The sequence below is a fragment of the Schistocerca nitens genome, chromosome 9 (assembly GCF_023898315.1).
Source record: "Schistocerca nitens isolate TAMUIC-IGC-003100 chromosome 9, iqSchNite1.1, whole genome shotgun sequence".
NCBI classification, from domain to species: Eukaryota; Metazoa; Arthropoda; class Insecta; order Orthoptera; family Acrididae; genus Schistocerca; species Schistocerca nitens.
In genome coordinates, this window is record NC_064622.1 from 4,401,560 (window position 1) to 4,530,283 (window position 128,724).

Here is a 128,724-nt window from a genome sequence, read left to right on the forward strand (position 1 = left end):
CATCAGTAGTTCTAATGGAATGTTGTCTACTCCGGGGGCCTTGTTTCGTGTCAGGTCTTTCAATGCTCTGTCAAACTCTTCAAGCAGTATCTTATCTCCCATTTCGTCTTCATCTACATCCTCTTCCATTTCCATAATATTGTCCTCAAGTACATCGCCCTTGTATAAACCCTCTATATACTCCTTCCACCTTTCTGCCTTCCCTTCTTTGCTTAGAACTGGGTTGCTATCTGAGCTCTTGATATTCATACAAGTGGTTCTCTTTTCTCCAAAGGTCTCTTTAATTTTCCTGTAGGCAGTATCTATCTTACCCCTAGTGAGACAAGCCTGTACATCCTTACATTTGTCCTCTAGCCATCCCTGCTTAGCAATTTTGCACTTCCTGTCGATCTCATTTTTGAGACGTTTGTATTCCTTTTTGCCTGCTTCATTTACTGCATTTTTATATTTTCTCCTTTCATCAATTAAATTCAATATTTCTTTTGTTACCCAAGGATTTCTACTAGCCCTTGTCTTTTTACCTACTTGATCCTCTAATGCCTTCACTACTTCATCCCTCAAAGCTAACCATTCTTCTTCTACTGTATTTCTTTCCCCCATTCCTGTCAATTGTTCCCTTATGCTCTCCCTGAAACTCTCTACAACCTCTGGTTCTTTCAGTTTATCCAGGTCCCATCTCCTTAAATTCCCACCTTTTTGCAGTTTCTTCAGTTTCAATCTGCAGTTCATAACCAATAGATTGTGGTCAGAATCCACATCTGCCCCTGGAAATGTCTTACAATTTAAAACCTGGTTCCTAAATCTCTGTCTTACCGTTATATAATATATCTGATACCTTTTAGTATCTCCAGGATTCTTCCAGGTATACAACCTTCTGTTATGATTCTTGAACCAAGTGTTAGCTATGATTAAGTTATGCTCTGTGCAAAATTCTACAAGGCCGCTCCCTCTTTCATTTCTTCCCCCCAATCCATATTCACCTACCATGTTTCCTTCTCTCCCTTTTCCTACTGACAAATTCCGGTCACCCATGACTATTAAATTTTCGTCTCCCTTCACTACCTGAATAATTTCTTTTATCTCGTCATACATTTCATCTATTTCTTCATCAGCTGCAGAGCTAGTTGGCATATAAACTTGTACTACTGTAGTAGGCATGGGCTTTGTGTATATCTTGGCCACAATAATGTGTTCACTATGCTGTTTGTAGTAGCTAACCTGCACTCCTATTTTTTTATTCATTATTAAACCTACTCCTGCATTACCCCTATTTGATTTTGTATTTATAACCCTGTAATCACCAGACCAAAAGTCTTGTTCCTCCTGCCACCGAACTTCACTAATTCCCACTATATCTAACTTTAACCTATCCATTTCCCTTTTTAAATTTTCTAACCTACCTGCCCGATTAAGGGATCAGACATTCCACGCTCCGATCCGTAGAACGCCAGTTTTCTTTCTCCTGATAACGACGTCCTCTTGAGTAGTCCCCGCCCGGAGATCCGAATGGGGGACTATTTTACCTCCGGAATATTTTACCCAAGAGGAGCCATCATCATTTAATCATACAGTAAAGCTGCATGTCCTCAGGAAAAAATCCGGCTGTAGTTTCCCCTTGCTTTCAGCCGTTCGCAGTACCGGCACAGCAAGGCCGTTTTGGTTAATGTTTCAAGGCCAGATCAGTCAATCATCCAGACTGTTGCCCCTGCAACTACTGAAAAGGCTGCTGCCCCTCTTCAGGAACCACATGTTTGTTTGGCCTCTCAACAGATACCCCTCCGTTGTGGTTGCACCTACGGTACGGCCATCTGTATTGCTGTGGCACGCAAGCCTCCCCACCAACGGCAAGGTCCATGGTTCATGGCATACCATGCCTTTTTTCATACTCATCTGCATTATGGAATACTTCTTTGGGGAAACTCTGCTGGGGCAAAAGATGTTTTCCTCTGGCAGAAGAAAGCCATTAGATGTATTTTTGGTGTGAGCAATTTAACTTCTTGCAGACAGTACTTCATTGAGCACAAAATTCTTACAGTTCCCAGTCTATACATACTTAAAGCACTTATGCATGCCAAAGAGAATGCCCACATGTATGAAAGCAAGTCAGATGTGCACTCATATGAAACCAGAAATAGGAACTTATTAGATATTCCTTGGACACGTTTGAGTAAAATCCAAAATAATTTTTTACATACTGGCAAAACATTTTACAACAATACATCACATGGAATGAGGGAATTGCATGAGAATAGATTTAAACTGGTGGTAGAGACATGGTTGAAAGAGAAAGCATTCTATAGCATAAGTGAATTCCTACATAATGAAAAAAATATGATTCTCTATTATTATAAATGTGAATGTGATCAAACAAACTGTAATTTATGATACGAATATAATAGAAGGAAACATTCCACGTGGGAAAAAATATATCTAAAAACAAAGATGATGTGACTTACCAAACGAAAGTGCTGGCACGTCGATACACACACAAACAAACACAAACATACACACAAAATTCAAGCTTTCGCAACAAACTGTTGCCTCATCAGGAAAGAGGGAAGGAGAGGGAAAGACAAAAGGATGTGGGTTTTAAGGGAGAGGGTAAGGAGTCATTCCAATCCCGGGAGCGGAAAGACTTACCTTAGGGGGAAAAAAGGACGGGTATACACTTGCACACACACACATATCCATCCACACATATACAGACACAAGCAGACATATTTGAAGACAAAGATATATTTTAGTCTTCAAATATGTCTGCTTGTGTCTGTATATGTGTGGATGGATATGTGTGTGTGTGCGAGTGTATACCCGTCCTTTTTTCCCCCCTAAGGTAAGTCTTTCCGCTCCCGGGATTGGAATGACTCCTTACCCTCTCCCTTAAAACCCACATCCTTTCGTCTTTCCCTCTCCTTCCTCTTTCCTGATGAGGCAACAGTTTGTTGCGAAAGCTTGAATTTTGTGTGTATGTTTGTGTTTGATTGTGTGTCTATCGATGTGCCAGTGCTTTCGTTTGGTAAGTCACATCATCTTTGTTTTTAGATAAACTGTAATTTATGTCATACAACCATACTGACCTTTTGTATAATCATATACCATATGTTAACTTTTGTGTAATAATTTGTACCACAATCTGTATAACTATGTAACTACTGACCTTATGTATAATCATTTGTATAACCATCTGACGATGCCTATACAACACAACAGTTGTCTACAGGCAAGTAAATATGAAATACACCTATTGCAGCGCTAACTGAGGAGCTGGATCACTAGTAGTTGCTCCAGCAATACAACTAAAACCAAGAGGAAAAGTTTGAAGAAGTCCAAAATCCTGAGAATCAAACTGATAACATTACTCTTCAGATAAATTTGACACTGTGTCATTACCAACCGGAAACTGAGGCAATAAGTCAGCATTCGAATGTTGTGCAATGGGCCTGTAAAACAACTCATATTGATAATTAGACAATAACAGAGGCCAACACTCCAATTTTTGAGCTGTCTGCAGTAGGAAGGCTTGAAAGGCTTGAACAAAGTTGTTAAAGGCCAATGATCTGTAATAAAATAAAACTTACAACTGTACAGATATTGGTGGAATTTGGTGAAACCATAGATAATGGTGAGCATTTCTTTCTCAAGTTGACTATAGCTGCACTGTGCTTTGTTGAGAGTTTTTGAGCAAAAGCAATAGGTCAGTCAGAAGAACTAACTCTTTGAGAGGACACAGCTCCAGTCCTGTGAGAAAATGCACCCACAGCTAACATAATAGGCTTAGCTGTATCAAAATGAATCGGACAACAACAACAACTTAACAATGCATCCTGTAGCTTCTGAAATGCATCCCAACATTCTCGGGACCACACAAAAGGAATACCTTTCCAGTGCAGGTGGTTCAATGGAAGCAGCAATTTGCACAGAGTTTGCAATAAGTTTACTGTAATATGTGAGCTTGCCCATGACAGCCTGTAGCTCTTTGATGTTACAGGGTGATGGAAGATCTTTAATTGCAGATGAGTGCAAATAAGTATGATGAATACTCTGTGCATTTATAAATATTCAAGTTCTTCGTGGAGGAAGGAGAAAAGCTCCTTGTTTAAACTAGCCACAGGAAGAACTTTAAACAATCATTCTAAATTTGCCAAATGTCCAGCAGGCTTGCAACCCATAACAACAATATTGTCCAGATAGTTTGTATACGAATGAGGTATGGCTGTTAATTGTTCCAGGAAATATTAAAAAATAGCAGAAGCTGAAGCACTTCCGGGCGGTAATCTTTGAAACAGGGAGATTCCCAGATGAGTGTTGATCCCAAAATACTGCTTGGACTGCTCATCCAGTGGTAACTGTAAGTATGCCCAAGTAAGTCAATCTAGAATCTGCCCTGTCGCAATCTGTCCATTAATTCCTCTGGTCTTTGAGAGGAAACGAATCAATGATAATTGGTGAGTTTGCTGTTGCTTTGAAATCAGCACACAAATGTAAGCTTCCTGATAGATTTTTGAGAATGACCAAGGTGGATACCCACTGTCTTGCAGAAATGGATTGTATTGCCCCATTGACTGTCCATTGTTGCAGTTCCCAAGCAACGTGCACCTAAAATCTTTAGCCCTTCCTAAATGTGGTTCAAAATGATCACTGTAATTGTTGCACAACTCAGAAACATTGGTATGAGGCACTGAAGCACTGATTTGTAGCACATAGATTTGTGAGCACAGGTTGAATAAATCAAACAAGTCTAAACCAAAAATGTTTTCACTGTTTTCAGAATATCTGCAGCTGGTGTGTGCTTGGTGCAAAGTTGTAAGATGAACTAAAAATTAAAAAATCACATGTGAGTGTAGGGCACTGAGTGGAGGCTGTGGACATAATACTATATAGCTATGAATCTTTTGAGGCCCAGTGGTTTCTGCCTCAAACCATCTTTTTATTGATTTTGTTTTGAAGTGTCAGTACCTTCAGCATGAAACCACTACTGCTATTGCAAAACAGACACACGTAGCGGTATACTGAAGTACTTTTACGAATGTAGTGTATTGTATTAGTGTCTTGCAGTTTTCAAAGCAACAGTCAACGACGACCTGTGGTATGTGATTGTAGGAGATTCTGATATTTCTTTTTATATTCATCACACTAAGATCATTGACATTTAAAGTTAAGTACATCTACAGCTGTGTACAAATTACCATTTGTACTTCTGCTTTTATAAGTGGTTTCAAAATGAAACCACTGGGACAGTAGAGCCTTTTGATATAAATTTGTTAAATTTTAGGCCCATTTTTGCTTGTTATTTAGGAATATGTTTGTTTTAGGCATTAAGAGTTCATGGTAATTTCGAGATGTGGTATTGAGTGTAGGAAGCACATGAAATTGCTTTCAAATATATCACATGAAATGATGGTTAGTTGAAAACTGCATGTCCCAGTGGTTCCAAAGTGAACTCGCCTTAAAATAATTGACTGTTTATTTTTTACCCATTTATTCTTGTATTCATTCCTTACTATGATAGCAGAGATTAATTTTGTGAAAAATTTTGAAATTATATTTTGTTTTTCATATTGTTGGGACTCAAATGATTAAAGCTGGCACCTGCTATGTGAAGCTGTCTGAGGATATTGTGTCTCCAAGTAGTATTACCTATTAGGTGATACTTGCACAAGAAAGTCTGCTGCAAAGCCACTTGAAGTAGAGTCAGGTTATCAATAATGTTGCAACATCTTCTGAACACACCTTGTGTCTGATTAAGAAGCTGTATAGTTTATAAGAGTGTAGTAGTGTAGTTGCCCATCTGCACCAAGGTCCTTCTCTGAGCAGCTGCCCAAGGCAACACTATGGTAGCCACTCAGCTCATATGGTCACTCCCATGTTTTTGGAGGTGAATAAAAATTTCATCTCTTGACTCAGGATATTGTTCTTCCCCATATACGAGGATAAAAAGATTAAGGAAGACTGAATAAGTCTGATGAAGTGCCACAGCATGCTGTAATGGATTTTATTGGGGACATGTCATGTTCTTTGATGAAGCCAAATCCTGTTTGTAGAGGAAGGGCAGCTATAAACTTCATTATTCATGGAACTAAAATCCTAACTGTCTTTCTGACAGTCACTCAGCATTGATGAAAAACATGATCCTGTCAGGCAGTGGCTGTTATTTGACTGAAATTCTCTACCATGCTCTGTGACAGTGTCTTCCTGGTAGGTCAAGAGATTCTGTCTTCATTACTGCATTGATACAGAATATCCCACCTGTTTCCAAAATCTTACTGATGGCTTCTTACAAATGAGTAGGTTTTGAGATGCAGTTGACTGAGGTTAGAAGCCATTGCCAAGATTTCTTTTTTGTGTCATTAACTATCCAATGTTTTTCTCCTTAAAATTCTACAGTTTGTGGTTTCTTGTCACAAAATCTGTTCTTGAACCTCTGCAGAGTAACATGCCTATCCCTCATTGCAGAATGATTCACATCACTCCTCCAAGTGTCAGGATATCTTCAAAACCATTCTGAAGACTTTGGCATGAATACATCTGTGGCAAGGTGGATCATGCTGATGTTGCACACCCCATCGATTAATGCAGGCTCCCTGTTCCTTAAAAACAGTCAGGTTGCTCTACAGCATTCAGTTTGCCTTAGGGATACATATCTTGGTTGACTTTTATTTCCAAGGGTGATTAGGGTTTAATGTCCTTTTGATTTCAAGTAATTAGACAGTAGTACATGCTCAGATTTCGGGAGGATGAGGAAGTAAATCAGCTGTGTCCGTTTCAAAGGAATCATCCCAACATTTACATTAAAATATATAGGGGAACGATGGAAAACATAATCTCAATGGCTGGACAGGGATTTAAACCACCATCCTCATGGAGACAAGTCCAGCACAGGAACTATTGTGTCACCTTGCTCAGCAGCTTTCATCACACAGCTTTGTCTTGTAATTATATCCACATCAAAAAGTGGTCACTGAAGTGCAGCACATTGACTGCTTTCCACTGGGTAGTGTGTGCAAAGGCTAAAGAGGGTGAAGACAAATCAGAGAGCAGGACAGTCATATACCAGAGCTGAAATGAGTACTCTACCCTGTGTCCAGTCCAAACTTATGTTCCCTCCAACACCTTCCTCAAGATTGTGCTTACAATCCTGGTCTTCTTTCCTTTTTTTCCATGAAAATGGTTTCTCTGTAGCACAGACCACCATCACCTTAGTGTTCCTTTGTAACATAGTAAGGTTATATTATTATATTTCAGTTCAGTATCAGTTTGGTAGAAAATACAAAGAAAGAATGTCACTTTCTCCAAGCAGACATAAATCTTTCAGGTCAGAACTGTATTTAATGGTAGTTTGTTCCTTTGTGTATGTACAGCATGTTCCATTACACACTATTTGTAATACTGCTTGTATGTACAGTGTGTGTGTGTGTGTGTGTGTGTGTGTGTGTGTGTGTGTGTGTGTGTGTGTGTGTTGGTGTTGTATGATGATGATAAGAGAAGGAAAAGTGTGAAACCCAGTGCCCACACATATCCTACTCCTTATGACTAGCACCAAGGGGCCACTAAGGTTAATGTCCCCATTATACTGACGGATCACCATCAACACGGTCATATGTCTTCACTTCACGAGAAACTGCGGAGGGCACAAAGTCAGGTAATCAGGAACTTTATGCTGCCATGTCTCTTCCCCTTGCTGGCCAAATACTGGCAGTGAAAATATTTTCTACCACCAGGATTTGAACCAGCTTATCCCTGGGGTCCAGTGGCACTGCACAAGCATGACACTGCACAAGAAAGCATTAGTGACCTCAGCCATGGAGGCAGGTTATATAGTGGTAGGGAAAAGTCACAATTTTCAGGACAAAGATAGCAGATAGTGTGGAACCACGGGAACAAGCAATTCAGCAGATGCTGCAATTGGAAGTGATAAAAGGTCAAATAATGCTTATAGCACCACCACAATAATAGTGAACAAGTAGTTATGTCCATGATGACTAAATGGGCTGCAAGAGCTCATAATTAAGTAATCAGGCCATACAATGAAATTCTTGGAATATTAAAAGAGCTCTTGCAGGCGTCTGAAGGAATCAAAATCAATCTGGGACCTGATCTAACAAATGGTATTGACTGGTTGCTTTGGAAGAGGAGTTCAGGCAATACACTGCATTCAACAGATACTTCCATATCTTAGTTGTTTGATTTGGGCCAAGCATTCATTCATTCAGATCTAGGATTAAATATTAGCTACTGTTGTGTTAGAGAAAGCTCCCCGAAGCAGATGCAAAAAGTTCTATTTATTGCTCACTGAACCTTTTGCATATTAAGAAATTCTCAGTGAAATGCAGTGAAGACTGCTAGTCAAGAAGAAGTAGAGGTGTAATTACAGTTGGGGACCTGACAAGATTTATAAGCTTTTAAAAATAGTACTGTTACAGAGAAACAAGGCAGAGGTTTACAGTTTGTGCTTGCCTATAATTAAAGCTTATAATATAAAAGCTGAAAGCCTCAACAAAATGAAAATGAACTTTAACAGTTGCAAATATGCATTTGATAAGTAACAGTCAAGTTGTACAGCTTCAGAGATCATGTAACATACATTGTGCTAAAAATCAACTGGGACTTAATTCGTAAGCACTGACATGAGGTTAACTCCAGGGAGAAGAAAAGTGGCCATGAAGAGTGAGTCTTTAAAAGTCAGACAACTATAGGCCAAAGGGTTTTCAGAGATGGGAAAAAACTGAGGGACAGCTACTCAGTGAAATAGAAAAACAGAGACACTACTTATGTACTAACAATGAAATAAGTGATTTGGGGACATGAAATGCTTTAGCATATAAGTATGACTCAGTCAAAAAGTTGTAGTGATTGCATACCTCACATAATCTAACATATGATAATATTATGAAAAGGATAGATTTCTACTCACCATATAGAGGAGATGTTGAATCAGAGACAGACACAACAAAAAGACTGCCAAACACAAGCTTTCAGCCAAAAGACCTTCTCCTAAACTGGACATCATACACACACATTCATGCAAGCACAACTCACACACACCAACCCACGCACACACGCATGCACACATATGACCACTGCCTTTTTGTTGTAGTGCCAGTCTGCAATTCAACATCACCTCTATATGGTGAGTAGCAATATATCCATTTGGTAATACTGTTGTTATTCCAGTCTGGATTTTCCATTGTATAATTTAACATAAAATTTAGAGCTGCTTGTACAGGGTAGATATAAATGAACTTTGAACAATAGTTTATCTGGAGTGTGCGCTAAACATTAGGAACCTTGCAATTAACTGTTTGCTATATGCTCAGATGTCCATCAGCAAGGTTAAGATATCTAAACAAGTTTTTTGAGAATCAGTGAGCTGCTCAAGAGACCTCTTGGTGCTAAAGTGGTTTCCATTATTTCATGTTCCAGCACGTTAGCCAAAAGCAGCTTTTGAGTCTACTCAGGATGGAGCAATTACTGTTTCCTCAGTAGAATGCAGCTAGACTTGACCTTCCCACTACAATGTAGGTGTCAAAATGACCTGAGAGTGAAAAAATGCACATACTGCAGTGGCAAGTGGTGGGAGTGGCTTGTGACCTTGAGCAGCTTTCCATCTATTCTGTCTTCAGATGTGGGCATGGCTGTATCCTTGTCAGAGTTGAGTGACCTTTTATTATTTACAAATGGTGAAAGAAAACTCGAGCTGGGTCAATATGACCCCACATTGTATGATATATTCTGCCAATGTCAATTCAGAGCCAATTCTGTTTTTATAGAATGGAATGGATGAATCTGTTGTTTTTCTTTATGAAGAAGTCTTTCTACATTTTTAAGCACATCTGAATTGCTTCAGCTGTGGCAAGCAGCTCATGTTTCCTAAATTCAACAAGAACTTGAAAGATTGAGCAATGCCGATTTTTTGATGATGACAACGATTACTCTTCTGAAGAAGTATCTGACAGTCAGGATGAAAATAATGTGATCCAAAATGACCACAATGAACCAGATGCCTCTGAAGTTTTTCCTGAAGAGCATGCAATGTCAGAGGATCAGTTTATTCTACAGACTCGTCAGCCTTAGCATCAGAAGCTGATGAGTAAAGCAGAAACTTTGTGCTAGGCAAAGATGAAGAAACTGTCTGGACTGATACATTAAGAGTTCCTTAAAGGAACATCATTATCAACTTCCCTGGTGTCAAAGAAGATGCTTGGGACTTCATAGATGAGGTAAGTTTGTTTTCCTTATTTATCAACCAAGCCAAGGTTGACATGATGGTTCAGTTCCCTAATAAACATATATATTGCAAAAAAAGCCCAATATAGGTCTTATCAGCTGTATTCTTGACCCACAGATGTCATTGAATTGAAAACGTTGCTAGCCCTTGTATTTTTAGTGGCATTATGAGGAATTCAAACCTGAATGTGGCAGATGTGTTTTCTCATACAGTTGGACAACCAATTTTTTGATCAGTAATGTTAAAAAACAGATTTGCCTACCTATATTGCTGCCTAAGAATCAACTCAAAAGCAAACCAAGAAGAAAGAAAATATATCAGTAAATCTGCAGCTTTTTGGAAGTTGTTCAACCAAAACTGTTCTGTATATTATACTGCTTCATAATACTTGATAGTGGATGAAACAGTTCTCTGTTTCAGGGCTAATAGCCTCTTTAAAATGTACACTCCAGCAAAACCTGACAAATATGGAATGAAAACTGTATCACTTTGTAACACAAGAACCTTCTTCTATATATGTATCCCTTATATAGGGGAAGGAAGAATAACTTGCCAAAGACATTTCCAGTCATTAACTCTTATCAATGATTTCTGTATGAATTTTTCTAATTTTTCTGACTTTTTTCCTTTCTATCTTTTCCACCCTCTGTTTGTTTATTTTTTTGCCACTCTCATGATTTCTAACTCCCCAAATTGTCCTCTCTTGCCATGATGAATCTCATCTCATATTACATCCATTCTTTTTGAGAAAATGCCTTTGCACTATCAAAACTAAGGACCCACATTCTATTTCTCAAAACTTGATTGTCCTTTGGAGTTACTCCAAAAGGCTTAACATTGAAAGTCCCTGTTTCTGAATGCAATCCTACCCTACACCAGGCTCTTTTATGGTTTCAAATACAGCAATCTCTTGCTCTTACCCAGCTAATCTGTGACCTATATGCCTCATCAGCAAATTTCCACTTTGCCAGACTTCTCTCCTTCTACAAAATCCTGCAATTATCTGTCCCTCATGTTTCCTTGAATGGTATCATCCACCATGCCAACTTCTAATTGCAACAATGTGCCAGACTTCACCTCAAAAAGCTATCCCACCTTCTCCTAAACTACCTGAACAGTGGTATTTCCCTTTCTGTCCCTCTGCAGCTACCTAAACAGCCACACCATCAACCGCCACTCCTCTCCTACAAACCGTGTTTGGCCAACCTCCTTAACATCCCACAGCCTTCACCACTGCTTCCCAGGCCAAGAATAACCCATAATCCCCAAAATCAGTCACAACATTACAGAGTCCTTAATCTCTCATCTAAAGCACTATCCTCCTCCTGAATTATCTATACTATCTAAGGGCCTCACTTTCAGCCCTAATCCTGCATTTGATCATGCTGGGTTTGGTTAAGGACCTACTTTCCTTGACACATAATAGCACTTGGAAATATCACTTTGCAACCTAAACCCAAAACCTTTCCAACAGAAAACCTGGTATTGAACCTTGCCTTGAACAGTTAAGACCACAATCCCAACTTGATCCACTACTACTGCCTCAAAATCATCCCTTACAAGTCTTCCAAGAATTCCTCACATCCAGCATTGCTTCACAATTCTTCATCAGGTCCCTACATCATGAACCTAACCTGTCCTCTGCAGAACTCCAGGCTCTACATTCCATAAAAGTCAATGACTCCATCAATAGATGGAAGATGAAAACAGATTTAATGTAAAATTTAAAGAATTTCTACTTGAACAATGTTTTTACTCAGTAAATGACTATTTAGGCCACTAAATAATTCTGAAAAAGTTTATATTAAGGCAAAACTGAAAAAACTGTCTTTCATCCCGTAAAGTCTCTGTTCATTTTTTAAATCTGATGGACAGCTGTTGAGTGTGGTAAAATCTTTGCTGAATTATTGTAGTGAATATAAGTTGCTTCCTGTTTAAGGAAGACAAAAGTAAAGCCTTAGGGCAAACAGACTATGCAGTTACAAAACTGTTAGTATACATGTATAAAATGTTGTATTACTGTGTCTTGTATGACCAAGTATTATTCTCTGTACATTTTTTTGTACAATTTTGTATGTATTTTTCTTTGTACTACTAAATGTAAAATTTTGTATGATCCTTTTGCACAGATTGTTTCCATAAATTTACATGTGCCTTTGGACAACATCTATACAATATTTATTGTCTATGTATGGATAAATAAATAAATAAATATTATCCTCCTGGGAGACAAAGGATCTACCACTGTAGTACTTGATCAAAAGGAGTATGTTAATGAAGGTCTACACCAGCTGTCTGACACCTCTAATACAGTGTCTGCTGTGAATATCCCATGCCTGTGATTCAAATTAGTCTGCAGTCCCACCTTAAAACCTGAGGTCCCTCATAAGGACTAACATCTCAATCCATAGAACTTCTCACCCCACCCAAACGATGCACCCCCACCTCTTACCTTCTTCCTAAGATCCACAAACCCGATCATCATGGCCGTCATATAATTGCTGGCTTCAAAGCACCCCCCAAACGTATATCTGTCTTAGTTGATCAACACCTGCAACCTGTAGTACAAAGACTCTCCTCCTACATCAAAGATACCAACTATTTTCTTGATCATCTGAAATCTGTGCCCATCCCACTCCCACCACACACCTTGCTTGTCACCATTGATGCCACCTCCCTCAAAACCAACATGCCCCCGGTACATGGTCTGTCTGCTGCTGAACATTTCCTCAGTCAGCGCCCACCTGACTCCAAACCTATGACACCCTTCCTACTCACCTTAATCAACTATTACTACTACTACTACTACTACTACTACTACACCTTGGAGGGGCAGACATACAAACAGATCAGGGGTATGGCCATGGGAACTGTGATGGCTCCTTCCTATACCAACCTTTTCATGGGTCACTTGGAAGGGTCTTTCCTGGGATCCATTAGTCTTCAGCCCCTGGTTTGGTTTCAATACATTGATGACATCTTTACCACATGGACTCATGGTGAGGATGACCTGCTAAAATTCTTGGAATCTCTGAATACCTTCTCCCAATCAAATTTCACATGGCCCTATTCTGAATCCCATGCCACTTTCCTTGATGTTGACCTCATCCTCACTGAAGGCCAGCCCAGACTTCTGTCCACATTAAACCTACCAACAAACAACAAGTACTTACATTTTGACAGTTGCCATCCTTTCAATGTCAAACATTCCCTCCCATACAGCCTTGGCATCTGAGGCAAACACATTTGTTTGGCTGTAGACTCTTTACAGCAATACATCACCACTCTCACTACAGCCTTCACTGCATGTAATTACCCCACCAGCTTAGTTAAAAAGCAGATTTCCTGGGCCATCACATCCAATCCTGGTACTGCTGATCCCTCCCCAAAACAGCATCGGAGCACGCCATTGGTGACTCAGTATTACCCTGGTGTGGAATGTGTCAATCAGCTACTTTGACAGGGCCATGACTTCCTAAAATTATGCCCTGAAATGAGATCCATTCTGTCTGAAATTTTGCCCACCACACCTAGAATAGCTTTCCGTCACCCTCCCAATCTCTGCAATATTCTTGTCAGACCCTATGTTCCTTCTGCGCCCATATTCCTACCCCATGGCTCCTACCCCTGTGACCATCCCTGCTGCAAGACTTGCCCTGAGCTCCCTTCTACCACCACCTATAATAGCCTTGTAACAGGAAAAACATGTACTATCAAAGGGAGAGCCACCGGCAAAATAACACATGTCATGTACCAGGTATCATATAAACACTGTGAAGCCTTCTACATCAGCATGACTATCACCAAATTATGAATTAGAATGAATGAGCCTAGGCAGGGTGTGTATACTGACAACTCACAATATCCCGTTGCAGAGCATGCTCTACAACATGACATTCGTGACCTCGGCACCTACTTTAACACAAGCGCCATTTAGATTCTTCCCCCAGACACCAGCTTCTCAGAATTCCGCAGGTGGGAACTAGCACTATAACATGTCCTTGGTTCTCACCGCCCACCTGGCCTCAATTTACATTAATTTCTGCTGTCTCAGCTTTTCTTCACTGTATCTAATCTTTGCTTCACTCCATTTTAGCTTTCTACATCTTTCATTGTCTTTCCCATTGTGGCAAAACAAGTGCTGTATCACTGGAGAAATACAGAGGCGAGCAAGTGTGCTGGGACTTACCCCAGTCATGTCACCACAATGCATCTTTGTGTAGCACACGAGTATTGCACCACAATTTAAGAATGGAACTAAAAGTTAAAGTTGCTTTTCCAAACACTGTTAGCGTGTGCTTTAGTATATTAATTTGTAAACTGTCAGATCTCAGAATGGTTGGGTCGGTATTTCTCCCTAAATGCATTATTTTAAGAAAAAAATAAAGTGGCACTAAATAATAAAGCTAGAAATGCAAAAATTGGTCATAATGTGCAACGTATGTCAAAATTAACTGGTACAAGTCTCAACGTGATTAAACAAATATTTTAGGTCAGAATCTGCATTTTTAAGAAAAACAGAAGGCGCTAAATATTAGACTTAGAAATATAAAAATATGCATGAAGCTTCAGTTCAATATAAAAACATTAATTATGTAACCCCATTGAGCTACCTCTAATAGTTTTCAAGTAATTTGCAGAAAACTAAGTCTGGAACTAAAACATTCTTATTTGTAGTGGATTAAGTATATGATATAATGGCAAAGTTTAAATCACGTGAACTAAAACTTTTTCTGTAATCTTAACCAAATTAACTACACACATACAAAAATTATGAAGATTCTAAATTAATACACAACATTTTTATAAAATATTGTGTGTCGAAGGAAGCGGCCACCGTGGGCATAGGGCAAATGACAGCAGGTGTTCTCTTGGCCGTCTGCTGTGCCACATATATAAATACAGCCTGAGAGGCAAGACTAGGCTTCACTTCGCACCCACAGAGTACCATCTGCATCAGTCAGACAAGTGCTCCCTCAGATGGCATCAGAGGCAGGCTGTTACTGAACGCATATTTTCAGTAATAATGGAAAGTGAACTCGTGAGGACTGTACACCGTCCTGGATCACTTAGATTTCACAGAAGTAACTGTTAGTGTACTGCCCATAATGTTAACAAAATCTGCATGACCAACTTTTGAGGCGAGTAATTACTTTGATTATCACAACAGTTCAAAACAAATGGCATTATGAGACTGCCCTCTGCTTACATTTATAATGTCATCTCATTTGTCAAGTCATACCTGTTAAACAATGACTGCACTCTAAAATTCAATGGAGATATTCATAACTATGCAACAAGGCAGCAATCTGACCTACATATGATTCAGTCCAGAACTACCTGCTACCAAAAAAGTGTTTTAAATGTTGGGATACAAATGTATAATAATTTACCCAATGAAATCAAAGCAACAAAGAACCCAAGAGCCTTCACACATAAGTTAAAAAAATATCTCTTGGACCATTGCTTTTATGCAGTTGATCATTTTTTTGAAAGGGGTTAAAAATGTAAACAATATGATAAACGTTCAATTAGGTCTGAAAATTATATACTGTGTATGTCTATGAAATATACTCAATTATTATATACTGTGCATGTCTATGAAATACACTGGACTACTTTACTATTACATTTGTATTGGCTGTTTGTATTTTACCATACAACATTTGTATTTACTGTTTTGTTAAAGATAGCTAACTTCCTCATTGCAAAATAATGTAAAATCAGTTTATTAAATATTACTTGCAAATATGTTCGCTTGACCTGTCCAATATCGTATGTACAAACTCACAATTCTACGATTTGTATTAACTGTTTTGTTTAAAATAGATAATTTCCTTGCTACAAAATAATGTAAAAATCAATTTGTAAAAATTACTTGTAAATATCTCTCTTGACCTATCCAATATCATATGTACAGCTGTACAATACTATGACTGCCTGGATCAAAAAAATACAATACAATACAAGTCAGGGCAAAAGACAATTTAATAGGAACTTACCATAGAGGTCACCTAGGAACTACTCATAGTGCTGTTTAGGGTAGAGAGATTTATTGTCAGCAGTAACATACTGATTACTACAATGTTGAGCATGTGAAACTTTACCAAATATGTCTGTCAATCAGAACTCAAAATCTTCATTTATAATTACAGTTCTGATCTTGATTTCCAATATTTTTCCTATTACTTACGACTGATTATATTATTATTATTATTATTATTATTATTATTATTAACCTGCCACCCCACACATGGTGCATATCATCCAGGGAATTGAACAGTGAAAGAACCGGTAGAAAACAACGGACTCAGCAGGCACTTACAGGATACCGAAGCAAAATAGGCAGAAACCAGTGTGAGAACAATGCTAAGATGTACAAGCTTGTGTCTGTATATGTGTGTGTGTGCGAGTGTATACCTGTCCTTTTTTCCCCCTAAGGTAAGTCTTTCCGCTCCCAGGATTGGAATGACTCCTTACCCTCTCTCTTATAACCCACATCCTTTCGTCTTCCCTCTTTCCTGACGAAGCAACCGTTGGTTGCGAAAGCTTGAAATTGTGTGTGTGTGTTTTTTTATTTTGTCTATCTACCAGCGCTTTCCCATTTGGTAAGTCATGGAATCTTTGTTTTTAATATATTTTTCCCATGTGGAATGTTTCTTTCTATTTTATTTATGCAATTAAATAATTTTATCAATAATTAATTGTTTTCATTGTTATATTTTACTATCATTGATGCATGACACTGGAACTGTGAACCCAGGCACACAAAAACCTGAGGCTGTTGAATTTTACAACTCCATGAATGGTGGAGTTGATGTTTTCAACAAGCTGTGTCACAGCTATTTTACAAAAGAGGTACTGGAAGATGGCCAATGCACTATTTCCATAGGGTACTGGCCAACCAGGAACCAGTATCTGTGCACGAATGACAGAATAACATAATCCCTGCTAGATCTGTGCCTTGCTGATTTGTAAGCAACACAAGAAAGCGAAATGGCTGTATTTTGATGTGGACCAGAATAAATGATAGAAGACTAAAAAAAGTATTACCTACTTAATGTAGGTGTACCTAGTCATTTCCTTGTGTTGATTTATATTTTTTTCTTCTTTCTTTCAGTTACCTGGTATTCATTTTTTCCCCTTTGTGATACTGCATTCCATTTGTGAACTTACTTCTGAATTTTATAACAATTAAAGCATCATTTTAGAATAAGTTTCACAAATAATGAAAAAATGTCAAAAAAGGTTGAAACTTTTTGAGTTTTCAGCATTTTTAGATTGTGTTTTTTTTTTCTATATCTGAAGGTAGCACATGAATTTGAATATTTGGGCAGCAAAATAGCTGACAGTGGTCGAAGCAGACACAATACAAAATGCAGACCTGCAATAGCAAGAAAATCGCTTCTGAACAACAGAAATATATTTACTTTGAATATAAATTAAACGTTTCCAGAAAGTATTTGTCTGGAATAAAGACATTTGTGGACATGAAACAGTACAGGTGAGAGGAGATGGTTGGTTGGTTTTTGGGGAAGGAGACCAGACAGCGAGGTCATCGGTCTCATCGGATTAGGGAAGGACGGGGAAGGAAGTCGGCCGTGCCCTTTGAAAGGAACCATCCCGGCATTTGCCTGGAGCGATTTAGGGAAATCACGGAAAACCTAAATCAGGATGGCCGGATGCAGGATTGAACCGTCGTCCTCCCGAATGCGAGTCCAGTGTCTAACCACTGCGCCACCTCGCTCGGTGGTGAGAGGAGAATAGAAGAAAATGTGATACTACACAGGGATGCTGAAGATTAGATGGATGGATCAGATAATTAATGGAAAAGGTACTGGATAAAATGTGAGTGAAAAGATATTTCTGCAAACTTGTCTAAAAGAAGGGATCGGTTGACAGGGGACATTCTGAGGCATCAAAGAATAGTTAATTTAGTAATAGAGGGAAATTTGGGAGAAAAATTGTAGAGGGAGACCAAGACTTGAATACAATAAGCAGGTTCAAGTGAATGTAAGTTGCAATAATTATGCAGAGACAGAGAGACATGTACAAGATAGACTAGCATGTAGAACTGTATCAAACCAGCAAGCAGACTGGAGGCAACACTACATGGTTTGGAAGCCTCTGAGCCTGTCAGTAGGCATTGTTATTTAGCACAGAGGATGATATCTACAACCACCCCTTTCACCATGAAGCTTCATGCGCTGGAAGGCATCTGGAGTAAGAGTGTTGGAAGAGGAGGAGGAGGAGGAGGAGGAGGAGGAGGAGGAGGAGGATTAAGTTCTCTCTTAGCAGCAAGCCACACTAGCTCTTATACTACTTCTAGACATTAGTTGTCTATGGCATTGAGAGAATTGTCTCTCACAACCAATTCTGGCAGAAGAATTCAGCCCACGTTAACTCTAAAACTTGTTGCCTGAAGGAGCTACAAACATAAGGTCGGTGTGCTTCCATTTAGTACTCAGCATTAACTACGTTACAAAAAGCTGCCTGCCCCCCCTCCCTAATTCACATTACTTAGTCAGAACAATATTGCCAGCCATGGCAGATCCATCTGCAGCTAACAGCAGGCTGATCACTATTGGTGCTCTGAATGTTATCACAATCCTAAAAAGAAAGCAATGGCAAGCTATTTTATTCTTTGTGTTTTATTGTCTTTAGTGCGCTGCATCCAGCACCTGAAACTCACTGGTTGCTCTGCAACTACTGTTGATTTGAAGATGTTCTGTTACTGAATGAAACTGATTATCATGGCATAAAAAGTGCATATGACTTGCATTTGTAATTTGCACTTTAACGTTATATGTAAATTAAAATGTATCATTATGATATATGTTAACTGTTTTGCTTATATACAGGGTAGGCACAGTCTGAAAACCTTGTAAGGGTGTTGCAGGGTGGGTTGTGCTAAGAAATTATTATTAAAGAAACAAAAATCGATGTGTTGCGCTGTTTTGTAGTAAGGATCGAAACTGAGCTAAAGGCTGAGCAGTCTCGAGCGCTATTGTCTACACTAAGAGAAAATGTCAAACTAACTGTATCTGGTGAGCCACTTGAAGTTGTGCACACAATGGCCGGATTTGTTAACTTCAGTGTTTATTAATTCACAAATGGGTACTGTAGCGAAGATTTTTTTCTTAACAATTATTTCTCAGCACAACCTACTGTACAACACCCTTACAAGTTTTTCAAACTATTTCCAACCACCCTGTATAAAAATATGTGGTCACTTACACAATTCTCTCTCATAAAAGGAAGATTTCCATAGGTCAAGTACAACCCAGTACTGCACCTTTATTTATTCAAAATGAGATACCATTAACAATTGGTCACAAGAAGCTATATAGTAATATTTAAGTGACTAAAGTTGTATATGGGGTCAGGAGTAAATGTGAATGTATATGAAAAGGAATGAGAATTTGTCATAGAGTTGTATTCAGTATGACGGTAAGACTTTAATGATGGATGTTTCTCATAATGAGAAATGAGAAGGAATTATCTTTATGTGCTTTAAAGTAATTTTTTATGTTGTGTCTAGACAAGACACACAATGAGAGGAAGCCGAAAAGCACGCGCTTAAACTCACGCAGGCTGGCGTGAGGTCTGAAACAGGATACGTAATGAATGCTATAAAGAAAAGTATGTAGCCTCTGGAATACTTAACTTTAATCCACATTTGTAGAACATCGCTCTTGATGATACATTAATAGAATCTCAATATCAATTGAATATGGCGCCTTGCTATGTCGTAGCAAATGTAGCTGAAGGCTATGCTAACTATCGTCTCGGCAAATGAGAGCGTATTTGTCAGTGAACCTTTCCTTGCAAAGTCGGCTGTACAACTGGGGCAAGTGCCAGGACATCTCTCTAGACCTGCTGTGTGGTGGCGCTCGGTCTGCAATTACTGACAGTGGCGACACGCGGGTCCGACGTATACTAATGGACCGCGGCCGATTTAAAGGCTACCACCTAGCAAGTGTGGTGTCTGGCGGTGACACCACATTTTATAGCCAAGATTACATTGAAAACTATTTTCTATTGACCGGTAAGACTGTCACCTTCAGATCTGCAACATTATGCACTTACATATACTAACTCTACTGTCATTATTTTAGTGAGACATTACACATGAGGAAACAGCAATTATACAGCATGATTATTATTAAAGTTAAACTTTCAAAATGCTACAGAAATAACACCATTGGTCAGAATGACGTCAAACTGCAACATAATATTATCGGAGAAGCAGGAAAATGTATGACAGAAGAAAAAAAATAGTGTGAAAATTGATCAGTAGATGGCACTGTATGTGTCAGAATACATAAATGAAAACACCTGTCATGCACATGACCCATTGAGGCTGGTATACACACACTCGGTACACGACTTTTCCTCCTTTTGTGTCTGCGATGTTCACCATGACTGTCTCAATGCAGTATTGTGCTCTGCTTGTAAAGCTGTATTACAAGAATGATGACTGTGCACACATCACTCTGCAGAAGTTGCGGACACTGAAGGGTTTGAAAGAAGGTGTTAGACTGATGACTGCCGTGGGTCCAAAGAAAATGATTCGGAAATTCGAAAAGACAGTTTCTTCTGGTGTGCAACCTGGTAGATAGAAGAAACGAATTGATTTGACGCCAGTGGAAGCAGTGGCCACAACAATGCAGGAGAAGATGACTGGTGGTGTGCAAAAGTGTATTGCTTATAGAATTGCCCAACCATTGGACAAAGCTGAGAGCACCGTGTGTAAAATCCTATAGAACATATTTCTTTGCTATCCATTCAAAATTACTCATGTGCACGGGTTGCTTCCTGTTGTCCTGCTAGCACGAGAGACCTTTGCTTTAGAATTTCTTGCTTACATGGAAGTGGACAATGATTGGCCGTGGAAGATTTAGTGGACAGACAAAGCCCAGAATTAGATTTTCACTCTGCAGCGGAGTGTGCGCTGATATGAAACTTCCTGGCAGAGTAAAACTGTGTGCTGGACCGAGACTCGAACTCGGGACCTTTGCCTTTCGCGGGCAAGTGCTCTACCAACTGAGCTACCCAAGCACAACTCACGCCCCATCCTCACAGCTTTACTTCTTCCAGTACCTCGTCTCCTACCTTCCAAACTTTACAGAAGCTCTCCTATGAACCTTGCAGAACTAGAATTTCTGAAAGAAAGGATATTGTGGAGACATGGCTTAGCCACAGCCTGGGGGATGTTTCCAGAATGAGATTTTGACTCTGCAGCAGAGTGTGTGCTGATATGAAACTTCCTGGCAGATTAAAACTGTGTGCCGGACCGAGACTTGAACTTGGGACCTTTGCCTTTTGCGGGCAAGTGCTCTACCAATTGAACTTTTCGAATTTCCGAATCATTTTCTTTGGACCTACGGCAGTCATCGGACTAACACCTTCTTTTGCGGGCAAGTGCTCTACCAACTGAGCTACCCAAGCACGACGCACACCCCGTCCTCACAGCTTTACTTCTGCCAGTACATTGTCTCCTAACCTTCCAAACTTTACAGAAGCTCTCCTGCAAACTTGGACTATATATTGTGGATTTTAACAATTGACAAGGAATGCTACATATCTAGATCTGCAATGTTCCACAAGATGCACTTTAGCTGGATATACTTTTACTTGTGAGAAACATGCGCGCAATGTGCAATATACTCTCCATTATGCTGTGTAAATTGTTTAAGTAATGAACGCAGAATGGAACATGAGGTACAACCAAAGAAGTTTCTGAAGGGATGTAAATGTATAACTGTCATTCCCTCATCTGTAATGTCTAAAAAAAAATAACATTAGAGTTAGTATATGTAAATGCATAATGTTACAGTTCTGAAGATGCTAGTCTTACCTGTTGGAACTGATTCAATAAAAAACAGTTTTGAACACACTCTTGGCTATAGAAATGTCTTTAATGATGATTAAGTGTAGCCAAGTCTTTGTTTGTCAGCACACTATGTGGCTCCAAAGCGTTGTGATATTCCAGAATGAGATTTTCACTCTGCAGCGGAGTGTGCGCTGATATGAAACTTCCTGGCAGATTAAAACTGTGTGCCCAACCGAGACTCGAACTCGGGACCTTTGCCTTTCGCGGGGCAAGTGCTCTACCATCTGAGCTACCAAAGCACGACTCACGCCCGGTCCTCACAGCTTTACTTCTGGTAGAGCACTTGCCCGCGAAAGGCAAAGGTCCCGAGTTCGAGTCTCGGTCGGGCACACAGTTTTAATCTGCCAGGAAGTTTCATGTTGTGCTATTAAATGACTGTCAAAAGAGCTATTATGTATGTAGAACAGTAAATAAAGGCTGCTTTCCTAGTTACACTAATCAGCTGCAATTACACAACAAGAAGCTTCAAATTCTGGTGGACATACTCATTCCTGTTGAAAAATAATGGTTATTATGTAGCATATGATGGTTTATTTGAAATTAATGTATTTATCCATGTTATACAGTAGTTTGTAACTTGGTTTATAGCCCTATACAAAACACGTTAGTGCCAGCAAATACGTCCAAGCTCAAAATCAATTGTTTACATAATATATGAGTCACTAATAAGATATAACTTTAATATAGTTTTAAATTTCTAAGGTATTCATAATTTAGTGGCTTAATGAATTATTTTGCATCTTTAATGCAGACTATCGATTAGCATCTGATAGCTGAAGGATTCCCTAACTGTAGGTTATTGTTGATGTATTTGCTGTGGCACATCAGAAACAAAATCTGACACATGGGACATGGAATTTTGACAGACGACATGCAAGCAGGGTGGTATGGATATCTAATAACAAATGTACATCAAACTACATTATTTCAAACAATAAATATTTATTCTTATTTACAGTTACATATACAATTGGGGTGTTACGTGCTTTATCATGGTGAGATAAAATTTCGGAAAAACAAAATTTTGTTTTAAATTTTTCTAGTATATGAGTTGTATCCATGAAATATTCAGTGGCACTCTTAAACGGTCTACTTATTCTAACTGTAGCAAACTGCCACCCAGAAAAATCATAAAATTCACTTAGTGGCCAAATGACAGGGTCTGACATAAATGTTATTGTTGCTATGTGATACTGTCTACCTATTGTATTACTTCAACGCATCATGGTTCATGACATTTCTTTTACCATCATAACCTCAGAGCAGTATTACTGAAGGACAAAGCAATCATACAACAGTCCAGTATATTTAACTCATACAGCGACCACATAACAATCAAGTATATTTAACTTATACATCATTTGCCAATGCAAGCCAGCAGCATGACAAATGTACAGATTGGTGCACAGCTTCACAAAGTTTCGTACAGAATCGAGTCCCCATGGCACACTGAAGCTATTCTTAATTATGCACGTAGTTTCTCAACTTGATGATGTGTTGTCAGGGGTCACAGCCTTCTTTCTTTCCTTCACAACATCATATTTTTCTGCATCTTGCGCTTTCAATACATACATAAATGCTGCTACTCCAAGTACGAGACTATAAAATATCACCTCGTGCTGCTTGTCATGAGAAAAGAATGCTTCCCTTTGGAGGCGCGCTTCATATTTAGCTTTATCTTTCTGTTTACGGGCAAAAGTTTCACCGTAATGTGCTTGCGTCCACTCGTCGAAGTCATATATAGGTGTCCTTCCAGTAGGTGCTGGGGGCTTAGCTCGGTGCATCCTCGATTTATAGAATTTCGCTTCTGGATCGTCTTCAACATCTACCGTTCCTGCAGATGCATACTGCGCCCCTGCAGTGTGCAGTATACCCTTGTCATACAATTTTCTCAGTTTCAAATTACCGAGAACTTCATACGCCGTTGTTATGTCACGAAATTTTTGGGATGCTTCTTCGCTTCCTTTATTTTTATCAGGGTGATATACCATTGACAATTTATAATATGCATTCTTAATGTCACTTTGTGTTGCTTTGGGTGTAAGACCTAAAGCATCGTAGTGAGATTTCATACGTTGTGGACTCGAAGTAAAAAACCTTTTCGGATGAAGATGACCCCCGAACTTTGTCGCCCGCAACAGATACATTGTGAGGATGTCTTCTTATTCTGTTGACATTATCAAAATTGCACAGCAGTCCGACATGCAACTTTCACAAACACTGTACCCACATCTTCCGACATTTCAAAACATCAACTGCACAGCTTAAAGATATTAATTTGTATGACTGCTGAGTGCTCAATCATACACTCTGATTTCCTACTTCTGGAAGGGATATGTACTCTAAAGTTCAGAAAAATATAAATTCTTATTGTTTACAGTTCGAAAATTATATATGATATTGAATAAATTAATTTGTGACAGTTTTAGATTAAAATATGAATTAACAGTTAGTTGTAATATAATGACAGGCCTACTTTAGAAGTGGAATGTCTTTACGTAGTACGTTTGGTTGTGTTAAGTAAAGCAAATAAAGCATGGGTTTGTTTTTGTTAGGTACTCGAAGGAATATGGAAAAGCGGTAGAATAGCGATTTGCTCATTTGTTCGAAGCATTTTATTGTAGTTCAAGAATGTCAAGACCAGAACACCAAGCGCCTCCTGAGGTGGTAAGTTTAATACCACCAACCACAATAAAAGTGTAGTGGTAATATTTTCAATTTCAGCGCCTTTCTCGTTTAATTTGCTTAAACGATAAGTCATCGAACGCCTACATTCACTGATACGTGTCTCTTGGTTAGCCCACCTCCCACACACATATTAATACATTGTCAACTTTTACGAAAATGTCATCAGGAATTGATGGTGTTCTAGATTACACCGTGAAGCAATGTAGGCTATTACAAACGTTTCACTGCCTCGTGCACGTACAATCAATTCATATTTTCTGACTGGCGCATTTCCAGAGTACCTAGAAATTTATTAAGTGACCCTATTCATAAGAAAGACAGATTAAATGTAGAAGCTATAACCCAAACGCCATATCAGGTTTTAGTAAAATCCAAAAAACGCAAATAAAATTTAGTGCCGTTCAACAGTTTCAGCAAATGACAACGTCAAATTACAAGTGTATGTAAATATGCAGTGTGTATTAAGAAAAAAGATTAGTTCATAAAAGCTAAAACAGCATTAAGTTACAATAATTTTGCAATAAAGTACGATATTAAAGTTATATAATTTTGAGCGAACCATGTTACATTATGTTAACAACTTTAAGGAAATTCCGGTACATTCTCCAAACAATTACCACTATTCCGTCATTCTCACATTCATAAAATTCATTAACTGATTTAAAAGTGTTAATGGATAACCAGCTGCACAATATGTGCTTAAATAAGTCTAAAGCAGCCTCTACCCATTGTAGAGGCAATTTACTGAACATTTTCATACCCGCCAGTTCATAGGTGCTCGATGATATAGTCTACAGTGAGGTATGTTGGTATGCCTATTATTCTTTGTACCCTTGGAGTGTAAATCCTGTCAAAGCTGAGATTGTGATGAGTCTTTGCATACAAGAGATTAAATAAAGGAACAGCTCTATTACAGTTAAGGTATTTGGTACCCAAGAACTTAAAAACTACCTAAACAGTCGTCTACTGGCAAATCTCTTAAACTGAATACAGATGGTTGGGTCTTACTATCATTGAGCACATATCCATTAGCTCAAAAACACCAGATTACCACCTGCAATATGGTGTCTTTAGTTGTAGTTCGAAACATATTGGAGTCTGAACTGACACTGAAAAAAGTTGTATTGTTGGAATAGAGAATGAAGTACACACACACACACACACACACACACACACACACACACACACACTGAATAGCCAAAGAAACTGATACATGTGCCTAATACCATGTACAGCCACTGCGAACATGCAGAAGTGCCACAACATGATCGGACATGAACTTGACTAATGTCTGAAATAGTGCTGGAGAGAATTGACAACATGAATCCTGCAACGCCATCCATAAATCTGCAAGAGTACGAGGGGTTGGGGATCTCTTCTGAACATCATGTTGGAAGGCATCCCAGATATGCTCAATAATGTTTGTCGGGGGAGTTTGATGACCAGCAGAAGTATTTAAACTCGGAAGAGTGTTCAAGGAGCCACTCTAACAATTATGGGCATGTGGGTTGTTGCCTTGTCCTGCTGGAATTTGCCAATCCATCGGAATGCACAATTGATGTGGAATAAAATAGCAAATTGTTTGTAATTGGAATAAATAACACAGGTCCCAATCTATCTTTGATCTCTACTTTTCAATGCAGACAATTTGCTTATGATTATTAAAAAATAATTCAGGTATGTTACCAACTTTAAACTAATTCGTTGAGAAGAGAATCACTCTACGCAGCCGAAGGCCTTGCTAAGTAATGTAGTCCTATAATAGGTTATTGAAATTTGTAGACGAAAACAAAATTCTCACTGATACTCAGCATGGATTCATGAAAAAGAAAGCTCCAAGTAGCCTATACGGAATTAGACGCAATGAGTAAAAGTGTTCGCATTGTACTTAACAAGAAAAATAAATTTATGTGCACAGAAGGAAAATATTAAGACGTGTTTCTGAGATGCAAAAATTCTAAAAGTATTTCCTCAAGGATTCATTCATTAAGTAATGAATAAGCACCTCTAAATTCTAGTCAACACAATCTGGAACCACAACACCCCAATTCAGTAGTTAACCTTTCCTCCAAACCTCTCTCCCAATCCGAAACCTCTGTCCTATCCAAAGGCCTCGCCTTCAGCCCCACTCCCAGATTAAACCAAACAACCCTCGTCAAAGATTTATTGTCCTACACTCGTAGTCTCTGCTGGAAATATCACTTTGCCATAAAGAAAAATAATCCTAATCCTACTCCCAATGATCCAACTCCCCAAGACACTATCCAAATTGAACCCTGCCTGGAACAATTCCGTCCTCCATCACAGCGGGACCCACCTACTCTTCCTCAAAATCGCCCTCTCCAAACCTTCCAGGATTTCTCACTTCCAGCCTTGCCTCTCAGTCTTTCTTGAAAAACCTTAATCCTACTCAACATCACCACAGCTGAAGCCCAGGCTATCATTGATCTGAAAGCTGACCGATCCATCGTCATTCTTTCGGCGGACAAGGGTTCCACAACCGTGGTACATGATGGTCGGGAGTATGTGGCTGAGGGAATGCGTCATCTTTGAGACAACACTACATATAAAGTTTGCCAAGGTAATTCCATTCCTGATGTCAAGGCGAAGCTTCAAGGAATCCTCAGAACCTTAGGCCCCCTACAAAACCTTTCACCTGACTCCATCAACCTCCTGACCCCACCGACACCCCGCACCCCTACCTTCTACCTTCTTCCTAAAATTCACAAACCCAATCATCCCGGCTGCCCCATTGTAGCTGGTTACCAAGCCCCCACAGAACGTATCTCTGCCTACGTAGATCAACACCTTCAACCCATTACATGCAGTCTCCCATCCTTCATCAAAGACACCAACCACTTTCTCGAACGCCTGGAATCCTTACCCAATCTGTTTCCCCCGGAAACCATCCTTGTAACCATTGATGCCACTTTCTTATACACAAATATTCCGCACGTCCAGGGCCTCGCTGCGATGGAGCACTTCCTTTCACGCCGATCACCTGCCACCCTACCTAAAACCTCTTTCCTCATTACCTTAGCCAGCTTCATCCTGAGGCACAACTTCTTCACTTTCGAAGGCCAGACATACCAACAATTAAAGGGAACAGCCATGGGTACCAGGATGGCCCCCTCGTACGCCAACCTATTTATGGTTCGCTTAGAGGAAGCCTTCTTGGTTACCCAGGCCTGCCAACCCAAAGTTTGGTACAGATTTATTGATGACATCTTCATGATCTGGACTCACAGTGAAGAACAACTCCAGCATTTCCTCTCCAACCTCAACTCCTTTGGTTCCATCAGATTCACCTGATCCTACTCCAAATCCCATGCCACTTTCCTCGACATTGACCTCCATCTGTCCAATGGCCAGCTTCACGCGTCCATCCACATCAAACCCACCAACAAGCAACAGTACCTCCATTACGACAGCTGACACCCATTCCACATCAAACGGTCCCTTCCCTACAGCCTAGGTCTTCGTGGCAAACGAATCTGCTCCAGTCTGGAATCCCTGAACCATTACACCAACAACCTGAAAACAGCTTTTGCATCCCGCATCTACCCTCCCGACCTGGTACAGAAGCAAATTACCAGAGCCACTTGCTCATCCCCTCAAACCCAGAACCTCCCACAGAAGAACCCCAAAAGTGCCCCACTTGTGACAGGATACTTTCCGGGACTGCATCAGACTCTGAATGTGGCTCTCCAGCAGGGATACGACTTGCTCAAATCCTGCCCTGAAATGAGATCCATCCTTCATGAAATCCTCCCCACTCCACCAAGAGTGTCTTTGCGCCGTCCACCTAACCTTCGTAACCTGTTAGTTCATCCCTATGAAATCCCCAAACCACCTTCCCTACCCTCTGGCTCCTATCCTTGTAACCGCCCCCGGTGTAAAACCTGTCCCATGCACCCTGCACCCTCCCACCACCACCTACTCTAGTCCTGTAACCCGGAAGGTGTACACGATCAAAGGCAGAGCCACCTGTGAAAGCACCCACGTGATTTACCAACTGACCTGCCTACACTGTGAAGCTTTCTATGTGGGAATGACCAGCAACAAACTGTCCATTCACATGAATGGACACAGGCAGGCAGTATTTGTTGGTAATGAGGATCACCCTGTGGCTAAACATGCCTTGGTGCACGGCCAGCACATCTTGGCACAGTGTTACACCGTCCGGGTTATCTGGATACTTTCCACTAACACCAACCTGTCAGAACTCCGGAGATGGGAACTTGCCCTTCAGTATATCCTCTCTTCTCGTTATCCACCAGGCCTCAACCTCTGCTAATTTCAAGTTGCCGCCGATCATACCTCACCTGTCATTCAACAACATCTTTGCCTCTGTACTTCCGCCTCGACTGACATCTCTGCCCAAACTCTTTGCCTTTACAAATGTCTGCTTGTGCCTGTGTATGTGCGGATGGATGTGTGTGTGTGTGCGAGTGTATACCTGTCCTTTTTTCCCCTAAAGAAAGGAGAAAATATAAAAATGCAGTAAATGAAGCAGGCAAAAGGGAATACAAACGTCTCAAAAATGAGATCAACAGAAAGTGCAAAATGGCTAAGCAGGGATGGCTAGAGGACAAATGTAAGGATGTAGAGGCTTGTCTCACTAGGGGTAAGATAGATACTGCCTACAGGAAAATTAAAAGAGACCTTTGGAGAGAAGAGAACCACTTGTATGAATATCAAGAGCTCAGATGGCAACCCAGTTCTAAGCAAAGAAGGGAAGGCAGAAAGGTGGAAGGAGTATATAGAGGGTTTATACAAGGGCGATGTACTTGAGGACAATATTATGGAAATGGAAGAGGATGTAGATGAAGATGAAATGGGAGATAAGATACTGCATGAAGAGTTTGACAGAGCACTGAAAGACCTGAGTCGAAACAAGGCCCCGAGAGTAGACAACATTCCATTAGAACTACTGATGGCCTTGGGAGAGCCAGTCATGACAAAACTCTGCCATCTGGTGAGCAAGATGTATGAGACAGGCGAAATACCCACAGACTTCAAGAAGAATATAATAATTCCAATACCAAAGAAAGCAGGTGTTGACAGATGTGAAAATTACCGAACTATCAGTTTAATAAGTCACAGCTGCAAAATACTAACGCGAATTCTTTACAGACGAATGGAAAAACTGGTAGAAGCGGACCTCGGGGAAGATCAGTTTGGATTCCGTAGAAATGTTGGAACACGTGTGGCAATACTAACCTTACGACTTATGTTAGAAGAAAGATTAAGAAAAGGCAAACCTACGTTTCTAGCATTTGTAGACTTAGAGAAAGCTTTTGACAACGTTAACTGGAATACTCTCTTTCAAATTCTGAAGGTGGCAGGGGTAAAATACAGGGAGCGAAAGGCTATTTACAATTAGTACAGAAACCAGATGGCAGTTATAAGAGTCGAGGGGCATGAAAGGGAAGCAGTGGTTGGGAAAGGAGTGAGACAGGGTTGTAGCCTGTCCCCGATGTTATTCAATCTGTATATTGAGCAAGCAGTAAAGGAAACAAAAGAAAAATTTGGAGTAGGTATTAAAATTCATGGAGAAGAAGTAAAAACTTTGAGGTTCGCCGATGACATTGTAATTCTGTCAGAGACAGCAAAGGACTTGGAAGAGCAGTTGAACGGAATGGACAGTGTCTTGAAAGAAGGATATAAGATGAACATCAACAAAAGCAAAACGAGGATAATGGAATGTAGTCGAATTAAATCGGGTGATGCTGAGGGGATTAGATTAGGAAATGAGACACTTAAAGTAGTAAAGGAGTTTTGCTATTTAGGTAGTAAAATAACTGATGATGGTCAAAGTAGAGAGGATATAAAATGTAGACTGGCAATGGCAAGGAAATCGTTTCTGAAGAAGAGAAATTTGTTAACATCGAGTATAGATTTAAGTGTCAGGAAGTCGTTTCTGAAAGTATTTGTATGGAGTGTGGCCATGTATGGAAGTGAAACATGGACGATAACCAGTTTGGACAAGAAGAGAATAGAAGCTTTCGAAATGTGGTGCTACAGAATAATGCTGAAGATAAGGTGGGTAGATCATGTAACTAATGAGGAGGTATTGAATAGGATTGGGGAGAAGAGAAGTTTGTGGCACAACTTGACTAGAAGAAGGGATCGGTTGGTAGGACATGTTTTGAGGCATCAAGGGATCACAAAGTTAGCATTGGAGGGCAGCGTGGAGGGTAAAAATCGTAGAGGGAGACCAAGAGATGAATACACTAAGCAGATTCAGAAGGATGTAGGTTGCAGTAGGTACTGGGAGAGGAAGAAGCTTGCACAGGATAGAGTAGCATGGAGAGCTGCATCAAACCAGTCTCAGGACTGAAGACCACAACAACAACAACAACAAGGTAAGTCTTTCCGCTCCCGGGATTGGAATGACTCCTTACCCTTTCCCTTCAAACCAACATCCTTTCATTTTTTCCGTTGGTTGCGGAAGCTTGAATTTTGTGTGTATGTTTGTGTTTGTTTGTGTGTCTATCAACCTTCCAGCACTTTCGTTTGGTTATGTGGACATGTGTCCGGAAACGCTTACTTTCCATGTTGGAGCTCATTTTATTACTTCTCTTCAAATCACATTACTCATGGAATGGAAACAAACAGCAACAGAATGCACCAGCGTGACTTCAAACACTTTGTTACAGGAAATGTTCAAAATGTTCTCCGTTAGCGAGGATACATGAATCCACCCTCCGTCACATGGAATCCCTGATGCGCTGATGCAGCCCTGGAGAATGGCGTATGGTATCACAGCCGTCCACAATACGAGCACAAAGAGTATCTACATTTGGTACCGGGGTTTCGTAGACAAGAGCTTTCAAATGCCCCCATAAATGAAAGTCAAGAGGGTTGAGGTCAGGAGAGCGTGGAGGCCATGGAATTGGTCCGCCTCTACCAATCCATCGGTCACCGAATCTGTTGTTGAGAAGCGTACGAACACTTCGACTGAAATGTGCAGGAGCTCCATCGTGCATGAACGACATGTTGTGTCGTACTTGTAAAGGCACATGTTGTAGCAGCACAGGTAGAGTATCTCGTATGAAATCATGGCGGTTAATCGAGGAAGTACAGTACATATTGACGAAACTAAAATGAGCTCTAACATGGAAATTAAGCATTTCCGGACACATGTCCACATAATATCTTTTCTTTATTTGTGTGTGAGGAATGTTTCCTGAAAGTTTGGCCGTACCTTTTTGTAACACCCTGTATAAGCAGCTGAAAAAAGAAAAAATCTACAGCCCAACTAAATATGTATAGTTGCAGAGTGGGGGTATAAACTCCTAATTAATTAATTTAAAAAAATGCCAAACTCCTGTCTTAAAGTGTTGGAAAAAAAAGTTTTTTAGGCATATTGCTTCAGAATGACTTCAAACAGCATAGGCATACCAAAAAAGTAAATGAGCACTTCAAAATATGTTATGGTCTATGTAACCCTGTTAAAATGAGTTTTTACATTATTCGAATTGCCTACTTTGCCCATGTTGACTGCATCCATTTGTACGGAATTATATTCTGACACAGTGCACCATCTAGTTCAGTCACTTTCATAACTCTGAAAAGAGCTGTAAGAGCAATACAACATGCTCAACAAACATTCTTGCATGCCCTTTTTTCAAAACCCATATGGTTTCCCTGTATCAGCTTATGAAGCTTTCACTATGAATAGTGCTATACAATTTTAAAACGGTCTTCTGCATAAGGTAAAAATTATATCATCATTCTGACTTTTCTTATTAAATCATTGCTTCCATTCAGTAGCAGAATTTTTAGAACATTTGAAACACAAGCAGTTTGAAATAATACAGTGCAGCTGCTCCAAGTAGTGCAAGCTCTTTTATGGATACAGCAAAAAAAATTCGTGAATTTGCTGAAATAATATTGTTTCGTACTTTATGTAAGTGTGTGTGTGTGTGTGTGTGTGTGTGTGTGTGTATTTTGTGCTGAATCCTACAACCTGAAAGGATTTGGTTGGGTGAACAAATAAATAAAAATGAGTATTCAAAATAATGTGAAGCACATCTTTTGACTTATTTGTTTTATTTTTCAGTTTTACAATGAGCAGGAGGCAAAGAAATACACCCAAAAGTAAGTTAATACAGGTTGTTCCAAACCCCTTTGAAATGCATAGTTTGACAAGCAGATTGTAAAATTACCAACAATTATTACCAACAATTTTTATTTCACTTTCAGCTCCAGAATGATTGATATTCAAGTGCAGATGTCGGAACGTGCAATAGAGCTTTTAGCACTACCAGATGACAATCCATGCTTGCTTCTGGACCTGGGCTGTGGATCAGGATTAAGTGGTAGTGTGCTTGAAGATGCAGGGCACATATGGATTGGTGTTGATATAGCCCAGGCCATGTTAGGTATTCCAACTCGTGAAATACAAATTAAATGGCTCTTTGAGGGTGGAAATGTATTCTTGTGTGTGTGTGTGTGTGTGTGTGTGTGTGTGTGTGTATGTGTATGTGTATGTGTGTGTGTGTGTGTGTGTGTGTGTGTGGGCGCGCGCGCGCGCGCGCAACTTCATTATTTTTCATATGACGTGCAGCATAGATTTTTAGATATATTGTTCAAACAATGGAAAATCCAGGATGGAATGTAGCAATATTAGAGAAGGAAAGTTGCTACTCACCATATAGTGGAGGTGCTGAGTCACAGATAGGCATAATAAAAGTCTCTCACAATTATAGCTTTCGGCCATTAAGGCCTTTGTCAACTACACACACAAAAACACACACACACACACACACACACACACACACACACACACACAAATGCAACTCGCACACACAATTGCATTCTCAAGCATCTGGAACCACACTGTGAGCAACAGCACCAGTGCATGATAGGAGTGGTGATATATATGATATATTATTCTGTACATGTAGAAAATTTGGAGTCACGAAGGATATTAGACACCAATCATTGGCTTTGATAAGTGTTGTAATGTTAATGGCTGCTGCAACATCACCTTTTGGTGCATATTTTCACAATTTGGTCATTGCTTAGTGGCACAAAAAATAAGAACATGATTATGGTGACAGACTGACCTTTACCTTAGTCTGAGGTCTAAGTTAGGCTTGTAGGTTGGAGCTTGGTAGTGAGTTGCCAAAGTCAGTGAATATGAAAACAAAAAACTTGGTTGTGGTGACAGGCTGATATGTAGCTTAGACCGTTAGGAAAAAATTGCCACTGATAACACGTTATAGTCGCCATGTTGCTTACAACATTTGTCACATTTCCTGTGTTACTGGTCAGAACTGGCAACCTAGTATGGAGTATTCCTCTTTATCCAAAATGTTGTCTGTGTTCCAGATTTGTACACTCTGTACATAACACTACAGTATCATGTCCATTGTAAGGAAGGTACAACAATTTAACACAAGTTCTGTGTTGTACATTGCAAAAGAAACAGTGTATTCTTTGAGATACATCTAAAAAGTTCTTTCCTGTTGTTGTTGTTGTTGTTGTTGTTGTGGTCTTCAGTCCTGAGACTGGTTTGATGCAGCTCTCCATGCTACTCTATCCTGTGCAAGCTTCTTCATCTCCCAGTACCTACTGCAGCCTACATCCTTCTGAATCTGCTTAATGTATTCATCTCTTGGTCTCCCTCTACGATTTTTACCCCCCACACTGCCCTCCAATGCTAAATTTGTGATCCCTTGATGCCTCAAAACATGTCCTACCAACCGATCCCTTCTTCTAGTCAAGTTGTGCCACAAACTTCTCTTTTCCCCAATCCTATTCAATACCTCCTCAGTAGTTACGTGATCTACCCACCTTATCTTCAGCATTCTTCTGTAGCACCACATTTCGAAAGCTTCTATTCTCTTCTTGTCCAAACTATTTATCATCCATGTTTCACTTCCATACATGGCTACACTCCATACAATACTTTCAGAAACGACTTCCTGACACTTAAATCTATACTCGATGTTAACAAATTTCTCTTCTTCAGAAACGATTTCCTTGCCATTGCCAGTCTACATTTTATATCCTCTCTACTTCGACCATCATCAGTTATTTTACTACCTAAATAGCAAAACTCCTTTACTACTTTAAGTGTCTCATTTCCTAATCTAATTCCCTCAGCATCACCCGATTTAATTTGACTACATTCCATTATCCTCGTTTTGCTGTTGTTGATGTTCATCTTATATCCTTCTTTCAAGACACTGTCCATTCCGTTCAACTGCTCTTCCAAGTCCTTTGCTGTCTCTGACAGAATTACAATAGTTCTTTCCTATGCAACAAAATTTATTACTTGGGTTTTACAACATTCAGCCGTTGTAGCTCAAGAATACATTATCCTTTGAATTGTTTTCATAATCTGAGTAGGTACATCTGTTCATAAAGTGGAAAACCTTGTTTTGATATCATTAAAACTGCTGACAAAGACTTGGTACCTACAGTAGGAGGATTATTGTCTGCTAGTTTTTCAAACTATATTGTAGTTTCACGTTTGGAAACACTCATAACAGGAATTCGAAGTGTTGCTAACTGTGTAGTTTTAATATATGTTGACTCCACTGCATGTACGAGCCGTGTTTTTTAAGTAAGTACCGTTTTGAAATTTAAAAAAGACATGCTAAGATATTTCAATAATTTTATTTTTAGATGAAAGCCTGTGCCTTAATCTACTTTTATATATAATTTCCGTCAATATTGAGGCACTTGTCATAATGTTGTACCAGTTATTGAATACCCTCCTCATAGAAGGCTGTGAATACCCTCCCTCATAGAAGGCTGCCACCTGACTTGTTAACCACTGCATCACCACTGTTTTGACTTCATCATCGTCTTGAAGACACTGACTGCCCAGGTGTTTCTTCAAGTGCAGGAACAGACGGTAGTCACTGGGTGCAGGATCGGGGCTGTACGGAGGATAATTTCGAGTTTTCCATCGAAAACATGTGATGAGATCTTTGATCTGATTCGCCAAATGCAGACGGGCATTGTCTTGCAGCAAAACGATGCCCTTGTTCAACTTCCATGGACTGTTGCTTGGATTCTGGTGTGACGTAGGCCACCCATGTTTCATCGCTCGTAACAATTTGGCTTAAGAAATAACCACCGTCATTGTGGTACCGCTCAAGAAAAGTCAATGCGCTGTCTAAACGTTTGGTTTTGTGCACATCCATCAACATTCTTGGTACCCAATGTGTGCACAATTTTCGGTAATTCAAGTGCTTGAACACAATGCCATACAAACCACTACGAGAAACATTAGGAAAGTCATTCCACAAGGAGCAAATTGTAAAGCGCCTGTTTTCTCTCACCTTATTGTCCACTTCCTGCACCAAACTTTCATTAACGACCAAAGGACGCCCATTCCATTGTTCATCATGCACATTTGTGCGGCCATCTTTAAATGCTCTCACCCAGTTTCTTACCATTCCATCACTCATAATGTTTTCTCTGTAAACTGCACAGATCTCACGATGAATATCGATCGCTTTTAGGCCTTTAACACTAAGAAATCTTATAACAGCCCGTACTTCACAGTTGGTGGGACTCACGATTATCGGAGGCATCTTAAACACTCAGTACACAATGTAAACAAGGAAGCATCAGACTCTAATGGCGTCAGCGCGTAAATTAAGGTACAGGCTTTTGTGTAAAAATAAAATTATTGGGATATCTTAAAAAAAATTTTAATTTCAAAACAGTACTTACTTAAAAAACATGCCTCGTACCTCATCTCAGCTCTGTTCCCATGCTGTCTGATCAAAAAAGTATAAGTTCTGTGGCTCACATTCAGTTGCAGCTACATTTATCTGTTTCCTCAATTTTACAATGCTGCTACAAATCCATAATTCTGTTTGCATTTCTGCCACCTATTCACTATATCAGATTTCATGATTGAGGACATAAATTTGTATTTCATAGGATTTTTTAAAATCTGTTGCTGTTTTCGTTTTCCTTGTGCCAGTTTTGTGTGTGTGTGTGTGTGTGTGTGTGTGTGTGTGTGTGTGTGTGTGTGTGTCCTAGTAGATTCCACCTTTCCAGATTTTCAAGAGTCATTCAGCACCACCACAATGTTGAATTGATTATCAAGATTAGACCATACTGAAAATGTCCACTAATAAACAACCAGATCAAAGAAATTTTCACTTGTAGAACTTAGCGTTATACCATCGTTGTTCATACTAAGGTGGATTTGCCGGTTACCATCAGATTTTCACTGTTCAGCACTGTTGGCTATGGGTAGTACTTAGATTAGATTAGATTAATACTAGTTCCATGGATCATGAATACGATATTTCGTAATGATGTGGAACGAGTCAAATTTTCCAATACATGACATAATTAAGTTAATTTAACAACATACTTAAGTTAATATAACAACTTTTTTATTTTTTTGTGTGTTTTTTAATTTATTTTTATTTTTTAAATTTTTTTTTTCTTAATTTATATCTAAAAATTAGATGGGTGACTGTCCACTTATTCCGCATGCTGTTAACAGTTTTCCCTTTGGCTTTACAGCAGAAGGGACAAAAGTGGTGAGAGCTTAAAGTCCATGATCGCCAGTCTTTGCACCACTGTCCTGTATTATGTTCCAAACCTCTGAGCGTCTTGTGAAATCAGGGCATGCGATACTGTTGATAGTGATCCATCTGTTGGATGGGGCCGGCCGAAGTGGCCGTGCGGTTAAAGGCGCTGCAGTCTGGAACCGCAAGACCGCTACGGTCGCAGGTTCGAATCCTGCCTCGGGCATGGATGTTTGTGATGTCCTTAGGTTAGTTAGGTTTAACTAGTTCTAAGTTCTAGGGGACTAATGACCTCAGCAGTTGAGTCCCATAGTGCTCAGAGCCATTTGAACCATTTGTTGGATGGGTGTACTAAGCTTGGCAGTCCCCTTGGTGCTCATAGGGACAAGCAGATTATGTACCAACCTCAGCTTTCATATTCTCCCTTCTCTCATCATCTCCAGCACAAATATGACACTACACTATCCATTACAGTCATCTACAATTAATAGATACTTACACACACAGCTCTCAACTTTGTGAAGAGAAGTGTGTGAGGGTGCAAAGGATAGGGAAAACCATTCCACTTCGGTGACTGAACCTGCCTTTTGGGGTCTCCTAGCCATTCACACCATACAGCTTTACTTCAGCATGTTAGAGTGGATGGTGAATTTTCAACAGAAATGGAGTATGTGTCCTGAGGATGTGTAACAGGATTGTTAATGTTTCCTATACATGCAAATGATTTACGAGCTAGTTAGCAGTATTCTGATTTGCCTCTGATGAAGTTGTTTCTTAGAGGAAAGTATTATCCCAGAACGTTTTTAAGGAATTACAAAAATGGCTTAGGAGAAGCAGGGCCACGTGTGAAAGCTTCCAAGTCATATACTAGTTCCACTGCAATTTCTGCACAATATTTTACGTGGAGGTGACAACCAGTCAACTGCCCACCCAAATGAGTGGCCATTCCCAAAGTGTTATCAAGAGCAGAATTGTCACCCAGTGGGGCAGAACATGCTGCTGACCATAACATTGCTGAATTTGAATTTCTACTTCTCAGCCTGTGCCATCTGGATCCTTTCCTGTAGCACCAGCTTTACTGAACTATGTAGATGAGAGTTATCCTCGTAACACATCCTTTGTCCACCATAATGCTCCTGTCCTCAACCTCCTCTAACCTTCTGCAACCCACCTCCTCTTCTTCAAAGTCTCCCTTTTCCCTTGTTCCGTTACCCCTCCCAGTCCACTACCCCACGTCGTCGTCGTCATCTTCTTCATCGTCATGTGCTGCAAAAACTCGCCAATTCCAGTGATTTTGTGTTGCATTCCTGTATCCTGTGTACCATCTGCTTCTCTGTACCATATTCCTATCTTGTACACATGCTACCTCCCTCCGAGATGTTAGCTATCTTTCCCCCTCCGCCTCCCTCATTTCTCATCTGACCCACTTCACATAACACATCCCCCTCACCTGCCTGCCGGTGTGTGTGTGGGGTGGGGGTGGGGGGGCGGTGTGGGAGGGGGGGGGGGCGAGATCTGCCAATAGACAAAAAATAAAATAAAAATAAAGCCACTGTGGGCCAGTAGCATAACTGTGAAGATATTCTGTATCATCAAATCGGACAAAAATGTGGTACGCTGTCAAATTTTGTTCAGAAATCTAGAAAAACATAATCTACATACTAGTTCCACTGCAATTTTTGCACAATATTTTACCTATTCACCTGCATCTAATATGTGGAAGATACGTGTGTGTGAAAAGCACAAGCTATGTTTCCTATTAGTAGTTTTAGCTTTACCCATGCTGGTTCTTTGAGAGAGGCTTCTTTTTAACCAGGAATGTTGTAGTGTTAAAGTTTACAATGTGCTCTAGTATTCTGCAGCAGATAATGTTACAGATTTCACCCTACAAGTTATGAATACCAGTATGTTGCTTAACCTTTAATCTTCCACAGACAGACAACCACTTGCTGCATGAGAGGCTGACAAATATGGTTTGTAAAAGGGAATAATTCTTAAGCATATTCCATGCAAAATTGAATAGTATTTGTCAGATTTTTTGTCTTATTTGATTCTAATTTACTTTCAGTAGCAAGTTGGACACAAAGCCAACTTCCACCACAGTAGTATAAGTTTATATGCCAACACAGATGATGAAGAAATTTGAAGAAGGCATGATGAGATAAAATAAATTATTCGAGTTGTTAATGTAAAGGAAAAATTTGTAATGGGGGACTGAAATGCTACAGCACGAAACAGAAGAGGTGGAAAAATTATTCGGGTTGTTAAGGTAGAGGAAAAATATGTAATGGGGGACTGAAATGCAACAGCAGGAAACAGAAGAGGAGAAAAATAGTAGGAGCATATGGACTGGAGGAAAGGAATGAAAGAGGAACCTGTCTGGTAAAATTTTTCATAGAACATAATTTAATTATTGCTAACACTTGGTTTAAGAGTCGTCTAAGAAGGCTCTATATGTGGAAGAGACCTGGAGACACTGGATGATTTCAGATTGATTGTATAATGGGAAGGCAGATGTTTCAAAATCGGGTTTTAAATTGAAAGAATAGTACAGGGGGGCAATGTATACTCATACATTAATCAATCACAGATTAACACTGAAAGAAAGTACAAAAAGAAAGTAAGGAGATGGGACCTGGGCAAGTTGAAAGAACGAGAAATTATTGTTTCAGAGGTGGTATTACGCAACACACGTTTAACTAAACTGGGGACAGGAATACAATGACGACAATATTATGAAAAGAATAGATTGCTACTTGACATATTGAGAAGTTGACCTGCAGATAGGCACAACAAAAAGACTTCTATATATTTGATCTTTTGGTAAAAAGGTCTTCTTGTAAAATGGAAACCAAACACACAAACACAACTCAAAAACACATGATGACTTTTTCTATCCACTGGGCTGGACTGCATACAGATACTGTGCATGATGGGGAAGCAGTCTGTGGGTGATGGGGGTAAGTAAGAGACTCAGCTGGGAGAGGGGTAGCACGGTAGGTGTGGTGGAAGTTGTAGTGCTTCTTGTGGGAGCTTGCAGGAAGGTGGTGGGGGGCAGGGTATCTGTCGTAGGTGCAGTCGGGAAGTTTGAGGGAGGAGGGAGAGGAGAGCATAAAAGGAGAGAAGCAGAGGAGAGGGAAAAGACTAGTGGGCATGACAAGCAACAAGCTGTCTGTCTGCATGAATGGCAACTGACAAACTGTAACCAAGGGTCAGCTGGACCATCCAGTTGCTGAAAGTGCTGCTCAACACAGTGTGCTTCACTTCCGTGACTGCTTCATAGCCTTGCACCATTTGTATCCTTCCTACAAACATCAGGTGCTCTGAATTGCTCAGGTGGGAGTCTTCCTGCACTATGTTCCACATTCCTGTAATTGACGTGGCTTTAACGTTTGCTGGTCCCTGACCTTCACATTACCTATTCCCTTCCCTGCTCCCACTCCAGCACTGCACAGCTTTCTATTCCATCAACACACCCACTAGTCTTTTTTCCACCTATACTTATCTTGTTTACCACTACCCCCGCCCCCTTTCCCAATTCCTTGAGACTGCAACTAGCATCCTACCCTGTCCCCACCACATCCCTGCACACACCTGCAAGTAGTACTAAACCTCCCCCACCTCCCTACCTCAGTCTCCTCTTTACCCCACCATGCACAGATCGCTTTCTATCAGGCACAGCTGGTGTACGCATTCAGACCTCAGCAACCACTGTGTGTGTGTGTGTGTGTGTGTGTGTGTGTGTGTGTGTGTGTGTGTGTGTGCGCGCCTTCTACATTAGAAGTCTTTTGGCCAAAAAATGAAATGTGTAGCAGTCTTTTTGTTATGCCTGTCTGCAACTTGACGTCTCCTCCATATGGTAAGTAGCAGTACATCCTTTTCAATATATTATTGTTATTCCATCCTGGATGTTCCATTGTTTGGACACGAATACTGTAATAGGTGAAAGATGAGGTTTGGGAGGTGAAATAGTGAAGGCAGCAGAGGATCAAATAGGTAAGATGAGAAGGCATACTAGATAGCCTTTAATAACACAGGAAATATTGAACTGAATTGACAAAAGACGAAAATATAAAAATGCAGCAAATGAAGCAGAAGAACGGGAATACGGATGTTTAAGAAATGAGATTGGCAGAAAGTGCAGAATAACTAAGCAAGAATGGCAAGGCTGTAGGAGCATGTACAACTAGGGGAAAAGTGAATACCACCCATAGGAAGGTTAAATAAACCTTTTGAGAAAAGAAAAGCAATGGTATGAATATAAAGAGGTCAGGTGGAAAGGCACTGCTGAGCAAAGAAGGAAATGTAGAAAGGTGGAAGAACTGTATAGATGGGCTCCACAAGGAAAATAAACTGGAATGCAATGTTATAGAAAGGGAGGAGGAAGTAGATGAAGATGAGATGGGGAATATGGTACTGCAAAAAGAATTTGACAGAGAATGGAAAGACGTAAGCCAAAACAAGGCCCCTGGAGTAGACAACTTTCTCTCAGAACAGCTGATATCATCGGAAGAACTGTTCCAGCTGGTGTACAAGATACACGAGACGGGGGAAATGCCCTCAGACTTGAGGAAGAATGTAATAATTCATATTTCAAAGAAAGAAGGTGCTGACAGGAGTGAGTATTACTGAACTACCACTTTAGTAAGTCATGGTTTCAAAATGCTGACATGAATTATTTGCAGAAGAATGGAAAAACTGGTAAAAACCAACCTCAGGGGAGATCATTTTGGGTTCCAGAAAACTGTAGGAATGTGCGAGACAGTACTGATCATATGACTCAGGAGAAGAGTTAAAGAAAGAAAAATTTGCATATTGTGGTGTTACAAATCACTTTGGTAGAGTAATGTGTAAGCCTACATCCATCTAGTCTACGAATGATGGTTGCAATCTGTAAATGATATCGTGATCTATTAATAAAGACTAGGAAACTGTATGGAGATTGCTTCCATGTTTCATTTTTGTGTCATAGCTTGAGAGCTCAACTTCTGTGCATGTTCCTTAAGTTTCAAATAGAAAGAGTAGTTGTATTTCTTTGTGCCAGTATGTGGAGGTAGTGAGAGAACAACCTTATTGTGTTACCAATGAAAATGTTATACATGCTCAAGCATTTCAGTTCCAGCAATACACACGATTGCAACACCTAGTGTGAAGTCCGATCATCCTGCTCTATCACGGTCGTACCTAAACCAATTTCAGGTGCAGACATTGACAACTACAAGATGAGAAGTCAAATCTGAACTCACACATGTAAAGGGGAACAAAGCAGTGTGTAGCATTTGTGTAGTCAAAGAAAGTGTTTGACAATGTTGACTTGAATACAGTATTGGAAATTCTGAAGGTAGTGGGGATAAAATACAGGGAGCAAAAGGGATTCACAGCTTGTTCACAAACCAGACTGCAGTTGTAAGAATTGACTGACATTAAAGAGAAGCCATAGTTGGGAAGGGTGTAAGACAGGGTTGTAGCCTACCCCCAATGATATTCAGTCTGTGCGTTGAACAAACTGTAAAGGAACCAAATAAAAATTTGGAGAATGAATTAAAGTATGGTGAGAAGAAATAAAGACTTTGAGGTTTCCCAGTGACATTGTAATTCCAGCAGAGGGAACAAAGGATTTGAAAGAGCAGTTGAATGGAATGGTCAGTGTCTTGAAAAGAAGTTATAAGATGAATAACAACAGAAAAAAAACAAGAGTGGTGGAATGTAGTTGAATTAAACTGTGCAGTGTTGGGAATTATATTACAAAATAAAATGCTGAAAGTAGATGATGTGTTTTGCTACCTGGTCAGTAAAATAACTTCTGAGGCGCAAAGCTGAGAGCAACTCAAATGCAGATTGGTAATGGCAAGAAAACTGTTTCTGAAGAAAAGAAATTTGTTAATCTCTAATATACACTCCTGGAAATTGAAATAAGAACACCGTGAATTCATTGTCCCAGGAAGGGGAAACTTTATTGACACATTCCTGGGGTCAGATACATCACATGATCACACTGACAGAACAACAGGCACATAGACACAGGCAACAGAGCATGCACAATGTCGGCACTAGTACAGTGTATATCCACCTTTCGCAGCAATGCAGGCTGCTATTCTCCCATGGAGATGATCGTAGAGATGCTGGATGTAGTCCTGTGGAACGGCTTGCTATGCCATTTCCACCTGGTGCCTCAGTTGGACCAGCGTTCGTGCTGGACGTGCAGACTGCGTGAGACGACGCTTCATCCAGTCCCAAACATGCTCAATGGGAGACAGATCCAGAGATCTTGCTGGCCAGGGTAGTTGACTTACACCTTCTAGAGCACGTTGGGTGGCACGGGATACATGCGGACGTGCATTGTCCTGTTGGAACAGCAAGTTCCCTTGCCGGTCTAGGAATGGTAGAACGATGGGTTCGATGACGGTTTGGATGTACCGTGCACTATTCAGTGTCCCCTCGACGATCATCAGTGGTGTACGGCCAGTGTAGGAGATCGCTCCCCACACCATGATGCCGGGTGTTGGCCCTGTGTGCCTCGGTCGTATGCAGTCCTGATTGTGGCGCTCACCTGCACGGCGCCAAACACGCATACGACCATCATTGGCACCAAGACAGAAGCGACTCTCATCGCTGAAGACGACACGTCTCCATTCGTCCCTCCATTCACGCCTGTTGCGACACCACTGGAGGCGGGCTGCACGATGTTGGGGCGTGAGCGGAAGACGGCCTAACAGTGTGCGGGACCGTAGCCCAGCTTCATGGAGACGGTTGCGAATGGTCCTTGCTGATACCCCAGGAGCAACAGTGTCCCTAATTTGCTGGGAAGTGGCGGTGCGGTCCCCTACGGCACTGCGTAGGATCCTACGGTCTTGGCGTGCATCCGTGCGTCGCTGCGGTCCGGTCCCAGGTCGACGGGCACGTGCACCTTCCGCCGACCACTGGCGACAACATCGATGTACTGTGGAGACCTCACGCCCCACGTGTTGAGCAATTCGGCGGTACGTCCACCCGGCCTCCCGCATGCCCACTATACGCCCTCGCTCAAAGTCCGTCAACTGCACATACGGTTCACGTCCACGCTGTCGCGGCATGCTACCAGTGTTAAAGACTGCGATGGAGCTCCGCATGCCACGGCAAACTGGCTGACACTGACGGCGGCGGTGCACAAATGCTGCGCAGCTAGCGCCATTCGACGGCCAACACCGCGGTTCCTGGTGTGTCCGCTGTGCCGTGCGTGTGATCGTTGCTTGTACAGCCCTCTCGCAGTGTCCGGAGCAAGTATGGTGGGTCTGACACACCGGTGTCAATGTGTTCTTTTTTCCATTTCCAGGAGTGTAGATTCAAGTTTTAGAAAGTCTTTTCCGAAGGTATTTGCCTGGAGTGTACCCTTACATAGGTGTGAAGCATGGACGTTAAGCATTTCAGACAAGAAGAGAATAGAAGTTTTTGAAATGTGGTGCTATACTAGAATCTGAAGATTAATATGTAAAATAAAGGAAAAACAACCACTCACCCGTAACAGAGTGACATGTAGCAAATGGAAATATGCACAGAAAACTATTTTAAACTAGTGTTCGAGCATTTGTCCTTTCTCTAGTAGAAGCACACACATTCATGTGCACAACCACAGAGACTTCCAAACACACTCACCCGTAGCCATGACGAGACTGACTGTTGATTGTCGAAAGCAGTCCCCTGGACAGATCGGAGTATGTAGGGGCTAGGGATTGACACACAAGGTGAGGATTTAGGGGAGTAGTGTGAGACAGGTGTCTCCATAGATGACTCGCTGGCTGCACAACAAGATGGAGGGTGCTCAGAGGGTAGATTATATAAAAGATAAAAGGTTGGGAGAGGAGTAGAAGGGAAGTGAGGAAAGAAGAGGAAAGTGAAGATGAGAGGGAAGAAGTGGTGTAGACAGAAGAGGAGGAAAAAGGAAAGGTGGAGCAGTGGGAAACAGTTAGTGGAGGTTGGCATTGCAAGAGTGCATGGTATGCTGAAGAGACTATTCACACCTGCCTAGTTCAGAGATACTAATGCAAGAATGGAGTATCCAAATGGCTAATGTAGTGAAGCAATTTCTGTTGAAGTCATTTGTGTTGCAGTGGGTACTGCAAGATCAAGTTTGCAGTTTGGCACAATTTTGCAGCAGTTGTTCATGCTGGTTAACTGTCAGGCCCACATAGAGTGTTGTACAGTAATTGCTGCATGTTGTTGTTGTTGTTGTTGTCTTTGTCTTCAGTTCGAAGGCTGGTTTGATGCAGCTCTTCATGCTACCCTATCCTGTGCAAGCCTCTTCACCTCCAAGTTACTACTGCAGCCTACATCCTTCTGAACCTGCTTGCTGTATTCATCTCTTGGTCTCCCTCTCTGATTTTTACCCTCCCTGTTTCCCAGCAGTATTAAATTGGTTGATCCCTTGATGTCTCGGTATGTGTTCTACCAACCAGGCCCCTTCACCTAGTTAGGTTGTGCCACAAATTTTTCTTCTCTTCAATTGTATTCAGTATCTCCTCATTAGTTACATGACCTACCCATCTTCAGCATTTTTCTGTAACACCACATTTCAAAAGCTTCTCTTCTCTTCTTGTCTAAACTGTTTATCGCCCATGTTTAACTTTCAAACCTGGCTGCACTCGATACAAACACTTTCAGAAAGGCCTTTCTGACAATTAAATCTATACTCAGTGTTAACAAATTTATCTTCTTCAGAAACACTTTTTTGCCATTGGCAGTGGTGCATTTTATATCCTCTCTACTTTGAGCGTCATCATTTAGTTTGTTGTTCAAATAGCAAAACTTGTCTGCTACTTCAAGGATCTAATTTCCTAATCTAATTCCCTTAGCATCGCTGGATTTAATTTGATTACATTCTGTTACTCTCATTTTGCTTTTGTTGATCTTCATCGTATAGCATCTCTTCAAGACATTGTCCATTATGTTCAACTGCTCTTCCAAGTTCTTTGCTGTATTACCGGTATAGCAGTAGCTGTCAGGCTGTCTGTCTCACCTTCTCTGTATGCAAACGACTTCTGCATTTCGTACTGCTCCTCCAGTACTGGTGTTGCTGAGCAGTGCCTGCAGGGAGCCGTCCACAAGGTGCAGTCATGGGCTCTATCCCAAGGTTTCCAGTTTTCAGCTGTGATATCGTGTGTCATGCACCTCTATCAGCTTCGTACCATTCATTTGGAACTAGAACTTTACCTTAATGACAATCCACTCATGGTAGTGGAGACATATCGATTCTTAAGACTGGTTATCGATGCCCGATTGACACGGCTTCCTCATCTTCGTCAGCTGAAGCGGAAGTGCTGGCAGCATCTCAATGCCCTCTGCTGCCTGAGCAGCACCAACTGGGGTGCAGATTGCTCTACGCTGCTGCAACTCTACAGGTCCCTTGTTCAATCCTGCATTGACTATGGGAGTCTGGTTCACGGTTCAGCGGTGCCCGTAACATTGTGTTTACTCAACCCAATGCACCACTGTGGCATTCGACTGGCAGCAGGAGATTTTAGGACGAGTCCGATGACCAGCGTCCTGGTGGAGGCCGGAGTCCCTTCATTGAAGGTTAGGCTTGCACAACTGCTCACCAGTTACAGTGCACACATTCGTAGTTCTCCTGAGCTTCCCAATTACCATCTCCTTTTCCCATCCACGGCGATTCATCTTCTGCTTCGGAGGCCAAGGTCAGGGCTTACGATTACGGTTCGTGTCAGATCTCTTCTGTCTGAAGTGGGTTCCTTGCCTTTGCTACCTACACCTGAGGTCCATTCACATACATCTCCATGGTTTACACTTAGGCCGAAGCTTCTCCTGGACTTTTCTAATGGTCCTAAGGACTCAGTTAACTCCGCAGCTCTCTGCTGCTCTTGATTCTTGACTTGTACCAGGACCATGAAGTTTACATTGATGGCTCGATGCCTGACGGTCACGTTGGCTTCGCTTATGTTCGTGGGGGAGATATTGAACAGCACTCCTTGCCAGATGGCTGCAGTGTTTTCACTGCAGAGCTGGCGGCCATTTCTCTTGCTCTTGAGCGCATCCGCTCATGCCCTGGCGAGTCGATTCTCCTCTGTACTGACTCCTTGAGCAACAGTCTACAAGCTATTGACCAGTGCTACCCCACTATCCTTTGGTAGCGACCATCCAGGAGTCCATCTATGCCCTGGAATGGTTTAGTCGTTCCGTGGTGTTTGTGTGGACCTCAGGAAATGACATTGTCGACAGGCTGGCGAAACAGGCTACACGGAAACCTCTTCTGGAGATCTGCATAACTGACCTGCGATCATTATTGCGCCGCAAGGTTTTTCAGCTTCGGGAGACTGTATGGCATAATCTCGGTATGCACAACAAATTGCATACCCTTAAGGAGACTACAAATGTGTGAAAGACCTCCAGGCAGGGACTCTTTGGTTCTCTGCCGGCTCTGCATTGGCCATAAGTGGCTAACACATGGCTATCTCCTCTGTTGCGAGGACCCACCTCGGTGTCACTGTGGCTCACATATGATTGTCATCCACATCTTGCTGGACTGTCCACTTTTAGCCGCTCTGCGGCAGACTTTTAACTTTCCCACCACCCTACCTTCGGTGTTGCACTACAATGCCTCAGTAGCATATTTAGTTTTACATTTTATTCGTGAAGTGGGGGTTTTTATCGTACCGTATAATAGTGGGCATTTAGCGTTCTCTCTGAGGTCACCACCTTCCCTCCATTTTAACTCTGTCGCACTTTCTTTGCATTTGTTTGTCTTGGTGGTCGTCTTTCTCGCTACATGTGTTCATCTCGCCATGTCTTTTTGGGGTGGACATTTTAGTGTGTTGCAGAGTGGCTGTCTCATCCTCTTTTATTATTGTGATCAGCCAGCCCAAACCATCAGCTCTATGGTTTCAAAACCTTCTTCTAATTTTCCTTGTGGTGTATGTTTGCCCCATTTTTTGTTCATTCCATTTGTGTTCTTCTTAGGTGTGGTGTTAGCTGTTTTTGTACCTCGAGACTTGCTTGCGTGAAGAAAAAGGGACTGATGACCCTTTAGTTTGGTCCCGTTATACCCCAAACCAACCACTCAATCACACTCATATTGTTTATATACCAAATGTTTTTGTTTTCTTGTACAAACATTCTATTGCATCCTCTGTGAAATTCACGTTGATAGATCAAGCTGGTCTTTTCGTGCTTTAAATTGTTTTCTGTTAAGGATGTTCGATCACACAGTGAGCACTGTATGTTCATGCATTGGCATTTTGAAGGATGATACCATCACTCATTGCTCCAGTGAAGACATACATAAGCATCAAAGATGTTACGGCTGTAGACCTTATCGACTTGTCATTTCCAGTGGAAACAAGTGATGTGTGTCAGTATTTATCCGTACATCATCTCTCTCACACACCGACACAGAATTTTCTGATGGCATTCCAAGTCTTCTATCACACTGCAACTTAAATTGGAGTCATCACTGGAAAGAACTGTTTGACACACACACACACACACACACACACACACACACACACAGATATGTATTCATGCACTTGCTGCGAATGCACCATCCAGTGACAAATGCCCCACAGTTCACAAGCCTTCTATGTACAGTACTTGATAATATCACAGTTCAAGTGGCAGCATTAGTGGTAGGCAGTAGTTGAAGGGGGTCAGTGGTTCTATTCTTTTGAATGTGTGACAGTTAATATTTGTCATACACTGATCATCCCTAACATAATGGTCACATATCTTATAGGAGGTACATTCACTTTTTGCACAGATAACGGTGGCGAAATGTAGTGGCATGGAAGGAATGAGGCCTTGATTAGTCATTCGATGGAATTGACACCGCAGACGTGCACATGTGTGCTGCACGCCCCCCCCCCCCCCCCACACACACACACACACACGCGCGCGATCACCTCATTCCTGTAAATTCCAGGGAGGGGCTGATGATCTGTGACGCCATGTTCAGTCACATTCCAGATGTGGTCAATTGGGTTCAGATCTGGTGAGTTGTGGAGACTGCACATCAGTTGGAACTTGCCACTGTGTTCCTCGAACCACTCCATCACACTTCTGGCCTTGTGACATGACACATTTATCTTGTTAAAAAATGGCATTTCTGTCAGAAAACCTGATCATGTTGAAGTGGTGTACATGGTCTGCAACCAGGTACTACTGGCCATCATGGTGCCTTGCACAAGTTCCACTGGATCCACAGATGCTCACATGAATGTCCTCCAGAGCGTAATGGAGTCGCCGCCAGATTGTTTCCGTCCTGCAGTACAGCTGTTAAGGAGCTATTCCTCAGGAAGATGATATATTCAAGCCCTCCAATCAGCATGCTGAAGAAAGTATCTGGATTCATCAGATCGTGCAATCCTCTAACACTGCACCAACATCCAGTGCCGATGGTCACATGTCCATTTCAGTCGTAGTTGCCGATGTTGTGGTGTTAACATTGGCACACGCATGGGTCGTCAGCTGTGGAGGCCCACCGTTAGAAGTGTTCAGTGCACTGTGTGGTCAGGCACACTTGTCTCTGCCCAGCATTAAAATCTGATGTTAGTTCTGCCATAGTTTGCCACCTGTCCTGCTTTACCAGTCTTCCCCGCCTACAACATCCCACATCTATATTGAGCTGTGGTTGTTCAGCTCCATGACATCTGGAGATGGTTTCAACTTGGTTTTGCCATGTGTTGAAGACACTAAGCACAGCACTCCTTGAACAACCAGCAAATCATTCAATTTTCAAATACTTGACCCGATCCTCCAGGCCATCACAGTCTGCCCTCGGTCAAACTTAGATTGATTGTAAGCCTTCCTCATTCTACACACAGACAGCCTGCTCACTGATACTACATGCACCGTGTGCGTGTCTGACTATCAGTTATTCCTCACCAGGTGACGCTGCTATTGCCTAGACGGGTTTATAACAATAGTAGGTTGTTGGTGATAATGATCTCGCTTATCAGTGTGTGTTTGTCATTGGTGGATGTCATAGTCATTCACTATCTCCGCCTGAGCCTTCTGGATTCTGAACTTGAAGTTATATAAATTTTACCACAGTCTGTGAACAACAAAGACACAAATATAACTCTCCCACCCACCTAACTATGGGAGCAAGTACTGTTCTTAAATGTGAATTTATTGTTGTCTGCTATGTACACTTGATACAAGTTGACAGAAGTGCCTCTGGTTGCTTGTATTAGTTTTAGGTGACAGTTCACTCTGCATATGTGTTGGTCACTTAATTCTCATGAACTGATTTTTGCATTTAATATGTGAAAAGCACTGCTAATCTTAGAGATTAGATGACAGGTTAGATTAGATTGGATTATAGTCTCTTAAATTGTTAGTTACTTGTAGTCTCTCTCAAAAATTACATCTGAAACAAAATTCTGAAATTCTTAAAGCTTTGCAGCACTTAAATCACAGTTGAAGTTCCATTTTAGTAATTATAAATGGATGTGGGTGAAATTTCTGTTTTACAGCACATTTAGAGTTAAGTTTCCTTCTGCTCAAAGTTTTCTTGTGAAATGTTGTAGAAAGGAAACTTGACCTTTCATATTATGGCGAAGTTGATATTCAGTATATCATTTCTGTGCTTTGTGTTTCAGAACACAGACATTGAGACAGCTTTTTAAAGGCTGCTTGCGTGAACAAATTATTTATTTCCGTAGTTATAGATTAATATTATTTTGTGTGTGTGTGTGTGTGTGTGTGTGTGTGTGTGTGTGTGTGTGTGTGTGTGTGGCAAAAAGATAATTTCCATGATTTTCATGTTGCTTTTTATAGAAATTGCACTAGAGAGGGAAGTGGAAGGTGATTTGGTTCTTGGTGACCTTGGCCATGGAGTACCATTCCGAGCTGGCTCGTTTGATGGGGCTGTCAGTATTAGTGCTCTACAGTGGTTATGCAATGCTGATAAAAGAAGTCACAATCCTGTTAAACGACTGTACAAGTTTTTCAGTACATTATACGCATGTCTGGTGAGTCGTGGTTCTTTATATTATTTTATACTAGCGGTTACCCATGGCTGTGCTCACATATCAGTATTGTTGTATGAAGAGTGATGCTGAGCAAGCGAGCTATTGTACATGAAATTAAATCGACTGCTCTCACTTGTCTGCCTGTTTGGGTAGGCATAGCTCATGATATGCACACCGTTCTCCCCCCTCCCAAGCTATCACAAAACATGATGCATTGGCATGTACACCATTGCTGCTGAGCAGTGCATACAGAGGGGCATGGGCAGGAGTGTGCATTAATGCATCGTGCTATTGAAGTAGCTGCGTCATTTCACATCACCTCACCTATGCCTCCCTGTTTGACCATTGTGGATTTCATTGATATTTTATGTGAACACTCACACGTGTCCCTAGTGGATATTAGTAGAAGCAATACTGGAAGAGGTAGAGTCACTTGTTTGACTCCATGCACAACTTTGCACAGAACAAACATGAATTTCTGGCAATTTTGAGCTGTTATATCTAAGGCATTATTTTGTTGAAAGAAATGAAATTTTGCCATATTGTACAACATTACGCATTCTCTTAAGAATACTAATGAAAAGAATTTTATGAGTGATATGCAGCCATAAAATGTTAGGCAAAATTTCCCAAAAATTCGCAATATTTGGCTTCTCATATCTCGGGGACTAAAGATGTGATGAACATTAAACTTGGCTTGTGATACCCTAAAAACACATGATTCTCAAATATAATGTTTCATTTACATACCATTTTCAGTTGCTGGATACGTTAACTGCACAGTTGAAGATTGTGTAAGAAGGTAAACAATGTTGTATTTTTGACCTGATTTTGCAAAAAATTTTCCAAACTGGGCTCATTAGAAAGACCATGGTATTAACCACAGAAGAAGTGTATTCGATTATCCATCGGAGGCTAAAAATGCCAGATACTTTGACTCAAAGTTGTGGCTGAAAATTACTGCATGAGATAAATGTAAAATTTGGATACTTTTATCTCATAGAGTACACACGTACTGAACATGAAACTTAATGTGCAGTCGCTCAGTAGCACAAAGATGTGGACTACAAAATTTGATTCACTTCTATTTTCCAACAGTCTACAGATTTGTTGATAAGATGATGATTTTTGTGAAAAGGTAAAACAGGATATATTCAACACTTCTTCTACAAATATAGTTTTCTGTTAAAGCTTCGAAACAATGTGTTTTAAGCCCCATCGCCTGCCCTCCCCAAAAACAGTGGGTTTAATTTCCAGTGTGGGTCAAAATACTCAGAAAAATCAAACTGCGAATAAAATTTTAACTTTGGCTTCTTATCTCCTCGGCTGAAGCCACGATAAATATGAAACTTGGGTCTCAACAACTTAGCAACCTAAGGCTTTTGCAGTATAAAACATCAGTCACATACTGCTTTCCAAATTTCTACAAAATTGGTTCAAACTTGTTTTTTGTAAAAATTATAAAAACAGATAACATTCAGTTTGCTTTTAGAAAATCTGTTTTGCAAATTGATTTTAGACTAATCACAGTTGGAAAGAACATTTTTTCAAGCATCCAGAAAATCATGTTGTTGTTGTTGTTGTTGTTGTTGTTGTTGTTGTGGTCTTCAGTACTGAGACTGGTTTGATGCAGCTCTCCATGCTACTCTATCCTGTGCAAGCATCTTCATCTCCCAGTACCTACTGCAGCCTACATCCTTCTGAATCTGCTTAGTGTATTCATCTCTTGGTCTCCCTCTACAATTTTTACCCTCCAAGCTGCATTCCAGTACTAAATTGGTGATCCCTTTGATGCCTCAGAACATGTCCTACCAACCGGTCCCTTCTTCTTGTCAAGTTGTGCCACAAACTCCTCTTCTCCCGAATTCTATTCAATACTTCCTCATTAGTTATGTGATCTATCCATCTAATCTTCAGCATTCTTCTGTAGCACCACATTTTGAAAGCTTCTATTCTCTTCTTGTCTAAAAAATTTATCGTCCATGTTTCACTTCCATACATGGCTACACCCCATACAAATACTTTCAGAAATGACTTCCTGACACTTAAATCTATACTCGATGTTAACAAATTTCTCTTCTTCAGATACGCTTTACTTGCCATTGCCAGTCTACATTTTATATCCTCCCCCCTGCGGGTCCGGGGTAAGAATAGGCCCAAGGTATTCCTGCCTGTCGTAAGAGGCGACTAAAAGGAGTTTCAACCGTTTCGGCCTTCCGTGTGATGGTCACCCATGGGGTTTGACCTCCATTTTTCAAAATTCTACAGAAGTACGAGCCTTTTGGGGAAGGACGCCTTACATGGTGTATCACTGGTCCTAAGTGCACTAAGACCTTGGCACTCAGCATTGTAACGGCGTTGTAACCACACCCACTATTCCTCAAATTGGGCCTAAACGCCTGATGGGTTGCACAAGTTATGCCCATAGTGCGTCCCCATCTGCACCTACGATTATGATGGACTTTCCATGGCACCCGAAATCCAGCACGGTAGCCAGCCCGTTGTGGTGGGGTCGTCATGTACCCTCTAGGTTGTAGCCCCCTGGCAACACAGGGATCGTACTGCCGATTCCTGAGCTGCACCATCCCCACGTCGGCCAAGGAGTAGATGCCCGTCTCCTTGGGGCATCAGGACTCCCGGCAACAGTCATCCTGCCAGGTGGCCCTTGCTGAGGCTGGGTGGCGCCCGTGGGGAGAGCCCCTTGTCGGAGTGGGTGGTATCGGGGCGGACGTTTCGCAGATGAAACGTCAACATGTATCGTGTCGCTCTGCGGCCGAGTCTTTTAAAAAGAAAGGTACTGTCTCTGGTTCTGGTTCTCCTGCCCTTTCCCCCTTGGCCACTCCTTGGGAGGAAGGACAGGCCCGCCGGCTTGGGGCGAAGTACTTCCCCCGCTATTTAGTCTGTTCTCGGACCGATGGGGGACGTTCGCCACCTCCAAGCCCATGTTCTTCGTCCAGCACATCGAGGACATCTTCGGGGAAATCGAGGCTCTCAGTAAAATGCGTTTGGGGTCCGTTCTTATAAAGACCACCTCCGCCACTCAGTCGGCGGCGCTCCAGGCGTGCAACCGACTAGGGGACTTCCCAGTGTCCATTGTACCGCATCTGTCACTGAATAGGACGCAGGGGGTTATTTTTCATTGGGACCTCCTGCTGCAATCTGATGAGGAGCTCAGGGCCAACCTGGAGTGCCGAGGTGTGCATTTTGTCCGGCGAGTCCAGCGCGGCCCCAAAGACCGTCGCATCGACAACGGGGCCTTTATCCTCGCCTTCGAGGGGGACATTCTCCCGGAGAAGGTAAAGGTGATGTGCTACTGGTGCGACGTGCGCCTCCTATGCGCTGCTTTCGGTGTTTACGCTTTGGGCACATGTCGTCACGGTGTGAGGCTGAGCCACTTTGTGGCGATTGTGGACGTCCTCTTCGTGAGGAACATACATGCACCCCACCACCTCGGTGCATTAATTGTCCTGGCATCCACTCACCTAGATCTTTAGACTGCCCCGCGTATCAGATGGAGAAGAAGATTCAAGAATTAAAAACTTTGGATCGCCTCTCTCATTCTGAGGCCAGGAAGAAGTATGACCGCCTCCATCCCGTGACGTTGACAACTTCGTTTGCCTCAGTCATGTCCACTCTTTCCTCACCCCTATCCTGTCCCCCCTTCACCTCCTCACCCAACTGGGGTCTATGCCTCTGCCTCCCAAATCCCTCCCTTCCAAATTCTCCTCCCTCGCGGCCCCTGCTCCCTCTGCCCCAGGGGCCACCCTTCCTCCTCCTCCCCCTCCGCCGCCTGAGAAGTGATCCTCTTCTCAGGTGTCCATCGGGGAAACGTTCCGGACCCCGGCTTCCGAGGTCCGGCGTTCCAAAACGGACCCTGCGCGTGAGGACCTTCTTCGGGTCCAGTCCACCATCCTCGTGCCTCATCGGACTTCCCAGAAGGCCTCCAAGAAGAAGTCTTTATCCCCCTCTCCACCCCGGCACGTTTCGTCTGACGCTCCATCCGTGAGTCGCTAATCCTGGCCGTCCTCAGTTTCGCCGGGACGCTCTGCTGCCAGGCGCTCAGCTGGCCTCTCGTCGGCGAATGATGCTGCCCCTCCTACGCAACCCAGGAAAGCGGCCACAGCTGGCGACGACTCGATGGAACAGGATCCGCCTCCCGCTGGTTGTAGCGTTGTTCCCTCGAACCCTGGCCCTCCGCGGCTGTCGAGGTGACCAGCTCTTCACCCGTTTCATTCCCCCTTTTTTCTGACTAGCGATGGCTTTGTTACATTGGAACATAAGAGGTATTCGATCTAATCGGGAGGAATTACAACTGCTCCTCCGCCTGCACTGTCTGCTCGTCCTTGGTCTCCAGGAAACCAAGTTGCGCCCAATTGACCGTATTGCTTTTACCCACTATACCTCGGAGCGGTCTGACCTCACCCCTGTGGACGGTATTCCAGCTCATGGTGGGGTCATGCTGCTCGTTCGGGACGATGTCTATTACCATCCCATCCCATTGACCAGCCCACTCCAAGCAATAGCTGTCCGTATTACTCTTTCTGCCTTTACTTTTTCCGTTTGTACCGTCTACACTCCATCGTCATCCGCAGTTAGTCGGGCTGACATGATGCACCTGATTGTTCAGCTTCCTCCGCCATTTTTATTGTTTGGCGACTTCAATGCCCATCATCCCCTTTGGGGCTCTCCTGCATCCTGTCAGAGGGGCTCCCTCTTGGCGGATGTCTTCAATCATCTCAATCTTGTCTGCCTCAATACTGGCGCCCCGACTTTCCTCTCGGACTCTCTCATACCTACTCCCACTTGGACCTCTCGATCTGTTCTACCACTCTTGCCCGTCGATTTGAGTGGTATTTCCTTTCTGACACCTATTCGAGCGACCACTTCCCCTGTGTCGTTCGTCTCCTGCACCACACCCCATCCCCACGTCCTTCGAGCTGGAACATACCGAAAGCTGACTGGGGACTTTACTCCTCCCTGGCGACCTTTCCGGACCACGATTTTCTCAGTTGTGACAGTCAGGTCGAATACCTCACGGCTGTTATAATCAATGCTGTCGAACGTTCCATTCCTCGTACTACCTCTTCTTCATGTTGTGTTTCCGTCCCCTGGTGGAATGAGGCTTGTAGAGACGCTATCCATGCTCGACGACGTGCTTTACGCACCTTTCGCCGCCATCCTACGTTGGCGAATTGTATTGGATACAGACGACTCAGAGCGCAATGCCGTAGAGTCATCAAAGACAGCAAAAAAGCTTGTTGGGCCTCTTTCACCAGCTCCTTTAACAGTTTTACTCCCTCTTCTGTCGTCTGGGGTGGCCTGCGCCCGCTGTCGGGCATTAAGGCCCACTCCTCGGTACCTGGCCTGACCTCAGGTAATGAGGTTCTCATTGATCTTGTGGCTGTCTCCAACGCCTTCGGCCGGTTTTTCGCGGAGGTTTCAAGCTCCGCCCATTACCACCCTGCCTTCCTTCCCAGGAAAGAGGCAGAAGAGGCTCGGCGACCTTCCTTCCACTCGCTGAATCTGGAAACTTATAATGCCCCCTTTACTATGCGGGAACTCGAACGTGCACTTGCACTGTCCCGGTCCTCTGCTCCGGGGCCAGATGCCATTCACGTTCAGATGCTGGCCCACCTTTCTCTGGCAGGCAAAAGCTTCCTTCTTCGTACCTACAATCGCGTCTGGACCGAAGGTCAAGTCCCCATGCGTTGGCGTGACGCTGTCGTTGTTCCTATACCCAAACCCGGGAAGGATAGACACCTTCCTTCTAGTTACCGCCCCATTTCTCTTACAAGCTGTGTCTGTAAGGTGATGGAGCGCATGGTTCATGCTCGGTTAGTCTGGATTCTTGAATCTCGACGGCTACTTACCAATGTTCAATGTGGCTTTCGTCGCCGCCGCTCCGCTGTTGACCACCTTGTGACCTTGTCGACATTCATCATGAACAACTTTTTGCGAAAGTGCCAAACGGTAGCCGTTTTCTTAGATTTGGAGAAGGCTTATGATACCTGTTGGAGAGGAGGTATCCTCCGCACTATGCACAGGTGGGGTCTACGCGGTCGCCTGCTCCTTTTTATTGATTCCTTTTTAACAGATCGAAAGTTCAGGGTACGTGTGGGTTCCGTATTGTCCGACGTCTTCCTCCAGGAGAACGGAGTGCCTCAGGGCTCCGTCTTGAGCGTAGCCCTTTTTGCCATAGCGATCAATCCAATTATGAATTGCATTCCACCTAATGTTTCAGGCTCTCTTTTTGTCGATGACTTCACGATCTACTGCAGTGCCCAGAGAACATGCCTCCTGGAGCGCTGCCTTCAGCGTTGTCTAGACAGCCTATACTCATGGAGTGTGGCAAATGGCTTCCGGTTCTCTGAAGAGAAGATGGTTTGCATCAACTTTTGGCGATATAAAGCATTCCTTCCGCCATCCTTACATCTCGGTCCCGTTGTTCTCCCATTCGTGTAAACAACTAAGTTTCTAGGGCTCACACTGGACAGGAAACTTTGTTGGTCTCCGCACGTCTCTTATTTGGCTGCCCGTTGTGCACGTTCCATTAATGTCCTCAGAGTTCTTAGTGGTTCATCTTGGGGAGCAGATCGCACTGTCCTGCTTCGCTTGTATCGGTCCATAGTCCGGTCAAAGCTGGATTATGGGAGCTTCATCTACTCGTCTGTTCGGCCATCCCTCTTACGCCGTCTCAACTCCATCCACCATTGGGGGTTACGTCTTGCGACCGGAGCCTTCTACACTAGTCCTGTCGAGAGTCTTTATGCTGAAGCTGCCAAATTACCATTGACCTACCGGCGCGACATACTGCTGTGTCGGTATGCCTGCCGGCTGTTGTCAATGCCCGACCACCCCCCTTATCAGTCCTTCTTTGCCGATTCTCTCGACCGTCAGTATGGGTTTGCCCTGCTGCCCCCCTGGAGTCCGCTTCCGTCGCCTGCTTCGACAATTGGATTTTGCCCTCCCTACCACATTCAGAGAGGGTGAGAGCCCGACACCACCTTGGCTCCAGGCCCGGTTCATATTTATCTCGACCTCAGCTCGCTCCCGAAGGAGGGTACTCCGGCTGCAGTGTATTCCTCACGGTTTGTCGAACTTCGTGCGTGACTTGCCAGTCACACCTTTATTTACACTGATGGCTCCAAAACTGACGATGGTGTCGGCTGTGCCTTTGTCGTCGGGGCCGTCACCTTTAAATACCGGCTCCTCGACCAGTGTTCCAGCTTTACGGCTGAGCTTTTTGCTCTCCATCAGGCCGTTCAGTATGCCCGCCGCCACCGCCATTCATCGTATGTACTCTGCTCTGATTCACTCAGTGCTCTTCAGAGCCTTGGAGCTCCATATCTGGTCCATCCCTTGGTGCAACGGATCCAGCAGTCCCTCCATTCTTCTGCTGCTGATGGCTCTCCTGTCAGCTTTCTCTGGGTTCCCGGCCATGTAGGAGTGCCTGGGAATGAGGCTGCTGATGCTGCAGCCAAGGCTGCAGTCCTCCTGCCTCGGCCAGCCTCCCATTGTGTCCCGTCATCTAACATTAGTGGGGTTGTTTGTAAGAGGCTTGTGTCTTTGTGGTGGGATACTTGGTCATCACTTCAAGGAAACAAGCTCCGGGCAGTAAAACCGTTCCCAACTGCTTGGACAACCTACTCCCGACCATCTCGGCGAGAAGAGGTCCTTCTGACCAGGTTGCGGATTGGGCATTGCCGGTTTAGCCACTGCTACCTGCTCTCCGGTGACCCAGCCCCGCAGTGTCCTTGTGGTCATGCATTAACAGTGCGCCATGTTTTATTTTTGTGTCCCCGTTTTAGTCAATCTCGTGTTGTCCTGTCTCTGCCATCTACTTTACAGGATGTTTTAGCTGATGATGCTCGAGCAGCTGCTCGTGTTCTTCGTTTCATTACTTTGACTGGCTTGTCAAAGACATCTAACTCTTTCACTTATTGTATCTGCATCTTTGTAAGAACTTTCGGGTCCCCCCCCCCCCCCCCCTCCCGAGTTTTGCTGGATTCTATGTGCTCCATCAGTTGTGACTGGGCGCTAATGACCTCAGTAGTTTAGCGCCCTTAAACCCCAAACAAAAAAAACAAAAAAAAAAAAATATTTATATCCTCTCTGCTTCGAACATCATCAGTTATTTTGCTCCCCAAATAGCAAAACTCCTTTACTACTTTAAGTGTCTCATTTCCTAATCTAATTCCCTCAGCATCACCCGACTTAATTCGACTACATTCCAATATCCTCGTTTTGCTTTTGTTGATGTTCATCTTATATCCTCCTTTCAAGACACCGTCCATTCTGTTCAACTGCTCTTCCAAGTCCTTTGCTGCCTCTGACAGGATTACAATGTCATCGGCGAACCTCAAACTTTTTATTTCTTCTCCATGGATTTTAATACCTACTCCGAACTTTTCTTTTGTTTCCTTTATTGCTTGCTCAATATGCAGATTGAATAGCATCGGGGAGAGGCTACAACCCTGTCTCACTCTCTTCCCAACCACTACTTCCCTTTCATGTCCCTCGTCTCTTATAATTGCCATCTGCTTTCTGTACAAATTGTAAATAGCCTTTCGCTCCCTGTATTTTACACCTGCCACCTTCAGAATTTGAAAGAGAGTATTCCAATCAACATTGTCAAAAGCTTTCTCTAAGTCTACAAATGCTAGAAACGTAGGTTTGCCCTTCCTTAATCTAGCTTCTAAGATAAGTCGTAGGGTCAGTATTGCCTCACGGGTTCCAACATTTCTACGGAATCCAAACTGATCTTCCCCGAGGTCGGCTTCTACCAGTTTTTCCATTCGTCTGTAAAGAATTCGTGTTAGTATTTTGCAGCTGTGACTTATTAAACTGATAGTTCGGTAATTTTCACATCTGTCAACATCTGCTTTCTTTGGGATTGTAATAATTATATTCTTCTTGAAGTCTGAGGGAATTTCGCCTGTCTCATACATCTTGCTCACCAGATGGTAGAGTTTTGTCAGGACTGGCTGTCTCAAGGCTGTCAGTAGTTCTAATGGATTGTTATCTACTCCCGGGGCCTTGTTTCGACTTAGGTCTTTCAGTGCTCTGTCAAACTCTTCACGCAGTATCATATCTCCCATTTCATCTTCATCTACCTCCTCTTCCATCTCCCTAATATTGTCCTCAAGAACATTGCCCCTGTATAGACCCTCTGTATACACCTTCCACCTTTCTGCTTTCCTTTCTTTGCTTAGAACTGGGTTTCCATCTGAGCTCTTGATATTCATACAAGTGGTTCTCTTTTCTCCAAAGATCTCTTTAATTTTCCTGTAGGCAGTATCTATCTTACCCCTCATGAGATAAGCCTCTACATCCTTACATTTGTCCTCTAGCCATCCCTGCTTAGCCATTTTGCACTTCCTATCGATCTCATTTTTGAGATGTTTGTATTCCTTTTTGCCTGCTTCACTTGCTGCATTTTTGTATTTTCTCCTTTCATCAATTAAATTCAGTATCTCTTCTGTTACCCAGGGATTTCTACTAGCCCTTGTCTTTTCACCTACTTGATCCTCTGCTGCCTTCACTACTTCATTCCTCAAAGCTACCCATTCTTCTTCTACTGTATTTCTTTCCCCCATTCTTGTCAATTGTTCCCTAATGCTCTCCCTGAAGCTCTCTACAACCCCTGGTTCTTTCAGTTCATCCAGGTCCCGTCTCCTTAAATTCCCACCTTTTTGCGGTTTCTTCAGTTTTAATCTACAGTTCATAACCAATAGATTGTGGTCAGAGTCCACATCTACCCCTGGAAATGTTTTACAATTTAAAATCTGGTTCCTAAATCTCTGTCTTACCATTATATAATCTGTCTGAAACCTTTTAGTATCTCCAGGGTTCTTCCTTGTATACAACCTTCTTTCATGATTCTTAAACCAAGTGTTAGCTATGATTAAGTTATGCTCTGTGCAAAATTCTACCAGGCGGCTTCCTCTTTTATTTCTTAGCCCCAATCCATATTCACCTACAACGTTTCCTTCTCTCCCTTTTCCTACTGTCGAATTCCAGTCAGCCATGACTATTAAATTTTCATCTCCCTTCACTACCTGAATAATTTCTTTTATCTCATCATACATTTCATCAACTTCTTCATCATCTGCAGAGCTAGTTGGCATATAAACTTGTACTGCTGTAGTAAGCATGGGCTTTGTGTCTATCTTGGCCACAATAATGCGTTCACTATGCTTTTTGTAGTAGCTTACCTGCACTCCTATTTTTTTATTCATTATTAAACCTACTCCTGCATTACCCCTATTTGATTTTGTATTTATAACCCTTTATTACCTGACCAAAAGTCTTGTTCCTCCTGCCACCGAACTTCACTAATTCCCACTATATCTAACTTTAACCTATCCATTTCCCTTTTTAAATTTTCTAACCTATCTGCACTATTAAGGGATCTTACATTCCATGCTCCGATCCGTAGAATGCCAGTTTTCTTTCTCCTGATACCAGTGTCCTCTTGAGTAGTCCCTGCCCGGATATCCGAATGGGGGACTATTTTACCTCCGCAATATTTTACCCAAGAGGACGCCATCATCATTTAATCATACAGTAAAGGTGCATGCACTTGGAGAAAAATTACGGCTGTAGTTTCCCCTTGCTTTCAGCCGTTCGCAGTACCAAAACAGCAAGGCCGTTTTGGTTAGTGTTACAAGGCCAGATCAGTCAATCATCCAGACTGTTGCCCCTGCAACTACTGAAAAGGCTGCTGCCCCTCTTCAGGAACCACACGTTTGTCTGGCCTCTCAACAGGTACCCCTCCGTTGTGGTTGCACCTACGGTACGGCTATCTGTATCGTTGAGGCACGCAAGGTCCATGGGTCATGAGGGGGAGGACCAATTCCATATAGTGAGATATTCCTTGTAAATATATAAATAAAAAAAATACATGCAACAGAACATGATCAACTGGTTGTTGAAATGTGGCCCGTTACCTTGGTACGTTCCTTGAAATTCATCCAAAATTTTCAAATATTGTTAGCACATGTTGAAAAATCAAACATGATTTTCTGGTTGCTTAAAAAAAAAAAAAAGTTCTTTCCAACTGTGATGGTTTGAAATCAATTATGCAAAACAGATTTTCTAAAAGTAAACTAAGTGTGATCTGCTTAAAAAAAAAAAAAATTATGGATTGATTTTGCAGAAATTTGGAAATCAGTATGTGACTGGTATTTTACATTGCAAAACCTTATGTTGCTAAGTTGTTGTTGTCCAAAGCTTCAAATGTGCTGTGGCTTCAATTAACGAGATATAAGAAACCAAAGTTAAATCTTCATTCGCAATGCAGTGTTTTTGGTTGTTTTGTTCCAATTTATGTAGCATTGTTGGCCCATGTTGAAAATTGAACCCATTGTCCGTGGGGGGGGATTGTTGAATGTACCGCCTATTTTCACCTTTTCACAGAAGTTGTCTTCTTATCGACAAATTTGTAGACTATTGGAAAACAGTAGGTGAATGTAATTTTTTAGTCCACATCCTTGTGCTATCAAGCTGTCGAATATTATGTTTCATGTTCAGCATGCACGTACTTTGAGATATAAGAAACCAATTTTACATTTTTCCATACCCGGGTTTGATTTAAATTATCTGGCATTGTTAGTGTAATTTTTCCTCCTATCTACGTAATTATGTAGCTCTCAATTCGTTTGAGCAATCAATCATTAATGATAGGAAACACAGTCATAGCTCAGTCACTCAAAATGATTCTGAAATTTTACTTGTTAGAATGAAATCAGGCGATGATTCTTCTTCTCTGCAGGCTCGTGCTTTGCGGCAGTCTGCTAATCTGTACAAATAAAATGCCTCGTAATTTGGGGAGCGTTGTATAATCAGTCGAGAAACCTCATATCAAGCGGATATTTGGCTTTGATGAAGTTTAACCTTCCGAAGAAGTAATGGAGCTCTTGGATTATTAAATGCAGGTTCGTATCCAGTCTTTCGGAAGTTCCCTTCTGATTAACAACTACGCAATATATCGATAAATATCATTAATTCTCAAATTTCAAATACACACCTTTTATTTGAAGGAGCAATCTATATATATTTCCTTTTTAATCGTACAGTTCGTATCAGTTATCTTCTGTGATAAATCTCAATAATCAGATTACAGTTCTTCCAAACCAAGCTCAGGCTAATCGGCACGAAGACAATCTCGGAAGCTCCCTTTCCTTTTGTTTTTTTCTTTAACAACCACCAGAGAGAGTACTACAAAGAATACTTATGCACTCATGGCATAGCTATTGTATGAACTACTTTTCGCATGGATTCTGCGAGTATGAAGATAGAAAATTAGTAAACGTCATTCAAGGGTAGAATTGTATCTGAATAATTCATCGAATATAAAGAGATATTACATTAGCCTGCACTGGATAACGAAATACACTTTTTTGTGGTTAAAACCCTGACCTTTCTAATAAGTCCAGTGTGGAAAATTTTATGGAACATAGTTTTTTTGCAAAATCAGTTTGAAAATAATCATATTTTAACGTTAAACCATACCAGTGCTCATCAGGGATGTGTGGGAATGTTCATGTAAAAATTTCATTGAAATCCGTGAAGGCTTAGCAGGAAAATGTTCTGAAATTATGCAGCGCATAGTGTGAAAGTATGAGTTACACATTGAAAATTGTATAAGCTTTGGAGTCATTACTTTGAATCGTATCACGAAACATATATTAACCAATAAAACTATTTTCACAAATATGACAAAGATGAAAAGTCAAGAGACTAAATAGCTTTTACAAAAAGTAAATATTATCCCCTAATTTGCGTAATCGCAAGCAAGTCATGAAAACATAAGACAGATTTACTTTCACATTTATAATATTAGTAGGGATAAAACTATAAATTACATTACCTTTTTTTCTGTGATCAGATTCTGAGGATATAAAGCAGATACAGTGCTCAAGTTACCATGAAACCCCCATGAAAGAGATTAAAATGTTCAGACAGATAGATATTACAGTTTTAGATAAAACTTCAAATCACAATATCATTTTTTGTTATATCATGTTTGATGAAAATAAAGCCTATGCGTTGACCCAGATTGCTTGTGAAAACCCTATGAAAAATCATCTAACAGTTTTGCAGAAGCATGTTCAAAAAGAATGGTAGGCAGGACAGTTCTACAGATTTATTATTAGTACAGATGTATTCATCAGTACTTTTGCACCTGATTTGAGAAGAAAAGTTCAAAATAAATAATTGCATCACTTCTTACTCCGCTTTAGCCTTGAGGGAGACAGCTAAGAAATTTTAATCATCCTCTTCTGTCTTATTTTATTGGGTCTCATTTCTTGTTACTTGCTTTTCATATCACTTGGATTGCAACAACTGAATTCATATGAACACTTTGCTGACTTTTTGTTGTTTGTTTTCCTTTCATTCTTTGTACCAACACTCTGTGTAAATTTACTAATTAATTCCTGATTTAATCCTGTTTCATCCAACTCTTCTCTTTCCTTCCTCACTTGAAGGAACCTCCAATGCTGAATACCTGCTGGAGTCTTTCTCAACCGCCATGTTGAAACTGAAATAGAATCCCTTTACCCTGACAGTGGAGTGTAAGTTACTGGCAAGTTTTGATAGTCCTGCATAGAGTAACTGGAGGGGAGTGCTGCTGTCAGTATGAGGTAACTGTGGCACACTTACTTTCAGCATGTGGTTGATAACAATCAGTCAGTGAAGCATTATTTAATAATACACAATGGTGAGACTGACTGGGGCACATTAGTCAGTGATTATTATATAAGTACTTGAGATTATGGTATGAGCAATGTGACTCCAAGTGAATTATCATTACTGACATCTCCCTTCAGTGCGGAACTAGTGCTGGAGCTGACAGAAATCTCTTAGATTTGTTCCTCCAACCAATCCTCCACAGATCCTTGTTCCTTTGACTACCACCTTAGTATGGCCAACAACTTATGGCCAACCCTTTGTGGTAACATTTGTGATAGCTGCTACTGACAGCATTTTTATCTCACTGAGATTCCACTTTTCATTGTTTCTTGCCATATAACTAATCTCCCATATACGTTCAGTGGGAGTGCAATGAGTGTGTGTGGAAGAACCCTGGTTTTGTGTATTCTTTTACCATTGTCCACTACCACCATTGAATTCAAGGAATTATAGGAGCAAATTGGAAAACCATTCTCTGAAAACTGAGGTGTTCATTACCCCATGATAGTCACATTACTGCTTGGAATGAAACTGTAATAAACAATTTGGGATGCAACCATGAGCAGAGTCAGTGTGGAAGATGTTAATTTTGCCATTATTTTCTTTCTTATTGGTGCTTTTGTTGGCTGTTTGGTCCATTCAGCCTTTTGTCCACATGTGGCAGCATTAAACCACATTTCGTCAAGCCACACAATCTCATCATGTGGCATGTTGACACTGACATCTCTAGGCTACTACATCACTTCCCTTGATGAAGGATTTCAGAGACAAAAACTGTTTTTTGCTGGAAACCAAGCTTGTGCAGACAATTTTGAAGTTTACCTACTCTCATTAAATACCCCGTTCCGTTGAGGGTAAAAAGAATCTTGTTTTAGGATACAGGATACTTTTCCAGCTCAGTATTGTGTAAAAATTGACACCTAGTTCTTTCAGTCACTGTTTATAATGTATATGTTTTACAGATTTTTTGTTGATATCTGGTAATGCAGCACACTTTCTGAACAAATTAGAAGTATTTTGAATATTTTTGAACCTGCTTAGGGTTATTGAAAAAAATTATAAAGAAATTGATCCAATTTTTTGTCCCAAAATGCTTCCTCAAATTGAGGTATCATTTAATCCAATGTTATACATTTGAAGAAGACCAAATTTTTATGAGATATGCATGACACAATGGCTGAGGTACTAGACCTTTTTAATTCCACCTATTATATATATTACAAGGATAAAAAAATATCACATCTTACATTTTAATTTTTATAATTTGCTTCCTAGTAAAAATGTTATTTTGCTATAATTTAGTTGATTCTGCAATAAAGCTTAGGTCTACTACATAATTATGGACTATTGCAAGTTACAGAAAAAAATTAGAGCAATGCTTTATAAACTTTATGAAATATTTGTACCTGAATTCTGAAAAATACAACTTCAGGGAAATTGCAAATGAAGATATGAGTCCAATTAAACTGTGCATCAAAACATTCCTGAAGCATAGTCTTCATCCTGCAGCATCATGCAGCATCTTCAAACTTCCTCTTGGCTTTCCTTTTAGCAATTCTTGCTTGTTTGGTAACTTGAAGAGTGAATCTTTCAGCTTCGTGCACTCATCTGTCACATGCAAGCTGTTGATCTTCCATATTAGAGCCACATTTTATGCCTAAATTTCTCAGGACTTCCAACCTTCCTATCACTCCATCATTGAAACATGTAACTGCATCTAGTACACCAACTTTTAATGTATTTAGTCGTACAAAACCATTCTTGGGTAATCTTTCCCATATGGAATTGTTGATACTTTCATTTGTATTCTGAGTGACCCCATGAAGACATTTACTAAGTAAACCATGGTCACTCAGGTCTCTAAAAGTTGGTTTTATTTCATTCATAACAGACTCAGGAAGAGAATGTTTATGATGGTATATTTGACCACTTCTTTTGCTCCTTTAGGGCAAAGTCCTTGAACAGGGTGGTCATCTGTGGACAACTTTTGAAAGTAGGTGGTCCATACAGCTTTTCTCATTGCTGTAACATCGTTCAGAGGCGCAGTTTGTCTAATGTCCAGCCCATAACAACTCTGAAGAAGGTCTATTTCAGTTTCTGTCAGTCTGCCTTGGCCAGACAGAGAATTTCCGCCAGATAGCAACTTTCCTTTCATTTCTCCTTGTATCTTCTCAGTCTAGCACCCATCCCCTTTTTGCGTTTGTCCACAACACTCCAGTTTTGTTACCAAAGTATCACCATAAACATTGAACTCATTAATTTTATTGAAAGCTTTAGAGTCCCCATCATGTAGGTACTTCGTATATCTAACATTATAAACGAGCACCGACCTCTGAGATATTTGTAGAGCTCCATCACGCTCCATACCTCCAATGTAACGATCATAAGTCTTAGAACACTTATGTTCAATATGTCCTTCAGTGTTACCATGGTAGGTGTGGCAGTACTTAGGTAAGTGCTCCACATCAACAACTTTTCCATTCTCCAGAGAAGTAGTACTTACAACACCATTCACGGAACGATGTCCTCGATGTTGCCATGTCTCATCAAGTGCAACCGCAGTGTCCCTGGTTCCACTAATACTTACAGGTTCTTCTACTGCATGTTTCATAGATGCTTTAGACACAACTGTCAAGGCACCTAAAAGTATTTTTATGTACCTGCTGAACCTCTGGGAGGAGGAGGAAGGTCCATCAAACCACAGAATGTTTGCACAGCCTTTTTTCCTTTTCCTGTTGCACACATTGCATGCACTAGCTTCAAATTCACATCATACGAAATATGCACAATGCTTGAAGTAATTTTCAAGGTAGATTTATTGCAGGATCTACACAGAACAACAAATTTAGACACTAAACCCTTCATGCTACTTTGTTGTTTAGTTATTTCCAGACAGCCTACACCATCACATTGTTTACATTTTGCCACTTCCTTTATCAAAGAAGGTAAGATGCCCACACCAACAACAACAAATCTACTACAAGCAGTGCCGTTGTTAACACAAAAATTTGAATCACCAGGAGGCGTGCTATGTGGCAGTTCCTTCCCTGAAGAACTGATACATAGGGTACTTTCAACAGTGTGGCTTGCTTTGTTTGTGAACTGGCTACCACGGAATTTCCTTTTATTGAATTCCGTGATGCGTGGCATAGTTCATATTTATTGCGCACTAAAGGATACGTACTTCCACAAATATATGCGGCACTTGGGCAACATACATTCAGTAACATGTGAACAAACTGCTTCAGCAAAACAAAAGTGTGGCCAAGATAGACACGAAGCCCATGCCTACTACAGTAGTACAAGTCTATATGCCAACTAGCTCTGCAGATGATGAAGAAATTGATGAAATGTATGATGAGATAACAGAAATTGTTCAGGTAGTGAAGGGAGATGAAAATTTAATAGTCATGGCTGACTGGAATTCGAGAGTAGGAAAAGGGAGAGAAGGAATCATAGTAGGTGAATATGGATTGGGAGAAAGAAATGAAAGAGGAAGCCGTCTGGTAGAATTTTGCACAGAGCATAACTTAATCATAGCTAACACATGGTTCAAGAATCATGATAGAAGGTTATATACATGGAAGAATCCTGGAGATACTAGAAGATATCAGATAGATTATATAATGGTAAGATAGAGATTTAGGAACCAAGTTTTAAATTGTAAGACACTTCCAGGGGCAGATGTGGACTCTGACCACAATCTATTGATTAAGAACTGTAGATTAAAACTGAAGAAACTGCAAAAAGATGGGAATTTAAGGAGATGGGACCTGGATAAACTGACTAAACCAGAGGTTGTACAGAGTTTCAGGGAGAGCATAAGGGAACGATTGACAGGAATGGGGGAAAGAAATACAGTAGAAGAAGAATGGGTAGCTCTGAGGGATGAAGTAGTGAATGCAGCAGAGAATCAAGTAGGTAAAAAGATGAGGGCTGGTAGAAATCCTTGGGTAACAGAAGAAATATTGAATTTAATTGATGAAAGGAGAAAATATAAAAATGCAGTAAAAGAAGCAGGCAAAACGGAATACAAACGTCTCAAAAATGAGATCGACAGGAAGTGCAAAATGGCTAAGCAGGGATGGCTAGCGGACAGATATAAGGATGTAGAGGCTTATCTCATGAGGGGTAAGATAGATACTGCCTACAGGAAAATTAAAGAAACCTTTGGAGAAAAGTGAGCCACTTGTCTGAATATCAAGAGCTCAGATGGAAACCCAGTTCTAAGCAGAGAAGGGAAAGCAGAAAGGTGGAAGGTGTATATAGAGGGTCTATACAATGGCGATGTACTTGAGGACAATATTATGGAAATGGAAGAAGAGGTAGCTGAAAATGAAATGGGAGATACAATACTGCGTGAAGAGTTTGACACACCACTGAAAGACCTGAGTCGAAACAAGGCCCCAGGAGTAGACAACATACCATTAGAACTACTGACAGCCTTGGGAGAGCCAGTCCTGACGAAACTCTACCAACTGGTGAGCAAGATGTATGAGACAGGCGAAATTCCCTCAGACTTCAAGGAGAATATAGTAATTCCAATCCCAAAGAAAGCAGGTGTTGACAGATGTGAAAATTACCGAACTATCAGTTTAATAAGTCACAGCTGCAAAATACTAACACGAATTCTTTACAGATGAATGGAGAAACTAGTAGAAGCTGACCTCGGGGAAGATCAGTTTGGATTCCATAGAGATGTTGGAACACGTGAGGCAATACTGACCTTACGACTTATCTTAGAAGAAAGATTAAGGAAAGGCAAATCTACATTTCTAGCATTTGTAGACTTAGAGAAAGCTTTTGACAATGTTGACTGGAATATTCTCTTTCAAATTCTAAAGGTGGCAGGGGTAAGATACAGGGAGCAAAAGGCTATTTACGATTTGTACAGAAACCATATGGTAGTTATAAGAGTCGAGGGGCATGAAAGGGAATCCGCGGTTGGGAAGAGAGTGAGACAGGGTTGTAGCCTCTCCCCGATGTTATTCAATCTGTATATTGAGCAAGCAGTAAAGGAAACAAAAGAAAAATTCGGAATAGGTATTAAAATCCATGGAGAAGAAATAAAAACTTTGAGGTTCGCCGATGACATTGAAATTCTGTCAGAGACAGCAAAGGACTTGGAAGAGCAGTTGAACGGAATGGATAGTGTCTTGAAGGGAGGATATAAGATGAACATCAACAAAAGCAAAACGAGGATAATGGAATGTAGTCGAATCAAGTCGTGTGATTAAGGACAGAGTTCCAAGTTCAGAAAACAGTAAAAACAATGATAAGTCACAATAAATAGTTTAAGTTGTAACATAAAGTTGCGCATAAGGCCTGCAATAAGTTCATATGGTAGGCTATGTGATACACACATCACCATATATAATTTTTAGCAAGTTATATGTTGATTTTAACAACCTAATAAAGCAGTAATATAAGATGCACTCAGAGTTTACAACAAATGACTCTTTAGTAAAGTGAGTCATCTAATTTCTTTCTTTCTCAAGTTTTATGGGCTTGTACTTCACCATGAATCCCACCTTAGCTAAAAAACCTCCTGCTACCCTTTCAGAACATTCTAGTGTTCAACAAAGTGTAAATTGAGTTTTCTCTGTCATTAGTCTATTCCTGTAAATTGTGTAAAACATTAGATAAGTAAAGTATAAGAATCACTTATGAAGAAATGCAATGATAAGATTGTACAGTCAGAACTGGTAGAAATAGTGACATACTGGTGTTAACCCCTGTAAATACACTGTATTTGGGAGTTGTGGTTCTTGAAAGTTATTTATAATTGGTGTCAGTATTTTCTCAGAGTGAAACTATTTCCTTTCAATCCTACGAGAAAAACTGGTCATAATGTTGGAGCTTCAATGACCAAACCCAAAGTTGCTTTTTTTTTCTGCAGAATTTCTACCTGATATTTTTAGGTGTCAGCAAAGTCCACAGCATGGGTTTAATTGTGTGACTCTTTTCTGTAACCCATATTCTTAGGACTTAGTTGCGTGAACTATGTCTCCTAACAATAAAAGTTTATCAGTTGCTGCTTTTAAAGCATACTTTTTGGGATGCATAGTGCACATGTGTATGTGAAATACATATACTTCTCACTATAGTAACTGACATATTTGTTCCGAGTAAATTCAGCAGCTATATTGATATTTAAAACAGTTTTAATATATTGTTTATTTTTCAACATATTAAAATTCTTCTAAACATACAGTTCTTATGGTATCATAATTTGTTATAGAATGCTGTCGCCTGTTGGTAATTCGACATGTCACTTCACTTTCTTGTTTAGAATGAATGTTTTGCTTTACTGGTTTCAGGTATCAAATACACAAGACAGTCACAGAACAATTTAAATTTAGATAAAAGATAAAACTCTGGTCACCTCGGTGGTTGGTTTGAATATCACAGTGCATTACCAGGCACTTATTTTTATTTCTTTAGCATGGATTTGGTGCAGAATATAAAAATAATATGTATAAAACAAAGTTATAAAACTTCACAATGGAGTCACAAGGATAAAACGGAATATACCAGCAGTGTATATAAAAATTTATATTTTGAAATTGAGGCCATTAGTCTCGTCCAGTCACAGTAAGGTCTTCCGATAAGATCTTGCTGCCATCCTCTATGAAATTATTGTGGGCAGCAAAGGCAACATCACCAGCATATACAAACTTTGTTGAGGTCATATTTTGAGGCCTACCACAGGGCATATTGCTTAATAGGGATGTTATTCATTTAGTAAGAATGTTACTCAGCTGCATGATATCACATCGAGAAGTTTATAAATAAGACCATCTCTCCAAACTGTGTCGTATGGTGCACTCAAGTCAAGTCGATATACACCACTGCAATTTTCAGCCGTTTCTGAAACCTAGCCTCAGTGTGTGTTGTCAGGCTGAGTACCTGGTCAACAGAACTGCGATGAGGTCTGAATCCAGACTGTTCAACCGGGATGTCTTCTAGTATCAGTGGGCCTCTACACGTTATAATCTTTTTGTCTAGGAGTTTGTTACATGAATTCAGTAGGGCTATAGGGCAGTAACTTATGGATATGTTCTTTGGCTTTTTTGGTTTTAGTACTATGTTGACTTCCAATTTCTCGAGTTTCTGAGAGATATATCCTTTAAGTATGTTGAAGAAAAATTTGCTTATTGATGTTATTATGTATTTTCTGCCATTTTTTAGGAATCCAGGGTGGATTCCATCAAATCCAGGACCCTTGCCTGACTTAGTATTTTCTAGGGCATTGTGAAAGTGATATGCCATTGCATTACTCTGAACTTTGAATTGGCTTACTCAGCCAGTAATAAGAGGACCTACAGTTCAACGTGTGGAATTGAGAGAAGTGATCATTACAGATAAGAATCCTAGGGCTGACCGGGCATCAAACCCCATACTATTGAATTTGTACTTGAACACTTAGCCACAGAGCAGCAAGATTCATCTGGAAAATATTAATCAGATAGGTACAGATTTTTAAGATTGTCAGCTGTGGGAAAAGAATACAGAAGATGAAAAAATGATTTATTCTTGACATTATAGTACCTACGCCCTCGGTTTAGGGCTTTGCAAGGAAAGAATGAGGGTTGACAGTAATGGTAAACTTCTAGATATGGTAGGCCTGCTGAGAAAACAAAGTAAATGAGTGTGGAGAAGAATAAAAGTAATTGATGCTAAGAGAAGAAAACCAAAAGTAAATAATGCTAAAAGAGTATGCACAAGGAAGGGGATTGAGCACAGAAAAGAGGGAAAACATGTGAGGCATGTGAAGAGAAAGAATGAGAGAATAAATATACAGCATGTATGCAGGTAATCATCCGATTTAATCAGTTTGCAAAAGCTAGAGTGTAAGTATCTATATCGTTGAGAGCCATTTAAAGTAAAACAACATATGACTTACTAAAACACAACAACGTGCAATTTTTTATTTGGGCCTTTGATTAATTAAACCATGTAGAAGAAATAACAGTGAGTACCTTTATGTGTTCTTTGAATTTGACAAGTGTAGTGAAGTAGTAGTGCACATTATTGGACTAATAATTGTGATGAACCATTTACAAATTCATTACATTCATTTCGCATTGGAGTTACCAAGACTTTGCAAAACCAAATGGTTCTTTCAGGAGAAGTGTAGTCATATTCTTGTTATCTATCTGTGTCAAACCTAGTCTAAAAGTCCGTTTGTAACGAGATCACTAGTGAAAGAGTACTATACTGTAACCGAGAAACATACTGAGTTAAGAAAGTTATAATTCTTTCAATTAAAGTGTCTGTACATTTTAAGTAAAAAATTTCCTTTTGGCTGACATAACTATCATTATTCTATTTGTTTTCAGAACCGAACAGCAAGGGCTGTTCTTCAGTTTTACCCTGAGAACAGTGATCAAATTGAGCTAGTTACAACACAAGCCATGAAGGCAGGATTCTTTGGAGGTCTTGTTGTGGACTACCCAAACAGCACAAAGGCAAAAAAATTCTTCCTAGTTCTGATGACAGGAGCAGCAGTACCATTACCAAAAGCCCTTGGTACTGATGAGGATGCCAACGGAGTGTCATACACCAGTAAAAGGTTTTACTCTCCCCTTTCTTGTTGATCTACATTGTTGGATGGAATAGATATTATTTAACATTATAGTTGGGTATCATATTGCAGTACTTCTTGAAAGGGTTGTAACTTGTGCTCTTTGCGGTATGAAAGTTCATAATTGTACTTGAGGTAAAGGGGTGCAAGTCCAATTTCCACATTCTTTACTAAAAATTATCTTTTTTCATGTATACACGGATTCAATTGTGGAAGAAGGGCAGCAATCCTGCTCCTACCAATTGCCAATTTAGGCAGTGTTAAAATGGCACATGTCTGCAATGAGCAGGAGCCGCATTGCTACCCTTCATCCACAAGTGAAGTGTTGTGTAGGTATTAAAAATGTGGACTTAAGTCAAAACTGCAGAAATTAGACTTCACACTCCTTCATCAATCACATACTGATTTGTTTGTATGTATTTATCTATTTTTTGCAAGCAACATTAATCATGAGTGATGGTTGTTTACAGTGAATTCTCTATATAACGTTTTTCAAGGGACCACAAATTCTGAACACTGTATAGAGGAAAACACTATAAAGAGGAAGGCTTCCAATTAATAATTATAGGGCATTACTGAAGATCAGGATACCACTAATCAGCTTTGACAAATGGTGCCATAGATAACATTTTAAATTTTCACAACATGTGATATTCTTTGCAAATCATCAATGTATCAAGTGATTAGTTTTTTTAATTAAAACATGGAGCTCGGTAGGTGGATGGGTGAAAGTAAATGGATCCGTTTGTACAGTAAAAAGTTACAACAGATTCTTAAGATTGACATCATTCTCCAAAGCTGACAGGTGGTATCCCATTCTTCAGTTGTCCCAATTATAGAATATGAGCCAAATTTTGTCTATGATATACTGAACATATTACATAAAAACACGGTAAATGGCACAGATAGGAAAAGAATTAGTTACAAAAAAATTACTTCAATAATTAAATTATCAATGTTGTTGTTGTGGTCTTCAGTCATGAGACTGGTTTGTGTGCAAGTTTCATCATCTCCCAGTACCTACTGCAACCTACATCCTTTTGAATCTGCTTGGTGTATTCATCTCTTGGTCTCCCTCTACAATTTTTACCCTCCATGCTGCCCTCAAATACTAAATTGATGATCCCTTGATGCCTCAGAACATGTCCTACCAACCGATTCCTTCTTCTAGTCAAGTTGTGCCACAAACTCTTCTCCCCAATCCTATTCAACACCTCCTCATTAGTTATGTGATCTACCCATCTAATCTTCAGCATTCTTCTGTAGCACCACATTTCGAAAGCTTCTATTCTCTTCTTGTCCAAACTATTTATCGTCCATGTTTCACTTCCATACATGGCTACACTCCATACAAATACTTTCAGAAACGACTTCCTAACACTTAAATCTATACTCGAAGTTAACAAATTTCTCTTCTTCAGAAACGCTTTCCTTCCCATTGCCAGTCTACATTTTATATCCTCTCTACTTCGACCATCATCAGTTATTTTGCTCCCCAAATAGCAAAACTACTTTACTACTTTAAGTGTCTCATTTCCTAATCTAATTCCCTCAGCATCACCCGACTTAATTCGACTACATCCCATTATCCTCGTTTTGCTTTTGTTGATGTTCATCTCATATCCTCCCTTCAAGACACTATCCATTCCATTCAACTGCTCTTCCAAGTCCTTTGCTGTCTCTGACACAATTACAATGTCATCGGCGAACCTCAAAGTTTTTATTTCTTCTCCATGGGTTTTAATACCTACTCCGAATTTTTCTTTCGATTCCTTTACTGCTTGCTCAATATACAGATTGAATAACATTGGGGACAGGCTACAACCCTGTCTCACTCTCTTCCCAACCACTGCTTCCCTTTCATGTCCCTCAACTCTTATAATTGCTATTTGGTTTCTATACAAATTGCAAATAACCTTTCACTCCCTATATTTTACCCCTGCCACCTTCAGAATTTGAAAGAGAGTATTCCAGTTAACGTTGTCAAAAGCTTTCTCTAAGTCTACAAATGCTAGAAATGTATGTTTGCCTTTCCTTAATCTAGCTTCTAAGATAAGTTGTAAGGTCAGTATTGCCTCACGTGTTCCAATATTTCTACGGAATCCAAACTGATCTTCCCTGAGGTCGGCTTCTACTAGTTTTTCCATTCGTCTGTAAAGAATTCGCGTTAGTATTTTGCAGCCGTGACTTATTAAACTGATAGTTCGGTAATTCTCACATCTGTCAACACCTGCTTTCTTTGGGATTGGGATTATTATATTCTTCTTGAAGTCTGAGGGTATTTCGCCTGAAGTCTGAGGGTATTTTGCCTGTCTCATACATCTTGCTCACCAGATGGTAGAGTTTTGTCAGGACTGGCTCTCCCAAGGCTGTCAGTAGTTCTAATGGAATGTTGTCTACTCCCGGGGCCTTGTTTCAACTCAGGTCTTTCAGTGCTCTGTCAAACTCTTCACGCAGTATCATATCTCCCATTTCATCTTCATCTACATCCTCTTCCATTTCCATAATATTGTCCACAAGTACATCGCCCTTGTATAGACCCTCTATATACTCCTTCCACCTTTCTTGTTTCCTTTCTTTGCTTAGAATTGGGTTTCCATCTGAGCTCTTGATATTCATACAAGTGGTTCTCTTTTCTCCAAAGGTTTCTTTAATTTTCCTGTAGGCAGTATCTATCTTACCCCTCATGAGATAAGCCTCTACATCTTTACATTTATCCTCTAACCATCCCTGCTTAGCCATTTTGCACTTCCTGTCGATCTCATTTTTGAGACGTTTGTATTGCTTTTGCCTGCTTCATTTACTGCATTTTTATATTTTCTCCTTTCATCACTTAAATTCAATATTTCTTCTGTTACCCAAGGATTTCTACTAGCCCTCGTCTTTTTGCCTACTTGATCCTCTGCCGCCTTCACTACTTCATCCCTCAAAGCTACCCATTCTTCTTCTACTGTATTTCTTTACCCCATTCCTGCCATTTGTTCTCTTACGCTATCCCTGAAACTCTGTACAACCTCTGTTTTAGTCAGTTTATCCAGGTCCCATCTCCTTAAATTCCCACCTTTTTGCAGTTTCTTCAGTTTTAATCTACAGAGTCCACATCTGCCCCTGGAAATGTCTTACAATTTAAAACCTGGTACCTAAATCTGTCTTACCATTATATAATCTATCTGAAATCTGTCAGTATCTCCAGGCTTCTTCCATGTGCACAACCATCTGTTATGATTCTTGAACCAAGTGTTAGCTATGATTAAGTTGTGCTCTATGCAAAATTCTACCAGGTGGTGTCTTCTTTCATTTCTTAGCCCCAATCCATATTCATCTACTACATTTCCTTCTCTCCCTTTTCCTACTACTGAATTCCAGTCACCCATGACTATTAAATTATCGTCTCCCTTCACTATCTGAATAATTTCTTTTATTTCATCATACATTTCTTCAATTTCTTCGTCATCTGCAGAGCTAGTTGGCATATAAACTTGTACTACTGTAGTACATTCCACGCTCCGATCCGTAGAATGCCAGTTTTCTTTCTCCTGATAACGACATCCTCTTGAGTAGGCCCCACCCGGAGATCCGAAAAATTTTACCTTCGTGTCTATCTTAGCCACAAAAATGCGTTCACTATGCTGTTTGTAGTAGCTTACCTGCATTCCTGTTTTTTTATTCATTATTAAACCTACTCCTGCATTACCCATATTTGACTTTGTATTTAGAATTCTGTATTCGCCTGACCAAAAGTCTTGTTCCTCCTGCCACCGAACTTCACTAATTCCCACTATATCTAACTTTAACCTATACATTTCCCTTTTAAATTTTCTAACCTACCTGCCCGATTAAGGGATCTGACATTCCACGCTCTGATCCGTAGAACGCCAGTTTTCTTTCTCCTGATAACGACGTCCTCTTGAGTAGTCCCCGCCCGGAGATCCGAATGGGGGACTATTTTACCTCCGGAATATTTTACCCAAGAGGACGCCATCATCATTAACCATACAGTAAAGCTGCAAGCCCTCGGGAAAAATTACGTCTGTAGTTTCCCCTTGCTTTCAGCCGTTCGCAGTACCAGCACAGCAAGGCCGTTTTGGTTAGTGTTACAAGGCCATATCAGTCAATCATCCAGACTGTTGCCCCTGCAACTACTGAAAAGGCTGCTGCCCCTCTTCAGGAACCACGCGTTTGTCTGGCCTCTCAACAGATACCCCTCTGTTGTGGTTGCACCTACGGTACGGCTATCTGTACCGTTGAGGCACGCAAGCCTCCCCACCAATGGCAAGGTCCATGGTTCATGGGGGGTAAAAGTAAATTATCAAATGGAACTTAAATTTGCACAAAACTCTAGGAACATAAGCAATCTGAAAATAACATACCTATGATTTTTTGAAATATTCAAGCAGGCTTGCTTGTTTTCTATTTCTCCTAGACTCTATGGCAATCATTTCTTGCTCCAAATGAGCAAGTTGAACTACTGTTCTGTCCTCAAGTCTATGGGCCATCGTGTATCTCTTGAATGTTTCAAAGGCTTCAGCTGCCTTAATATATGAGGGCACAGGGTCATCTTCCTTGTCACTGTCACTTTCACTACCACTACTACTCTCCAAGCTTCTCTCTGCAGTCAGCTCCTCAATACTTTGTACTCCTGTGGTTGCCACGTTGTCATCCACAGCTACGAAGTCCTCAAAAGTGACAGAATCACTGCCTATGAATTGGTGAAACTGTTGCAAATCACTTGCAGCTTCTTCCACAGGAGCTGCCATCTCATTCTCACAGAGTCCCGCTTTTGTGAAACAGTTTTTAATAGTTTCAGCACTTACTTCCCTCCACGAGTACATAATTAAATTTATTGCCTGTAAAATATTCAATTTCACTTGTGAGCTTTGCTGGCTTCCCGGTTTTCTTTGGTCCATCAAATTCAAGGCCTTTTTTACAAGGGCTGTCCTATATTTAACCTTAAGGGCGTGTATTATGCCCAAGTCCAAAGGTTGCAGACAGCTGGTGCAGTTGGGTGGCAGGAAAATTACTTTAACATTTCTCAGAAAGGGTTCATCTGGTGGATGTGCCACACATCTATCCACAAACAGCAGTACTTTTCTTGCAGCACTCCCCATTTTGGCGTCAAATTCTCTGAGGAAACGTAAAAATATTTCACTCGTCATCCATGCCTTGGCATTGTGTGTATATTTGCATGGAAACGTGGAAATTTTTTTGAAGCACCTCGGATTTTTTGGTTTCCCGATAACCAAAGGTTTCAGTTTTTCACTGCCATCAGCGTTTGTACACAACAAAACGGTAAGATGTTCCTTGCTCTTCTTACTGCCATGGCAATTTTCCCCACAAAAAGTAAATCTCTCATCTGGCATTAAATTGAAAAACATGCCCGTTTCGTCAGCGTTATAAATGTCACGCAGTTTGTAGCCCTGTATCAGATTAGGGAGAGTCTGCATTCACTGAGCTACAGTTGGTTCGTCCACACTTTTACTTTCTCCACATTCCGATTTGTACACAACACCATGACGCTGTCGAAATTTATCAATCCATCCATTGGACGCCTTAAAATTGTCCATTCCTAACTGCAGTGATATTTGAAGTGCCTTCTCCTTCAAAATAGTTCCGTTTATACGAATGCTTGCAGCACGTGCTTGCTGAAACAAAGTTAATAAAACTTTCTCCATTTCATCGTAAGTCGATTGTTTCAAACGCATACGTTTCGAATTTCCACAATTCTCAAACCCTTCCATTATCGACGATCTGTTTTTCATAATAGTGTTGAAGGGGCCAGTCCCAATTGCTTCGCTAGCTCCACGCGACTCACGCCAGGAGGTGACTCCACTTTTTTAATAATAGAAACCTTCTCTTCCAGAGAAATATTCTTCCGCTTTTCACTCATGTCCACTGATGAAAGCTTTAAAAAAACGTTATATCGAAGACACACACTTACTAGGCACACAAACTGTTTGCTGCTCAGCTCACACAACACGCTACTAAGTGCTAACACAAAGCATCGACTGAAATGGCGCCAAAAAGATCGCAAGCAGAATGTGCGTCACATGTCACGTGACCGGTTTTGCCGCTGACATATGAAATACGCTGACCGCGGGCTTTCCGAGCCGGTGCAAACTGTGAAACCACAGAACGGAAAACGATGCGCCTACATCCAGTCACTTAAACGTTATAAAGAGGTAAATAATTGACCAGGGTTCCAAAAATATGAGCGTTACATGGAGGAAACTGTAAGATAGAGGAAACGCAGTAAAGAGGAAAATTTAACATTGTTTATATGGGCTTTTAGTCGGGACCGAAAAAAACGGATGTAACATAGAGGAAAACATTATATGGAGGAACGTTATGAAGAGGTTTCACTGTAATTTCAAATAACAGTAGTTTCCTTCTTAATGTTAAGATTTGAACTATTTTATAAATCAGTTGTCAGGCAGAAGGATTGTAAATGTATGGTGTTTTTGTGTGTGTTCAGGGAACAAATGAAGAAAATCCGTGGAAAATCTCTCAAAAAAAGTAGAGACTGGATTTTAGAAAAGAAAGAACGGAGAAGAAGACAGGGCAGAGAAACTAGGATAGACACAAAATACACTGGTCGTAAGAGATCTGGAAGGTTTTAAAAAACGAATGCCAAAACCATGTACAGTATCTGAACTTGTATTGATATTAAACCAGTATGTTTTCGTACATAAAAGCATTTTCTTAAATATTTATAGTCACTCAATCTTCAATACTAATAATGCAAGAAGTAAACCACTTGTCATATGGTTGAATTGCTGTACATTAAGTTATTTATAATCATAAGATAAACAAACATATCAGACAGATGGTTTTGATGTTGTTCTAAGTGAATTTAAAGTGATATTAATTTGCTGGATCATTGTATTAGTTGTGTTTGTTGAGTTATTGATGAATCATGTACCAGGTAACTGTCTAGATGAAAAAGATCGCTCTGCCCACTCAGAGATAAACAAACTTGTCTCATAAAGTAATAGATGAGGCTGTACAGTTTCCAGTCTCAAAGCGTTGTTGAAATGATGCTGGATGGTTACACACCATAGTTAAGTCGGTGTAAGTTAATCGCTGACAGTTAGAGGGTTGGGTCTGCAGGGTCGCATGCCTCTATCAACCAATGACGTAATACTATTCTGTAAATATCGCTATGGTAATGCCTCAGTGTTGTCACAGCTCTATAGATGGCTACTTTTTTCAGCATGCAGCCGCTAGCACTTCACAGCTGAAACCTGGCAACAATGCTGCTGTGAGCTGTCGGGGATCTTCTTACACTGTCTCGTCAATAGTCAGATATAAATATAATGGTGGAATAAAGACACAAAAAAATAAGGTACGCAAAAAGTGCTCATGGAAATTGCTTCACCTGGAATTAATTGAAACCTGTTGAAGGCTGTAGCAGTGTACCAGTATTAAATGATTGAAATTTCAATTGTGTGATGGGAAAGATCAGTATTACACTACACTTGCTAGCAAAGTTAGCTTAGTTTACCTGAATCAGTATTTCTTGTTGACGTCAAAACTGAGTAATTTCAGCATGTGTGTGAGTATGAGTGTGGCAATATAGCCGATCCTCAGGAACTGAGTGTGTAGTACTTTGACGTAGTTGATCATAATGATGTGCTTTTACAACAGTTATACTGTTGTGAAACCAGTATTTGTATATAAACCACTTTGATACAAATTCCCCAGGATCTTATTCATTGACTGAGGTGCAATGCTTAGCTCTCTAGATGATGGTTCAAATCCCTTTCTGCCCACCCAGACTTAGGTTTTTTATAATTTCCTCTATCACTCCAAGAAATGCTGGGATGGTTGCTTTGAAAGGGAATGCCAGACTGACTTCCATCCTCATTCCTCCTGTGCTCCATCTTTAATATACCTAGTTGTCAGTGCGACGTTAACCCCTAATCTTCCTTCCACCCTTCCTTTTTTCTTTCATATCTTTGGTTCCAAGCTACCAAGCTATTATATTTAAAGGCATTGATTGCAGTGCCATCAGGTTTCATGCCATACTAAATTCACAAAGTTAGTACAGTTGTGTAATTGTATAGGCGTATGTATTTTCTTGTATTTAATCTATGACATAACATTTATTTCAGGTTTAAGTAATCTCCTCAGTATTAAAATTTTCACAACCATTGGTCTATTTGTGCAGCACTGTATTTTTTTTATAACTTGATGATATATTTTTACAACTTGCCTTAACTTACTTTACTACTGAGCAAGATGGTGCAATGGTAAGGCATTTGATTCTTGTTTGGATATCGGTCATTTCAAATCCTTGTACAGGGATCCGGATTTAGCTCTTCTGCAACTCAAGTGTATTTTCTTTGAAGTTGATGGCCAGTTACCTTCCCTAATCTGCTCTTTCTCCAATGATTGCATTGTTGACAGAATGTAAAACCATGTTGTTTGGTTACTTTATTCCACTCCACTAAACTCTGGCTAATTTGGTCTTCAGTAGCCGTCTCTCTCGGTAATTGGGTCCATATCTGAAATGGCACACAGCAATGAATTATCGTGCACAACAGTGTTACTGAATTATGACATTAAGCAGTGCTATACATATTTGAAATTGTGACGTTCTTTACAGTTTAGCATTATGTCTTGTAAAAGGAAACATGGTATGCTAGACCTCGAGCAGAAACTCAAGCCGGCCGCGGTGGTCTAGCGGTTCTGGCGCTGCAGTCCGGAACCGCGGGACTGCTACGGTCGCAGGTTCGAATCCTGCCTCGGGCATGGGTATGTGTGATGTCCTTAGGTTAGTTAGGTTTAAGTAGTTCTAAGTTCTAGGGGACTTATGACCTAAGATGTTGAGTCCCATAGTGCTGAGAGCCAGAAACTCAAAATTTCAGGTAAGTTGAACGTAGGTCTTTTGTAGAAAGCCATTGCTGCTTAGTAGTGTGCTGGACAAGCAGCTGTTTGACGTCAAAAAGAAAGACGATGTTATTAGACAATATACAACCCAAATGGATAGTGAGTTGGGAAAAATGGAAGGTTATGCACAAAAAAGAAGAAGAAGAAGAAGAAGAAGAAGAAGAAGTAGTGAGAATGAAGAACTGGATGTAGGTGTTCATAGATGTTTTATACAACAATGCAGTAAAGGTATTCCAGTCAGTGTCCTGATGATAGGAGAAAGCAATTGCATGTAACAGACAATGTGGCGGTAGTAACTTGATTGCAGCAAGCGAGGGTTGGCTATCTAATTAGAAAAAATGACATGGCATTTGGCAGCCAATAGTCACTGGAGAAAGTCACTCAGCTAAAGGAAAAGATGCTGATTAGTTTGTAAACAAGACACAGAAGATAATAGAGAAAGATGATTTAACTGCTGATGCCTGGAACCAGACTCATTTACAAGGTGTTTTCTTCAAAAACATTAGTTGGCAAGAACAATAAAGAAGCTCGTGGATACAAGCAGGAGGAACACTGTGTAACGTTAATGACATATTGTAACACAAATGGGGATCATAAACTACTGCTCATGGTCACTGGTAAATCCCAACGTCCGTGTTGTTTTCAACACTGTGATATAAATACAATACCAGTGCAATACTGTACTCAGAAGAAAGTGTGGATGGACAGGGAAACATTCTCTCAGTGGTTCCATGAAACGTTGGTACCATCAGTGAAAAAAGAACTGTAGAAGAAAAAGTTTTCACTGAAAGCTGTTATTACTGACAGTGTTTGCGGTCATCCTTCCGATGTGACTATATAAAATCCAATGGTATACAAGCACTCTTTCTTCCATCCAGTTTGATAGCCCTGATTAAGCCTGTGGACTAAGGGATTTTGGAATCAGTTTTAAGCAATTAAGTGCCATTAGCAATATGCATTACACATTTCTTGCCTCCTTGGTGATCAAATGTGAAGACGACTCTACTGGGACTATGCTGAAGGTGTGCAAAGCAGTCAACTGGGATAAAGTAGAGAGTGCTATGATTATGAAGAGCTGTAGAAAAGTGTGGCCATACACTGATGCAGTGTTGGATCCAGTACTGAGTGACAGCGATGAGCCAGTGAATTCGGAATCATCAATTTTGGATACTTTTGTATGTTGACACGTTCTATAAGTTTCCAGGAGGAGGGGAAGTTGATGGTGAAGATGTTGGCAAGTGGCTGATAAAGGAAAACTGTGAGACAGTTCAAACTTCAACAGATGAAGAGATTATAAGAGATTATCAAAAGTGTGCAGGGAAGTAATGATAAAAGTAATGAAGAGAATATAGGAAGAGACAGCATGAAGATTTCTCACACTGCTGATACTGGAGCTGCAAACGTCTTCCTGGCATACATCGTGCAACAACAGGTACGTGGGAGTATGCATGTAGTGCTCATAATGCAGTTGCTTGATAAAGTGTGCCGCTGTCACATGTCATCAGTGTGACAATTAAAAACTTGGGACATGTTTCATAGTGAGTGGGTCTACTGTATAATTATGTACATAAGGACAAAAAATTACATACAGGGACAAAGTTTTCTTTGAAGATGAATGTATCTTTGGATTTAATAATGTAAATCCTGTATGTTTTTAAAATAAATTTCAGACACTCTCAATAATCTGGCAGCCATATGTACAACGAATGACCAGATTAGCGAGATACTAGTATATCACCACAGTCACCTCTGATACCCATACATTTTCTGATATTGTTTAAGAATTTTTATTTCAGAGTCTCACTACAGTTACACCTACTCCTACAAACCCTTCATTTCTGCTTCCAGATTGGATCTTATCATCAAGTGAGTTATGATCATCACAATTTCCATTCTCTGTCATAATCCTTGATTGCCATTGTGACCTTTAGCAAGAATTAGTTGCATCTAGTTTACTTGCAGTTTCTGATAAGTTAGTCTTTGTGTAATGTAGTTACTGTATGCAGAAAATTTCACGACTCTTTCCATCAGTGGTTCAAAATTCATTCAAACGTGAATTTCGTACTCAATTGAATTAGGAACTGAGCGTTTCGTCTTACACTCAGTTTCCAAGCACAACAATGCTGCAAATAGTGAAAAAATACTACAGCTTTCCTTTTTACCATTTACCACCATTTTGCCGTTTACCACCATTTTGCCGTTTACCACCATTTTGCCGTTTACCACCATTTTGCCGTTTACCACCATTTTGCCGTTTACCACCTTTTTGCCGTTTACCACCTTTTTGCCGTTTACCACCTCTTTGCTGTTTACCACCTTTATTGCTCTTTTACTGCCAGTAAAACACTGAGTTAGGTTCATCACAAAATATATGTATGTTTCAGATTTTACTAGGGGCTCTCAGCTGCCAGTTCCAGGCTTTACCGTTTACTTTTTCATGAAATCTCATATTTGAAGTGTTTGTTTCCATAGTTAAAGCATCTAGGAGTTATTTACATGTGTGGAAATTGGAGGTTTTTAAAGTACATTTGCTCACTGCTTTGGTGATATGCAGCTGTTCTTGACTGGGACAGACTCCAAACTGAGATTGTAGGCTACAGCGACTTACTTATTTCATTGGCTTTTATTTACTTGCTCCTCATAATACTACAAAATGTGTACATGTAGCTAACACGCGTACTTTTTTTTTCAATAATACTGAAAGGTATATTCCATCCCGGATTTTCAATTGTTTGATACTGAAAGTTCTAGTTTAGAATGAAGAATTATTTAGGAATAAAGGAGATGACTCACCAAAAGGCAGAAGTGCTGCATTGTCAATAGGCATACAAACAAAAGGTAAAGAGCTTAAGTAACAGAATGCAACACACACACACACACACACTAAAATTGTTCACCCGATACCTCTACTTCAACAAGTTGTTATTCTTGTGTTCACACTCCTGATTTTTTTCATCAGTAGTGTTCAGTACTGAACCCAACTGTGTTTCTTGACATCACTCTCATAATCTGTCTTTTAGTTACAACAATGGAATCCATAGAAACCTGAACTACTTCAATGAGTCATAACACTTGACCCAATAATGGGACACATTTGCAATTTTGGGAGATGGTAATACACAATTGGGAGATTACATGCATGCATGCATGCATGCATAAAAAGTCCTTACAGCAAATGTTGGAAGTGTGCTCCACCACAGTCAGTGCATGAGTGTTCTGGTTTCACCACATTCTGTGAAATGTATCCTCACCATTTTTGCTTATTTCATGAGTAATGGCCTCACAGAGTTCTGCAGTTGCGTGGGGTCTCTTCTTGTACACTCAGCTTTTAAGATACCACCACAAGAGGCATGAAAGGGGGATGGTTAGGTCATGGAATTGGGGGCCAGAAATTTTTTGATATTATTTGGTCTCCGAAGACACTCGTTACTAGTTGCATGGAAGTGTTAAATGTGTGACACGTTGCTCCATCTTATTCGAAGTGACCATCTGTAAGTTTGACATCATACAGCTGCTCCACAAATGTATTAATCCACCCATGTAATGTAAACTCTAGTGTCTATGGTTGTATCAAAGAAAACAAGGCCAAAAATCCTGGAAACTGGCACCAAGTGCCACACACTAACCATTTCATTGTGCAGTAGTGTTTTTTTTATGGGAGATTACACTAACACAGTATCTGCTGTTTTGTGTGTTGATGTAACGTGACAAATGGAACCAAGTCTCATCTGTAATCCAAGTTACGGAAAGAAAATGTGGATGTTGAACACCTGAAGCCATTGGCAATAACGCATTCTTTTTTCATGCTCTGTTTCTTGCAATGCTTCCATCATGTGCATTCTCTATGGTAGCAATGTCAATTCCTCATCAATGCAACAGTTCCCTTGGAGATTTCTCCACATTATCTTCGGACATTGTTGTTAACCTCTGTACTCAGTGTCTTTGTCTACCATTGTCACCGTTTAGTACACTAGTTGACTCCAGCTTCTTTGCAATCGCTAAAATTGTTGCCTTTGTTGGAACGTTGTGCACATTGGATTCTCTCCAGAATGCCACTTGTCAGTCTGCCAATATGTTTTCACAATAAAAACCTGATCTCAAAGTGTGTACTACATGTTTCTGCCAGATAGAGACTGTGAACAAATCACTAATTTGCTCATCATTGTCACATAGACCGAACGACACACTCAGACTCACAAACCTGCGACCGACGAGGCTACAAACGAACTACCATGACCGAGACAAAGGACCTCGTGCACAGAAGCAACCATCAACTTGCCGCCAATAACGGATGATAATTCTTTTTCTCCCAGAGGTACTGAGATTATTAAAACAACTTTCCCATTTGTAAGGGCTTTCACAGGGAAATTATAACATATTGAAGTAGTTCAGGTTTATATGAATTGCGGGATTGCTACTCTGCAACATCTATAACCAAGTGTTGATTTTGTAAACAACATTGAAAATGGCTACACTAGGTAGCAGCGAAAACAGCAACTCAGAGGGGTAGGTGACTGTGGCTAGATTGGATTGTGAAAAAATTGGACCACGTAAAAATTGTAACTTTGTACGGGCACTGATTACTGCACAGTTGAGCACCCCACAACCAACAACGTGGGGGGGGAAGGGACAGGTATACACTCGCTCGCGCGCGCACTCACACACACACACACACACACACACACACACACACACACACACACAAGCAGACATATGTAAAGGTAAAGAGTTTGGGCAGAGATCATATCATTAATTTGTTAATAATAAAATATTATAACTGCACACTGGTTCCTTAGCAATGGTGATTTGTAAAGTAGTGAAGTGAAAGTATAAAGCTTTACCAAATACTTCATGTCAAAAATTTATGAAAACAGAATTAAAATATTTTTAAAGTGCCTGCCATTGCCACCCACCACAAAAGCTGGACACTAGTGGGTGGTAGGGTTCAGGTTGACTACCACTGTATTACATGGTTTAGAAGAGGTTTGTGTGATTGTCATGGGTAACGTAAGTTATCATTCAAGGGAAAAAGAGGGACAAAATATCTGATTCAAACACGAAGAAGGAAGAAATTGCCTAGTAACTAGAAAATAACACTAGTTCAATTTTGGGTTGCTATACGAAAGTCGAGATGTTGGAGGAAGTCGGATGCCACAGGTACCTTTACTATCAATTTGAACTGGACAGCTTAGCAGCAGAAGTAGGCCACAGAGCTGTGAGGCTGACCCATTAGCATTGCCAGTACGCCCTCAAAAAATGTGTGGTCCCTATTGAAAAGAAAGGCTGTATCCATAAACGGCACAGAGTAAATTGGATGTGCAGAATTCACCTGGGGAAGCTATTGATAAGTCACAGAAAAGATCATATTAAATGCATACACCACACTGGAATTTGCAAGAAAACAACTTTCTGAAGGAACACATCCAAGAAAAGTTGATAGAAAGGATTGTTATTGCTTCAAATGACTCTCTTGGATAGCGAGTATTCAGAGAAGCACAATTAAAGAGCAATAAACTGCACTGAATTATGTGTTTCTTGTTCATTCCCCTTTCCAAAGCTATCAATGCAGTTTCCCCTCTTCTATTCCTTCCCTGTCATGTTCTGTCTCCCCGCCCCCCCCCAAAAAAATGTCATTGTGTGTCAGAACAGCCACTGGGGGTATACTGCTTGTGCTAGCATGTTTGTCTGTGTTACTTGTGGGGAGAAAACATGCGCAGAACTAAATTTATTCTTCTTCATAGAAACCTTGCCAAGTCTGCTTCATTTGTTATACAACCACAACACCTCCAACTTGCCACAGACAGTTAGGCGGCCTTTTACTTAACAGTCCGTGTACCCTAGCTAACCTCAACACCCACTACGAAAACCAGCAATAGATTACGACGTTTCCCACTCGTGCAAAAGGGATTGCACTTCTGAACACCTCTGAACATTCCATATCTTTGGAATAACCTTACTGCTTCCTGATTATGAACTTCCAAAGTACACCTCCGCACCATTTCCTCCCGAGGGGCTTCAATTTAGTCTCGTGCACCCTACCACTGTTGCTAAGTGACTCCTTGATTTCATGAGCAGTTTCCCACTCCACAACACACTTTTCTTACATGCAGATGTTTTGGCCAATCAGACTTCAGAGCAGAAAGTAGGGACCACTACTGGCAATTGCCTGCTCACTCTCATAGTACTACTGTAAAATGCTGCTGCCTGACAACACTGTCAGTAGTTTGATCCCAAAGAGTACTAGGAAATGTTAGCCATTCTGTGGAAAACATTTGTATTCCAAAACCTCGCAGTTGGTCTGGGTTACACCCGTTAGTCAGATTAAGCCCACTTCGCTCTGGGCATGAGAACAGTTCCCCCACCTACAGAGATGACCCCCCCCCCCCCCCCTCCATCCTTTGCAGCATCTTTTCCCTTCTGTGCTGCATGTCTATCCTCCTGCTATTCTTTTTCCCTCCCTTGGGGAATATGTCTGGGGTATTTTTGGGAATGTTCTGCATTGTCTGTCATTGACATAAGAACAGTCTCGCCACTGTTTTTTGTTCCCTTTCCCTTTTTTTTGATTCCCATCTCCTCTCGCTCCTCCACTTCGTCGTTTGAGGCTCCTCTTTTCCTTCTTCCTCCTCCCTGTGCACTCCTGAAGACCAGCTCATGTGTCTGACACGTAACAGGAGACTGGGTAACATGTATTTCCCAGCCCCGGGTCAACAGGTAGGGTTTGTACGTGCCCTCTGATACAGGCCAGGCCCTGGGAGGGGTGACTGCCTGAGCTGCTACCTACCCAAATTGCCAATTAGTCCCTCTGTCAGGTGTGTTCAGGAGGTGTGACCTGAGGTGTGAACAATCACCTAAGGTGGGTGCACCCCCTTATGAAGGGGTCCCTAGTTGGAAAGAGCGCACCATTGGAGATGTTGGCAATCATGGGGGATTTTCTCGCAATGAGCCCTTCGTCTTCACAATCAACGTCTACGAAACATAAACAGAATGAGGCTAACGATTCAAAAACCCTTCCAGCTGCACCACGGTTCCTCGTGGTTTCTCATACTTTGGACGGTCAGCCCCTCGCCATGGTAAATCCGTTTATTATTCAGAAAGGTTTTTATGCAATTGCCGGCCCTGTGATATCCTGCTCTCGTTTACAAAATGGTATTTTGCTTTTGGAGACCACTTCTGATTCTCAAGCATGACAACTGCTTGCCGCCTCACTTCTCCATGGCTACCCTGTTCGTGTCGAGGGCCATAAAACTCTGAACTCTTCCTGTGGTGTTATCCATACTAGGCTGCTCAACTGTATGACTGAGGCCGAAATCCAATCTTACCTCTCTGATCAGAATGTCATTGCTATCCATCGGGTGATGAAAAAGGTAGATTCCTCTGTAGTGCCCACCTGCACTCTTTTTATCACCTTTGATAGAGTGGTGCTTCCGCCTAAGATCAAAGCAGGCTATGAAATTAACTCAGTCCAACCGTACATTCTGAACCTGATGGGCTGCTACCAGTGTCATCGTTTCATCCACACTAGAACATCTTGCCGACACAGTCAAATGTGTTAACCTGTGGTAGGGATGCGCACGAGGGTGAATGTCTGCCTCCTGCTCTCCACTGTATCAACTGCAATGGCGACCATACCGCCTCTTCTTGGGATTGTCCCCTGTATCTTGAGGAGTGGGTTGTCCAGGAGATCAGGGTAAAGGAAAAAGTGCCTTAACCATTCGCTCACAAGCTATTGGCTAGTCGCAAACCCTGCATTCTCTCATCTGGCATTTATAGTTCTGTTCTTGCTCCATAAAGGACTTTGCCACGTAGATATGTGACCTCAAATGCAGCTCTAAGGCTGTGAAATCAGCCAGTGTCAAGGTAGCATTGCCATCCCCCTGACCAGCTGTGCCACAAGCAATCAAACTCTCACCTCAAGGAGCAAAGCCACCAGCTACACAACTGGTATGCTGGAATGGACAAAAGGAGTACTCCCACGAAGACTTCCTACTTCCCTGCAGCCAAACAACACCCAAGTCTTCCTCTGCTATCCGGAAAGGTTCGAAGAAGTCCACCAAAGGTAAATGGTCTTCTCCTTGGCCTCTTCAATGGTGGTGTTACGTGATACCTTAGCCCGGCTGGCCTCCGTGTCGCCGGTGCACACCACTGACTATTTTTCCCTGTTGGACTCCACAGACTGACAGCACAAGCAAGCCCAATGCTTCTGTGTACCTCACGGAGCAGGATCCTCAGCCCTGTAGCGAGTCTTCGCAGGCTGTCACTTGGCAGCCACCGAGGTGACACACCCTTCATCTCTTCCTCATCATGACTCTCTTCCAATGGAATGTTTGCGGCCTTCAGTTCCATATAGAGGATTTACGGCTGCTTTTAGCACCGCAGCGTCTCATTGTCCTCTGCCTCCAGGTAACAAAATTGCGTCCTCATGACCACTTTGAGCTTTCACATTTCTTCCAGGTTCGTTTTGACCTTCCTCCTGAGGTCAGCATTCCGTCTCATAGGGGCGTCATGCTGCTCATACGGGATGATGTTAATAGTCAATTCATCTCCCTGACTACCCGTCTTTGACCTGTTGCAGTTCACCTTTTCCTTCCTCACCTGACTTTTTCCCTTTGTACCGTTTATGTCCCTCCGTCATTGGAAGTCACCAGGGCAGATTTCATTCAGCGTATTGGGCAGCTACCTTCCCCATTTCACCTACTCAGTGACTTTAATGCGCATCATCCCGTTTGGGGTTCTCCCAGAACCTGTGATAGAGGCGTCCTCTTGACTGATGTTCTTAATCAACTCAACATCTTGTGCGTTAACATTGGAACACCCACATTCCTTTCGGACTCCTTGCACACCTATTCCCATTTGGACCTATCCTTCTGCACTGCCCAGCTTGCCCGTCGTCAAGTGGTCTGTTCTTTCTGACACCTGCTCGATCGACCATTTCCTACGTGCTATGCATTTGCTGACTCCTACCCCACCTGCGTGCACACCCAAATGGCAGCTTATTAAGGCTAACTGACAGCTTTACTTCTCCCTGGTGACCTTCGAAGAACAAGATTTCCCCAGTTGTGATGACCAAGTGAAATATCTTACAAACTTTATCCTTGCTGCTGCAGAATGTTCCGTACCTCACACTTCCTCTTTACCGTGCCGTGTCCCAGTCCATTGTTGGACTGAGGCATGCTGTGACGCAATTCGCGCACGGAGACGTGCTGTCCACATTTTTAACCATCATCCTACAATGGCAAACTGCATTCGTTACAAACAGATACATGCAAAGTGTCGTCGTGTTCTTTGGGATAGTGGAAAAGCTAGCTGGATTTCATTCACTAGTTGATTTAACGGTTCCACCCCTTCCTCTGTTGTATGGACCAACTTCCGACAACTCTCTGGGACCAAGATCTATTCGCCAACTTCCGGCCTGACAGTAGTAGATGATGTTATCGTGGACCCTATTGCTGTCTGCAACACCTTGGGCCACCATTTTGCAGGAATTTCAAGCTCTTGCCCCTATCACCATGCCTTCCTCCATCGGAAACGAGCGACGGAGGCTCGGGCAATATTGTTCTCTTCTCAGAATCGTGAGTGCTACAATGCCACCTTTACTATGAGGGAGCTGGATCATTCTCTCCGCTCATCCTGATTCTCTGGCCCAGGCCCAGACACCATTCACATTCAGATGTTGCAGCACCTTTCTTTTGCAGGCAAGCATGTTCTGCTTAACACGTACAACCGCTTCTGGGCTGAGGGCACATTTCCGGACATTGGCGTGAAGCCACTGTCATACCCATACTAAGCCCGGCAAGGACAGAAACCTTCCTTCTAGCTACTGCCCTGTCTGTCTCACTAGCTGCATTTGCAAGGTGATGGAACGTATGATTCATGCCAGGCTGGCGTGTTGGATAGAGTCTCACAATTTACTAATGACTGCACATTGTGGATTATGAGTGCGCCGTTCTGCAGTTGACCATCTCTTTACTTTGTCCACTCGTGTCATGAATGGTTTTCTGCAGAAATCCCAAACTGTGCCCGTGTTTTTCGATTTGGAGACGGCCTACGACACCTGCTGGAGAACTGGTATACTCCGTACTCTTTACACGTGGGGCTTCTGTGGCTGCCTGCTCTGTTTCCTTCACGAAGTTTTAAAAGACCAAGTTTTCAAGGTGCGTGCAGGTTATGTCTTGTCGGACATCCTTATCCAGGAAAATGGTGTGCCTCAAGGTTTTGTCCTGAGGGTCATCATCTTTGCTATTGCCATTAACCCTATAATGGCCAGTTTCCCCACCAGGCATCTCTGGCTCCTTTTTTGTTGACGATTTTGCTGTCTATTGCAGTTCTCCATGGACACGTCCCATTGAGTGGCATCTTCAACAATGTCTCGATCGTTTTTACTCCTGGAGCACCAACAATGGCTTTCGTTTTTCCTCTGTCAAAATTGTCTGTATGAATTTCTGGTGGCACAAATGGTTTCTCCCACCATCTTTACATCTTGGGCCTGTTGCTCTTCCATTCATTGAAACAACAAAATTCAAGGAGCTCATTCTCGAGAGGAAACTCTCTTGGTTCTCCCTTGTGTCTTACCTGGCAGCCTGCTGTACACAGCCCTTCAATGTCCTACGTGTCCTCAATGGTACTTCCTGGGGTGCCAATTGAACCACCCTCCTCTGTTTGTACCGGTCCCTTGTCCATTCGAAACTAAGACTACGGGTGCTTTGTTTATGCATCTGCATGCCCATCCCTCTTGGGCCGTCTCAACACTATCCACCATTGTGGCATCTGTTTGGCCACTGCCACCTTTTGCACTAGCTTGATTGAGTCTGTGTGCTGAAGCTGCTGAACTACCATTGTCTTACCACTGTGACTTCCTTCTCAGCATGTATGCAAGCTGTTTGCGTGCCATGCACGGCCACCCATCTTCTACTTCCTTCTTCTCTGTTATCTCCCGGAGTCCCCTTTTGGCACTTGCTCCGGCAGTTTAACTTCACACTACCTGCAACTTTCCCGGTGGGTGTGAACCCTTCACCACCTCGGTGTTGTGAAGAGGCCCATGTTAACCTTGGGCTTCATTCGCTTCCTAAGGACACTACTCCAGCCTCACTCTATCACCTTCAGTTTCACAACCTTCGTATAGAACTTCGCGATAGTACCTTTGTGTGCACTGGTGGCTCTCAGACTGACCGCAGTGTTGGGTGTGCCTTCGTCATTGGCACCCGTATCTTCAGATATCAGCTTCCAGCAGACTGCTCAGTATTTACAGCCGAGCTCTTCACCCTGTATCAGGCCGTGGAGTACACCTGGCGTCAAAGACTTTTCGATTGTGTCCTCTGCTCAGACTCTCTCAGCGCGCTTCAAAGTCTATGTGCACTACACCTCCCATCCCTTAATGCAACAGGTCCAGGAAAACAGTCATTTGCTCACCCTTGGTGGAGCCACTGTGAAGTTTTGTGTGTTCCTGGCCACGTCGGTTTGCCAGGAAACGAGGCTGCTGACGCAGCTGCCGAGTCTGCGGTACTTGCGTGTTGCCATCTGTCAGGAGGTGGTGTCCCTTTGGCATCGCCATTTGTCCTCCTTTCGTGGGAATAAGCTCAGGATTATTAAGCCTCTCCCAGGGGCTTGGACGACCTCCTCTCAGACATCCTGCCAGGAGGTGGTCATTTTAACTAGGTTGTGTATTGGGCACTGGCTTTTTAGCCATTATCATTTGATGATGGCTAATCATTTGCTTACATTGCACCAAATTTTAACTGTCCACCACTTCCTGAAGGAATGCCCATTTTTTAACCATTTATGTTCCCGCTTGGGTTTGCCATCTGAGTTATCGGCCATTTTAGCAAATGACGTGCATGCTGTTGACCGCATTTTACTTTTTATCAGTCAAAGCAATATGGCAAAGTCCATTTAACTTTTAGTTTTGGACCTCCGTTTCTGTATGGTGTCTGTAGTAGCCCTTTCTACACATCCCTGTTTTTAGCCGTCTTCTCTTATGTCAATTGGTACTGACGTTTAGTCATTTTTTAACTCCTCTCTCTCTTCATATTCTATAGTTTCGATGTGGGCGCATATAATCCCAGTTGTTTTTGCGCCCTAAAACAAAACAGAAACCTACAGAGACAGTAAACAGACTGTCACCCACAAAAGCGACCAAGATTCACCATCTGATGCTGTCCGAAAATGATCTGTTACACCATCTATACTCGTTCCTACAGGCATCACTTTTGGTGCTCCCTAGTATAGTGACAATTATAGCATACGGTAATTATTTCAGTATATCTTTCAGGAAATATTTGTCTGATGATTGCACTTCACATTTAGTATGTCTGCAGGCCCACATATTCTCTGCAAGCCACAGTACAGTGCATGGTTGGACGTACTTCATATCAACACCCCAGTGATTTTCCATGGTATTCCATTCATGTAGTGAATAAGACAAAAATTACTGCATATATGCCTCTGTGCAGTTCTAATTACTGTCATCGTATTCTCATGATCCCTGTGTGAGATATGTGATGGTGGCTGCATAATGGTCACACATTCTGCTTTGAACACAGATTGTTTAAATGTACCCAACAGAACTACATTGCCTTTCATCCTGAGATTCCCATTAAAGTTCCCCAAGAATTTTTGTGACACTTTCATGTGGGGTGTACCAACCTTTAGTCTTTTAAATGTACGGACCCACAGCTGCTGCGAATTCGTTGTGGGGAGTCATTCTCTTGTGTAGGCCATTGTTTTATTTTGAAATGAACACTGTATTTCCTAATTTAGTGATTAGCTAATTTTGCGCGCTCCCTCCACTCCACTTTTTAAACACATTTTTTATGTATTTGCTAGATCTTAACTAAATATTTACATTTGATCCTTTAAATGAGTTGATTGTAATTATCAGTGCAGCCAAAAGAACTACTGGCTTTCTGGATCACATAAGAAACACCAGAGCTACTTGTACAGTTCTGATAATAAAGTACTGCCCTCCATGATGAATTCTGCTAAAGCCGGAGCTTTCCACATGCCCTCACTCCACAATAAAAGCCAACTTTTCAAACAGGCACAGCTAAGGTAGTTTTGGCTGTGAAGAATGAAAGGAAACAAATATGAGTTAAATATTTTACTACACGTGGTTATTTAACTACCAAGAAGCCTAATCTGATATGGGAAGATGCATTTAATGAATCAGATGTGCATAGCAAAATCATCCACACATCTTGGAGATGTTGCCCAGTCCCACTATGGTGGTGGGAAACACTTATTAGAGATGTCATCATATGTTGCACATGTCATTCTGTATGCATTAGTTTTTACCATTCTTTACCTCGATAATTCCCAAGCGAGCAAAATTATCTAATCAGTAAAATATGAAAACAAGTGTTTTATTTCCAAGTAGAACACAGCTTACACAGGAAGATGACTTCCTTCAAGAAATTCACAGTGGGGGAGTGAAACCCATCGAGAATGTAGGAAAATTCTAACTTACAGCTTACATGACTGCATTTGGCAATGCGTCACTCACCTCGCCCCTCTCATCCTAAAAACTGGAGTACTTTAAATTGTACGAGGGTGATCCGAAAAGTAAGGTCTCCTATTTTTTTAATGAGTACATAGAACTATTGATTTCTGCAATGGCTTACATCAGTTTACAGCTTGAACATTTAGTTATTTTTCGACATAATCGCCGTTTCTGTAGATGCATTTTTGTAGACGCTGTGGCAGCTTTTGTATGCCCATGTCGTACCATCTCGCCGCCATGCTGTTCAGAAAGTTATGAACCTCTTCTTACACCTCATTGTTGGAGCTGAATCGCCGGGACCACAATTAACGCTGACAGGTAATGTGAGACCCTGAAAAAACTCAAACGGGTAATTCAGAACCGGAGAAGAGGAATGTTGAGCTAGGGTGTACACATTCTCCATGACAACGCTTGCCCACACTTCACTTGGCAAACCGTTGCTCTCCTGCAACAGTTTCAGTGGAACATAATTACCCACCCACCCTATAGTCCTGACTTGGCACCCAGTGACTATCACCTGTTCCCTAGGTTAAAGGAACATTTGGCTGGAAAGCGATTCAGCTCCGACGATGAGTTGAAAGAAGAGGTTCATAACTCTCTGAACAGCATGGTGGCGAGCTGGTATGGCATGGGCATACAAAAGCTGCCACAGCGTCTACAAAAATGCATCTACAGAAATGGTGATTATGTCGAAAAATACCTAAATGTTCAACCTGTAAACTGATGTAAACCATTGTAGAAATAAACAGGTCTATGTACTTACAAAAAAGTGGGAGACTTTACTTTTGAGATATATTTTTAAAAAATCATTTTTTGCCTGATAGTTTTGAGTAAGTGTGACAACAATGAGTTGCAGTATATGTTTCCAACACCTCGCAGGGTAATTTAGAAAATTTTCTTAGAGCATTAAGAAAGGGATATTCCTTTGAAAATTTAGCAATTAGTTAATCACAAGGACAGAAATGGTTAAGTAGATAAAACCATTGTTGACAATTCAGTAATTAATATGTAAGCACAAAAGTCACCGCAACTAACGCATTGACTATTAATAGAGAGTGTGAACATGTCAGTGAGTCAGGCAACACCTGCAAATATTATTGAAGCTTGACTATGATTTGAGGATAACAATATTGTGATTAATGACATGACATGACGTTACTTACGGTAGATGAAATAAATTCATGAATATCACCGGGAAGCTTTTTTTCCTCATAAGGCTGGTGAAAGATACGCTAGCACAGGTTCTAGTAGATCTAAAATTTCCACAGCAGGCGAAATGGACCCAGATGTAATAAGATATGACTCAGCAGGTGTTCAAAATGATACCTCAATATTGATACAACTTGTGCAAGGAATGATGAAAACTCCCTAATGATTTTAGGAATGAACACACACACAAATTTAATGAACAGACACAAAACTTTTAACAATCTAACACACAAATTTAATAACTGAGCCCAAAAAGTCCAAGATTCTTCAAAACAACAAACACAAATATTGAATGATTTTAGTAATCATTTGACACAAAAATTTGAAGAACTTTCAAATCAACAAATGCAAAAATTTGTTGACCTAATTAAAAAGTTTTGTACTGACCTGTCAAATGATTTAACACTTTAAGGCCTGGGACTTAGTACATCATCCTAGCACACGAGACTGGGGTTTTTTGTCGTTTTTCAAAAAATCATAATTCAGGAACAGTTAGATATAAATCATTACAGTTTTTTTTTCATTTTTACCAGTGTAACTTAAACTCTACAATGAAGTAACACATTATAGTTACCAACTTCACTTAAATTTACACTGTTATCACAAGCTGGTAGCTGAAACAAGGAAAATAAAAAAGTCTTATAGTAGGATTTATTGTTGGTAGAAAGAATATGGCACTGGATTATGTTTTATAAAAACAAAATGAAAGGTATTTATTTTAAAAAATTACAATGCACAACAAAATTAAATTACATTTTGTATAAATCATTTCTATATGTAATTGGCTTTCGTATGAAATAGTTCAAAGCATTCTGGCATGCCCAGTGCAACATCACACATTGCACAATAATAAGTTGTATCTTTCCACTTTCCAGTTTCTTTCTTAGCCCTGTCACCACACACTTTGCACGATCTGCATGGCCTTGCTTTGTTGTCAGTTGGAGGAATTTTTCTTCCAAAATGACTCCCAGTTAGTCTGTCACCTACAGTCGAAGGGTTCACTCCCACTTGTTCCTCCCCTGCCATCATGGCCAGTTTTTCTCCAATCACAGACATGAATTTATGCAGAGAACATGGTTGTCTGTGTGACATTTTAGACATTTTATGTATTATGTAACTGTTTACTATTCCCCGAATGAAAATATGGAAGAAAAGCTTCTTCCACCATTTCATACTTTTCTTTTTGAAGGGGTAGAAAGCAACAAGTTGATCACTTCGATCAACACCTGTCTTCTTTATATTATAATCAAGGACTGCATCAGGCTTGAATTTTTTTTTATATGGCCCCCTTTAGCCCTGACAGTTACGCCAGATACTGTTGCCCCATGTTTTGAAGACAACACTGCCACATCCCTGGTGTCCTTCCACTTACAAGCCATCATATGTGGTCTGTGTCTGAATGTCATTTCACCTTTCTTCAGTACAGCTTTTTTCAAACTCTTAGGCACTTCTTTTCTGTTTAGCATAACAGTGCCAACACCTAAAGTGTCTTTGCTCCATAAGAAGTCAGTAACTTTAGGGCTAGTATAAAACCAGTCCATGTAAACAGTGTGACCTTTAGATAAGTAGGGTGAAAGTAGACGTTCAAACAATGGAATAATTGTAAAGTCATCACCTTTGCCTGTGTAAACCTCCATATTTAGAACATAACCAGTGTTTGAGTCACACACAAAGAACAGTTCGATGCCGTACTTCTCTGGTTTGTTCTTGATATAGACTCTAAAATGTATCCTGCCTCTAAAGGCACACATTCCTTCGTCTATGGTCAAATTCTCACTTGGCACTAGCGAGTCTCTGAAGCTCTGCACAAGATAATCAAAATATGGCCTAATTTTATGTAAAGGATCACGATTTGGCTGTCCACGTTGTATGTATGTATCATTATTTATACGCAGCATTGCCAAAATTGACTTGAAACGATCTCGGGACATCAGTCTAGTTGCAAATGTGGAGTGAAGGATGGGAGCTGTGGACCAGTAATCTGCTATGGATGACTTCTTTACCAGGCACATGTGAATTACTATAGAAAAAAATTTATAAACCTCTGCTAAAGTAACAGGTTTCCAATGCGACCACAAACTGTGTTCCTCGATTTGATTGGTACGCCTCAAGTTTGCAATGGTATTTGCAGCATACCTGTTTGTTTCTCGTTTCACAAGCTTCGCCATATTCCTGTTGAAATTGTTTCCAAAAAAGTCAAATTCAATTGATGTGGCATCACGTGGAACTGTAATTCCCGGAACTTCTCCATGAACAGTGTTCCTTACAGGAGGTGCAGACACAGGAATGTCATCCCATCCCAAGTCAGCATTGCTGTCTGCCCTGGGTCTTCTCACTTGATGTACCCGACGTGTAGGTTGAGGTTTCGGTTGATGAACTAAAATGACAATATGAAAGTAGATTTGTGAATGTAGGGTGTCATAATTTTGCTCTAAGTCAACAGTATTCTTATTGGTAATGAGAAAGATAAGGTTGAGAATAATTACCATTTTCAACTTCATGATCAGGAGCAGCTTGCTCTACATGCTAGGGTGTCTCCACACCATCAGTTTGATCTTCAGTTTCTGTAAATTAGTCATATGTAGGATTTGCTAACAGGTATTGTATTATTTACCTAAACAAGTTATTACATAACACTGGCCAAAATTGTTTACTTTTGTTACAGTCTACTGATTATTTATAAGCACAGAGAGGGAGTGAGAGCAATTACCATTCCGAAATTCACGATCTATTGGATGCGTTTCCTGCTGAGATGTCAAGTCAATATCGTTCTGAAGCTCTTCTTCTGTAAATAAATAAGTCATATGTAAAACTGGATAAACTTTTATTATCATTATAAGTCTAAAATATATTACTCGAAACATACATAGCAAACGTGTATGAGCAGCCTACTGTTTCTTACATATTTCAACGTATCACAGTCTAAATTCCAGTAAATAGGTTATAATTACCTGTAGTATCTGTATCATCTTCAGAATCGTCACTAAGTTCTCCTTCAGAACCCGAATCATTGAACAGAACATCCAAAATTTCTTCATCTGTGAGTCTTAGTCTACACTGTGACATCTTGCCGCCACTGCTAATGCATGGATGTGACAGAATCTATAGAAACAAACATTTCTCCAGTTGGTGCTGCTATCTAGCAGATTCTTCGCATAACTAAACCATCAAGCTGCCTAACGGAACACACAAACTGCGAGTATAGCCCGTAGTTTGGTTTCTACGCATTTTTATACACCACTGCGGGCATAGCTCGTCGCTCATCGGCAGCATTCACTACAGGGACTGCGGGCATAGCCCGCAGCTAGACCGCAAAGTATTAACTTGTAAGGTGTCCAAAATGAGAAAGGAATTAAAAGTGGAGCTATTCACAGATCTGTCTCAGGAAGTAGATGAGTTAGGTAATAAGATATTGAATGTTGACAAGGCACAGGAGGAAATCGCAGGTAAGTTGAAAAACATGTAAGTGCAGCAGACTCAATCAGAAATTAGTAAAAGTGTAAAAGAGATGCAGGATACTATTAACGAGTTGCAAACTTTATGTAAAGATTTGCCTGAGGAAGTACTGGAACTGTCTGCAGAATTGAATAATTTAAAACTGAGCAGTAAGTTCATTAAGAAAACTCAAGAAAGAATTAATATAGATTTAAAGAACTTTATAGAGAGCCAAATCCGAATTACTAGATAAGGTTATGACACTAACACAGAAACTAAGATCTATGTTGAAGTGGTCAAAGAGGCAGTCAAGGAGAAGGAAAATGATTTAATTGTCAAGATTGAATCAGGTTTAAAGGAAATGGAAGAAAAATTTGCAAGAGTGCAGAACAGTTTGACTAGTGATACTGATTTCATGGAGGAGTCACTAGTCGCTAGCAATCAGGTGCATTCAGGCAGAATACCTGTCCGCTGTTTACCGCTAGACCTTCAGGCAGAGAGGAATGGAGTATACAATGTAACAGGCCCTACCAATGTCAGTACCAGTTGCACCATCTTATACTGAGTATACCCATATGTAGCCAAAGAATGCAATGGCAGTAGCAGATAATACCTTCTGCCTGTCTGCTCTTCTAGCTGATGAAAGGTTACACCAATAAAAGCAGTTTCCGATTTTTACTACAGAGGGTAAAAGAATGTACCCCATGGTATTCAACAGAGCTTTCCATAACGTGTTAACATGCAACGGGACCAGGGCACAGAAGATCATGTTCATTGTGGGGTACACCCAAGATGATGCTTTATTATGGGCAACCAATATGGCCAAGTGGCGTCATACTTACGAACAGTTTGAGTGTGCCCTCTTGAACAGATTCTAATAGGTAGCAGTCCAGGAGAGACTACAGTGAGAGATATTTAACCCAGCAGCATTCAATAGGAAATTTGGGGGGCTGTGAAAGTATTTTGAAAATTACCTGGGGAAAAAAAAGTACTGGACAAATCCATTCTTGCACATGGCTGTGCAAAAATACTCAAAAGTCGCATACCAGCAAATATAAAGGAAAAATTGATCCCAACACATGAGAATGATGTACAATACTTTTTATCCAATCTGGATTCAGTTGGCCTGATTTATGAAGTGGGGGCAAAACCCCAGAATAATAACATGCTAAATGAACCTCCACAAGATAGTGATCTGCAGAGTTGTAATGGTAGAAGCAACCAACATGGTGGGCACCCATGCTGCCTGCATAATAATAATAATAATAATAATATCATCACACAAGAGGTAACTGGTAAACCAATCCTAATTACAGCTGACCAGTGTATATCAAATAGAGGGGTTTCAGACAACAGATTCAAAACGTAACCCCGGCAGTTGCTAATAACCAGAGACGGGATTATATGCATTTGCATATGTGGCTCCTTTTTGCCGGTTATTGCATATTTCAACTAAAAGCTAGTGATGCATATTTTCGCTCTATGTTTACAATATTTTAAAAATTTAGATGGGCAGTCTCTAGCTCGGTCTAGTTTTGATGTCGGCAACAATTAAAGTAAACTACACAAGCTTTTAATTGCGCGTCCAGTGTTCCAGTTTATCTTTATGTTTACTTGAACACAGTTGAATGTGTTTACGGCATGTAGTGTGTAACGTGTTGTGCACTACGCTGCCCGAAAAAAGAAACGTCATATCATGGATAGCTGACCATCCGGAACATTTACGTATGATGGAATTGTTTTATATTGTCAAGATCGTGAGAAAAACGTTTTGCGCAAAAAAGTTTCAAATAGACCATCATGTCAAGACAAATCTTCATATTTCAGGAACGCAGAAGAAAGGACCACTACTTCTGACAACAGCAAGTTGCTGTAGCAGGGATTTGTCCGAAGGTAACCAAAAAAGTTGGTTTAACATGTATATATGTGAAGCATTCATTGCAAGCAATATTCCTCTTCACAAACTTACAAACCATATCATCAAAGGCTCCTGCACAAATATTACTTAAACCAAAATACACCAGATGAATCAACATTGCATAACAATTACATACTGACAATTTACGTAAATGTTCTGGAAGAAATACACAATGAACTCAAGGGCAGCATTATCTGGATTTCAGTTGATGAAACTACAGACACTTTGTGGTTGTTACATTGCAAATTTAATTGTTGGTGCTTTAAAAGAAGAGCCTTCTTCTATTTAGCGGCCTACAAAGAACTTGCGAAAGTAAATCATTCTACAATCGCCAGATTCGTGAATGAGGGTATTAGAAAAATATTTCCAGAATTTTCTGCAGATGAAAGGGTGTTTGTGTTTATTTCAGATGCTGCTCCCTATATGATCTAAGCAGCAAAAGCACTCCAAGTATTTTATTCCAATTTTATTCACATGACATGCTTTGCTCATGGAGTACATTGCCTTGCTGAAGAAATATGTTCCATATTTGTGAATGTAAATAAACTGATTCCATCCACAAAGAAAGTGCTCCTAATGGCTCCTGATCTATGTGCCTTTACCTCCCAAAACAGCAGTAACTCGTTGGGGTTCGTGGTCCGTAGCTGTGTTGTTTTACAGTGAACTTTTCGAGGCCCTTAAAGGGGTAGTAAACAACTTCAATAGTGCAGAGGCTTTGGCAGTTTGCCAGTGTGAGGAAGCTTTTAATGATTATGTTATTAAAGCAGACATTGCTGTGGTTAACACTCATTTTTCCCATATACCTATAAGTATTAAAAAGCTTGAAACTCAAGATTTGGTGTTGAACAAATCTATTCAGTTAATGAATAAAATTATTGTAGTGAACTCCTCATTGCCAGAGGTCTTCCCAATAAAACTTAAAGAAAAGTTTGAAAATTTTTTAAACAATAACCAAGGCTTTGAACCCTTGTGCCAAATTAATAGTTTTATTTATAGGATGGCTGAACTTTTACCAGAAAAAAATAAGTGTCAACATAGCACCCAAATTCAAATACTGCCCAGTTACCTCAGTTGATGTAGAACGGTCCTTTTCTGTTTATAAAAATGTTTTGAGTGATCAAAGACAGAATCTTACTAACGAACATTTGAACAGTATTTGGTTGTTTATGTTTACAATAGTAGAAAAATGTAATTAAATTGTAAATGATGTTCTGGTCCAATGGTATTAATTAATAGTTAATGCCATTCAAAAAATTTCATGATTGTATGTTGTTTTTTTAAATAAAATATTTCGGAGTTTTTGAGTGTGCCCCTCTGCGTGCGATATATCTCAGAGTTGGTCCTATACATTCCTGTACACATCAATGGTTTCGCTGCGACTCACTCGCATCATTTCCACTTGTTACTGACAACAATAGCAAAGACGGAACAATTCTTGAAACACTGTATGCAGCCCCATTTTGTGAATTTTTAGAAAATAATCCCAGAATATCCCCCTTCCTAACCTCTACCACAAGGTATTCAGAAAATGGTATCAGTGTTTTTAGTTTACCGATTTTTCGTGTGGCCAGCACTGTTCCTCATAATTGATATGCACAGGTTCGACTTTGAGATTGAATGCATGCAGTAACTATCAAGATTTTTTTATTATTTGATCTTGTATATTTTGACACCTTTCCATGCATTTTTAAAGCATTTTTATGCATATTTTGATGTGTCGGCAGCTGGGCCAACACCTTGTAGATAGAGGTGGCTTAAAAGGCACGCTAGACTAACGCAGACGGGCGTGAAGTACTGGAACAGGATACGTAATTAATGCTATGAAGAAAAGTACGTAGCTGGTATAATACTTATCTTTAATCAATCATTGTGGTACATCGCACAAAGGAGACTTTAATTACAATCACTGTAAGGCTAATGGCGCCTTGCTAGTTCGTAGCCATTAACTTAGCTGAAGGCTATTCTGTCTCTCGGCTACTGAGAGAGAAAGGCTTCGTACGTCTAGTCGCTAGCTCTGTCGTCCGTACAACTGGGCTGAGTTCGAGTCAGTCTCTCGAGACCTGCCTTGTGGTGGCGCTAGGTTTGCGATCACACAGTGGCGACACGCGGGTCCGACATGTACTACAGGACCGCGGCCGATTTAAGCTACCACCTAGCACGTGTGGTGTCTGGCTGTGACACCACATTCCTCCCCCGCAAATCGGCGAACGGTCATGAGATAAGGCTTCCGCCCGCCGTGGGGAGGACCCCATGTTAACGTATGCGATGAGGTGGGGAGCCTAACAACAGGCGAGGCTGTGCCACCCGCACCCGGCCATTCGGTCCGAGGGGAGCTAGGAAACGCCTGAAAACCTAGTCCAGGGTGCACGTCAACATGCGGTGTATGCGCCCGTAAAGAGACAGGAGGGGCCGAAGGGTCGACCTCCATGTGGTCGGAGAATCCGACGTGCGATGACGACATCTGGTCCGGAGCGGGCAAGAGTTCCATGGCGGAGGACAGCTGGTCACTGGAAGCGATCGGCGGCGCGTGACCCAGGGAGGCGCGTGGCGGCTGCAGCGAAGCGTCCACTGCGGGCGGCGCCGGAGGCGGCTGCGGCGGCGGCGCGACGCCATGACGCCATGAGGCCATGAGGCAAAAGGGAAGGCAGCGTCGGTAACACCTGGGGATGAGGCGAGCCAGTAGATGGGTCCCCAGGGTGCTGACCTGACGGCTCCGTCGCTGAAAGCAGACGGGGAGCGGCAGAACCCGGGCGACGACAGAGGCGCAGCTGATTGAGATGCCGACGCACCTCACCAGAGGCCCCCAAAACCAAATACATGGCGCGGCCGAGGCAGCGAAGAATGCGCCCTGCAAGCCAACGCCGTGAACCACGATAGGTACGATAGAAGACAACGTCGCCGGGAGCAAAAGCAGGAGTCTGCCGCTGCACAGGAACCTGATGCGGCGGATGCAGCAAAGACATCAAGGTTCGATGAGAACGACATGGAGCAACTCAGCCGGCGAGCGACCATCGCGGGGCTGAGAGCGATACGAGGACAAAAAGAGCAATAATGCGTCCTCCCGAGAATGCGACACTTTCAATTTCAACATCTGTGACTTGAAAGTCCGGACCAATCGTTCCGCGGCACCGTTTGACTGAGTCGAAAACGGCGCGGACGTCAGATGGTGAATACCTTTGGCCTTGCAGAAGGACTGAAATTCTGCGGACATGAATTGTGGGCCATTGTCGGAAACAATAGTCTGCGGAAGACCTTCAATGCAAAAGATAGCAGACTAGGCTTGGATTGTGGCAGAAGACGTCGTGGAAGACATCCGGACAACAAAAGGAAAATTACTGAAAGCATCGACCACAATCAACCAACGAGCATTCCAGAATGGACCAGCAAAATCGATGTGCAAGCGTTGCCAAGGGGAAGTGGCTTTCGGCCATGCAAAGAATTTCCGCGGCGGTGCGGATTGCTGTTCGGCACACGCCACGCAAGAGGAGCACATATTCGTAATCGCAGCATCGATTCCGAACCAAGTACAGTGCTGACGAGCAAGTTGTTTCGTACGCACTATACCCCAATGTCCTTGGTGGAGAAGCCGTAAGACAGAGGACTGTAACGAACGTGGGACCACGACTCGGGACTGATCATTATCAGAACGCAACAACAAAACACCACGTCGTACAAAAGGTCTCTCCTTGTGAGCAAAAAATCGGCGAACCAGCGGATCCTCGATCCGTGACTTGGACAAGGGCCATTGCGTAGCAACAAAACGCAAAATGGGAGCAAGGACAGGGTCAGCAGCCGTGGCTGTAGCGACACGACGAAAATCAATCGGAAACGATGTGACCACGTCATCGGTTTCCGCATCAATGAACATGCAAGCAAGTTTGGAAGAATCGAATGCTTTATCCTCAGCAACAGGCAAACGGGACAACGCATCAGCGTTTCCGTGCTTAGCAGTGGACCGATACAAGATATCGTAGCGGTACTGCGAGAGGAAAAGAGACCAGCGAATGAATTTCTGCGCTGTACGCGGAGGTACCGGCTTGTGCGGATGAAAAAGCGATGTCAAAGGTGTGTGGTCCGTGATGATGGTAAAGTGACGACCATACAAGAAATCGTGAAACTTAGTAACACCAAACACGAGAGCTAAAGCCTCTGTCTCTATCTGTGAAGAATTTCTTTGCGCAGATGAGAGCAATTTTGACGCAAAGGCAATAGGGCGATCATGCGATCCATCTTTGTGCGCAAGCACAGCACCGATCCCAAAATCCGATGCATCTACCATCAACAAAAGGGGTTTCTGGGGATCGAATGGCATAAGGCAAGTATGTGAAAGCAACGCCGATTTCAACTGGTGAAAGGCGCGTTCGCATTCCGTCGTCCAGACGAACGGAACACCTTTACGGCGTAAGCGATGAAGCGGAGCTGAAATGGAAGAGGCATGGGGAACATATTTATGGTAGTAATTAATTTTCCCCAACACACTTTGCAGCTGTTTCAAGTTCTGCGGTGACGGCAAATCCTGTATGGCACGGAGGTGCTCTGGACTCGGATGTATTCCTTGGGCATTGAGGACATGGCCCAGGTAGGGTAAATCCCAAGCAAAAAACACACATTTGTCCTTCCTCAAGCGAAGACCATTTTGTCGCAAGACCTGAAATAATGTTCGGAGATTTTGCAAATGTTCGGCTTCCGTCTTTCCGGAGATCACAATATCGTCCAGATAGTTCGCAGCAGTAGCGACCGACGCACAAATACTTTGTAAATATTGCTGAAACAATGCAGGGGCGGATGCACACCCGAAAGGCAGTCTTTTGAAGCGATACAAGCCAAGAGGCGTGTTTACCACCAAGACGCGCTGGGATTCTTCGTCCACAGGTATTTGCAAGTACGCATCTGCTAGGTCCAACTTTGAAAAATATTTTCCCGGGCACAGTTTGTCAAAAAGATCTTCCGGGCAGGGCAAAGGAAAAGTAGCAGTTACTAGTTGTGGATTCACAGTTGCCTTGAAGTCCACACAAAGTCTCAATTTTCCGGAAGGTTTTGGCAAAATTACTAAGGGTGAGGCCCAGAGAGAAGCCTGCACACGTTCAATTACACCTTGAGATTCTAAATCGTTTAATGTTCTTGCGACCTCATCACGCAATGCGTGGGGAACATTGCGCGCTCTGAAAAACTTCGGTTGCGCGTTTGCTTTCAGTGCCAAATGTGCTTCATAGTTCTTAGCGCAACCAAGGCCCGGTGCAAAAATGTCCGCAAATTCTTCACATAGACTAGAAACACTGGCGGAAGTCACAGTCTGAATCACTGAGAGGACCTGATTTACTATAGACAAGTTAAACAACTGAAATAAATCTAAACCAAACAAGTTCACTGCAGTAGAAGAACGAAGAACGTAAAATGATACAAGTTTTGTTTGTCCCTTGTATGTTGCAAGAAGGCTGCACTGTCCTAACACTGGTATTTTCTGGCCTGAGTAACTATTGAGCTGAACATTTGCGGCACGCAACGGAGGTTTGCCCAGTTGGTTGTACGTGTCTTGATTGAGCAATGAAACTGCAGCTCCGGTATCGAGCTGGAATGGTATCACTGTGCCTGCAAAGTCTAAGTCGACAAAAAGTTTATTGTCCTGGTGACGACAAAAGCGACTGTGTTGTGCAACTGGAACAGACACTGGGACAGAATCACGTGCGACGTGACGGGACGTCCGTCGACGTCGACGCACACTTTTTGTGGAATGAACACTGTCACCGGACGGGGTGGAATGAACTACATGAATATCCATGGGCGAAATTTCACGAGCCTGAGTTTCCTTGGTTCGATTCCGGCGCGAAGCAAAGGGCCTGGAATTGGTGTGAGTGTCTGATCTGAGCTTTTTCTGGCAAACGCGTTGGACATGTCCTTTCTTATGACAGTAAAAGCAAAGAGCTTGGCGTGACGGGCAATTTTCACGCGAATGTCGAGTTGCACACCGCGGGCGTGATTTCACTGCATTAGCTTGCTTACGCGGCGCACGTGTTTGCGAGCTAGGCTGCGGCTGCGCTGACGGGCGAGAGGGCCGCTGAGCGTCCCGTGCAGCAGGCCCGGCGGGCCGGTTAATGTGACACACTGCCGGCGAAGTTGCAAATGAGTCCTGAGCAAAGTCAAGTGTGTCTTGCCTATCCAATATGTCTATCACTTGTTGAAGGGAGGGATTAACTAGTTTCAAAATCTGTTCCCGTATGCGAACATCAGAAACGTTCTGTGCTATTGCATCACGCACCATAGTATCTGAATAAGGAAGTCCACATTCGCATTCAAACGCACACTCCCTAGTAAGTCCTTGCAATGTCGCAACCCACTCCCTATTAGTCTGACCGGCCGTACGTTTTGTACGAAAGAACGTATACCTTTTTGCAACGACATTTACTGTTTCCTTGAAATAGGCATCTAAAGCAGACAAAAGTTCTTCGTAGGACAGAGTTGCTACGTCGCGCCGGGGAAACAACTTCACTATCACACGGTAGGTGGACACACCGACACAAGAAAGCAAAAACGGCTGCCGCTCATTACCTTGAATTCTGTAGGCGGCGAGGTGGAAGGCGAATTGACGGGACCACTCTTGCCAGGACTCGTGGGTAGCATCAAAGGGTCTGAATTGAGGTGCAACAGCATGTTGTGGCTGCGGTAGCGATGAAGCGGCGGCGGCCGCATCGGTGTGCAGCGCACGTTGACCCTGGACGAGCTGTCCAAGAGCATCCAATAACGCCTGCGTCTGCTGATTCTGCAAGCGATAAAATTCGGACAGTACATCCGGAGATTGTGGCGAAGCCATGACACACAGAAATTAGGGCAAAGTAAAACACAAGATCCTTTGTAGACTCGTCGCCATGTGATGTGTCGGCAGCTGGGCCAACACCTTGTAGATAGAGGTGGCTTAAAAGACACGCTAGACTAACGCAGATGGGCGTGAAGTACTGGAACAGGATACGTAATTAATGCTATGAAGAAAAGTACGTAGCTGGTATAATACTTATCTTTAATCAATCATTGTGGTACATCGCACAAAGGAGACTTTAATTACAATCACTGTAAGGCTAATGGCGCCTTGCTAGTTCGTAGCCATTAACTTAGCTGAAGGCTATTCTGTCTCTCGGCTACTGAGAGAGAAAGGCTTCGTACATCTAGTCGCTAGCTCTGTCGTCCGTACAACTGGGCTGAGTTCGAGTCAGTCTCTCGAGACCTGCCTTGTGGTGGTGCTAGGTTTGCGATCACACAGTGGCGACACGCGGGTCCGACATGTACTACAGGACCGCGGCCGATTTAAGCTACCACCTAGCACGTGTGGTGTCTGGCTGTGACACCACATATTTGCATGCATATTTTAAGGTTTTTATGTTTCTAGAATGAAATGCAGGAGAGCTTTTGTAAAGTTTGGAAGGTAGGAGACGAGGTACTGGCAGAAGTAAAGCTGTGAGGATGGGGCGTGAGTCGTGCTTGGGTAGCTCAGTTGGTAGAGCACTTGCCCGCGAAAGGCGAAGGTCCCAAGTTTGAGTCTCGGTCCGGCACACAGTTTTAATCTGCCAGGAAGTTTCGGTTTTTATGTTGCATATAATCCGGTCTCTAATAATAACCCATATAATAATTGGCAAGGGCCGACCGGTGGTAGGCAACCAGGCAGTCCTTCTCCTGAACAGTCCTACCACCAGTAGAACAACAGTTGTGTACCAGGCAGGGGTCAAGGTCAGAGAGAATTTAATTCACAGGTATCGCAAATTGGATCACTGCCGCCCCCCCCCCCCCCCCCCCCCCCGCCACCCCCTTTCCCTACAACCATCACCATCCTTCCAAACTACCAACTAATCAGGAAAACAAGACAGGTCACAATAGGGTCCCATTTGCAGACTGAGACTGAGGAAGGGAATGTGGCCATAGAATTAGTTCCTAATTATTTTCTGAGATATGACTAAGAAGTAGATATCAAGGATGACTTGTGTCAGAAAATGTGGACAGTTTGGAAGAGGACAGAAGAGAGTCTGCCCAGGCCCTAATAAACACCAGGATCGTTGATTTAGATATGCACATTATACTGGATACAGGTGCATCAACAAACAGGTGCAATTTATTTAATGAGTTACAAAAGTGAAAACACATACCAATTTTCCCTGTGCAGAACTGAGTCCTGACTGTAGTAGGGAGCAAATCGAAATGGGTGCAACTTCAAGCATGATACCCATTACTATTCAAAAATTTTCTTTAAAATGTACTTTTCTAGTGGTGGAAAAACTTTTAGTCAATTGTCTTATTGGTATGAATACCTTCTGACAGTACAATGTATAGATTGACACATGACTGGGAAAGTGTTCCTTTACAATTAATGAACAAAGGTTATCAGTAGATTAAATCAGAACCAGTATTAAACAAATAAAACAATTAAAAAAAAAAAACTCTGCCAAATGCACGCATTAGGGTACAGTTGTGTTATTCAGATATTTTGTTCTGCAGTGCACAAAATAACAGCTACATGAAAGAATTATGGATCCTAGCACTAGCACAAGAAAAGGTAAATGAATCAGTTTGTTTGTCAGAAAACCAGAATGTGGAACTATGGGAATTAATACTTCAACATGAGTATCTATTTGGAAAGTGCGCAGGAGTAGTAAAAGGTTACACACACAAAATGGATGTTTACCCATCATACCCCATACCCTAAAGGAGGCAGTAGGGAAGGAAATTAAGAGGATGATAAATTGGGGTGTCGTACAACACTCATATTTGCCATATTGTTGTCATACTTTAGCTGTTGCCAAACCTGATGGTAGCGTCCGGCTTGTACTCGATGCCCATAATATAAACAGGATCATAGTTCCTGTTAGCACACATCCCAACAACTTAGAAGAACAGTTACTGAAGTTTCATGAAGTCAAATACCTTACCATAATGGATTTAAAGGAAAATTGTTGGCAGACAACTCCCCATGAATACAGTGGGAAGTAAACAGTCTTTGTGTGTGGGGGCGAAAGCAGTGAAATTTTTGTCTGCATTTTGGCTTAAATGTGAGCGTAGGTGTCTTCATTTCCACATTAGACAAAGTTTTAGGTCCAGAATTACTTAATAAAGCCACTGTGTACATTGATGACTTGCTAATAGCAATGCCTACTTGTCAAGAGCGTTTGTTGTTTTTGGGTCAAGTACTGTACCGATTCTCAGAATACAGTGTTAAAGCAAGTTTAAAAAAGTCCTAATTTGGAAAGGAAAAGGTCAGATTCCTAGGATACACCACATGGTATTTTGCCAGACCTGCCGCCGTTGGATAAGCAGCTGCCAGCAGCAAGTCGTATACTCTTAGCTCACTTATTTTTTTACATAGTTTAATTCTTAATTTCTTTGCATGTTTTTGGTACTTGCATTATAGTATTTGAGAGTTGTAGCATCGCGTTTTAGTACCTGAATAGTGTAAAATCGCGTAGTCTCCTTCCGCCGCCGAGCAGTGTGTCAGCAGTGCGCAAGTAGCAGCATTACTACATCCATTAGGCAATCTTGTATTTTAATAACTGTTTAAATTTTGTGTCGAATTGTTTGTGCTCTCTGTAGATCAGTTCAGACGTTCTTTGCACAACAGTTTTTAGCATCGATAGGGACTGCAACTGCTGTGTTCGGATGCAGGCTGAGTTGGCATCCCTTCGCTCCCAGCTTCAGGCAGTGTTGGCTTCGGTCACACAGCTTGAGGCTGTTGCCAATGGGCATCACTGTGGGGGTCCAGATGGGGGTTTGTCGGGGACAGCCAGCTCGTCCCACGCATCCCCCAATCGGACTACGACTGTGGCTGCCCGAGATACTGCCCACATTGACGCTGATCCCTCACCTGTGGTAGAGTGGGAGGTCGTCTCGAAGTGTGGCAAGGGACGAAAGACATTCCGGAGGACTGAACGGAAGGCCTCTCCAGTTTGTCTGATGACCCAGTTTCAGGCTCTGTCTCAAGCTGATACTGATCTTCAGCCGGACATGGCTGCTTGTCCTGTTCCAGAGGTTGCCCCTCAATCTGCAAGATCCGGGCGGTCGCAGAGGGTGGGCTTACTGGTAGTTGGGAGCTCCAACGTCAAGCGTGTAATGGGGCCCCTTAGGGATATGGCAGCAAGAGAGGGGAAGAAAACCAATGTGCCCTCCGTGTGCATACTGGGGGGAGTCATTCCAGATGTGGAAAGGGTCCTTCCGGATGCCATGAAGGGTACAGGGTGCACCCATCTGCAGGTGGTCGCTCATGTCGGCACCAATGATGTGTGTTGCTATGGATCGGAGGAAATGCTCTCTGGCTTTCGGCGGCTCCTCGACTTGCGCCATAGGGTGGTGGGGTTTCGGGTTCCGTTGGATGGGTCAGGAGTCCACTACACGCAGCAAGCAGCTACACAGGTAGCAGGGGTTGTGTAGCGTGGACTGGGCGGTTTTTTAGGTTAGATGGCTTCGGGCAAGTACAGAAAGGGCAACAGCCTCAAAGGGTGCGGGACAAAGTCAGGACATGCGGGGACCAAGCAGCAATCGGTATTGTAATTGTAAACTGTCGAAGCTGCATTGGTAAAGTACCGGAACTTCAAGCGCTGATAGAAAGCACCGAAGCTGAAATCGTTATAGGTACAGAAAGCTGGCTGAAACCAGAGATAAATTCTGCTGAAATTTTTACAAAGGCACAGATGGTGTTTAGAAAGGATAGATTGCATGCAACCGGTGGTGGCGTGTTTGTCGCTGTTAGTAGTAGTTTATCCTGTAGTGAAGTAGAAGTGGATAGTTCCTGTGAATTATTATGGGTGGAGGTTACACTCAACAACCAAGCTAGGTTAATAGTTGGCTCCTTTTACCGACCTCCCGACTCAGCAACATTAGTGGCAGAACAACTGAGAGAAAATTTGGAATACATTTCACATAAATTTTCTCAGCACGTTATAGTCTTAGGTGGAGATTTCAATTTACCAGACATAGACTGGGACACTCAGATGTTTAGGACGGGTTGTAGGGACAGTGCATCGAGTGACATTATACTGAGTGCACTATCCGAAATTTACCTCGAGCAATTAAACAGAGAACCGACTCGTGGAGATAACATCTTGGACCTACTGATAACAAACAGACCCGAACTTTTCGACTCTGTAAGTGCAGAACAGGGAATCAGTGATCATAAGGCCATTGCAGCATCCCTGGATATGGAAGTTAATAGGAATATTAAAAAAGGGAGGAAGGTTTATCTGTTTAGCAAGAGTAATAGAAGGCAGATTTCAGACTACCTAACAGATCAAAACGAAAATTTCTGTTCCGACACTGACAATGTTGAGTATATATGGAAGAAGTTCAAGGCAATCGTAAAATGCGATTTAGACAGGTACGTGCCGAGTAAAACTGTGAGGGACGGGAAAAACCCACCGTGGTTCAACAACAAAGTTAGGAAACTACTGCGAAAGCAGAGAGACGTTCACTGCAAGTTTAAACGCAGCCAAAACCTCTCAGACAAACAGAAGCTAAACGATGTCAAAGTTAGCGTAAGGAGGGTTATGCGTGAAGTGTTCAGTGAATTCGAAAGTAAAATTCTATGTACCGACTTGACAGAAAATCCTAGGAAGTTCTGGTCATATGTTAAATCAGTAAGTGGCTCGAAACAGCATATCCAGACACTCCAGGATGATGATGGCATTGAAACAGAGGATGACACGCGTAAAGCTGAAATACTAAACACCTTTTTCCAAAGCTGTTTCACAGAGGAAGACCGCACTGCAGTTCCTTCTCTAAATCCTCGCACAAACGAAAAAATGGCTGACATCGAAATAAGTGTCCAGGGAATAGAAAAGCAACTGCAATCACTCAACAGAGGAAAGTCCGCTGGACATGACGGGATACCAATTCGATTCTACACAGAGTACGCGAATGAACTTGCCCCCCTTCTAACAGCCGTGTACCGCAAGTCTCTAGGGAAACTGAAGGTTCCAAATGATTGGAAAAGAGCACAGGTAGTCCCAGTCTTCAAGAAGGGTCGTCGAGCAGATATGCAAAACTGTAGACCTATATCTCTGACGTCGATCTGTTGTAGAATTTTAGAACATGTTTTTTGCTCGTGTATCATGTCGTTTTTGGAAACCCAGAATCTACGCTGTAGGAATCAACATGGATTCCGGAAACAGCGATCGTGTGAGACCCAACTCGCTTTATTTGTTCATGAGACCCAGAAAATATTAGATACAGGCTCCCAGGTAGATGCTATTTTCCTTGACTTCCGGAAGGCGTTCGATACAGTTCCGCACTGTCGCCTGATAAACAAAGTAAGAGCCTACGGAATATCAGACCAGCTGTGTGGCTGGATTGAAGAGTTTTTAGCAAACAGAACACAGCATGTTGTTGTCAATGTAGAGACGTCTACTGACTTCAAAGTAACCTCTGGCGTGCCACAGGGGAGTGTTATGGGACCATTGCTTTTCACAATATATATAAATGACCTAGTAGATAGTGTCGGAAGTTCCATGCGGCTTTTCGCGGATGATGCTGTAGTATACAGAGAAGTTGCAGCATTAGAAAACTGTAACGAAATGCAGGATGAACTGCAGCGGATAGGCACTTGGTGCAGGGAGTGGCAACTGACCCTTAACATAGATAAATGTAATGTAATGCGATTACATAGAAAGAAGTATCCTTTATTGTATGATTATATGATAGCGGAACAAACACTGGTAGCAGTTACTTCTGTAAAATATCTGGGAGTATGCGTGCGGAACGATTTGAAGTGGAATGATCACATAAAATTAATTGTTGGTAAGGCGGGTACCAGGTTGAGATTCATTGTGAGAGTCCTTAGAAAATGTAGTCCATCAACAAAGGAGGTGGCTTACAAAACACTCGTTCGACCTATACTTGAGTATTGCTCATCGGTGTGGGATCCGTACCAGATCGGGTTGACGGAGGAGATAGAGAAGATCCAAAGAAGAGCGGCGCGTTTCGTCATTGGGTTATTTGGTAACCGTGATAGCGTTACGGAGGTGTTTAGCAAACTCAAGTGGCAGACTCTGCAAGAGAGGCGCTCTGCATCGCGGTGTAGCTTGCTTGCCAGGTTTCGAGAGGGTGCGTTTCTGGATGAGGTATTGAATATATTGCTTCCCCCTACTTATACCTACCGAAGAGATCACAAATGTAAAATTAGAGAGATTCGAGCGCGCACAGAGGCTTTCAGACAGTCGTTCTTCCTGCGAACCATACGCGACTGGAACAGGAAAGGGAGGTAATGACAGTGGCACGTAAAGTGCCCTCCGCCACACACCGTTGGGTGGCTTGCGGAGTATAAATGTAGATGTAGATGTAGATGTAATCAGACAGCACCCTCCCCCTCAGAAAAAAATATATATACTGTGATTGTAAAAACTTAAATTTATGTACAATTATTAAAAAAGTGCTGTTTCACTAATGTACACCTACCCAGGAATAATGGTGCATTTTTTTACGTGAAAAATTTGTAGAAGAATTCATTCTTTACTCACAACACATGGCGTCATTATTGTGTCTCTAAATGCACTAATAAGGCAAACACGTACTGCAACTTCCACAACACACGTCACTGAATTCTCCAAGTAATTTGAAAATGTATTATTTATCACAAGACCAAACATTACAACAAATCAAAATCAATTGAACTACATCCAATTGTTCCCACAAAACCTTTAGAATTACTATCGGAAGGTGGAATCTGAGACTCAGTCAGAAAATAATGAAGTAAAAACATTTGTGTACTGAATGAAAATATATGTATGATAAATGTGTATGATACATTGGCTGGACTTGGAGAAACTATGTACTTAGCTTATAAGTTAGTATTAAGTTTTTTTACAGGGAATGATTCAAGGACATTGCCCAGTAATGCGAAGAAAGATAATTTAGGTAGCTGATACCAAAAGAAATGGGCCACACTGCAAACTTGAGTAATTATATATAAATAAATATATCTAAAAACAAAGATGATGTGAATTACCAAACGAAAGCGCTGGCACGTCGATAGACACACAAACATACACACAAAATTCTAGCTTTCGCAACCAACGGTTGCTTCGTCAGGAAAGAGGGAAGGAGAGGGAAAGACGAAAGGATGTGGGTTTTAAGGGAGAGGGTAAGGAGTCATTCCAATCCCGGGAGCGGAAAGACTTACCTTAGGGGGAAAAAGGACGGGTATACACTCTCTCGCGTGCGCCGGTGCGCGCATGCGCTAACACACACACACACACACACACACACACACACACACACACACACACACACACACATATTCAAAGGCAAAGAGTTTGGGCAGAGATGTCAGTCGAGGCGGAAGTGCAGGGGCAAAGATGTTGTTGAATGACGGGTGAGGTATGAGTGCCGGCAACTTGAAATTAGCGGAGATTGAGGCCTGGTGGATAACAGGAAGAGAGGATATATTGAAGAGCAAGTTCCCATCTCCGGAGTTCGGATAGGTTGGTGTTAGTGGGAAGTATCCAGAACGCGGATGGTGTAACACTGTGCCAAGATATGCTGGCCGTGCACCAAGGCATGTTTAGCCACAGGGTGATCCTCATTACCAACAAACACTGTCTGCCTGTGTCCATTCATGTGAATGGACAGTTTGTTGCTGGTCATTCCCACATAGAATGCGTCACAGTATAGGCAGGTCAGTTGGTAAATCACGTGGGTGCTTTCACACGTGGCTCTGCCTTTGATCGTGTACACCTTCCGGGTTACAGGACTGGAATAGGAGGTGGTGGGAGGGTGCATGGGACAGGTTTTACACCGGGGGCAGTTACAAGGGTAGGAGCCAGAGGGTAGGGAAGGTGGTTTGGGGATTTCATAGGGATGAACTAAGAGGTTACGAAGGTTAGGTGGACGGCAGAAAGACACTCTTGGTGGAGTGGGGAGGATTTCATGAAGGATGCATCTCATTTCAGGGCAGGATTTGAGGAAGTCTTATCCCTGCTGGAGAGCCACATTCAGAGTCTGATCCAGTCCCGAAAAGTATCCTGTCACAAGTGGGGCACTTTTGTGGTTCTTCTGTGGGAGGTTCTGGGTTTGAGGGGATGAGGAAGTGGCTCTGGTTATTTGCTTCTGTACCATGTCGGGAGGGTAGTTGCGGGATGCGAAAGCTGTTGTCAGGTTGTTGGTGTAATGGTTCAGGGATTCCGGACTGGAGCAGATTCGTTTGCCACGAAGACCTAGGCTGTAGGGAAGGGACCGTTTGATATGGAATGGGTGGCAGCTGTCATAATGGAGGTACTGTTGCTTGTTGGTGGGTTTGATGTGGACGGACGTGTGAAGCTGGCCATTGGACAGGTGGAGGTCAACGTCAAGGAAAGTGGCATGGGATTTGGAGTAGGACCAGGTGAATCTGATGGAACCAAAGGAGTTGAGGTTGGAGAGGAAATTCTGAAGTTCTTCTTCACGGTGAGTCCAGATCATGAAGATGTCATCAATAAATCTGTACCAAACTTTGGGTTGGCAAGCCTGCGTAACCAAGAAGGCTTCCTCTAAGCGACTCATGAATAGGTTGGCATACGAGGGGGCCATCCTGGTGCCCATGGCTGTTCCCTTTAATTGTTGGTATGTCTGGCCTTCAAAAGTGAAGAAGTTATGGGTCAGGATGAAGCTGGCTAAGGTAATGAGGAAAGAGGTTTTAGGTAGGGTGGCAGGTGATCGGCGTGAAAGGAAGTGCTCCATCGCAGCGAGGTCCTGGACATGTGGAATATTTGTGTATAAGGAAGTGGCATCAATGGTTAGAAGGATGGTTTCCGGGGGTAACAGATTGGGTAAGGATTCCAGGCGTTCGAGAAAGTGGTTGGTGTTTTTGATGAAGGATGGGAGACTGCATTTAATGGGTTGAAGGTGTTGATCTACGTAGGCAGAGATACGTTCTGTGGGGGCTTGGTAACCAGCTACAATGGGGCGGCCGGGATGATTGGGTTCGTGAATTTTAGGAAGAAGGTAGAAGGTAGGGGTGCGGGGTGTCGGTGGGGTCAGGAGGTTGATGGAGTCAGGTGAAAGGTTTTGTAGGGGGCCTAAGGTTCTGAGGATTCCTTGAAGCTCCGCCTGGACATCAGGAATGGGATTACCTTGGCAAACTTTGTATGTGGTGTTGTCTGAAAGCTGACGCAGTCCCTCAGCCACATACTCCCAACGATCAAGTACCACAGTTGTGGAACCCTTGTCCGCCGGGAGAATGACGATGGATCGGTCAGCCTTCAGATCACGGATAGCCTGGGCTTCAGCAGTGGTGATGTTGGGAGTAGGATTAAGGTTTTTTAAGAAGGATTGAGAGGCAAGGCTGGAAGTGAGAAATTCCTGGAAGGTTTGGAGAGGGTGATTTTGAGGAAGAGGAGGTGGGTCCCGCTGTGACGGAGGACGGTACTGTTCCAGGCAGGGTTCAATTTGGATAGTGTCTTGGGGAGTTGCATCATTAGGAGTAGGATTAGGATCATTTTTCTTCGTGGCAAAGTTATATTTCCAGCAGAGAGTACGAGTGTAGGACAGTAAATCTTTGACGAGGGCTGTTTGGTTGAATCTGGGAGTGGGGCTGAAGGTGAGGCCTTTGGATAGGACAGAGGTTTCGGATTGGGAGAGAGGTTTGGAGGAAAGGTTAACTACTGAATTAGGGTGTTGTGGTTCCAGATTGTGTTGATTGGAATTTTGAGGTTTTGGAGGGAGTGGAGCTGGAAAGTGGGAGATTGAGTAGATGGGAGAGACTGGGTTTGTGTGCAATGAGAGGAGGTTGAGGTTTGCTGGAAAGGTTGTGAAGGGTGAGTGAGTTGCCTTTCCGGAAGTGGGTAACCAGGAGGTTGGATAGTTTTTTGAGGTGGAGGGTGGCATGTTGTTCTAATTTGCGGTTGGCCTGTAGGAGGATGCTCTGAACAGCCGGTGTGGATGTGGGAGAGGAAAGATTGAGGACTTTGATAAAGGATAGGAGTTGACGGGTGTGTTCATTGGCTCAGTTGGTGTGTAGGTGAAGGATTAGGTGGGTGAGGGCAATGGATTGTTCAGTTTGGAACTGGTATAGGGACTGATGGAAAGAAGGGTTGCAGCCAGAGACGGGAACTTTAAGTGTGAGGCCTTTGGGGGTAATGCCAAATGTCAGACAAGCCTGAGAAAATAAAATATGGGAGCGTAATCTGGCTAGGGCAAAGGCATGTTTGCGGAGCGAATGTAAATAAAACTTAATGGGGTCGTTGTGGGGGTGTTGTGATGGTGACATGGTATTAGAAGGTGGAAAGTGTAACATGAGGTTGAAATGAAAATGAAAATAAAAATAAAAATATATGGGGAGAGATAAAGGTGAACTAGAAAGTAACTGGAGATCTGTTGTGAAAAAAGGCGAAAAAGTGTTGGTTAAAGCTGGGCTATGTTGATCCTGTGGTGAACTTGGGTTGGTAGACAACGATGTGCACAAAGGTTAGGTGGTTGTGTTGCCGCCAAAACACGTTAAAGGATGGAGAAAGTCAGGAAAATTTCGAAAAAACTGCGTGTAAATGTATTTAAAGGAGTGGTTTTGTGGTGGCAGATTATGAAAATGAGGCTAACAATTGTCTGACGAAGAAATAATGACGTTAAAACCTGTGGGAAGCGGCTAAAAATTATCAGTGATGTGGGAAGAACGGAAATGGAAATAAAGCGAAAGTTATCAGAACTAGACAAAAAGGTTGTTTAATAGGTGAAATGAACTGTTTGTGGACTAGAAACGGTGGATTTTATAGCAGCGGTGGTGTTGAAAGCGGAAAAACTTTTTTGGTTATGGTTTGGAAGTGGGTTACGTATTATTGAGTATGTATAGGCAGGATAAAATTGTATAGTAGATTATGGTAAAAAGGAGAAGGTGAATACAAAGTGAAACTACTGGCAAAAACAGAAAGAGAAATAAGACAACAGAAAAGATTTCGAAATGCAACAGTGACAATAACAAAAGTAATTGTTGGGTTCAAATTAATGATATGAATATAATAGAGGGGGGGGGGGTGATATGGGATGGCCTTTTGGACACTGAAATATGTGCTGGACGATGTGGTCTATATACCCAAGGTCAGAACTTATGCCTTCTGTGTCGCGGCATCGAACTCTGTAACCAAACCCACATCAATGTGGACTTGTGCTATGGAGCTACCCCCTGGACACTAAAATGACATGCAGTTCTTTGTCATCAACAAGATTATGGACTCGGGGCTGATCTGTTCTCCGCAATTGCATTGATGGTAGAGCAAGGCACGCACACAACAAACACAGCTTAACATTTGGAGATATGGCCACAGAAATTATGAGTGGCGGTTACACCTCAGGAGCGAAAGACTCTAATTTAAATGTGTCCTTTGTCGAGTATAATCTCTCAAAAAGTGCACCTATAAATTTTTGTAAATTTCATGTAAATTAATTATAATATAAATAAAGCTGACATGTGCAGGGGATAGATAAGGTATGGACTTGGCCACAAATTAAGGGATTTGATCCACAGCCAGACCAAAAAGTAGTTTAAGTGGTACTTCCATATGAAATTTGGTTGTTTATGTTATGTATGTTTGCAAAATACACCATTACTGTATATTGTCATCCTGTAAACATGAACAACACCAGTATACAGTAGAGGACAATTGTGATAGATCTTATTTTGGTTTAGCCATAAAGTATACGTCATTTATTAAGTATCAGAATGCCGTGTGTGGCAAAGATGCAACATAAACAGGCCCGTGCCAAAAAGAGATAGGTACGAAAAGAAAGATGAAAATATATCTATTTTCTAATGTTTCCTTAAGCTGATATCAAATTTTTCAGTGTTCAACTATCAGTTTCTTCCTGTCTGTTATTCTAGGTGGACGTATTACGTGTATGTCAGACAACAATGTATATTTGTGCAAAAGTTTTTGCAACATATCTTCTGGAAAGGGAGGCAGATTCTTTAATTTTGAAATTGCTTCATCTTGAAAATGATACCAGGATAAACTGTAGCCTGCAGGCTTCGGAACATGTGGCAACATTATTTATTGTACTGCATTCTTTATTCAAAGCTGGACACTGCATCTTCTTCTTCAAGGACTCAGTGAGGTGGTGCAGTGATCAGCACAATGGACTCACATTCACAGGAGGATTATGGTTCAAACCTGCATCTGGCTATACAGATTTAGGTTTTCCATGATTTCCCTAAATAGTTCCAGGCAAATGCTGGGATAGTTCCTTTGAAAGGACACACCCGATTTCCTTCCCCATCCTTGACACCATCTAAGCTTGTGCTCCATCTCTAACGACCTCAATGTCGACAGGATGTTAAATTCAATCTTCCTTCCTTCCTTCCTTCCTCTTCAACAAAGAAGAGGTAAATGTCACCCTGTTCAAAGGAGAGTTAATATATCAGTCCATTTAGCCTGTTACAATGGTAATCGTAGCGAGAGACTGTGGAGAGTCGAACTTCCATGCATGAATTGTTGCTAGTGAAAGTAAATGCCAGCCGTACACCTCAAAATAATCCACATTATTTGCACCTCCTTACAGAGCCAGTACTTCAAAACCAGTTTACACTGTTGCAACCCAACACGGTATAAAGAGTCCCGACATGTTGCATTGGCATGCTAGGTCATCAGATCCCTCTCCATTCAAGCACATATGGGACATCATCAAACAACTCCAGCATCATCCACAACCAGCAGTAACTGTCCCTGTATTTACCGACTGAGTGCAAAATGCATGGAATTCCAACCCACAAACTGACGTTTGGCATCTGTTTGACACAATGCATGCAAGTTTGCATGCTTGCATTTACAAAAGAAGGCAACTCTACAACAAAATGTACATTGAGTCGTGGTTATTATTGCTTTGGTCTTGTTTACTGCAGGATTGTTGTTGTTGTGGTCTTCAGTCCTGAGACTGGTTTGATGCAGCTCTCCATGCTACTCTATCCTGTGCAAGCTTCTTAATCTCCCAGTACCTACTGCAACCTACATCCTTCTGAATCTGCTTAGTGTATTCATCTCTTGGTCTCCCTCTACGATTTTTACCCTCCACGCTGCCCTCCAATACTAAATTGGTGATCCGTTGATGCCTCAGAACATGTCCTACCAACTGATCCCTTCTTTTGGTTAAGTTGTGCCACAAACTTCTCTTCTCCCCAATCCTGTTCAATACTTCCTCATTAGTTATGTGATATACCCATCTAATCTTAAGAATTCTTCTGTAAGGATGTGCTACATAATTAAAGGTAAGAACTCGCCACTAACAGACGGCGAGAATCTGAAATAACTGATGAGACTACACTATATGGATTTCTAAAAATCACAAGATACTGACTTATTTTTTATTAGTATGTTGTATTTGGAAAGTATAAATGTTATAATTATTATGTTTTTGAAAAATTTATTAGTTTTGGTGTCAGCCTTTTCTCAGGAATGTGTGTTTTTATGTGATAATGTGTGGCTTAATCACACCTGTAAATTACACATCTGCTTCTGTATGTGATGTGACATGGTGCCACTATAGCAGTGCACCACAGCTTGATGAAGTGCAGTTTCTATGCTGAGGAGTGGGCATCAAAGAGTTTGACAAATGACATACCCTCTAATTTGGCCAATGACATACCTAACGTTGAATGCCTCTTCAGTGTTTAATGAAGGAATGAATATTTTACCTGAAATGTTTGGAAGGCAAACCATCCCCCCCCCCCTTCCTCCCTTTCAGATTTTAGCCATTTCAATATCAGTGCTTTGAAGTGTTAAATGTTCACCTTGTTTAACTGAGTTTATTTTGATACTGCAGGTGCTAAATCAGTTTTGCTGCTTTATTTTTCCTTAATGTTTTATTAGTTTCATTTTCTTCATTGAAAAAAAAATGATATGTCATAAGTTTGATACTGACAGTATGATTTAATCCTGTAAAAAAAAAAATAAATAAAAATGTCCATCCCACTACCAATTTAATTTTATTAATAATACAAGATTAAGACCCTGTTCACTAAACAACTGTAGTGTACAAAACAACTTTCAAGTCACTTAGTTGGTGCCTGATTTACTTAATACACTACTACTCAGGTTTGGATTGGATTAATTATACTTTTTTCTGTTTCATAAATTAAGTTGTACTCTGTTATACTGGAGCCAAGGTAGCCCCCAAGAACTGGCAACCCATATTACACCACAGAGGACGAGTTGTCTATGCCCAAGGCATACCAAAAGCACCATGGTAAACACAAGCTATTTACATACGAGATAATGGAAACAGACATTCCGAGCACTACTTCCTGTAGGGGGAGCTTGAGCCACGGCCTGCAGGAAGTATCACTACTCCAAAACTTGATTGGCTGGAGACAGCTATTTAGGGGCTAGAACCAGCCCCGAAGCTCAGTTCACGCTGGATGCCGACCTCGTGTCCTGCGACCATTGAAGATTACGTCTTCATCTCGGAATTGGACAGTTACTAGTGTGTGTGCGTGTTACCACAAACCTTTATGGAAAATTAGAAGAGAACTTTTGTTCGCCTCAATTAGGAGACTTTTGCTGGCATTATTATTGTTACCTTTTGTTTGTTATTCAGTCATCAACCTTGTGGATTTACATCAATAAAAGTTGTGGTTGTGAAAAATTGCAAATCGTCAGTCAACACAAGTGGCGACAAGTTGGTGCCTGCGTGTGTCTTCATCATGGCGTAAGTTGTCCTTCAGTAGCTGGTCCAAAGTGTGCACGACTTACTACAAGGTTTTCAACAGTTTTGCAAGAACTCTCAGGATACACAGGAACATTTATTTACGGAACTCTTGCAAAACTGCCCGGTTCCGTTGTTCCTGCCATTTCCCGCTTTCAGTGAGGATGGAAACATATGAGAAGTGGCTGCAGCAGCATTTTCAAATCCACCAGCTTGTCCAGGAGGCTGTTCGTCGTTCCTACTTTTTGTCCTGCCCCAGTCCAAAGTATATGTTCTCTTGACGAAGCTCCAACCTCGACCTCTGGATTCTTTGACTTTCTCCCAGATTTTTGAGGATCTCACGGCTTACTACCGATGCCGGTTCCATGTGTTAACTGCCCATATCGAATTTTATCAGTGTCGCAAGAAGGATGGCCAATCCTATAGCCAGTGGGCAGCGGAACTGCAAGGTCTCAGCCGGAAATTTCACTTCAACACACGAGTCTCCAAAGAATCCTACGCGGACGAGATGGTCCACGACCACCTCATCCAGTCCACCCCTGACGCTGCTTTCTGGCGCGATGCCCTCAGACTTGATGATCCTACTCTGGACCAGATCATTGATCTAGAATTCAAGTATGAAGTCTCTACGGTGGCCAACAAGCGTTTGTAATCATGGGCGGAAGTGGCGGTCCTCCGCGACCGTGACGCCTCGGAGCCCATCGCATCACTGGCGGAGGTCGAAGACATTGCCGCCGTTCATTCCAATGACTGGTGCTGGCCTTTCTGTTCTGCACAGCATTGACAGGGCAGCTGCCCTGTCCCCGACATTGCGTCCTCAGACAGCTCCGCGGGTCTGGCGCAGACCGTCAGTGCACGGAGGCCCCTCACCCTCGACAGCGCCGCCAGCATCTCCGGCTGCCTTGCTGCCCGGGATGCTTTAAGAACCATGCACGGGAAGACTGCCCTGACAGGTGGGCATATTGTGCAGTGTGTACCTGTAACAGACATGTCAGTTCAGTCTGCCAATCTTGGCAGCCCCCTCCTCATCCGGCCAATGACAGTCGGGGGCCTATACCCATGGATGTCAACCAGGTGCAGTCTTCGGGATCTTCCAAGCTGATGATCGACGTTCAGGTCAATGGTCGGGCACATCAGATGCGGGTGGATACTGGAGCAACGGTCTCACAGATCAACTATTCCTCTTATGCGAAGATTGCCCCCCCACTCCTCCCCCCCTCCCCCTGATGCCCACACCTTGGCACCTCCTTACTTATAATAAGCAAGCGATCACCCTCTTGGTTCAGTTCAAGTCTTCTGTTATTCTGTCATGTATAAATTGGTTCGCTGGGAAGTTACCTTCCTTGTGGTCAACAATGCGAGACTCAGAGGGTCATAGACACGGGTTCCCAGGTAGATACCGTGTTTCTTGACTTCCGCAAGGCATTTGATACAGTTCCCCACAGTTGTTTAATGAACAAAGTAAGAGCACATGGACTATCAGACCAATTGTGTGTTTGGATTGAAGAGTTCCTAGGTAACAGAATGCAGCATGTCATTCTCAATGGAGAGAAGTCTTCCGAAGTAAGAGTGATTTCAGGTGTGCCACAGGGGAGTGTCGTAGGACCGTTGCTATTCACAATATATATATAAATGACCTTGTGGATAACATGGGAAGTTCACTGAGGCTATTTGCGGATGATGCTGTAGTATATCGAGAGGTTGTAACAATGGAAAATTGTACTGAAATGCAGGAGGATCTGCACCGAATTGACGCATGGTGCAGGGAATGGCAATTGAATCTTAATGTAGACAAGTGTAATGTGCTGCAAAAACATAGAAAGAAAGATCCTTTATCATGTAGCTGCAATATAGCAGGGCAGCAACTGGAAGCAGTTAATTCCATAAATTATCTAGGAGTAGGCATTAGGAGTGATTTAAAATGGAATGACCATATAAAATTAATCATCGGTATATAAGATGCCAGACTGAGATTCATTGGAAGAATCATAAGGAAATGCAGTCCAAAAACAAAGGAAGTAGGTTACAGTACGCTTGTTCACCCACTGCTCGAATACTGCTCACTGGTGTGGGATCTGTACCAGATAGGGTTGATAGAAGAGATAGAGAAGATCCAACAGAGAGCAGTGCGCTTCGTTACAGGATCATTTTAGTAATTGCAAAAGTGTTACGGAGATGATAGATAAACCGCAGTGGAAGACTCTGCAAGAGAGTCGCTCGGTAACTCGGTACGGGCTTTTGTTGAAGTTTCGAGAAAATGCCTTCACTGAGGAGTCAAGCAGTATATTGCTCCCTCCTACATACATCTTGTGACGAGACCATGAGGATAAAATGAGAGAGATTAGAGCCCACAAAGAGGTATACCGACAATCCTTCTTTCCACGAACAATACAGGACTGGAATAGAAGGGAGAACCGATAGAGGTACTCAAGGTACCCTCCGCCACACACCGTCAGGTGGCTTGCAGAGTATGGATGTAGATGTAGAATGCGGCCACGGCAGGTCTCTTCAGGTTGGATGCCTTCCAGGCCTTTGACTTCACCATCGACGACAATGTTCATCTGGTGTCTTCCCAGGTTCCGTTCCCGGCAGTCGATTCCTTTTGCACGGAATTCCAGGACCTCTTCTCGCCGGGCCTTGGCTGTGCTCAAGATTTTCATGCGTCACTTCAGCTGAAACCGTATGCCCATCTGAAGTACTTCCCAGCCCGGCAGGTTCCCCACACCCTCCAGCAGCCTCTTCCACAAGAAGACCGCCTCACCATGGAGGGAGTCATCACTCCGGACCGTTACAGTTCGTGGGCGACACCCTTGGTCGTCCTCGAGAGACCAGATGGGTGTCTTTGAGTTTGTGGTGACTTCAAGGCTACACTTAACGCTCACCTACAGGTTGAAGACTACCCCTCCCACATCCCGACGACCTATTCTCCAAGTTCGCAGGGGGACAATTTTTTTCGAAGTTCGATCTTGTCGAGGCCTACCTCCAAATACCTCTAGATGAGCCTTCTACTCACTTGGCAGTCGCCAACACACCATTTGGGCTGTTCCGGCTGAACCGCCTCATGTATGGCATCGCTAGTGCACCGGCAATCTTTCAGCATTACTTGGAACAGCTCTTGCGGGATGTGCACGGTTGTATAAACTACCTCGATGACATCATCGTCACCGGCCGTACTGCGGATCTACATCTCAGTCGTCTGTGACAAGTATTCCTGCGCCTGCGGACTGCATTTGCAGGCCTAAAATGCAACCTTGCTAAATGCTCCTTTTTTTCAACCTGCTATCTCCTACCGGGGTCACATCATTTCCCGCGATGGCATATTGCCTACCTCCTCCCACATCGCTGCTACAATGGCCTTTTCTTGTCCGTGCGATGTCCACCAATTGCGGACTTTCCTGGGTAAAATTGCTTACTATCGAAAGTTCATTCCCTCTGCCACCCACATTGCGTGGTGCCCCTCCATCACCTATGTCGAAAGAATGTGCCTTTTCATTGGTCCCCGGTTTGTGAATCGGCTCTCCAAACCTTAAAGCAGAGGTTGCACTCTGCGGTGTGTCTCATGCCATGTAACCCCTCTCTCCCTCTCCTATTGGCTACGGACGCCTCAGACTATGGTGTTGGGGCTGTCCTTTCGCACCGTCTACTTGATGAATCAGAACACCCGGTTTCATACATATCTAAATCACTTACAGAGGTCCGATGCAAATATTCTCAAATTGAGAAGGAGGCCCTAGCAATCGTGTTTGCCTGTACCAAATTTGTCCTGTACCTTTACGGTAGGTCTTCTCGCTTAATTACTGACCCTAAGCCCCTCCTGGTCCTATTTTCCCCTTCAGCCCAGTTACCCATGGAGACTTCCCACGGCCTGCAGCGATGGGCCTTATTCCTTTCACATTTTAGGTACACCATCCATTTCCAGTCCACCTCCCAGCATGCCAACGCCGATGCCTTGTCTCGGCTCCCCTCCGGTCACGATTCGGCATTCGATTCATCGGACCTCCTAATTTTTCAGGTCGATGACGACACACAGAATGCATTCACTGCATTCCCAGTCACAGCTGAGAGGGTGGCTGCAGCGACGACTGCAGATCCGCTGCTCCACCTGGTGCGCTGCTATGTTCTCCGCGGCTGGCCGACGCTTTGTTCGCCTCGCACCCAGGCTGACCTCCGATCCTTCTTCTCCATCCACCATCAACTGGTGGCCGTCAATGGGGTGCTCCTCCGTGCGGAAAATGATGCCACTCCATGAGTCATCGTACCAACTTCCCTGGGGTCCTGGATTCTCCATGTCTTACATCAAGGTCACTGGGGTATTGCCGAGACGAAAACACTCTCATGTCTTCGGGGTAGGCTTGACAACGGATATGGAGCGCATGGTTCGGGGTTGTCAGCAGTGTACCCAGGCCCTTCACACACTGCGCCAGTGCTTCCAATCCCGGCTGGCCGCTTCCCTCCCATGGGAATGCATCCATTTGAATTTTGCAGGGCCCTTCCTCGACGCTTACTGGTTACTCGTCACAGATGCCTACTCCCACTTCCCTTTCATTATCCGATGCTCCTCTATCACCACAGAGAATATCGTCATGGCCC

General features: G+C 42.0%; 2 protein-coding genes across 2 annotated transcripts; one reads left to right on the plus strand and one right to left on the minus strand.

Moving 5' to 3' along the window:
* Positions 1-23,411: 23,411 nt before the first annotated feature.
* On the minus strand, positions 23,412-24,385 carry LOC126203127 (dnaJ homolog subfamily C member 30, mitochondrial-like). Its single transcript, XM_049937374.1, has one exon. It carries the CDS (start codon positions 24,266-24,268, stop codon positions 23,603-23,605), a length of 666 nt encoding a protein of 221 aa, XP_049793331.1. The 5' UTR covers positions 24,269-24,385; the 3' UTR covers positions 23,412-23,602.
* A 242-nt stretch (positions 24,386-24,627) lies between these two features.
* LOC126203135 (probable 18S rRNA (guanine-N(7))-methyltransferase) lies at positions 24,628-80,275 on the plus strand. Its single transcript, XM_049937383.1, has 6 exons — positions 24,628-24,788; positions 32,878-32,915; positions 33,021-33,199; positions 51,092-51,285; positions 73,323-73,555; positions 80,040-80,275. Exons 1-6 carry the CDS (start codon positions 24,753-24,755, stop codon positions 80,182-80,184), a joined length of 825 nt encoding a protein of 274 aa, XP_049793340.1. The 5' UTR covers positions 24,628-24,752; the 3' UTR covers positions 80,185-80,275.
* The last annotated feature ends 48,449 nt before the right edge of the window (positions 80,276-128,724 follow it).

Excerpts from the sequence above, each read along its gene's own strand:
- LOC126203127 (XM_049937374.1), bottom strand. The coding sequence starts at position 24,268 with ATGTATCTGTTGCGGGCGACAAAGTTCGGGGGTCATCTTCATCCGAAA.
- LOC126203135 (XM_049937383.1), top strand. The coding sequence starts at position 24,753 with ATGTCAAGACCAGAACACCAAGCGCCTCCTGAGGTG. Across the intron at positions 51,286-73,322 it reads GTACATTATACGCATGTCTG|AACCGAACAGCAAGGGCTGT; the intron begins GTGAGTCGTGGT and ends ATTTGTTTTCAG. Across the intron at positions 73,556-80,039 it reads GTGTCATACACCAGTAAAAG|GGAACAAATGAAGAAAATCC; the intron begins GTTTTACTCTCC and ends GTGTGTGTTCAG.